General features: G+C 44.1%; 2 protein-coding genes across 4 annotated transcripts; both read right to left on the minus strand.

Moving 5' to 3' along the window:
* Positions 1 to 1,935: 1,935 nt before the first annotated feature.
* Positions 1,936 to 77,707, minus strand: sidt2 (SID1 transmembrane family, member 2). 3 transcript variants are annotated; one of them, XM_068054004.1, is made up of 27 exons: positions 77,004 to 77,707; positions 66,641 to 66,762; positions 57,321 to 57,485; positions 55,423 to 55,468; positions 54,347 to 54,448; positions 53,511 to 53,594; positions 52,165 to 52,264; positions 51,049 to 51,114; positions 49,537 to 49,630; positions 48,002 to 48,060; positions 42,354 to 42,431; positions 40,366 to 40,437; positions 39,120 to 39,176; positions 35,749 to 35,864; positions 34,102 to 34,175; positions 33,295 to 33,361; positions 29,123 to 29,196; positions 28,350 to 28,473; positions 26,953 to 27,070; positions 25,179 to 25,315; positions 24,324 to 24,432; positions 22,693 to 22,769; positions 20,667 to 20,713; positions 12,629 to 12,734; positions 10,871 to 10,981; positions 10,427 to 10,540; positions 1,936 to 8,559 (listed from the first exon to the last, which is right to left on the minus strand). In XM_068054004.1, exons 1-27 carry the CDS (start codon positions 77,214 to 77,216, stop codon positions 8,497 to 8,499), a joined length of 2,595 nt encoding a protein of 864 aa, XP_067910105.1. In that variant the 5' UTR covers positions 77,217 to 77,707; the 3' UTR covers positions 1,936 to 8,496. The 3 variants fall into 3 exon arrangements, with proteins under 3 accessions (XP_067910105.1, XP_067910106.1, XP_067910108.1); XM_068054005.1 differs by lacking the exon at positions 39,120 to 39,176; XM_068054007.1 differs by lacking the exon at positions 66,641 to 66,762 and having other exon boundaries at positions 77,004 to 77,085.
* A 16,092-nt stretch (positions 77,708 to 93,799) lies between these two features.
* Positions 93,800 to 114,105, minus strand: pafah1b2 (platelet-activating factor acetylhydrolase 1b, catalytic subunit 2). The gene is made up of 6 exons (XM_068054008.1): positions 113,960 to 114,105; positions 103,782 to 103,980; positions 101,074 to 101,163; positions 97,316 to 97,432; positions 96,940 to 97,062; positions 93,800 to 95,916 (listed from the first exon to the last, which is right to left on the minus strand). The coding sequence occupies exons 2-6, from the start codon at positions 103,860 to 103,862 to the stop codon at positions 95,638 to 95,640; spliced, it is 690 nt and encodes a 229-aa protein (XP_067910109.1). The 5' UTR covers positions 103,863 to 103,980; positions 113,960 to 114,105; the 3' UTR covers positions 93,800 to 95,637.
* Between the last annotated feature and the right edge of the window lie 12,744 nt (positions 114,106 to 126,849).

A 126,849-nucleotide genomic window follows, 5' to 3' on the forward strand; every position in this document is an offset into this window, starting at 1 on the left:
GCGTGCCACCGAGTTCAACGGGCACCGCTGCGGAGTGCAGCACCCCAATAAAATTCAGCCCATTAAGTGCAATCCATCTTTAAAAATTTTGATGTGTGTTAAGAGCTTAAAGCCCTTTAAAAATGGCGCCGGCACCTGTGCGGTGGCACTGGACGCCGTTGCCAGTGACGCGGTGGTCTCCCCCCTTATGTCATCAGGGGCGGCCGCTCTGCCCCCTCTATTTAAATGAGCCCCGCGCGTAATATCGCGGGGGCTCAGGGATGGCGCATCAGTGCGGGATGCACGCTGTTTTTAGTGTGGCGCACTCATAACATTCAGTCCATCATGTATAATTTGCACATGTAGATGATTGTAGGTCAGTATCTTCTCTGGGGGTTCTCCCAAATCTCCCACTGTAGCTTCAGCAGAAGAGCAGCAGTCTCCCTGGAGAAACGGCCTAGTAAAAGAACTGAAATTCATACAATCATACAAATTAGGAGCAGGAGTAGGCCAAGATCATGGCTGATCTGATTGTAACCTCAACGCCACATTCCCACCTACCCCTGATAATCTTTCACCCCCTTGCTTATCAAGAATCTATCTACCTCTGCCTTAAAAATATTCAAAGACTCTGCTTCCACCGCCTTTTGAGGGAGAGAGCTTCAAAGACTCATGACCCTCTGAGAGAAGAAAATTCTCCTCATCACTGTCTTAAATGGGTGACCCCTTATTTTTATACAGTGACCCCTAGTTCTAGATTCTCCCACAAGGGGAAACCTCATTTGCATATCCACCCTGTCAAGACCCCCTCAGAATCTTATATGTTTCAATCAAGTCACCTCTTACTCTTCTAAACCCCGGCGGGTACAAGCCGAGCCGAGTCAACCTTTCCTCATAAGACAACCCACCCATTCCAGATATTAGTCTAGTAAACCTTCTCTGAACTGCTTCCAATGCATTTACATCCTTCCTTAAGGAGACCAATACTGTACACAGTACTGCAGATGTGGTCTCACCAACGCCTGGCATAGATTGGGGACTGTTGCTGAAATCTACCCCACACAGGCCCATTGCCATTGTGCCAGCTCTCTGACAGAGCTTCGTCCCATTTCCCAATGCCATTTAAAACTTTTCTTTCTTAAATATTGTTCACTTCCCTCTTAAAAGCTATAAACAGATAATTACAGAGCGTTCGATAGTGTCGCTCCCACTGATGTTCCCAATGTGTTACAGCATGCAGGCCGGTACTCATGATTCCTCAGGTGCCAAGTTCCCAATCACGACCCGAGCCATTCTTGCATTTCTCCCGTCCCTAGCGGCAGAGACTGTAGGAGGACAGGAAATTAAGTCAATCTGAGTTTCCTGGTCCTGATCACTATCCAGTAATCTATTGACATTAGGGGAGGGTTGGTTTGTGACTGGATATGATTTCCCTTCAAGATCAAGTATCCTGCCAAGATTTACTGTCTAGCTTCACACATGAAGAATGAATACTTGGGAGAGGACTCAGACAGTGACCACTGCTCAAGTACCTTTAATAGCAAGTTAGTATTTCCAGAAGAGGGCGGCACAGTGGCGCAGTGGTTAGCACCGCAGCCTCACAGCTCCAGCGACCCGGGTTCAATTCTGGATACTGCCTGTGTGGAGTTTGCAAGTTCTCCCTGTGTCTGCGTGGGTTTCCTCTGGGTGCTCCGGTTTCCTCCCACATGCCAAAGACTTGCAGGTTGATAGGTAAATTGGCCATTATAAATTGCCCCTAGTATAGGTAGGTGGTAGGGAAATATAGGGACAGGTGGGGATGTGGTAGGAATATGGGATTAGTGTAGGATTAGTATAAATGGGTGGTTGATGGTTGGCACAGACTCGGTGGGCCGAAGGGCCTGTTTCAGTGCTGTATCTCTAAACTAAAGGAGTGAAAAGTTGGAAAGCTAAAGATATAGTCCTATGGACACAAAGTAGGTTTTGGATTTTATTATATCGAAACAGTCTTCTGTTACAACAACATATGTTTTACAGAAACAAAGCTGTACAGTAAGTAGTAAAATTAAATAACAGTAAATGAAACAGACAATTTTTAATAAAGGCCCCGAAACTGTGAACCACTGCTACTCAAACAAAGGCAAGACCTTCATTCTTTGCGTGTTTTGTAAACATGAAGTGAACCCTTCAACCCTTTTGCCCGCACAAGACTTTTTCAAAAATAAAAAACTAAGAAGCATGTTGAGGACAAGGATCAAAGACTGTCCTGGTCTTTGGATGATGTGTACACACCAGATTGCTGACACAGTTAACACAATCAAAGCCTGAAACCAATGTGTGGACAACGCCTTGGATGAGTTGGATTTACAATTTTTTGACTGTTCTGATTCAGAGCATAGTGACATATTAAAAATTAAGAAAAGATTTCAAATGGCTCAGGAAGGAGTAAACAAATAATAGCGTAGATCAGTACAAATCTTCTCTCATATCACCCCAACAATGGAGTTCTCCGTCCCCTCCACCGATGAGCCATACACACATTCTCTGCTACAACAGACAACGTTCGCAATAATCCACAAAATCACACTAGGGTTCTCTAAACTACCATTGTCTGGTTAGACAACTGACTCCTACGAAAAGATGCAGAATATGAAGTACCCAGATACAGCAGTAGACTTACAATTCTTTGTCTTTGCTAAGGGATTCTGGGCTTCAGCAACTGTTTCAAGACTGGATTTAAACTCGAACCTTTGCCCTATGTTGTATATATAAATTGAGTCACGGTTCTTTATGTTGAAGAACGGCACCTCAAGACAGCGTTGTCAAGTGCCAATCATTATTAAACTAACAACCTTGATAAGAGCTGAACTACAATTTATCTTTGACCCAACAGAGGACATGTAATTCCATAAGGTATAAAAAAATGGAATAATAAGGTACCTGCAGTCCCTATTGTGATATCTGTAAATTCTGTTTTTAAATGAAGTTGAGCAGTGGCCATTTGGTTTAACTTTTGTGATGAAACATTGAGTGTTAACAATCATTGGTACAATTGGCCATAGTTTTCAGATGTTACCTCAAGATTGAAAGCTTCGGGTCTTGGGGAGTGTAATTGCACTGCCACGCTCGCATTAATGCAGAGAGGTTGTAGGTGGATGTCAGTGCCAAAATGGTATAGAATATACAGCAAAGAAAGAGGCCATTCAGCCCAACCAGTCCATGCTGGCATTTATTATGCACTTGAGTCACCTCCAATCCTTCATCCTCTAATTCTATCAGCACAATCCTCTGTTCTCTTCTCCCTCCTGTACTTATCTGGATTCCCCTTAAATGCATTGTTACGACTGAGGCGGGAGTAATGCACTGTCAATTCAATCCCATTACTCCACAGGTCACAGCATATTATTAAAGTTTTCCCACCTACTGGAAATTAGCCAAATTAAACACTTTATGAACCCACAGAATAAAACAGACCAAACCAGGTATCCTTAAACAACGGCAAATTAACTATTTATTAATAAACCAAATCTTAAACAATATTGAGATAAATCTATGTCTAAAGACATAATAACTTCTTATTCCTCCTAACCTTCATGCACACACAGATCATTCAAAAAGCAATGTTTAACCAGTTTTTAAAAATGATGTTTTAAATTAGAGCTGTTCCTTAGGAATAAATAAATAACTGGGTTGTAAGTCTTTGTGGGTTACGATCTCAGTTCGGTGAGCTGTCCCAGAGTCGAACAGTCAGATGCCACTCGAAGTCTCCAGGTGAATTCGACGAACAGTCTGTAATAGATAGGCATTCAAAGCACTTCGGCTGCAGCAGGCGTCACACAGTTCTTTCACAAGGAGTATAGCAACAGGTCTATTTGGATTTTAAAATTGGTAGTCTTTCAGTAGAAACTTCACTGAGAATTCCAGAACTCCCAGAAACACAAAAAGGCAACAGAATGTCACTCCTGAGGCAAAGACTTCTTCGAGATTGGAAGCAAAAAGGAATTTGCTATCTCCAACAATACAAAGATTTCCTTTCCCGGGTTTTTTCCCTCTCTAGGTGAAACATAGACTGCAGACCAATGTGGATTTTTCAGCTGAGCGAGCGACACCCCCTTCTTCAGTGAGCACACGTCACTGTTTTCCAGATCAAACTGGTTCTAGCCAGTCTTTACATACAGTTAACTAATACGATACAGCAGGTGGCTTCTCTCTCCTGCTGTTGCCTAGGAAACAGGCTTGCTGCTGGCACACATTGTGCCCAGAGAATATAAAAGCTTCTCTCTGCCTTAAAGGTACACAGCCCCCCTTAGTTTTTAAACAGAGGAGAAATAAATCTTCACTTCCATGACAGCATCTAGACTATTCGTCTCAACTACTCCCTGTGGTAGCTCGTTCCACATTCTGACCACTCTCTGGATAAAGAAGTTACTTCTGAATTCCCTATTTGATTTGTCAAAGCCCTTAATAATTTTAAAGACCTCTATTAGGTCACCCCTCAGCCTTCTCCTTTCAAGAGAGAAAAAAGACACCCAGACTGTTCACCCTTTCCTGATAGATATAGCCTCACAGTTCTAGTATCATCTTTGTAAATCTTTTCTTAACCCTCTCCAGTGCCACTATATCCTTTTAATAATATGGTGACCAGAACTGTACACAGCTCTCCATGTATTTTTGAATCAGATTTGCCTGCATCATGGAATCTAAATTTGTAAACAGTGGTCTCCAAAATTGGGGGTGAGGGACAGTTCAGCAATTATGGAGGTCACAAGTATTCGAAAGCTGGGAAATAACAATAAACCTGAATTTATCTTCACCTACCAATGAAGCATTATAATGTGACATCTGACAAAGGTCAGTGTGCTTGAAGTGTTCGGAGGTCTGCAGCACCATATATGTGTGTTTCAGCCCCTTTCAATCTTATAACGGAAATCATTTCCAATGCTAACAAATCAATACATTCTTGCAACTTTCATGCTGCACAGGGCAGGTCCCTCTGCTGACCATCAAGGAGGGAGAAAAGGGGCTCCATACTCAATCTTGTTGCAGTTAAATGCTTCAAAAGACTGAAGTGTTTTAGACAAAATCATTTGGAAAGTATTACAATAAACAATCTTGTGGTTACTAGATGAATATTGGGCACCAGTTAATACTTCACTGGGTCAGCTTATGGGATTGGTGTAAAAGGGTTTGCCAAATAAATCAAAAGTGAGGTGGGTACTGTGTCCGCACTGTTACTCATTTAATATTATTGCAACACAACAACTTATGGATTTTCCCTGATGGCCAAAGGGAATCAGGTGGCAAACTCCAGCGTATCAAACTATTATTACGACATTCATTTTACAACCCTGACTAACTGCATTCCAGCAATGGCCATCCCATGGTCTTGGGCCAAATTCCAGCCATCTTCCCTCTGTCCTCCTTCCTTCCTTTGAGCTGGATAAAGTCAGCCCCATTGTTTAAGACATGGGGAGTGATCAGGCGACTGAATCCCGTACTTGCCTCACTCGCATGCTATCTTTCTTCCGATTGATCTGTCTGTTTCAACCATAAATGGAGATCGGTACCACAGCCCTAATCATAACCTTTAAAGGGAAAATTTATCATTACCATAGCAGAGGCCACGGGTATCGTGTTGGATAGGACAGCAATGTGCTGTTCTGATATATGGAGACTGAAGGAGGAAAAAACTTACATTGTCTTCACCATCACCAACAGTGCTCAGTAACTGGCCAACTGTTGTGACCATTCAATCTGGTCAATGTGACTGCTCCAATCATGAGAGCGTGAACCCAGATTTTTCTCAACTGCATTTTACAAATCATATTTTAATTGTTTTAAAAGCAAACTGTAGATTAATAACCCACCCAGAATTGTATAGTTCTAACGTACTCCCAGCCCTGAGGTTGTTTCATTGCAAACATCAGAAATAACATATCCCACAGTCTATTAAAGGGATGGTGGCACTATCTGTGCCTGGAATTAGCCCAAACCCTAATGCTCACAACAGCACCTCAAGGGTCATTACCTGAATCTAACCCATGGACCCACTGTTCTCCACACCAACTCTAGCCTCCCCTGTCCAACAAAGTAAGACTCTTTCTGTCAACTCTCCATACGTAGTGCTGATGAAATGAAGATCTCAAGATCCTCAATATGTGTCTCTGCAAATACTGTGGAATATAATCTATAAAGTACCAGAATGCAAGAAAGTGTTTGCAATTTACTAAACCCAAAAAGGAAAAAAAAATTAGCATAAACGTTTGCTGTCTGATTCCTTGAGGCAACCTAAAGTAGAATTTTAAATGCTGAGTATTTCAGCACTTTACAACCTATAACCACAGCAGGACGGGGCATTTAAAGCAGCAGCATTCCATTATAGCAGCATTTACTGTTCATTTCTTTAAAAAGGCAAAGTCTAGCTATCTGATTTATGATTAATGTTACTCTTCCTTTCTGGTAAACAACACAGTAACTTGGTAAGGATCATTCACTATCACTTTGTACCCAAGTGTTCCATATATTGTGAACGTAATGTATGAAAATAGATAGAGCAAGCAAGTTGTTGCAACAAGAGATCCAAAAACAAACAGGCGTTTGCATTGTCTCGGGCATTTTATGCAAACTTGCATCCTCAGGCAATAAATTACACAACACTTGCTTAAGTGTAGACGTTTGTTGGATCTCAAGCCAAACCAGATTACTTGCCCTACTTGGAACAAAAACACGAGTGCAGCAATAAAAAGATGCATTCACCCAAAACACTACTGGAGCCCTCAGTTATACTTCCTAGTGGGTGAGCTCTTTAAAGGGGCATTGTCATTACCGTCAATGCCTCTATTTGAATTGGGTACCATCACTAAGCTGAGTAAACCCATTTGTACAGACCTGTTTTAAATCATTCTGAAAGCTGGACCCTCTGAGTTATACATGTGCCCATGCATATAACATACAGCACATTATGAACCTATTACAGAGATTTATGGACAGCAAACAGCCAAGTGGCTGCAGAGAGCACCTGATATAAATGGATGCACAGATGTGAAGTATTGTAGGTCTAAAATGTGCACCTGACAAATCCACAACATGTAACTGTACTAATCTGTGAGGCCACCAGTATCTCCTGGGCAGCTTTTGGGGAGGTCAAATTCTCAGTTAGTACTAATCTGAGGGCATTAGAGTGTGCAGTGACAAATCGTGGATTAATAATGTACTTGCTACAATGCAGATTGTGCCCCAGTACAAGTCACGATGGATCTTACAGTGTAGAACATACAGACTGTCTGGGCGAAATTCCACAACTAGACTACAGTATAACATTAAGGTGAGTAATGAAATATTTTCACATGTTACACCCAGCGATAGCACCAAATATTCTCACATCACGCACACATCAGATATAATGTGAAGGTGCCCTTACAATGACTGCCAACTGCACATGGGGTTCCCATTACAATGAACCCCAATTTCAAATTTAACCTTTATGGCAGCACAGCACCAGTGAAAGTTTTTGTTTATTATGGATCATAGTTTCATTATTCCTTTTGGCAAGATTGAGGAATTAGCATCAGTTTTGCACTAGGGTCTGATTGAGATGTTTCATTTTACTTCTGACCCTGTAACAATCAACAGTCAGGTAAAACTCATCACCTCTGCCTGAGATCATGAATTTGCAAGGTTAATTTTGTGAACTTACTTGTCCTAACACTAATTTTCCATCCCCTATCTATTTCTAGGCTAAGCTTTTGGACCAACGTACTGGCCACAGATTCTTCCATTGCTTCTAAAGCCAATGCTCCCCCACAGATTGGTTAATAGGAGCTCAATGGTGGCTGAGCTACAAAGAACAGGGCCATCAGTCGATCACCTGGTGGACACACCCAACATGAATAGGACATAGTATCAATCGACCATCAAGACCACTCCCACAAACACAGGAACATTTGTTCACTTTTTCTTTGCAACTTCCCATTACTGACAGTGTGACAAAGCACAAAAAACAATTTTGCTTTTAAAGCCGGGGGTGCCTCCTTTTTCCAATACCATACGCTTCCCCCATTAATACAGTTTTGGTTAGAACTGGCAAAATGAAACAAGTGCAGATAAATGTTTTTCCAGTGAAGAATATCCATTTCCACTTATTGGTAAGACCTGATTTTATTCCAGAAATTGTGCATAAAATTAATTTCTTCAAACGTGAGAGCCACCTCTTAAAAGTCGAGCTGGCAAACGAGATAGCAACGATGTCATGTCTTGCAGGCTAAGGGACTCTTCAACGTGGGAGAAGCCAACAATCTCATCATCTCAGCAGTATAATGTCTTAAGCTGAAGGCAGATGCAGTGGCACAAAGATCTCCAACAAAAAAAAATCACTTAAAATGGCAGCTCAAGGGTTAGTGTAATGTAACTGGCTCGAGATCCCCCGTCACCTCCAAAGCTCACACACAGCTGCACTGCGAGTCCCAAATCTCCACTTATTGCTCCAGAGGAACAGGCTTCAGGTGACAGAGTGAGTAGTCGGTGTTTCCATACCAGGAATTAGAAGACGTAGATTTTGTCTCTTTGCACATGATCCAGGTCTTCATCCAGAGTCAACAAGATCTGAAGAAGGAAGTGAGAGGCACTCATTAAGATTTACAAGAGTGATACCAGAACTGAGGAGTTACAACTAGCAGGAAACCGGAATAGGCTGAGTCACTTCAGTCTAGGAAAGAGAGACAAACTGATAGAGGTCTTTAAGATTATGAAAGGGTTTGATAAGCTAAATGTACAGAAGATGTTTCCACTTGTGGGGGAGACCAGAACCAGGGGTCATAAATATAAGAAAGACACTTAAAAAATCCAATACGGAATTCAGGATAAACCTCTTTACCCAGAGAATGGTGAGAATGTGGGACTTGTTACCACAGGGAGTAGTTGAGGCGAATAACATAGGTGCATTTAAGGGGAAGCTAGATAAACACATGAGGGAGAAAGGAATAGAAGTTTATTCTGATAGAGTTAAATGAAAAGGGGTGGGAGGAGGCTTGTGTGGAGCATAAATAACAGCATGGACCAGTTGGGCCAAATCGCCTGTTTTTGTGCTGTCCATTCGGGGTAATCAAAAGAGGAATTAAAGGCTAAATGATCTAAGTACAGGGCTAAATTAATCAATCCCATGTTCTGACAGGAGTCGAGTTTAAGCAAAGCACGTGTTGGAGAACCTGAGCTTGTGTTCTAGCCCTACCTTCGATCTGCACTCCCTTTGAGCACAGCTCCCAGCTGGTGAACAGATGAGGAGTCGATTTATTTTACAATTTCAAACACTTCACAGAAAAGAGAAAACATGCAGCAACCGTTACAAATGGTCCGAGTTGGGCAGTACCAGCTGAATAGCCCCTCTGAGCCAGCATTAATTGGCAATCTCACTTAGACAGGAGACAGGATGGTAGGTGTGGGAAATGGAAAATATCACACTGGTACAGTAGAGGCTGATCTTCTGGGCTGGGGAGGAATAAAGACTTTATATGAAGCCAACCCATGTTGTGCCTGAACTGGGAGTGCTTGATACGGAGACTGGTGCCTGAAATGAAAGGTGTTCCAGTTATCAGCCTGATGGGCACAAAATTAACAATCAAAGTTGGATAGCTTGCTCGAGCTAGAGAACACAACATGTGGGAAATCACAAACTCATGATGAGGTCCTGCCTCTCAGGGGCAGAGTGTTGGTGATCCTGGGGCTTGTTGGTGAAACCATTTGTCTGAGTTGGCATCACTACTTGTTTCAATGTGGCTACTCCCCTGATTATTTTCTCCTCTACGTCATCAATGAGCCACCTCACTCACTCATTTGGCTTTTTTTTTATATATTCCTCATTCTAAACTTGGCTTTGCTGCATTACCAAAGCTGCTTCACAGAGCTACCCAAACGTAACAGTGGCTGCAAAAGTCAGGCACTGGTTGGGAAACACTCGAGAGATTCTGGAGTATAATGCAAAGAGAGAAATAAATATTTTTTAAAAAGATGGCTGTGAAACAGGTCACACCAAGTAAGCGTTGAACTCAGTGCAATCCCTGGAACTCAATTTTTGACTGTGTCTGTTTCAGCAGTTAGGTAATTTACATCCAACAACAATTTTAATGTAATAAAACATCCCTCACGAGCTTTATCAAACAAAATTTGACACCAATCCATGTAAGGATAAGGAGATATTAGCAACGCAACATACTTTGGATGCTGGAAATCTGAAATAAAAACAGAAAGTGCTGGAAGTACTCAGCAGGTCAGGCAGCATCTGTGGAGAGATCAGTTTTGATGACAGGCCAGTGACCTGCAATGTTAACTCTGTTCCTTTCTCTCCACAGATGCTGCCTGACTGGTCGAGTATTTCCTGCATCTCCTGCCTTTAAGGAGATATTAGGACAGGTGATCAAAAGCTTGGACCATCTTAAAGGAGGAGAAAGGTAGAGAGGGGGAAAGGTTTACTCACCAGGAAAGAGCCAAACAGCGCTATGGAGGACAAAAAATGCCAAATGTCATGATCGTCAAAGAAGTCGAGCAGGATACATTCTCTGTTGTGCTCTCTGGACTCGGCTGGAGTTTTCTGTAAAATGGTAAAGGAAACAGATATTCAGCAAGTTAAATTATTTGCTATAGTAGCTAGTCAGAGCTGCTAAGAAATGGGTAATGTTATGTTATTGTGCCAATAAATGACCTGCTAAATAATGAGTATAAAAACATAAAATGCTGGAAACACTCAGCAGGTCAGGTAGTTCCTGTGGAGAGAGAAAGGTAGGGTTAATATTTTGGGTCAAAGACCTTTTGTCAGGATTGGGATCTGACAACGTGCATAGAAGGAAGGATTCCAGAGCTCTGTAGGAAAATAATCACGCATTGAATCTCAACCCACTGAATTAATAGAGGATGTGCTTACCTGCCATGTGCTGAGACCCTGAAAGAAGAATAAGAGAGCAAAAGCCCAGACTACAGCTGTACAGATAATACAGATCAGGGGAATGGGTCTGATCGTTTCACCGCTCCGTAACTAGGAACACAGAGAAAACAGCAGACAGGTATAAAATGTTCAATAACTCAAAAAAAGAACAGTCAATGAAATTTATTCTAATGCAACGCCACTTAAAAAAAAAACATTGTAACATTGTTTATTGATGTGCCTCAAACTCTGCCAAATACATTTGACACTTGATTAATGGAGAACATATATCAAACACTTGGGCTAATTGTCAACGTTGGCAGAGGGGAGACTGTTGGATTGGCCGCCCATTACACCCCCCTATTGAAACTCCCACTGAGGTTGGAAATTACCCCAATTTTGTTTTAAAAATGTATATTTTTCCCCCATCCTAAGGTTTTCCTGGGTCATGAACCATTCCAATAGGCTCCTAGGCCTCTGCTCTTGATCTCTCACTGGTGTACAAAGGCAGCCAGTGTAGTTCATGCACAGATTGTTTTTCTCAACTCTCTATCCAGAGACATCTGGAAGCTACTTGTTGCCTCCCTTTGATGGCATGGGATAAATTAGGAACAAATGGGTTACAGGCCTAAACTTGCGGCCTACTTATAGTCTCCAAGAATAGGCAAACTTGGGGTTGCTTTAACCCGGTGGAAAATGGACAATATCTGATAGGCCTCATGATTTTACATCCCTTAGATTTTTGCAGTTGATCTGATCCTGTCAGTTTTGTGTTGGATGCATAGGGTTCGAATTACCCTCACTGTGTCAACCCACAACAAAAATTAACTCAGAATGGTAATCAGCAAAAAGTTAAAAGAAATATAAACAAATCATGAGTATAATTGTTTTAACCTAAGTGATTTGAAAAGTGGGGAATAATGGTCGCACTAATTCTTATAAAGGGAAGGCTGTGACAGTCTAACATAGGACCATTCAGTACAGACACTGAACACATAATGGGACAACAGATTATCTCCCAACAGTGCTCAAAGTGAACCATACAAGAAGCCAATGGGCTTCTAATCTGAGAGGTTATACCTATTGGGAAAGGCTGAACAGGCTGGGGCTATTTTCTCTAGAAAAGAGAAGACTGAGTAGTGCCCTGATAGACGTACGTAAGATTATCAAGGGATTTGACAGGGTAGACATAAAGAGGAAAACAGAAAATGCTGGAAATACTCAGCTTGTCAGGCAGCATCTGTGGAGAGAGAAACAGAGTTAACGTTTCAGGTCGATGACCCTACATCAGACGAAAGCCTGTTCTGAAACGTTAACTCTGTTTCTCTCTCCACAGATGCTGCCAGATCTGCTGAGTATTTCCAGCACTTTCTGTTTTAATTTTAGATTTCCAGCATCTGCGGTATTTTACTTTTGCAGACATAGAGAGATGTTTTGACTTCTTGAGACCAGAACTAGGGTCATAAATGTAAGATAGACACTAATAAATTCAAGAAGGAACACAGGAGAAACTTCTTCACCCAGAGGGTGGTTAGAATGTTGGACTCGCTGCCACATAGTTGAGACGAAGAGCATAGATACATTTAAGTGGAGGCCAGATAAACACATGAGGGACAAAGGACTAGAAGCATATGTTGGTGGGGTTAGATGAAGAAGGGTGGGAGGAGGCTCGTGTGGAGCATAAATACCAGCATGGAGCTGTAGGGCTGAATGGCCTGTTTCTATGTTGTAAATTCTTTGTAATCTGCCTTCTCTTACCTTCATGATGATGTAAAAAGCAAAGTACAGTAGCAAGTTGCAGATCCCTATCGCCAGCAGGTAGGACGCAAAATCTTTGGGCCTCAGAATAAGTCCGTATGCAGCTCTGGAAAATAAAACCCAAACTCAATTAAACTCACACCAGTTTCAGCTGATGAAACCGGGCACTGTGACAGAACACATTCAACAGCCATCAGCACAGAGTTTGCACAATTTCCTCACACAATCACATTCCCGGTCCCATCATGAAGTCAGGAGCACTGTCTAGCCACCAGAAGGCAACCATTAGCCACCGTCCGCTATTGCCTTTCAGCAGGTGGCTACAGAACAGGAATGGGTCATGTCTACAGAGCAATGCTTTCCTTTAATGCTTCAATTTTATGGGCCAACCATGGCTCTCTCACTTCGGAGTAAATAGGTCACGGATTGAAGCCGCACTCCAGAGACTTGAGCACAAAATCTAGGCTGCAGCACTGAGAGAGTGCTGCACTGTCAGAAGTGTGGTGTTCCGGACGTTGAACACGTCCCGTTTACCCCATCAGGTGGATGTAAACGTTCCCACGGCACTATTTCGTGGAAGGTCAGGGGAGTTCTCCCTTGTCCCGGACAGTTTTATCCTTCAAGCAACATCACTAAAACAGATCATCCGGTCATTTTCTCAATGCGATTTGTGGGAGCTTGATGTGTTCAAACTGGCTGCTGCATTTCCTACATTATAACAGTTACTACACTTCAGAAGAATTTATTTGACTGTGAAGTGCTACGTCATATGCCACGGTTGTGAAAGATGCTATATAAATGCAATTCTTTCTTTTCTTTCAAAGTGTAATATCTACTCTTATTTCAGTTAACCTGTTCACAAATCACCCTCCAGCCAACATAAGGGCAGGTAAGCAGCTCAAGAAGCCTCTGCTATTCGGTATCAACTTATTTCCTCTCTGCATCTGCTGACCTTGATCAGTTTGAAATTATAAAAGCAACATTGAGAAAAGCTCAGATAAGGCTGAAGCATTTGCAAAGATCGTCAGTCAGAAGTGCCGAGTTGATGATCCATCTCAGCCTCCTCCTGAAGTCCCCAGCATCACAGATGCCAGACTTCAGCCAATTCGATTCACTTCGGGTGATATCAAGAAACGACTGAAGGCACCGGATACTGCAAAGGCTATGGGCCCTGACAATATTCCGGCAATAGTACTGAAGACCTGTGCTCCAGAACTTGCCCCGCCCCTAGCCAAGCTGTTCCAGTACAGCTACAACACTGGCATCTACCCTGCAATGTGGAAAATTGCCCAGGTATGTCCTGAACACAAAAAGCAGGGCAAGTCCAACCCGGCCAATTACCACCCATCAGTCTACTCTCAATCATCAGTAAAGTGATGAAGGTGTCATTGACAGTGCCATCAAGCGGCACTTGCTTAGCAATAACCTGCTCAGTGACGCTCAGTTTGGGTTCCGCCAGGGCCACTCAGCTCCTGACCTCATTACAGCCTTGGTTCAAACATGGACAAAAGAGCTGAACTCAAGAGGTGAGGTGAGAGTGACTGCCCTTGACATCAAGGCAGCATTTGACCGAATATGGCATCAAGGAGCCCGAGCAAAACTGAAGTCAACAGGAATCAGGGAGAAAACTCTCTGCTGGTTGGAGTCATACCTAGCACAAAGGAAGATGGTTGTGGTTGTTGGAGGTCAATCATCTCTACTCCAGGACATCACTGCAGGAGTTCCTCAGATAATTGGCCCCACTATCTTCAGCTGCTTCATCAATGACATTCCTTCAATCATAAGTTCGGAAGTGGGGATGTTCGCTGATGATTGCACAATGTTCAGCACCATTCATAACTCCTCAGATACTGAAGTAGTCCATGTAGAAATACACCAAGAACAGGACAATATCCAGGCTTGGGCTGATCAGTGGCAAGTAACATTCGTGCCACACAAGTGTCAGGCAATGACCATCTCCAACAAGAGAGAATCTAACTTCCCCTAATTTCCCCTTGACATTCAATGGCATTACGATCGCTGAATCCCCCACTATTAACATCCTAGGGGTTACCATTGACCAGAAACTGAATTGGAGTAGCCATATAAATACCATGGCTACAACAGCAGGTAAGAGGCTTGGAATCCTGGATGATAACTCAATTCCTGACTCCCCAAAACCTGTCCACCATCTACAAGGCACAAGTCAGAAATGTGGTGGAATACTCTCCATTTGCCTGGATGGGTGCAGCTCCAACAACACTCAAGAAGCTCGACACCATCCAGGACAAAGAAGCCCGCTTGATTGGCACCCCATCCATGAGCATTCACTCCCACCACCACGAATGCACAGTGGCAGGAGTGTGTACCATCTACAAGATGCACTGCAGCAATGCACCAACGCTCCTTAGACAGCACGTTCCAAACCCGCGACCTCTACCAACTAGAAGGACAAGGGCAGCAGATGCATGGGAACACCACCACTTGCAAGTTCCCTTCCAAGTCACACACCGTCCTGACTTGGAACTATATCGCCATTCCTTCACTGTCGCTGGGTCAAAATCCTGGAACTCCCTTCCTAACAGCACTGTGGGTCTACCGACCCCACATGGACTGCAGCGGTTCAAGAAGGCAGCTCACCACCACCTCCTCAAGGGCAATTAGGGATGGGCAATAAATGCTGGCATAGCCAGTGATGCCCACATCCCATGAATGAATAATAAAAAAAACAAAGTAATTCCTGACAATGCAGCCGGCCGCTGATGTCATCAGGCTGCGCCAAGATGCGCACATGCGCAGATGGGCTCCTGCTCTCTGCGCGTTCCCACTTGCCAGGACTGGTTAGCGCATGCGCCGACAACAGCATCACGTAACATGTACATCTTCGTGCAATGCGCATGGTCGGCTCCGCTACCCCCCCCCCCCCACCCCGCCGCTCTCTCCGGCCCCTCCGCTCCCCCCCACCCTGCCGCTCTCTCTGGCCGCTCTCCTCCCCCCCCCATCCTGCCGCTCTCTCTGGCCCCTCCGCTCCCCCACTCCCCTGCCACTCTCTCCGGCCGCTCCGCTCCCCCCACTCCCCTGCCGCTCTCTCCGGCCGCTCTGCTCCATCCCAAGGATTGGCCCACTCAAGGACAAAGGAGGAAAGTTATGCGTGGAGTCAGAGCAAATGGGTGAGATTCTAAATGAGTACTTTGCATCGGTATTCACCGAGGAGAGGGACATGACGGATGTTGAGGTTAGGGACAGATGTTTGATTACTCTAGGTCAAGTCGGCATAAGGAGGGAGGAAGTGTTGAGTATTCTAAAAGGCATTAAGGTGGACAAGTCCCCAGGTCCGGATGGGATCTATCCCAGGATACTGTGGGAAGCGAGAGAGGAAATAGCTGGGGCCTTAACAGATATCTTTGCAACATCCTTAAACACAGGTGAGGTCCCGGAGGACTGGAGAATTGCTAATGTTGTCCCCTTGTTTAAGAAGGGTAGCAGGGATAATCCAGGTAATTATAGACCGGTGAGCCTGACGTCAGTGGTAGGGAAGCTGCTGGAGAAGATACTGAGGGATAGGATCTATTCCCATTTGGAAGAAAATGGGCTTATCAGTGATAGGCAACATGGTTTCGTGCAGGGAAGGTCATGTCTTACCAACTTAATAGAATTCTTTGAGGAAGTGACAAAGTTGATTGATGAGGGAAGGGCTGTAGATGTCGTATAAATGGACTTCAGTAAGGCGTTTGATAAGGTTCCCCATGGTAGGCTGATGGAGAAAGTGAAGGCGCATGGGGTCCAAGGTGTACTAGCTAGATGGATAAAGAACTGGCTGGGCAACAGGAGACAGAGAGTAGCAGTGGAAGGGAGTTTCTCAAAATGGAGACGTGTGACCAGTGGTGTTCCACAGGGATCTGTGCTGGGACCACTGTTGTTTGTGATATACATAAATGATTTGGAGGAAAGTATAGGTGGTCTGATTAGCAAGTTTGCAGACGACACTAAGATTGGTGGAGTAGCAGATAGTGAAGGGGACTGTCAGAGAATACAGCAGAATATAGATAGACTGGAGAGTTGGGCAGAGAAATGGCAGATGGAGTTCAATTAGGGCAAATGCGAGGTGATGCATTTTGGAAGATCCAATCAAGAGTGAACTATACAGTAAATGGAAAAGTCCTGGGGAAAATTGATGTACAGAGAGATTTGGGTGTTCAGGTCCATTGTTCCCTGAAGGTGGCAATGCAGGTCAATAGAGTGGTCAAGAAGGCATACGGCATGCTTTCCTTCATCGGACGGGGTATTGAGTACAAGAATTGGCAGGTCATGTTACAGTTGTATAGGACTTTGGTTCGGCCACATTTGGAATACTGCGTGCAGTTCTGGTCGCCACATTACCAAAAGGATGTGGATGCTTTGGAGAGGGTGCAGAGGAGGTTCACCAGGATGTTGCCTGGTATGGAGGGCGCTAGCTATGAAGAGAGGTTGAGTAGATTAGGATTATTTTCATTAGAAAGACGGAGGTTGAGGGGGGACCTGATTGAGGTGTACAAAATCATGAGAGGTATAGACAGGTTGGATAGCAAGAAGCTTTTTCCCAGAGTGGGGCATTCAATTACTAGGGGACACGAGTTCAAAGTGAAAGGGGAAAAGTTTAGGGGGGATATGCGTGGAAAATTCTTTACGCAGAGGGTGGTGGGTGCCTGGAACGCGTTGCCGGCGGAGGTGGTAGACGCCGGCATGATAGCGTCTTTTAAGATGTATCTAGACAGATACATGAATGGGCAGGAAGTAAAGAGATACAGACCTTTAGAAAATAGGCGACAGGTTTAGATAGAGGATTTGGATCGGCGTAGGCTTGGAGGGCCGAAGGGCCTGTTCCTGTGCTGTAATTTTCTTTGTTCTTTGTTCTTTGTTCTATCCCCTACCCCGCTTCTCTCCCCCCGCCACCCACTCTCTCCCCCATCCCTCCAGCCGCTTCCCTCCTCTCTGCCACGTGCTCCTACATCGCCTTGCTTCTTAGGGTGGTGCGGAAAGGAAGCAGGGGGCAGGGAACGAGCAGCCAGAGCAGAATGGCACTGAAAACAATTAGAATTGTGCAGCACTGTCAGAGATGCTGTACTTTAGATTTCCATTGCGTGCTGCCATAGGTTTACTTTGTCATTCTGTGATCACTTGAGCAGTGCCATCTTTAGTCCTGGCAGCTGCCTTAACGTCGCAGACTGTGATGTTTCAGTGGAACAGGCTGCATTTGTGCATGTGCCAGTACAGCGCCACCTAGTGGTTGCACTGTCAGCAAATGCAGCCTAAAAAAAGACTCCTTCCGACCAGCAAGAGATTAAAAAGATTCCAGATTTAAGTGAAATGTAACAATGATTGCATGCAACCTCTGCCAGCTCACAAATACCACAGTAATCACTGCAATTAAACATCAAAGGTTCCAACATCTACAAATTGGGCAGTTGGTCAACTGAATAAGGTTGATTCAATATTGATATTTTGCCAGTGTTTGTCACACACACATTTGGAAAGCAGTACGGATGAAATTTTAGAAGTTAGCGCTCCCATTACAGGTTTTGGTGTGATGAGACAGCACAGTATGATTTCAGACAGAGATGTCAGCAAGCATGATTCATCACTTGCATCATTTTATTTATTTATTCCACTGCTGTTTGTGGGAGCTTGCTGTGCGCAAATTAGCTGCCACATCTCCTACTTCACAACAGTGATTATACTTCAAAAGTACTTCATTGGCTGTAAAGCATTTTGGGACATCCTGAGCTTTTGAAAGGTGCTATATGAATGCAATTTCTTTCTTTTACCACTGAATACCAATAGTTTCATGTTTAACACATTAGCACCATCTGAATTACTACTACGCATTTATTTAGATTAAATATCAAATTGGAGTCATTCGTACAAAACCTGATAAAGAGTCCACTGAAACAGTCACTAAAAATATAGAAGACAAAATTAATATTAGCCCCATCCCAAAGATACCCTGACTCAATCTGATGCCCAAGGCCTCAATGAAAATGTTAAACTAAATCTTATTATTATATAATATTTATAGCACAGAAACAGGCCATTCAGCCCAACAGGTCCATGATGGTTGTTCATCTGCACATGAGGCTCCTCCCACCCTTCTTCATCTAATGCCATCAACATATCCTCCTATTCCTTTCTCCCTCATGTGTTTATCTAGCTTCCCCTTAATTGCATCTATGATATTCACCTCAACTACTCCTTGTGGTAGTGAATTCCACATTTTAACGACTCTCTGGGTTCCCTATTGGATTTATTAGCGACTATCTTATATTGATGGACCCCATTTCTGGTCTACCCCACAATCTTCTCCACATAGAATCATAGAATGGTTATAGCACAGAAGGAGGCCATTTGGCCGGTCATGTCCATGCTAGCTCTCTGCAAGAGCAACTCACATAGTCCCACTCCCCTGCATTTCCCCATAGCCCTGCAAATTTTTTCTCTTCAGATAATTATACAATTCTCTTTGAAAGCCTTGATTGAATCTGCCTCCACCACACTCTCAGGCAGTGCACTCTAGATCCTAACCACTCGCTACATGAAAAAGCCTTTACTCCTGTCGCCATTTCTTCTTTTGTCAATCACCTGAAATCGGTGTCCTTTGTTTCCTGATCCTTCCGCCAATGGGAACAGTTTCTCTCTATCTACTCTGTCCAGACCCCTCATGATTTTGAACACCTCTATCAAATCTCTTAATATTCTCTTCTCCAAGGAGAACAGCCCCAGCTTCTCCAATCTAACTACATAACTGAAGTTCCTCATCCCTAGAATTATTCTTGTAAATCTTTTCTGCACCCTCTCTAATGTCTTCACATCCTTCTTAAAGCGTGGTGTCCAGAATTGGACACAATACTCCAGCTGAGGCCAAACCAGTGCTTTATACAGGTTCATCATAACTCCCTTGCTTTTGTACTATCTCCCCCTATTTATGAAGCACCCTCTACTTTATTAACTGCTTTCACAACCTGCCCTGTCATTTTCATTTATTTGTGCACATATACTTCCAGGTCCCTTTGCTCCTGCACCCCCTTTAGAATTGCATCCTTTATTTTATATTGCCTCTCTTTGTTCTTCCTACCAAAATGAATCATTTCACAATTCTCTGCATTAAATTTCATCTGCCATTTGTCCGCCCATTCCACTAGCTTGTCTATGTCCTGAAGTTTATCACTGTCCTCCTCACAGTTCACAATACTTCCAAGTTTTGTGACAACTGCAAATTTTTCAATTGTGCCCTTGACACTCAAGTCATTAAAATACATTAAAAAAGCAGTGGTTCTAGTACTGATTCCAGGGGAATCCCACTATATACTTTTCTCCAGTCCGAAAAACATTTGTTCACCACTACTCTCTGTTTCCTATCACTCAGCCAACTTCGTATCCATGCTGCAAACTGCCCCTTTTATTCCATGGCTTTGATTTTGCTGACAAGCCTGTTATGTGGCACTTCATCAAACGCCTTTGCAGAAGTCCCTGTCCATCACATCAACCGCATTACCCTAATCAACCCCCTCTGTTACCTCATTAAAAAACTCAGCAAGTTAGTTAAACATGATTTTCCCTTAACAAATCCATGTTGGCTTTTCCTAATTAATACACATTTGTGCAAGTGACTGTTAATTTTGTCCCAAATTATTGTTTCTGAAAACTTTCCCATCCCCCAAGATTAAAATAACTGGCCTGGAGATGCTGGATTTATCCTTAAACCCTCTTTTGATCAAGGTTGTAACATTTGCAATTCTCCGGTCTTCTGGCACCGCCCCCTGTATCTAAGCCGGATTGGGATATCTATCCTATCAAACCCTTTCATAATTTTAAATACCTCTATCGGGCTACCCTTCAGTCCTCTCTTTTGTAGAGAAAAGGGCCCCAGTCTGATCAGTCTTTCCTGATTGCTACAACCTCTCAGTTCAGATACCATCCGAGTAAATTTTCTTTTCTACATATCTGCAAACCCAAAAGAACATATTTAGAGATTATGTGATAATAATGAGCAAGATCAGGAGAGGCACAGCAGTCTAATACTCACAGTGACCAGTTCACGATGTTTCCCATAATAAGTAACACCATCCGATCCTGAGAACAGAAGATGAAAGATTTTAACAGGACAAACGTGGTGGAAACTGAAAATTAAAGCCGTAATGACTGGAGTGGTTCAATTCACGTACAATCCACCTCCCACCCACCACTGCTGTTGGTAACAATGATTTTACCTCATCTTTTCCCTTTTCCATTTGCTTTTGTAGCACAAGAGTGACCTCCATGCACTGTTCTCCCCATTTACTTTGCTGTTGGGTTCCAGGGCAGTAAAAGTTGAGGGGGGTGGGTGGGAAGAGGGGGGAGGGGTTGTATTCTGAAGTACAGTTGACTATGGGCGTAATCATCCTGGTTCTACAGAGGTGGGTATGAAGGCGGGGCTGGGAGTAGCTTGGAGTTTACAGCATTGGGTCGACCGATGCTCTCCTGCCTCCAGGTGATCCTGCCAGAGACAGGTGAACAACCACATTGGCTACTCACCCGGCAGCGAGAGATAGCCATTAGTTATCAATTAAGATCCTAATGAGGGACACGGAGGACTCTGCCAGTATCTTGCCAGTGTTGCAGTGGAATACTGAGCCCTGCAGCTCCATGGAAACAGCACCCCAGCTGCAGGTCAGGTGGCCATCGGAGCGGGAGGCTCCATGCCTCAATGATGGGTCCGTGAGTAGGAAAGGCTACACCTGCAGCCCAAACAGATCCTCTGGAGGTGTTGCCCCTCAGACCTGATGGCCCTACCAGCTTCGTCCCTCCTCATTAATGAAATATTACGGACGTTTCCAAGGTTACCCCCATTTTGAGGCGCCCTCTCGCGCTCTCCTTTCTGCCTGAGCAGCGCCCACCTCTCCCAGTGAGGCTGCCGGCCATCCCTGGCTGCGGGCCCTCTGATTGGGCCGGCAGCCTCAGCAACCCGCCCGCTATCCTTAGTGGACGCGGTGGCGGCCAATTAAGAGGCCATCTCCCAGAAGACTGTTCCGGAGGGCGCAGAGCAGATCCGTGCAGGATCGGGATCTGGAAGTGGCCCTGACTCCTGAAAATAAACAATCATTAGAAGATTCCGCCCTATCAGAGCAATGGAAATGGTGGGTTGCCGGGTAGGGTGGTGGGGGGGGGGGGGGGGGGTTGAGTTGCGGGAGGAAGTGATCTGGGATTGTGCTATCAGAGCAGTGCAAGTGCATGGGACGAGCTCATTGTTGCAAAAACAGCAGCCATCATCCTGGCAGTAATACCATATTACCAACATCTCCACGGATTTACAATGTAGTCAGGTCCCTGCAGATAATTTAGGAGTCAACAGCAGGAGAACTCTGCGTCTGCCATTGGCTGTACATTCTAGTGTAAAAATATATTTAATATTTTTGTATCGTGAATACAATGGGTTTCATTAGATCTTGGATCAGTCAGGAACAGCTGGCATTCGTCAATCATATCCTTTAAGAGTGACACTGACTGTCAACAGCAGTCGGACAGCAGGAAGGTCAGCGAGCTCCAAAGCAACAGGTATCTGAGCAGTGAGTGTCCCGCTGGCTGATATATCATTGAATCATAGAATAGAACAGCACAGAAGGAGGCCATTTGGCCCATCAACTCTGTGCTGGCTCTTTTGAAGACCAATCCAGCTAGTCCCACTCCCTGCTCATTTCCCCTATCCCTGTCATTTTCTTCTCCTTCAAGTATTTATCCAATTTCCTTTTGACAGTGATTATAGAATCTGTATCCACCCCCCTGGCAGGTAGTGAACATGATTGAGACGTTTCAGGACTTTATTCAAAGTGCCAGATGGGCTGTTCCTGTGATTTACATGGCCCAGCATTGTGATATTAGGCTTTGCCGAACACAGAGCATCATTTAGGTCTACAGGTCTCTTTCCGCACTTTCCAACCCGTACTGAAGCTCAGGGTGCCTCCCCCAACTGGACATGCCTCAGCAGGCTATTTCACCATAGTGTGCATCACAGCCAAAAGAGGGAAATCCCTTTGTCTGCAATTGTGACTCTCGAACACGTAAGGGGCACTTACTATATAGGCAGGTCCGCTACACTGCCTGATATGGTCAGTGTAAAATACATGAATTATCCTTCTGCAAATCCCTGTGTCTGAAAAAGTAAATATCCGACATTTTAATATCTTCTTTGACAATCACACATAAATACAGAATATACACCACATGACCAATTACTGTTGAGTCATGTGATCCATGATAGTGACATCCTCGGAGGAATTACACCCATCCCACAACACCTGGTTAACCGTTGTAACTCAACAATTTGCATCTATAGGAATAAATGTCCCCAAGGTGTCTGGCACAGGTGGAACAGCTCCTGAGTGATGGAAGAATCGGGAGAGGTGAATGAGGTTGATTTTGAGAAGGGTTTGAAGAGGGATTTAGGGAAGAATGTTTCGGAATCTCAGTGTTCCTGGGGGTAAATTTCCTCAAGGATTTTCCCGTTCTGGCACCATAAGTCAGCAGAAATCCCGCTTACATGCGTAAATGTGGTTTCTGCTGAAGTTATGTCAGCGGATCAGGGAAAGTCACATAGAAATTCACCCCTCTATGTAGCATACTTTATCCTTTCTGAGTGCTATTTCGATAATTTTATGAGATACGTTTTGCTGAGCATTACTGATTTGTCGAGGCCTTAAGCATGGTCCAAATCCATGAACTAGACACGTTTCATATAAAGTCCATTTAATGCTGCACCTGTACCTTGCAGAGGGCTCAGATTACACACGATTCTTCCACGCTGCACGTCATTGAAATCAAAGATTACCAAAAGACCAAGTCCACAGCTCACAAGAATGGTGCTCTTGTCAGCTTGCCTCAGTTGGTAGCACTCACCTCTGGCTCAGAGGTACGAGCCCCACAACAAGGCACTGACTCAGGCTGGCGTTCCACTGTAATACTGCAGAGCTGACATGCTTAGGATGGGATGTTAAAATAAGGTCCTGTTTCTATGTTCTGGTGGCTCAGACGAATGTTCAAGAATTGCAGAAGAGCTTTCAGGCTTTCTCCTGACACCCTGACCAATATTCCACCTTCAACCAACACCATCAAATGTACATCATCTAGGCAGGTCATTCTGTGGCACTGTAGAAGACATTTCGGGTGGCAACAGCTTCTGCATTTGTTTATGTAACAACAGTCATTGCCCTTCAAAGGTGGTTCCTTGTGTGTTTGAGGAATATTGACAGTGTGATAAGGTGTTAATTAAATGCAAGTATTTCTTTCCAACTAAAATAATCGTTTATGCATAAAATTGTAGTGTGCAGGTAATAGGCTTTTCCTGGGAATGTTTGAACTCAGAGGGAGCCTGTGATTCCCGACCTAGTCCGGAAAACTAGGGGTATAAATCTGCCTTGGACGGTAGCGCTGAATAGATTAATGGCAAATTGGCCATTCATTTTACACTTCATTCAATTATCTTTTCCATCAAAATCAACGGGCAAGAAAACCGATAGTTGGTCACGAATGCTACTACCCATGATAAATTCATACCCCCATGTGCTTTCTCCGAGGGAGGTTCAGGTTACGGTCTGTCCTCTGGGTCTGACACCAAATAAGAGGCAGAGGGAATGGACAGGGAGAGAAAAGGTGTTTTTTTTCCTGTACATTCCTAGCAAAATCCCAGTGTGAAAGAGGTAAGAATTACCAAGTTTCCAGCGGCCCATATAGTAGAGCTGTATACTGAGTAAAAGTGTTGCCAGGATGTGAATGAAGGAGAAAATGGCCCAGAATACAATGTAATCCTTCCCAAAGACCTACACAGAAAGAAGCAAAAAATAAAGTGAATATCTTAACATAAAAACAAATCTCTTGACTTTTCCTTCTTGTCAATTTCTGACTGAAATGTGCAGCTACTTCCTCTGTCACTCCTTCCCATAACCAATGGGAACCTGTCCCCACTTGGTTGCTGTCAGCCCAGTCAAATCAACGATCCTTCCACACTCTGAAGCTGGGTGGCTTCTTTGGCCATTATAATGCTTAAGTTGAGAGGTCCTGTGCAATGTAGAGTTCACCCTGTGAGAGAGCTACTGGCTTTTTAAATCCAGTTTCAGTGTACTGTTCTCCCCTGTTACAATCTTTACTTATCATTCCTCCTAACAGTTCTCCTCCCCTCTTCCTAGCACCAGGCACCTACAACTAGCTCACAAGCCTCTGCCAACATTGCATTGGAAGAGGCCACAAGGAGGGGAGATTCCTCCCTCCAGTTTACTGCTCTGTAGAAAATCCTTGCACTTTTGATTGGTGATGACCCAAATGGGAATGAGAACATGTTTTGATAAGGAATTGCAGTAATAACCCATAACATTACCCTGGAGCTTCATACACTAAGAACACTTGAACAAACATAGATGATTCCCTTCTGTCTTGTATAATGGATAGCTTTAAGCAAATACCTGACCAATAAGGAGGAATAACAGTGCTCTTTATTCTAATATAGCCGTTATTATTCAGTGCATTTTTCTCTAATCAGAAGCGCTGTCCAGTGAAAAGCTGTACTCACCACTCCTAACACGGAGAAGAATATGACTAAGGCAAGGCAGGCATAAGCAGAGTAGGCACTGGCATTGATGTCTGGGTGGCGCTTCTGGTACAGCTTCAGCATACAGAGACCTGCTATCATGTACATGAAAGATGTGTCTGTGTACCAAACAGAAACAGGCGTCAGAACACAAGGAACACGTTCCTACCTCAATGCTTATTCACAGTAAAGGAGTCTGTCGTGGTCATTAAAAGCAAGGGGGTGGAAGGTTATTGGGGGTAGGTGGAAATGTGGAGTAATCAGTTCAGCCATGACCTTACTGAATGGCGGAGCAGGCTCGAGGGGACGAGTGGCCTACTCCTGCTCCTAATTTGTATGTTCGTAAAAGGATTCTCCAGGATGAGGTCCTTTCCTGAGAGACCACCATCTTGACAGGCTCTGAGATTGGGTTGCTGCAAAAATTCCTTTCGTGGGATTATAGGGAGTGGAGAATGTTAAGGCAGGAGGCAAAATATTGGAAACGCTCAAGCAAAATTTTTATCTGAGCTTCTTGCCTTGGAAATGGTGCTTAGATGATGGCCCCATCAATTAGACCAGCCACTGTAGGGAAAGATTTTAAAACACTTTATATGTGTCAGCTGGTAGCACTCTTACCTCTATGTCAGAAGATTTTTTTTTTATTCATTCATGGGATGTGGGCATCGCTGGCCAGGCCAGCATTTATTGCCCATCCCTAATTGCCCTTGAGAAGGTGGGCAATTAGGGATGGGCAATAAATGCTGGCCTGGCCAGCGATGCCCACATCCCATGAATGAATTTAAAAAAAATTGAGATTGTGGGTTCAAGTCCCACTCCAGGACTTAAGCACAACAATCTAGGCTGACATTTCAGTGCAGTACTGAGGGAGTGCTGCTCTGTCAGAGGTGCTGTCTTTCAGATAAGATGTTAAACTGAGGCCCTCTCAGGCGGACATAAAAGCTCTGATGATGCTCATTTGAAGGAGAGCAGGGGAGTTATCCCTGGACAATATCTATCCCTCAAACATCACAAAAACAGATTATCTGCTCATTTATCACATTACTGTTTGTGGGAGCTTGCTGTGTGAAATTGGTCGTGCACAAAACAACAGTGACTACACGTCAAAAGTACTTCATTGACTGTAAAGTGCTTTGAGATGTCTGGTAGTCATGAAAGGTGCTATATATATGCATGTCTTTCATTTTTTGCATTGAAAGATATGACAGACCTTTCCCCAAATATCCAGTTTTGTTCAAACATATGGAGGTGGGGAAAGATCTGCTGTTATTTAGAGGTAGTCATGGTACATTTCCTAAATTAGTACTGTGTTTTAATTTCTTCTCCCTTCTCTTTTTTTTTAGGTCCTTTCAACCTCTGGTCCACAGGGTGGTGATGTTATCTGTTCTGAACCTGATGCAGGGCTGATCTGTAACAACTCAGGAAGTGTGAGAGGGATTTACACTCCAATTCATCCTCCCTCATTCCAAAGTACTGTCATCATTTCCTTCCAAACCGCACTGCACCTCCAATGTGTTTTTCTCCTGAGACACCCCGAGATTGTCACCTACCCAATTTGACTTTTCAAACAGAAGTTCATTCACTTCTCCACTTATTTTCTGAGTCTCATGCTATGCAGCTGTCTGTTATTATCATTTTTAATGGAATTTCACCATCAGCAAAACAATCGCCTGAACACAAGTCCAGATTCCACTTCCTGCCCTTGGACTTGAGATGACCTGGTGGTCCGTAGCTGCATGAGAAATGAGAGCGAACTCACCAAACTGGAAGTTCGTGTAGTTTGGGCACACGTGATAACAGGCACTGAGCAGCCCTTCCATCATGAGAGCTGTCCCCATCGCATAAAATAAACCAAAATGTTTAGGGATTCCACACTCCTACAGAGACAGACAGAGTGAGACAGACAGATAAAATATTGCTCAGAGTTTAATGAAGTGCAGCCACTGGATGCTTCTTCTGTTATTTTTGCACTTCAACGTTGTTTAGATAAGGTGTTTCCTAGAATCTTAACAATTAGTGCACAGTCAGCCCTGAGATCAGATCAATGTGATCAGGTTCAATCCCCTCAGGTCCAAATTGGCTTGGCTAGATCTTACAGTCAGCATCAGAAAGGGAGAGTTAGGTTAACCTATGGCGTGGAACACTTCTCAAGTTGTGATTAAGGGTCCCACCCAATACGTTAACTGGCGTTTCACAGTGTCAGCCATGCCTTCTCAGTGGTGGGACTCTTGTCTCATAGTCAGACTATGAAAGATCCCATTGTAGGGAAACTAATACCTTTCAGTAAAATACAATAGCTGGTCATTCATCCCATCGCTGTTTGGGGTTTAAAATTATCAATCTTATTTTCAAATCCCTCCATGGTCTCACCTCCCCCCTATCTCTGTCATCCCCTCCAGTCCCACAGATATCTGCATTCCTCTAATTCTGGCCTCTTAACTATTCCCGATATTAATTTTTCTAACATTGTGACTGTTAGATGCCAAAGGCCTAGAATTTTCTCTTGAAACCTTTCCGCCTTTCTACCTCTCTTTTCTCCCTTAAGACGCTCCTGAAAACCTTCCTCTTTGACCAAGCTTTTGGTCATCTGTCCTAGTATTTCCTTAGGCAGCTCAGTGTCAAATTTTGCTTTGTAAAGCTCCTGTGAAGGGTCTTGGCACATTTTATTACGTTAAAGGCACTATATAAATACAAGCTGTTGCTGTTGGTGGGGGAACTTTCTGTGAGCTGATTGGTTGCTGTGTTCCTCTACATTACAGCAGTGGCAACAATTCGAATGCTATTCACTGGAAATCCTTTGAGACGTCCTGAGGTGTGTGAGACACCACACATGTGCCACTTCTTTATTTCCATCATATTAACTAGTAACATCTTCACATAAATTTCCTGTGTCTGTTGATTTAATACAGTTGCTAACCTGTCTATTTTAAGATGGTGGAGAAAATTAATTTAGCACAAATACATGAAGCCTTCACTTGGTAAAATCACACAGCATAGTTTCATAGATCAAAGGTAATTTAATGCACATTTACTGCCCTCATCCTGCCCCCTCAACACCCCAACCCAGCATATTACCAACACTGTTAGCCATCTCCAATATCATTAAAACAAACCCAATAGCGAAAGCAAACAGGAAGGAGGAGATTGGATTTGTACCAGAGCACAGATGTCGTTTCGCATTAGGGCTCGTTTGTGTAGAATCTCACGCTGCAAGACAATGAGCAGGAAAAGCAGGCCCAACATCTGGTATCCAAGGTTACTCAGGATATTGTTAAATGCACTGTCAGAGGAAAAACACACAATTAACTCTGAATACACAAGCAGGAGAAAGTGATAAACAAATAGTACAGGGTTGGATAACAGCCAGTTGCCATCCTACATCAGACTACATTGTGCATAATAGTTTATATTTCTTCAGCAGCACCTCCCAAACCCACAGCCTCCATCACCTGGACGGACAAGGGTAGCAGGTGCATGGGAACACCACCATTGCCAAATTCCCTCCAAGTCACGCCATCCCTACTTGGAAACATATTGCCGTTCCTACAGTGTCGCTGGGTCAAAGTCCTGGAACCCCCGACCAAACAGCACAGTGGGAGCACCTTCACCACCCATACTGTAGAATGGTTCAATAATAAGAAGAATCACCAACACCTTCTGACGGGCAACTAAGGATGGGCAATAATGTTGGTTTTACCAGCAATGCCCATACCCCGAGAATGAAAAGAAAATGTTGTACTTTATAAAGGTTATACAATTCCCTGTAACATGCACCAGAACAAAGACCAGGGATAACAGATTCAAACAGGAGAACTTACTTTTTGTCACTGTCTACCACTCTACCTGTCTCCTGTGCCTTAACGCCATTATTACAGAATGGCCACCACATCAACTATGTCTACACAGCAGCACAGGTGTGGGTCACTGACCTGAGAACCCCCAGCGGGTGAGCACACATGAAATTGTAGTAGCAAATGTCCTGATTTCCTGTGATATTGAAAACCTGTTGGCGGAGATTGAAGATTAAATCAATCAACAAATCCTGTTGACAATGACATTGGGTCAGCTGATCTAGGAATCGAATAGGACGTAGAAGACACCAAACCTTAGATTTCTCTACAGGTACGATATTAATGCCCGTGAAAAATAATTGAGATCGGAAACTCCAGACTCAAAACGAATGGATGGGTTTTGCATCATTCCACTCCTGGTATGAAGCTGTTTCAATGGGAGCCTGGGTTGGACACTTAGGGGCGGAGATTGGGATGTCTGCCTCACGACGTTCCTGATTTAACAATGATTAAAATTATTGACCGGAAAACCAGGCTCAATATGAATTGGGTGAACGGACCTTCACGCTCAGTTCCCCCATTTGTGCTATAACAATCAGGGAGCAGACTCGGGCTCTTTTCTTGAGAAAGAGAAGACTGAGGGGTGACCTAATAGATGTCTTTAAAATTATCGATTTGATAGGATAGACAGTGAGAAGATGTTTACATTTGTGAGGGAGTCTAAAACTAGGGGTCATAAATGTAAGACAGTCATGAATAAGTAAGACGGAATTCAGGAGAAACTTCTTCACCCAGAGTGGTTAGAACATGAGGTCTGAATCTTGCCACCACAATCTTGAGCCCAGTGGATCATTATCACATGTAGGGCAGCCGCTCCCTCAAATCGTGTGGTGGGGGCGGCCTCAGCGACACCGTGAATGCCATCAACTGTTTCTGCACAGGCGCTAGTGCCATTTTTAAAGAGCTGCCAGCCCTGCGAAGAGACTGCAGAGTTGTCCCGGTCTTCCCCCACCAACGCCACCACCCCCCCCACCCCCCCGAACTACAGAACAAATGCAGAGCCCATTCCCCACCTCGGTGGCGCCAGCTTTCCCTGGACAGGAAAGCGAAGGTGCGTGACTGCCGCACGTTGTGCTGAAGTCGGGTCCCGACGCAGAGTGGCGGAGGGCCCTCCATGGATCTTCCCCACCACCGGGAAGATCGGGCCTGGCAATCCCGGCACTGGGTTCTGTGGTGGGCCGCTGCCGCTCCGATCTTCCACACCCCCCGCACCCCACCGCCACGGAGCCCAACATCGGGAGGAGAACAAGACCCCGGCCATGGATCTGGTTAGCAAAAGGAGTAGTTGAGAGCAATAGTATAGGTGCATTTATGAGGAAACTAGATAAATAAATGAGGGAGAAAGAAGCAGAAGGCTGTGTTGATAGAATTAGATGAAGAGGAGTGAAAGGAGGCTCGTGTGGAGCATAAACACTGACACAGAAAAGTTGGGCTCATTGGCTTGTTTTTATGCTGCAAATTATATGTAATTCTATGCACTGGGAATGAAGCATCAGAACATCCAGCCCATTGCCCTCCCTCATGTTAAAAATCATTACTCTATGAAATAATATGTTCTGACTTAATGCCAACAGGGACCAGGAAATCTCCTCATTCCCTATAGGTATCCCTATATCCAGCATAATCCTACAGCCAATAAGATGTGCTGGTGTAAACACCAAGGCCTTGGCTATTCCATTCTGTAACTGGTGTCCAGGGAGCCACCCAGTGAGAAAGCACGTAGACTCCATTCCGAAGTGTAGCAATTAAAGGGTTAACCCCTGTGTGTTTTTTTTAAATTCATTCATGGGATGTGGGCGTCACAGGCCAGGCCAGGCCAGCATTTATTGCCCATCCCTAATTGCCCTTAAGCTGAATGGCTTGCTAGGCCATTTCGAGGGCATGTATGAGTCAACCACATTGTAACACTACCACACACAGCAGTGTAGCAAAAATACTTTAAGTATTAATCAATCAAAGTTTTTAGCTTAGAGCCTCACTCCACCAATGTCATAACCAAGCCACAGACATGCTCAATGTTTTGGGGGAGTCCATTCAGTCTAACTGCGGGGGGACTCTAAGCTTTGCACAATGGTAGTATTCTTGCCTCTGAGGTCATGTATCGAAACACGACTCTTGGGCACTGGCTTTCCAATGCAGGACTGAGCATTGTTGGAAGGGTTGTCTTTTGGATGAGATGTTAAACTAAGGCACTGTCTGGCTGTGCAGGTAGGTGTAAAAGATGCCGTGGCAACTTTTCAAAAAAGACCAATGGCCTGACCAAATCATGAAAAAAAATTAACTGCTTATTCAACTTGTTGCTGTCTGTAGGACCTTGCTGTGTACAAACTAGCTGCCATAACTTCATAAAGTATGTCATTAACTGTAATGCACTTTGGGATGACCTGAGTTAGTGAAGGGCACTATATAAATGTAAGGTTTTCTTCTTCTCTGTAATTCATCAATTTAGATCCGGCAATTTAAAAAAAAGATGCATGAAATGAATTCCCCGGCAGTTGGATCTGAAATCTGGGTGAGATGCAATTGGTGTTTTTAGTTGTGTATGGTGAAGTCTCTTTAGCTCTTTCCGGAGAGTTTCACAGGTTTTGATGAGGACAGGTCATTTATCGATTACGCTTTTTTCAAATTATTTGGGTGATAATTTAGCATTGATTGGTGGAATGGTGCCTGACCCATTCTCTCTACAACAAACTATAGCGCCCTTAATGTAATAAAATGGCTTAAGACGTCTCACATAGGACAGTGTGGATACCGAGCAGGGGTAGTAGGAGAGCAGACTAAAAGCAAGGTCAGAATGATAGGTTTTCAAGAGACTTCTAAAGGCAGACAGAGGATTAACGAGATGAAGAGGCTGAGGGAATGCGTTCTAGAGAGTAGGGCTGAGATGGCTGAAGGCTCAGCTTCTTTGGAACAGAAGTGGGGGCGGGGAACAAGCAGAGGTACAGGTAGAAGAATGAGACTTTTGGGCACAGGGATGCGAGAACAGAGGTAGTGGGTGAGTGTGTCTTAGTATCAGAAGATGCAGAGGGTGGAATTTTGAACAAGTTGGAGTTGGTGAGAGCTGTAGTAAAGAAGTTGAATCTGGAGGTGAAAGTGAGGAGTCTACCAAATCCTTACTGAGTCAATAGTCAGTATGGTAGTGTAAAACAGTAGGCAGCAAATTAACACTGTAGGTCAGATATCAAATGCCAATCCCAACACAGACACCGTAATTGGCAGTGCTGTATTGCAGAATTGCAATGAAATTTCCACAAGTATGGGGCAGATCCAGTCTGGACTGTGTGTGGCCTGCATGGGAAGAGGCTTTGATGAGCCATTCTCATTCCACATTTTCTTGTTTCCTGCCCCTGCAGTGTATCTAGGCCAGCAGGAATGACCCACAATTGCTACACCCAGTTCACGGCTGTTAAATTCCACTCGGTGGAAACACAGGTTGGAGAATAAGCTGTGGAAATCGGCATTCCCAGATTTCTGGCTATTAAAATTGTTTTAAAAATTTCAGGAGGACGATATTGGGCACACGGATTCTCCCAGCTGTGCTTCACTTGCACTAGCACTGGGGTCTCGCAAATATAGGGGCTAAAAGGTCAACTTTTAGTACTGCACTCCCAGTTTGATGCTGCCAGAGGGATCACTTTCAGTGCTATTATTTCCATGGTACCAACGGGCCTTCCTCACTCAGTTGTGTGATGGGCTTGGGATCAGAATACACTGAGTGTCAATCACAAGAGGGTTCACTGCGACTCACCCTACTGCAATGTATTAAGTGAAGACCATTTCTTAATACAGAAGAAACAAAAGATTAAGTGAGTGTTTTTCACACTGTGATTAGCAGCGCATCGAATGGTAACATAGAAAATAGGAGCAGGAAGACAGCCTCTATTAATTAATCCTTTCCTGCCACCTCTGGTGGCAGAATGTTGGAACTGTGAAACTACAGTGCCCAACATCACTGCAGATTCTGCCTTTCTTTCAACATCCTTGAGTATGTTTCCTGTTCAGATGCAGGCACCTCGAGTACTCGCACCATATTTCTGTGATCATTAACCATTTACAGAGGATTGTGATGCAAATGCATTAATCCTTCATAGCTGAACTTTGCCAATTGGAAAGTACACTCATAAACCGTCCTGGCACACTACACAGAGCAGTGTTCAGAATCTTCAATGGCCCACAAGCCATGATTCACATCCCCAATTGTCTGAATGTTACAACAGTGTGGAATCGGTGTGAATAATTCAACTCCTTACCGTCTGATATGTGATAACCAGCTGAATCACCGGTAGTGCGTAGAAAACCGCTATTGTCGCGATATTCCTGACAAATGAAAACACAATAAAGTTAATTCTTCAATAGTCAATATGTTGCTCTAACCGCCTGAGATCCAACTGAATAAAACACAAGTCACCCTAACAGAAGATCTTTGCTTTCAGTCTTCTACATCCTTCCCTAAAATATACTCAGGACTTGCCATCTCCCTGAAATATTAAACCTCAACAGAAAGACATATAAAATCACAGATGCAGCACAGAAGACGGCATTCGGCCCATTGTGCCTGTGCCAGCTTAGTGGTAGAGCTGTCCAGTTAATTCCCCTCCCCTGCGCTTGCCCCATAGCCCTGTAAATGTTTGCCCTTCAAGTATTTATCCAATTCTGTTTTAAATGTTACAATTGAATCTGCTTCCACTACCCTTTCAGGCAGTGCATTCCAGATCGCAACAATTCACTGTGTAAAAAAATGTTCCCATATGTCACCTTTGGTTCTTTTGCCAAGCAGTAGAAACAGTTTCTTATTTACTCTATCAAAATCCTTTATGATTTTGAACACCTCTGTCAGGTGAAGAAAGGATGAGGTGATGCCCTCCCTGGTTAAATAGCCTGCCCAAACTCATGAACAGCGGTTACTTGAGAAAATAGTGGACGATGCTCTCAAAACAATGTCCCAGCTGGAATCAAAGCCTCTAGGAGAGGAAGGGGGTAAAAACTGGAGCGGCACAATGAGAATTAACAACAAAAAAAGCATTCAGCAAATCCCCGACATTAGAAACTTCACTAACCAGAAATAGATTTTGTATTTTTTGCTGAGAACTCGCTTGTCCTTCCGGGCGAGGTCAGAGACGTAAAGAAACTTCTGCAAAGACAAAAAGGAAGATTTTTTTAGAAATGGTTTGCTGCTGTTTTCCTGTATGTGGTGTTGCCCTGGGAATGTCGAGTGACATGCAGTCACCTCACAGTCTGAAAAACAGAAAACAAGCACCATGGGAAACAGCAGATTTCAGTGAGTTAGAAGCAGATTCAATGTCTCACCACTTACCTGACCAGTTTACATTTAGTGATATTCTAAATGTGTCTATTATTTTGGGCAGTGCGGTGGGCTGCAGGGGGCAGTGGGGGAGGGGGTGAGGAATGTTCCATGAAATTAGCAAAAACCCTGGAAAGGTGGCACAAACAGACATAATTCCAGATGATAGAATTGAAGAAATTAAATTATGGCAGTCTTGGCTCAGTGGATAGCACTCTCATTTCCTGGTCAGAAGTTCAAAGGTTCAAGCCCCAATCCAGGGGTTTACGCACATAATTTATGCTGACCTTCCAGTACAGTACTGAGGGAGTGCTGCACTGTCAGAGGTGCCATCTTTCAGATGAGATGTTAAACTGAGGTCCCATCTCAGGTGGATGTAAAAGATCCCTCGGCACTTTTTGAAATACAGCACATGAGTTCTCTCAGTAACCTGGCCAACATTTATCTCTCAACCAACAGATTATCTGAAATAAAAACTAAGTTCTGATGAAAGGTCACTGACCTGAAACGTTAACTCTGCTTCTCTCTCCACAGATTCCGCCTGACCTGCTGAGTATTTCCAGCATTTTCTGCTTTTATTTCAGATTTCCAGCATCTGCAGTATTTTGATTTTATTAAACAGATTATCTGGTTGTTTATCACATTGCTGTTTGTGGGAGCTTGCTGTGCGCAAATTGGTTTCCGACATTGTAAGCGTGCCTATACTTCAACAAGTACTTAATTTGCTTACTTGGGAGATCCTGAGGTCAAGAAAGGCACTATATGATTGCAAGTTCTTTTTCCAAGTTGTAAAGAGTTTTAAAATCAGTTTTACAGTACTTTATTTCAAATAGGTTGGAACCTCAACTAAAAATAGTCGAGGAAGGTGTTTCAGATTTTAAGCCTGATGCATTGGTGTTTTTCTGTCTTGTTTCATGAAACTTAGAGTACGAATAAACAAAGGTAATATTTAGCAGTATTTTGCTACTGGCAGAACACAGTTGCCAAGGACGGGAGATAAGAAAACCAACATTATAGTTAGCACAATAACAGGAGGTGCAATAGCGGTTATGTTACTGGACTACTGATCCCGAGGCTTGGGCTAATAATCCAGTGCAGAATGTTAGTACAAATCCTCACTGTGGCAGTTTGAGATTGTAAAAGAACCTCAAAATAAAAAGCTGGTGCCACTAAAACGCATCAGATTGTGAGAAAAACTCAGCTGGCTCACCAAAGCCCTTAGGGAAGGAAACCTGTCACTAGCCCCACACCAATGTGATCACCTCTTAACTGTCTTCTGAAATGGTCTAGCAAGCCACTCTGTTGTATAAGGGATGGGCAATAAGAACCAACCTTTCCAGAGATGCCCACATCCCAAGAATGTATTTTTAAAAAATTGTACATTGAATCTAAGGACACGCACCTTGGTTCTGATGACATTTTTATCGGAATCGATGTCTGCCAGCGTGTCGTACTCATCTTCCTCAATGGAGCTGAGAGAATCGAGGCGTGGCCGGATCACATTTTCTAGTGGTCGCTCTGTGAAGGGGTAGAGTAACAAAAGATCGGCATGCAACAAGCGTTAGCCATAAAGTACCCCGACCATAGGAGAAGGCAAAACAAATATCTTCAACAAGAGCATCAAAACTGCTCACAGTGTGCAGAGACACAATGTGCTGGACACGGGTAGGTGAAACAGTACCTCTGAAAAGTACCGACACTTGTCTTCGGTAATACTCCAGGGGTGCTACCTAATCACTAAAATCTCACTGTTAACAGCCGTTATTCAGGCCTGATACTGGACAGTGTATACTGGCAGGCTATTTCATTGTGTAGAATATCACAATCGAGCAGATTTTGTCCTCACCCAATGAGCACTTTTCAAGCACTGGAATCTTGTTTTCATAAGGTCACTCCCCCTCTCTTTATATACCACGGGACTGAGGAAAATTGCAGCTCCTTTATTGCCATAGATCAGTGAGCTGGCCACAGATCTAGAATTGAAATTGGGATCTTCCTGGTCTGGAAGGACATTACACTTGCCTGAAGGAAACACTAAGTAACGCACATCTGCTTCATCAATGCTCAGGAGTATGTAAAGCGTGTGTCATCGATTAACATTCATGAGCTCAATGCTGTACATGTGTAATATGTTAATATTCATGTGTTTGTTTTAAATTCTCACGTAAATCTGAGACTTTTCAGGGATTAACTTGCTCTAATTGAAATAAAACAGCAAATGCTGGAAATACTCAGCAGGTCAGGCAGGGAGGGTTTGGAGAGATTAAATGACAAAAGGAACATTGGTACAAAGCCAAAGGGAGAGGTAATGGGACAAATAAAGAAACAAAAGATATCACTGGATGAGGTGGGAATGGCAGGACAGCAGCCATTGGAATGCCAAGGGATAAAGAAAGAAACAAGAGAAAAAATTGAACCAACAAAAAAAATCACGAAACAACATGGGGGGAGAGGTTATGATCTAAAATTGTTGAACTCAATGTTGAGTCCAGAAGGCTGTAAGGTGCCCTGTCCACCTTTCTTTTCGTTCGTCCCCCCCTCCCCCTCACTTGCTCAAAATCTATTATATTTCTAACTTTCCTCAATTCTGGTGAAAGGTCACAGACCTGAAACAATAACTCTGTTTTTCTCTTCACAGATGCTGCCTCACCCGCTGAGCGTTTCCAGCATTTTCTGTTTTTATTTCAGATTTCCAGTATCTGCAGTATTTTGCATTTGCTCTAAGTGAACACTGGTTAACCAGTGATTTCTTGGTTCTATTTTTATGCAGCTGTTAAACCTTTTAATTAAATGGATTAACAAAGTGTTGTATTTAACCTGGTTTGATTTCCGCTAACGTGATGCTACCTCATGCCCTAAACTGCATTGAGCTCCTCATTAAGATTTATTGCTGAATTGTCCATCTAGAAATATCACGAATCAACATGCTTTAAAATACTTGCTCTTAGCCATCAAATCACAATAAGGAAATATTCCTATTCTGTGTTATGGTGGAATGCTTCTTAAGAGTGAACTATGGGATAGTGCTGTAACACATGTGCCTCATGGATTAGGCTGAGATTACCTCAGTTCAGTCACTTGACTACTATTTAAGGTACGTCCCCATAGAACTCTGGAGATGAGTGTTGAGAAAGCTACATAATATTCCTTTGAAGAAATTTGTTTTCAAGCTTGCATTTTTGACTCCAATGTCCAATGAAGTTAGATCATGATGGATACAAGGCATGCATGAAGTGGCATCAACACTTGATTTGAGGTAAACTTGATTTAAGCATCCAATTGAACATATCCTTGGAAAGACAGCAGACCGTCACTGTAATATTCTCGGGTATGATCTTTAATATCATGTACACGATTTTATAACCTTTAAAATATGAGCCTACAGATTTTTGGGAAAAAGAAAAGCCCATTGATCCCAACAAGATAAGACCCATCTACCCCACTTCTTTATTTGAAGGGTTGTCAGAATGTAGAACATATTGTCCCAAAGCCATAGCTGCCAAATCAGTTGCAATGTTCAAAAGAGAAATGCTTATTTGAGCATGAAGGAATATGGATGGAGAGAGAGAAAGAGGGAGCTGGAAAATTACATTAAAGCAATAGAGTTGCCGTGGCTGACAAAACTGAAGGTGTCTCCTCATTGGATGGATAAGCCCTGTTCCTGTTATGCTCTCACCAAATTCCTCAATCTCCCTCTCCAGAAATCCAACAGTCGCTTCAAACCAGCTTACATTGTCCATGATAATGGTCTTCCCCAGTAATGTATCCCACACTAATACCCATCGGATGGAAAAGATCCAACTGACCAATCTGCTTACCACTAACTTCCTCATTTTTAACTTGTGTACCCTGGGATTTGAGTCCTTCACTGTAGCTAACAATTTTGTGAATCCTCTTCATAATCTTGACGTTATTAATAACATAATCTGTAAACGTACCTTCTCTAGAAACCAATTTAGTCAGTTCCCAATGAGAGTATTACACAGAGGGTCTGCTGGAATTACACTGTGCTATATTTCTGCAGTAAGACACTTTGAAATCACCAACATGTTTGGTACACAGACTTAGCAGGTTCAACTTTACATGCATCAGCTTAACCCAGCTCAGCAGGTACCTCGCGAGCTAATTCTACATCAAGCTAAGTTCATATAGCATTTATTTTAGTTTCTCCAGCCCCCTCATCACCACCTCTCTCCCACAATTTTCTGCCCTCTTCTCTCCTGAATGCACTGAGATTAACTGGGTGGGACACCACTTGCTGGCAGAGGCCACCAACAGCACCTGTAAACAGACAGTGAGCATTCGGCAGGCTATTCACCTTTGGGGGAACAACACATTTTAGCCCATGTCTGATGTCTATGCATATGCACACTTTCTGGTGAGGGAGATGGGGTAATAAGCAAGAGTAGGAGCCTGGCTGATTTTAACCCGCCCTAGACCCTGGTTTCAAAACAAATCAACTAATTCAGCACAATTTCAGTTTTTAATCCAGCCTCAAAACACAGAGCAAGACATGGCTGGAGACAAAAGTATATTTTTACATAAATCCCCTCAACTGTTATTACTTGAAAATTAATAGATAGCTCCCAAATGCAATTGCTGACCGCAGGAATATTCCTCACATGAAACTGCTAAGTCTGTGCTTCAAAAGATGACAATAGTAGCAATGATTGAAAAATCTGAGACATGTCGATCGGAGTTTCACCAATGGTGATTCTCTTGTGATTCTTTTTTGCGGAAAAGAACTTTTTATTCTATTACAAAAGACACTACCAATATCGAAAGCTCTCAGACGAATACAGAACTTCGGTCGTTTCAACTGGTCTTGCCCTATTGAGTAAAAAGCAATTTTATGGAATATTAAACAGTGGACTATAATGGTGGGGGAGGGGAGGTGATTTTGGTTATTGAAATGTTTTGACATATTCTTGTAACCTGACAAATCAATATCTTTGCAGTAGGTCTCCTGTTTTAGTATCACAACAATGCTTCAGTGGCCTAAGCGTGGTTGCCAAACCCATTTCTTCCTCTCTTTTCCTCTCTGTCTCATTACCTAAGTTGTCTTTTGAAAATCCATGAGGGACATACACCCCTCCCCTTCCCTCCCCCCCAATTGTCCTCATTACTTCTTCCTGGTCTAATTCATCTTTTCACAGTCCTTGAGTTTGACTCTTCAATTAAAAACTAAGCAGGGGAAGTGAGTGCTCTTGTCCCAGTTATACTGCGGCAGATGCTACAGTGAGAAAAAGGAACCTATCCCATGAGTGAGCTAACAGTCATGGATACAGACTATATAGCTTTCACACTCCACAATGTTTTCTATGCAGTATTGTGAATGAAAACACATCATTCAAAATAATTAAAATAAATTCCGATAACAGACTGGGATCAAGCTTGGGTCCATCCTGGTCTCTACGGTTGTTGTGGTAGGATCTTTATTGATCAAGGTGATCAACACTACAACAACTTAAGCTGCCAACAGGTGTGTAATCCAGGGTTGCCAACTCTGCTTGGATGGATTCCTGGAGATTCCCCATCACATGACCTCCTGCTCAAACTGCCTTTCCTGCCCCCAACCCCGCCCCATTTCCAATATTTCTGTAAGTGATAATCCAAAGTGTTCAAAGAATAGCGAAAATACATCATTTTTTATGCCCCCGTGATTTTCCTTCAGGTTTGCCCACAGCAATGTCCAGGAGATTAAAAACATAAGAAATAGTAGCAGGAGTAGGCCATTTGGCCCCTCGAGCCTGCTCTGTCACTCAATTAGATCATCGTTGATCTTTGACCTCAACTCACTTTCCCGCTCTGCCCCCATGTTCCTTGATTCCCATAGTGACTAAAAAATTAATGAATCTTCAATTCCTGGAGACTCCAGGGCAATCCTAGAGAGTTGGCAACCTTGTGTAATCTGATGATTTGGCCGATTAGAATGCTTAATGAAATAACCTGAACCAAACTCGGAGTGCTGGATTGTGTATTGAGATGCTATGATAAACAATCCGTGTGGGCACCTTACCCATGTAACCATAGGTAGAATCAGACTCCATGCTGTCTGTAATTGCTTCAGATCCAAGAATGGAGCCATTCTCTGCAACAACAAATACAGATAAGCGTCGTAGAATTACAAACTATTTGCAACACAAAAACAGGCCATTCGGCCCAACAGGTCCATGCTGAAGTATATGATCTACACGAGCCCCCCTCCTGTCCTCTTCATCTAACCCGATCAACATATCCTTCTATTTGGTTCTCCCTCGTGCAATTAACCTTAGCAATTGCCCCTCTTCCCTCAACCTGAGCCCCAGTGCGTGGGATGCTTCCAGAGAATAGGCAGGGAAAAATTAGAGGGGATAGTCATACCTGGACAGGACCTAGTGTCTTCAGTGGTTGTGGTCAGAGAGTTAGCCACTCAACTGCCCCCTCAAAATAATAATGCACAAGTTAATTTCAACAGAATAGGACAATGTGTAGACTTCTCAGACCAGTAGTGGCATGACAGATGCTAGGATGATGAAACATGCTGGTTATTAGTGCACAGTGTTATGGAATATTAAGATTTTAACTGCTGAAGCTGGCCTCACCCAAGTAGATATTCTTCATGCGTGAGCCTTTACCGCGAATGCCAATTGCCTTTTCACTCATATCAGCATCATAAGCAAACCTGATCAATACTCATTGGATCTCAACATATGCAAAGCTTCCACAAGGAGCTTGATCAGGAATGGGAACCTGAACTGATTGTCACCCACCCACCACTCCCCCACCATCCCCCCCAGCAACTGCAGTGCCCTATCCTGTTGCCCCAAACTGGCACTGAATGGGAAGAGAACCTTCCTTGTCTGGATGGATCAGTACAAGCCCAGCTGGTGAAACAACCCAACAGAACCTGGTGGATTCCTTGGTGTAAATGACCACCTCCCATTTCCCTGAGGAGATAGTGCAGCTGGGCCTAATCCAGGAGAAAAACAACAAATAGGCAAAAGTGGACAAATTCTGGGTGAATCTGGACAAATCCAAACCTGATCCAAGGATAATCCCAATCTGAGGATGGAAATTCAAGGCACCGTTAACATCGATTCCCATTTTACAGACTTCAGGAACAAATTTGAGCCCAGCACAAAATTTCTCAAGAAATATATCATGCATTGATCCAGAGTAAACAGTGTTCATGTCCTGGTGTCAACAGTGCTTCGTCTTCCAGAAAAGGTGCTCACATTGGTTTTTGCAATTATAGTCCCTATTTGTGGGTTTCTCTAATACAATATTAGAGTAAAATACATTGATAAATATAAGATATTTGGAGTTGCCATACAGAAATTTGTAGCATTCAGGATAACACTTACATTTTATAAATCTAATATGGCAGTGTTACTATACTAGTAATCCAGAGGCCTGGATTAATAATCTGGACAATATGATTTCAAATCACACCATGGCAGTTTAAGAGTTTTAATTCAGTTTGGAAATAAAGAGATGGTATCAGTAAAAGTGACCACGAAGCTAACTGGTTCACTAATGTCTTTTAGGGAAGGAACTCAGCCATCCTTACACAGTCTGGCCTACATGTGTCTCCAGTCCCACACACCAAAGTGGTTGGCTCTTGACTGCCCTTTGAAGTGGGCCTAACAAGCCACTCAGATATAGCAAACCACTACAAAGAATATGGCTGAAGAAGAAGGCCAACCACCACCTTCTCAGGGCAGTTGGGAAGGTATTAAATGGCAGCCTTTCCAACGACATCCCAAGAATGAATTTTTTTAAATGATCATTTATTGGAGACTCTGCTCCATTGTGCATGGATTAGAAACTCGGGCACGGAAATCAGTAATTTTAGTGATCGGGAAACTGGAAGCATTTCAAATCAGGCATGCTGACCTCCATACCCGATTCACCTCGCCACACTGACGTTAAGTGAGGCAAATACTGCGGTGGGAGCAGAGCCTCCCAAATCGTACCCTAATACGTTTCACATTAGCCTTAATGATCATTAATAGCTGGTCTTACCAAAGGAGCCATAACTTTGACACGCTGAACTTCCAGTGTAGAGATCAGGGCTCTGGGGAGTGTAACTTCCAGCTGAAACTGAACAGACCACTGGGTTTTAATTAATGTACAAAAAACACATAACTCAGCTCTGGGGCCAGGGTCCGAAACCAGCCCAGATTGATAACTTGAAGGTCTCCTCTTCTGCCTACTGGCTGAAAAGATGCCAGCAGTGAAATTGGTCTTCACCAGTGGCACCAACCAGTGATAGTGAATCAGCAGCCTGTTCTACACCGTACCCAAATTACTTTTCTAGTCACTTCAGTGGAAAAGAGATTCGGGGAGATGGGCTGCTGATTCGCTTATGCCCATTTTGCACCAGTGGTGAAGGGCAACTTCACCTGGTGAAATGAGGTTGGGGCAGTCTTGATCCAATTCCTAGCAGACATGGACTCACAGCACAAAACCACCCCTTAATGAAGTGCTAAACTGGTATGTGCATTCAGAGAGGCCACATCGTGGCTGATGCGGAAAATGGGCACATCTCCCACTAGGAACATTCTTCCAAGGTTATGGCTGAGGCCCATCATCATGGTGGGGTATAAGGAGCTTTCCTCTGCATTTAATTTGACCTACAAGGGCTTGAAGCTGGCAATGATGGTCCAAAATGGAAAGTTCTCCAATCTCTCGCACTAATAGTTCTTAACCTACTGGAGCACAAAAAAGTTGGACCAGGAAAGACATAAATCATATTATTTATTTTTAAAAATTCCATTGTTTAACTTCTACATTAACCATTAGCATATGACCTGCTTTGGCAGTGTGTTTGAGACAATGAATTTCCTATCTTGTGATCTAATTGGTCAATGAATGGGACATTGAGGTTCTGCCAGGAAACATTAGATTGAGGAACATGTGCCAGGTCCACATGGGGTCAATCAGGGCCATCAACAAATTTAATGGCCTCCAATAAATTAATTACAAAGGCACAGCAAGAATGTACACAGCTTAAAGAACAAGACATGCAACAAGATTAGCTGACCATGTGTGACTGCAAAGTTGGGAAATCAAAATCGGCTTCTGTCCAGAACAATCTGGATTGTTAGTTTTAAAAAAAAACATTCTCAATGGTTCTCATAAGAGGTTTAGAAACATAAGGCACACATTTTCTCCTAAAATGTTTTGGGAAGAAGAAGCCAGAAATGATCCAGTGCTGAGTCAAATGACTCAATAATAAATTCTGGCCCAAGTCCATTCTGTCAGGAGTTAAATGCAAACAAAAAAATATTTCTCGAGAAAAATAACTGAGGGCTGACCAGATTGAGGTCGTTAAGATTAAAGAAGTGTTTGATAGGGTTGATGTAATGGTTTCACTTGTGGGCGAGTTCAAAAGTAGGGTGCCATAAATAATGACAGTCACCAATAGAACCAATAGGGAATTTTGTGTTCCTTGTTCTACCTTTACCCCATTATTGATGGCCATGCCTTTGACTGTCTAGGCCCCACACTCTGGAAGCCCTTCCCTAAACCGCGCCACCTCCCTCTCCTCCTTCAAGACCCTCTGTAAAACTAATCTCTTTGACCAAGCTTTTTGACACCCTTCCTAATATCTGCATCTTTGCCTTGCCATCCATTTTTATCTAATTACTCCTCTGTTAAGGATGCTATACAAATGCAAGTTGTTGGTTGATACTGTCATTTAAGCAGGTGTTAGGAAGTAATGTGTTCCCCTAATTTACTAAACTTAGCAATAATGGATCCTGTACGCATTTGTTCCATGACGTCTGATGAGGTTTAAAAGCTACATTGCATAGTATATTTCCATCACCTTCATAATGAAGACTGTATATAAAATGCATGAATGCAGGAATTTAAATGCCAAACATCAGATTTTCATCAGGATGGCTCCCGACGCAGTCTCACCATCGGGGAGGTTTCCCAGTGACCGGACCAGATGTGGATCGGCTGAATGGGGGCAGGCAGCCAACTTAAGTAATTTAAAGCCTTATTAAGGGCAATCTTCCTGGCCCACTGGCATTTTGCCAGCAGTCGAGCAGCCCCCCTCATCAGGAGGGGAGGCCGCTAGCTTCAAACCCAGAGCAGCCTCCAGTGAAATTGCTGAGCCGGTCCCACTGTCGGCAAGTGCAAGCTCGGGACCCCCATCTTGTCCCGATATTGTGGCCCCAAAGCCCATGGTAAAACCCTGCCCAAAGTGTTCAGCAACAAACAGAACAGGTGTCCTCTTTTGCTTATATGAAACTTTGAAAAGCCAACAACCGTTGAGCTTCTGAGTGCAATTTTCATGGAGAATCTGTAGTATGAGGGGAGAAACAGAGTGAAGACTACTGATCAATACCCTCATTTAGTAACTGCAAGGTATACAGCTTCAAGCTCATTAGGTAGCAATAAATGAGAATCCTAAAAAGCTTTTGAGTTCAGCATGTCAATTGGACAAACATGATCTCTTGCCCTTTGTTTAAAGCCAGTACTAGTGAGTGGAACATTTCTTTTTGTTTTTGTTACAAATGTGAGCATTAACTGTTCCAACTATTAAGTCAAACTCCTTCTGCATTGACTGAACAACATATCTTAACTCTAACCTCAAGAGAGCACTTATAGCTCATCAGCGTAAGATGTTCCATTTCCTGCACCAGCCATTCTGGTTTACCTCTTCGACAGAGCTGGTCAATTTTGTGTCAATTAGCAAAGAATTATGGACAATTCTACTGAACCAGCCTCAGATTGGCCTCCATTATTTCACTTAAACCTCTTACAGTCAACAAAGAGACAGAGAAGGAAACCATTCATTCTGCTTTTAGCTGTTCTAAAATGATTAGAATTACTTCATTTATGTCTTTGTTTCTATTGGCTGGGAGAACAGGGCATGGACAGAGAATATCCTGAAATAGACCACTGAATATGAAATAACAGCATGTGACTAAAACTTTGAAAATACTTGAGTAATTTCTAGTTGAGCAATGACTTTTTCCAGTATTGGCAAACATATGCTTAACGCATTCTTATGACTTTCCTTTCTCAATTATCTTGGTGGAAGTGTAAAATAAATGGCTCAATACCTGCATTAAAATCGAAGACAGAAGAAAGTCATTTGAACACTTTAAATGCTCGTCCGCTAATTTCTAGACTTTTATTTCACTTAATATTGGAGTTACGATTTGATATCCAATTACACAACAACAAGCTGTTGCATTTATAAAGGACCTTTAACACAATAAGCAGTTCCAAAACGCATCACAAGAACCAATTATCAAACAATATTTGGCACCAAGCTACATAAGGACACATCAGAATAGGTGATCAAAAGCTTGGTCAAAGAGCTAGGTTTTAAGGAGCATCTTAAAAGAGGAGTGAGAAGTGGAGAGGTTTAGAGAGGGAATTCCAGAGTTTCGGGCCGAGGCAGCTAAAGGCACGGCTGCCAATGGTGGAGAATGGAACTGGGAATGTGCAAGAGGCCAGAGTTGAAGGAGTGCAGATATATAATAAAAACACACGCATACATACATAGTATGTATAGCTTTAAATGCATGAAAGAGTTCTGATGACTGAAATTGAAAATGATATACGAGAGACATTAAGGTCACAATATATGGTCACACTACAAGCAGGTCTTCTTGGAACTGATAAAATTTCCATTAGAGACAGTGGAGGAGGTCAGACCTCAGTAAGAGAAACAGTAACATACAATAGAATTCAGTTTGAACAATCATGGCTTATGGTGATCAGTCGGTTGTAATGATTGATCCGTCTTCCCCCAGCCTGTAATCTCAACATATCCGTGCAGTTCCATTCATTTTTAATGATCAGCAAGGTTCTGAAGTATTGATCAGACTAGCAGCACTGCACTTCTAATCATTCTGTTTCCCCATGGGACAGGATTTTGTGTCTCTGACACCCCATTCACCTGAAATACGCACTAGAAGCAACAACGTCATTCCCTTCAGTTTCCTGGGGAGTGGGGCTGGTTGTAATGTAAAGGTTTGTAGGCTATGGCCTCCAATTCCATCTTCCTATTGTTTCTATACAAATGTGTGTTTAACATTGTGTTGCAATGATCCTGTGCCTCAGAGGGCAGGAAGGAACCAGTTTGGAATGCTTGATAATTGAATGTGAACCTGCCAGAGTCTGTCACTATAAGCAAAGTCCACTGTGCATTACTATCCAGCTAATGAGAATTGAGTCTTACCTAATAATGGATCTGTATTTATAATCATCCGTAAGGTAACGACAGCCAGAAAATAAAATGGAAAGAAGGATAAGATTGTTGTTGAGAATCAAGTGAGGAAGAGAGTGTAGATTTACAACACAGTAACACACAGCAACATTTAATCATCAATTAATGCAAAGCAAACAAACAGAAAACAAAGCCAAATAAATTGAAAGTGTGTCCATTCAGGAGGGGGAAATAATGTTTTTCAAATATTATATTTGCAGTAGCTGATGTCAACTTTCCCCAGAGAGCTGCCTCTGAGTGGGAAAGGGGGATTTGGCAAGAGCTATCCCCATTGGTGCTGGGATTATTCCTTTTAACCCAAAATTCCCAAAGGATCCCAACCATTAGCTTCAGGCAATAAAGTTATGAGTCACATTGAATGGATTCTTTTTGTCTCCAATTCCTCAACATGCTTAATCAGGTCTATTCAAACCAATTATTCTATTAAGTGTATCCTTGATGTTAAAGCCAACGGTGAGTGAGAATTGTTCAAACTTTCAAACCTGGAGTACTATATACAGTTTTGGTCTCCTTACCTAAGGAAGGGTATACTTGCCAAAAAGTGAGTGCAACAGAGGTTCACTAGATTGATTCCCGGGACGAGAGGGCTGCCCTATGAGGAGAGATTGAGTCGACTGGGCCCGTATTCTCTGGAGTTTAGAAGACTGAGGTGATCTCATTAAAATGTATAAAGTTCTTCAAGGGCTGAGATGAGAAGAAACTTCTTCAGAGGGTTGTAAATCTTTGGAATTCCCTACCCCAAAGGGCTGTGGATGCTCAGCCATTGAGTATATTCAAGACTGAGATAGCTTTTTGAACACTAGGGCAGGAAAGTGGTGTTGATGTAGAAGATCAGATCAGCCATGATCTTATTAAATGGCAGTGAGGGTGGGGGGGGGGATGGGGTGGTAGTGGGGGTGGGGGGTGGGGGGGGGGGGGGGTGCTGGTGGGTATGGCCTTGTCCAGCTCCTATTTCTATGTTCCTATGTTCAGCCAAAGTCACAATCTGCCAATCAGGAGAACCCCACCCTACCACTGCAAGGAATATCAATGGGAAAAGGTCCAATGCAGATGCCAAAATTTCACTCTCTCTACAAACACACAGCCTCAGCATGAATCAGACCTGTAGGCTGCATTTGGTCCACTGAACACATTCACAGCCCACTGAAGCCCAGGCCAACAATCTACCTCTACATGTGTAATACAGCCCTGCAGGTTATTAAAACCATAACATCGAGATGCATCAGCTGTCAGCTGCACAGGGGAATATTTGACGCAATGAGCATGTGGGAAAAGAAAATGGTTGCCTGACAACAGGTGTGGAAAATTACAGAAAGTCTTATCTATTAATGATTGCTGGATGTAAATGTGCAGGAAATACAGGGGATAAAGTGCAGAGTGTCATTTCCAAACATAGTAAAAGTAGTTCCTTAGTTACCACACTGATCTGGAGATGAGATGCTTTTCCCCAGGAGTCTTCCTTTTTTCTTTTGCTGCCTGAAGGAAGAGAAAAGAGCAAAATCAATAAACACATTCATTAGGCACGGAATGCGGTTTTATGGCGGTGAACATATTGTTTACAGGAGATCTTTACAGCACTGCTGTGGCACAAGACACTAGTGTGCTGAAGAGGTTCTGCCACTCTCTACCTGTTATTGGGTTAATAATATACGTATTAATTAACATCCACTTAGTAAACCACGCTGACTGGGGCAATAAACTGACTGGGGCAGCCTTCACTCTTCAATACCCAGGTATTAGGAGATAGGTGCTCGTATTGTAAGTTTGGGCACAACCTGCTCATGATGTTCTATCCATTGAAACTATTGGTTGGACTCCTGCCCCAGGAGTGCTGAAGAGGAAAATCTTCTCAATGTCCTCCTCCAAATGATCTGAGACAGGGCCATTCGTTCATACCTTATTATGTCTTGTTGGGGGTTGGGAAAGTGTCTATTATTCACCCCGTCCTTGCCCAAAGGTGCTGATTCCTTGGTGTGGTGTACAGGTGGCCATTCTTCATGTGTGAACATACTCAGTGAGTGCCAGTAGACTGGTCCACCCCAGAGAAAGGGGCAAGTAGACCTACTGGATGTCCCCGGGCAGCTCACTGGCAAAGAGGCTTTGGCTATCAGACGGCTGCTCCATCTGCAGTGGGCCTTTAGTAAGAGCTTAAAGGAGAAGGTGTATGGAAGAGAAAGGGGGATTTGGAGGGGGTTGGAGGCGGCATTGTGGTGGGACCAAGGGCAAGGTCACGTTCAGGTGTGGGAAAACAATGGCCCATGGTTTGAATGTGGTGGCTATAAGGGGACTTCCGTTCCTTCTGGCTCCACATTCAGGTAAGCATGTTTTAAAAATGTACCTTTTTGTTGGTGGCCTGCAGCCATCCCTTTAAGGACTGCTATTTAGGTCACATGTAGACTCAGTTTAATTGAGCACCAATGTTCAGGGAAATCCCAATTTGCACAGGGGGCTTCCAACAAGCATTAGGTCCCTTATATTATATATGGGCCGATTGCCTGTTTCAGGTATGGGCCCTGGATGCCTATTTTCTTGCCTACACCAATATGGCGGACACGCACTTGCAGCTCACAATGACCGTGTGCCTCTCACTTGCTGTATTGCCCACTTAGGTTCCCATTTAATGCCTGATAAATGGGGCGCGGCTAGACTAGGGAATCACAGCCAAACGCAATGCCGCCCTTACCCGGGAGACACTAAACACACACTTTCCAATCAGAGTCACCGCTGAAGCCTTGACAGCAGCTTTCCTTTTTGCACTCTCAACTAATATGTGTCATGGGAAGACTGAGGCAGTGGAAAGGAACAGCAAATAACTTGAAAGGACGCAGTGTTATTCTTAGTGAATAAAAAAAAAAATTGGCTCTCAGGTCTGGAATGATCCTTTGAGCAGCTCTGTGAAAGATGCATGCTTGTCGTTCTCTAAACATTTGAAGAGGTTCCGAACACCCTTACCGACTGTGTTCCCAACATGCGATGAGCAACGTGAGCAGGTAAAATGCCAGGAAAATCCCCAGGCTGAACAGCATCCCTTTAACATAGGCCACAGCTGTCAAAGAGGAAATAGAAAGGAGGAACACTCGATTAACAAGAGCCCTGCTATTACAGACTGATATACATTGCCTAAGAATGCTCTACAGCATTGTTCAATGGATGAATAGGAAAAAGACTTCCCTTTATATAGAGCTTTTCAGGACACCGGATATTTCAAATGCTTTACAGGCAATGAAGTACTTTTGAAGCCCAGTTGCTATTGCAATGTAGGAAATGCAGCAGGCAGTTTGCACACAGCAAACAGCTCCCACAACCAGCAATGTGATAATGACCAGATAATCTGTTTTTGTGATGTCGATTGAGGGATAAATATTGGCCAGGACACTGGGGAGAACTCCCCTGCTCTTCTTCAAAATAGTGCCATGGGATCTTTTACGATCACCTGAGAGGGCAGATGGGGCATCGGTTTAACATCTCATCCAAAAGACAGCACCTCTGGCAGTGCCACACTCCCTCAGTACTGCCCTGGAGTGTTAACCTTGATTTTTATGCTGAAGTGCTGGATTGGAACTTGAACTTCTGACTCCAAGGTAAGAAAGCTACCCACTGAACCACAGAAACCAATTAGTGCAAAAGGCTATTGAACTCAGTGCAACCATTTGAAAGATGCATGGATGAAGGTATTTAAGAGGGATTTTTTTCATGGGTTGTGGGTGTCGCTGGCAAGGCATTTGTTGCTCATCCCTAATTGTCATTGAACTGAGTGGCTTGCTAGGCCATTTCAGAGGGGAGTTAAGAGTCAACCACATTGCTGTGGGTCTGGGGTCACATGGAGGCCAGACCAGGTAAGGACGTCAGATTTCCTTCCCCAAAGGTCATTAGTGAACCAGATGGCTTTTTGCGACAATCAACGATAGCTTCATGTACTATTACTGATACTAGCTTTCAATTCCAGAGTTTTAATTAATTGAATTGAAATTCCATCAGCTGCTGTGGTGGGACTTGAGCCAATGTCCCCAAGGCATTAGCCTGGGCCTCTGGAGTACCAGTCCAGCAACGACATTACCACTATGCCACCATCTCCCCCACATGAAAAGTAAAAGAAACTTATAGTTCTATTAAATAGTTCTATCTTCACTTGCTGTCTGGTAGCTGGAATATCAGCACTCTCTAGCCTTCATCTGCTGGGCAGTGGCACATCACTGAATCCCACAATGCTAAACTCCTCACAGTCAGACAGGCAATGAACTGAGTCTTGGCAACACACGGAGCAGAAAGGACCACAAGTAAAGGAAAGGCCAGCTGCAAAGTGCTGACAGTCTACATTGTGATTGCCACTGCTTTGTACAAAGCAAGAGTGTGGACTATTAAAGAGCGAGTCCAGTAAGAACCCACTGATGCTTTAATCATTCCTGGGAAGAGGTTACAGAAAATTTGTACTTCTAAGTAAGCGCTCGAAGTTGAACTGCTTACAATTCACAGCTGGCACCACGATCACATTCAGAACTTTACTCCGGTTTCCCCGATCTACAGGCTCATCTAAAGAGAAACAGAGAGAAAGAAAACACACAACCATCAGATCAAAGCATCCACAACAAAAATCTGGGAGTTCGGATACTGATCTGCCATAATATAACTGAATGGCAGAACTGACCAGAGGGGCTGAATATATCCTATATATCAGAGAGCTTTTTTTTTCATTCATGGGATGTGGGCATCACTGGCGAGCCACCTTCTTGAACCACTGCAGTCCGTGTGGTGTAGGTACACCCACAGTGACTTTTTCCTGGCATCTTGGTACAACTGAATGACGTGTTCAGCCATTTCAGAGGACATAAGAACTAGGAGGAGGAAAAGACCATTCGGCCCCTCAAGCCTATCCACCATTCAATACAATTATCTTCCACCTCAACTCCACCTTCCCACACTGTCCCGAAGGGCAGTTAAGAGTGGGTCTGACATCACATGTAGGCCAGACCAGATAAGGATGGCAGATTTCCTTCCCTAAAGTGCATTAGTAAACAAGATGGGTTTTTAACCACAATTCAGCAGTTTCACAGTCACCATTACTGATACTAGCTTTTTAATTCCAGATTTATTTAATTGAAATTAAATCCCAAGCTGCCATGGTGGGATATAAACTCATTGCCTCTGGATCATTAGTCCAGGCCTTACTAGTCCACCAGCATAACCATAGCAAGGATATGAGAATGGATGAACATGGATAGTTCTTTGTTTTATCATTAGGCCTATCTCATACTTTAGCTTCAGGTCTGGCAGCATCTGTAGAGAGAGAAAGAGAGTTAACATTTCAGGTCTGTGACCTTTCATCAGAATGTTAACTCTGTTTCTCTCTCCACAGATGCTGCCAGACCTGCTGAGTATTTCCAGCACTTTCTGTTTTTAGTTCAGATTTCCAGCATCTGCAGTATTTTGCTTTTATCATACTTCATCTTTGATGGATTGTGCTTTCCCCTGCCTTCTTTAAGGAGCATAGTGAGTCCCCTTGCTTTTTATGGATATAAGCACACCTCTGTTCCTTATTTTGACAGGAGAAAGGCAATGTGCCCCCAGACCCCTTGTTCTTACCTTCTTTTAAGGGGTAAAAGGGTAGTGCGCCACCACATGCCTCATCCTCAGTTTTCACCACCACCACCACATAAAAACTGCTGTTTGGAAAATCCTTTTTCTGTCAGGAAATGAAAAGCAGAATAATAAATGCCCAATTGCCAGGAAAGGAGCTGCACTTTACAAGTTTTAATATATTAGACAACGTCTTCAGAAACATGAAAATAGTTCTTTCAAATATCATTTTTTTCTTTACACTTCCCACTTTCGGTATTATACCTTATCCCAGCCAGCTGGTGATTCCCCTCAGATCTCTCTCTCTCTGTCTACTCCCCACTCTCTAAAGGAGTGGTGGGAGGGGAGGTGGATGACAGAAACCCACAGTCCCTGTCCCTTCCTGCTCTGCTCACTCCTTGTGGGAAATGTTTCGTCTCCACTCTCTGCCCCCTTGATGACTGAACCCTGATCAGGACTCAGCATGTGGATCCCAGAACGCTGCAGAGCATCATGGAGCTGCACCAGTCCACTACGCATTGACCCACCTGTTGCTTTTTGAAGTACAATTGGGTTATTCGCTTGGGATGTGCAGGATTTACCTCTCAACCTGATTAATGGGTGGAATTTGGTTGGTGTTGGGGATTGGTGGGGGGGGGGGTGCTTTGTGCAAAACTGGCAAGCCAGTTGATTTTGCCACTATATGCTGCAACACTTTATCGCTGTGATGTCTGATTAAGACTGATCAGGTGAGGTATGTTACAGAACTGGGGATCATCAAATACTCATAACACGGCGCCTTGACAGCAGCTCTATCGATGGCTTTGCCATATGAAAAGAGAAAAATATAATCACATTTATGTAGCGCTTCATCACCAACTCAGGAAGACCAAAGTGTTTCACAGCTTTTGAATTGTGGTCACTGTTGGTACGTGGGTAAAGACGGCATTTGCACACAGCAAGATACACACACACACACACCAAGTAAGACGAATGGTGCGTTGGGAGATGAATGAGCCCGTTTTGGATAGTGTTGTTCGAGGGAGCAATGTTGGCCAGGACACTGGGAGAACTCTCTGCTCTTCTTTGAATATTGCCACAAAATCTCTATAATCCACCCCAACAGGCAGACAGAACACTGGTTTAACATTTCATCCAAAAGATGGGACTTTTGGCAGTGCAGCCATTCCACCTGCCATGTCAGTCTAGGCTATGTGCTCGGGACCAAGAGTGGGACTTCAGACCGCAACTTTCTGTCTCAAAGGCAAGGGAGCTACCAAGCTGATTGACACCAATGGAAGCCACAAAACCAACACACTGGTTAACAATACTACAGAACACACCTGTTCTCACACAGGCAGTACTTAGCTTACCTGTACAGTAATGGCTGCTTTCTTAGTCATAGTTTGATAGGTGCCAATAAATGCAACATTGTTGTCCAAATCATTGACTGGACACTGAAAGAAAATTGAAAGTAAAGGATATTAGTAAATAAGTCCCCAGCACAAATGAGGTGCAAGTTTGTAAAGAAGGTTCACACCTCTTGGCAATCTCCTAATTTTAACAGCTTCCTCGCTTCCCCCATATTTTTCCATGTTTATCCTTCATAAAGGATCTCCATATGTTCAAAATGGCAGTGACTACGATCCAGGGTGTACCAACTGCCCATCAACTGACCATATGACTCCAAGTTCAGGCAAATGATCAACATACATTTGGGAGTAGGACGGCACAACATACAATAGTGAGCCACTCTACCTTAAGGAGTTAAGTAAAAGAGACCCAGCGCTCCCGGGCTACTGCCTTCTTCAGCCTGGTTTTACATAAGATTCAATGAACCTGGCAGCCACCATAGTTCAAAGTGTCTCCATTATCCAGATTGGAGATTGTCAGACAAACATGAAAGGCATGAGAAATTAACGGCAACAAGAAAAACATAGAAAATAGTTATTTGGCATATTTTCTTGCACTTTAGCAGCTGCTTCTTTCCAAAAGAAATATTTTTGTTCACATGGGCTACAGTTCCCTGAGGAAAGGTCTCTTGCTCCATTGTAGCCCACTCTAACTTGCACATATCATCATTCATTTGCATCTTGAATGCTCCTAATGTTTTTCCTCAATTCCAAAATCAAAACTGCTGTTGGGAGTCACACACCGGGCCCTAACATACAAAAAAGGAAGAGCTCTCCAATATCTACTTTGCACTTACCAGGACATCCTGTATCGAAACTACAGAACAGGGAAAGGCTGCATCTGATGTCACCTTCACTATTACTGAGTCCTCACCATCAGGGAACTTGTATTTAAAGTACTACAAACAAACAAATAACAGGAAGAAAGTGAGACAGCAAAGACAACACAGGTACGCAGTGGTAGATCATCAGAAGCTCCCATACAACACATCACTTGGGCATGTATTACCATGTGTATGAACTCGAGAGTGCTCTAGAGTGTATAATACATTTGCTCTAACTGGGGCCAGTATGAGGTCAATGCAATTGCTTTCAGTGTCCTGGGTGAGGGAAAGGAAAACTGACTAGAGTTTCTGCTCCTGATATCTATCCAGTGATTCTCCTGCTGGACATTTTACTGTCAACTGCACAGTGTGACAATGATAACAGACACCACTCACATTTTTATATAATTATAATTTTTAGCTGCCAAAGGAGGGGGAAATGCCCTGCCGACAGCCCCCAATGGTGACTAGAAATTATGTAATTAAGATACAGAAATGTCCCAAAGTGCTTCACAAATATGAGTAAGGTCACTGGATGAAGCTGGCATTGGGATAGCTGTGATGTTCTCCTCAATCAGATAGTTTGTCTCAATGCTCATATATGAATAACAGCCACTTGGCCATGAAAACCACCCCCAGCAAGAATGTCAAAGCCTTCAGGAGAGGAGGGGAGAAAGCCCTAAGGATCCGAGGCACCTGTTTCTACTTCGCACAAGGGATGCTGATCCCTTGACCTATCTCGACCTCTAGCTGAAGAAATTTGGGCAACAAACCTTGCCTTCTCTCCCCCACTTTTATCCCCCTTCTCTCTCTTCCCCACCTCCCTCAGCAAGATTGTCCACTAATAAATGGGACTGGGTCTCTGAGCATAGCCTGGGCAATATTGGATATCTGTCCTATTCATCCCATCTTAATGAATGAACACCCAAATGTCCCCTGGTACCTTATCCTTTCCATTTAACGAAGAAATAAGATGAAAAGATGGTGGATCCTCAGTACAGGAAGAAACTTCCTTAGGCTGAGCAGAAATTTTAAGTATCAGCCCTTACCTGAGGTTGAGACGGTGTCGCGTTGAATTGGAATGGTTCCGCAGTTCTGTGATATAAATAAAATGTCTTGAATGATTAGTGCACAATTAAAACTCAAGCGCCTCCACCTCTGTTATAAAGAATTGGAAGATTCTAGGTTGTTTCTGCTATTTGGGTCTGAGATTAAGCTTCTTCTGACTAAGCAAGTTGTTGGAAGGGTAGAAGCAGTGAATCAGGAATATCAGAGAGTTAAGAATGAGTTATTGACTCTCTACCAGACAGTGGCTGTATTATAGCTCCACTGATTCTTGTCACCACATCTAGTACTATTTAAGTTCACTGTTCAAAACACAAGTTATTGTTTTCTAATGTTTCTACAGAAATATAATTAGAAAAAGAACTTCAATTAGTCTGTTGCAAATAAGTGATAGCCAATGACAGGTCATCAGACAAATTCAGACGAAAAAAGCCACTCACCCATTCTATCTTATTCTACTGACAAGGTCATTCCTCTTCATTCACCCCAAACTGAAGACAATGGAGGCACAGTGAATCATGGAGCTCCTTACTCCAAAGAACAATTTAGTAGTTAAGTGCCGCTTGATTGGCACCCCATCTGCAAACATTCACTCCCTCCACCACCGACGCACACTAGCAGCAGTGTGTACGATCTACAAGATGAACTGCAGCATTGCACCAAGGCTCCTTAGACAGCACCTTCCAAACCCGCGACCTCTACCAACTACAAGGACAAGGGCAGCAAATGCATGGGAACACCACCACTTGCAAGTTCCCCTCCAAGTCACACACCATCCTGACTTGGAACTATATCGCCACTCCTTCACTGTCGCTGGGTCAAAATCTTGGAACTCCCTGCCTAACAGCACTGTGGGTGTACCTACCCCACATGGACTGCAGCGGTTCAAGAAGGCAGCTCACCACCACCTTCTCAAGGGCAATTAGGGATGGGCAATAAATGCTGGCCTGGCCAGCGACGCCCACATCCCATGAATGAATTAAAAAAAAATCTGGTAAGAACAGATGGTACACTTCGCGGAAAGGCCAAGAGTTTTGTAGCTGCTAAAGGAGGAGGAATTGGCCTGCTGGCAACCGCCAATAGTGAGTAGAAATTTTCCTCCCAGGAACACCACCTCCCCACTCATCGTAATATCATCCAAGGATCCTCCATCATGTCTGCTTCTTTCCCTCACCTCAGCCAATTGTCCTCATCCAGCTCCTTCCTCCTCCTCCTCTCTGTCATTCATATTGGCCTCATCATCTTTGCCTCCCCCGCTCCGCATTATTTCCTCATGATTCTCCTTCTTCTGTACATCTTCCTCCTTTTATCCTCTCTCCTTTCCCTTGTTCACCTCTCCCCTTCATCTCCAGTCCTCCCTCATCTGCTCTCTTCCGCATTTTGTCATCTCCTTTTCATCTCTCCACTTCCCCATGCCCCTGCCCTCCATTTGCCCCTTCCCCTCCCCTCTCCTCTTCCCCTCACTCCAACTCCCTTCTCTGTCCTCAACCTTTTTCCTTCTCTCTCCCTCTCCTCCTCTCTCTCTTTCCCTCCACTCTCGCTCCCCTCCTTCCCTCTTCCCATGTGCCTCATCCCCTCTCTCCCACCCCAGTCAAGTTATCTTCACTAGCTCTAACCTTGCTTGGTCTTGACTCCACATTAGCAATGCATGGGAGATAGTTTAAAGAAATTAGATTGACAGATAGATTAAGATAAAAGTTTCAGTATTTAATAGAGAAAAGTAACATTCAAAGGTTCATTCACAACAACCAGACCCTTATGCCGTATGGAGACCATCAGTGTGATAAGAACCTGTTGGTGAAAGGGCCTCTTCCCCTTACTTGGGGAAGCAGAGACCAGTGAGGATGAGGATTTGACTGTATCACTGTGCCATTTCACCCACCTTAGAACAAAATGCTCAATGCGTTTCACATACAGTTGGACTGAAGCGTTTTTTTCTGACAGTGTCGAAACATCCACATAGAAATATTGCATCTGCAATTCGCTCTTTATCTCTGGTTGACACAGCGTGCGACTCACGTCCTGATAAATGTATTTCCTCTGATACCTACAGAAGGGAGAGGGAGATTATATTGAGCTTTAACTGCACAGTAAAATCTGTAGTGAGCGTAGAGTAACCCTTGAGCAAGATACAATCTGTGAGCTTCACTGATCAACCAACGTGTTTAGGGACATATCAACAGGCGCTGGCCATGTTCTTCTATTGCACCCAATTGGACATTCTTCATGTGTAAGTCCATATAATGAGCATCAACAAGCTCTTGAACTATGGGAACCATCATAACTGAGCCCAATCCTGAACTCACAGAGATACAGTTGCCAACAGGGTTTAATGGATAGCAATCAGGAGAGAGCGCCTTGGCTGATTACCCCCTCCCCGCCAACCCCTCATTAACCTAGGAACTTAATGCCAATTCTAGCACTCTGTCAATTGAACAACCTGGGGCACTATTCTCTAGAAAAGAGAAGGCTGACGGGTGACCCGATTTTTAAGATTATGAAAGGCTTTGATAGGATAGATGCAGGGAAGATGTTTCCACTTATGGGGGAGACCAAAACTAGGGACCATAAATATAAGATAGTCCTTAATAAATCCAACAGGAGATTCAAGAGAAACTTCTTCATCCAGAGGGATTAGAGTGTGGAACTTGTGTAATTGAGATGAGCAGTGTAGATCCATTTAAGGGGAGCTGGATCAGCACGTAAGGGAGAAAGGAACAGAAGGTTATGGTGATCAGTTAGATGAAGAGAGATGGGGGCAGGCTCAATTCGAGCATAAATGCAGGCATGAAACAGTTGGGCTGAATGGCCTGTTTCTGTGCTGTACATTCGGTACAATTCTCTGTCACCTCCGAGACTGGCTGACTCAGCACAGATTAGGAATCGAATCCTGGATTTTCAAGATCTGTGTGGTGCACTTATTAAATGACCCATTGTAGAAGCAATTTGAATAGGGTTGAGGACTATGAGAGAGTTTAATATTTAAACTGCTCAGAATCTGCTCTTAGTGAAATTTTGCTGAAGATGTTAGTGACACATGATCCGACTGACAGGACTGAACAAACACACTTTGTCAAGCATTCAGACTACAGCATATGCACAGGTTATTGATAAACTAGCAGCATACTTCACAAACAGGACTAGCAACTGAATGGGTTTAGGTAAAGACTGAGGAGAAGGAAAGGGCCATTAATCTGCTAATGGATCACACGACCATAAAATTCTACAGTCCAACGAGAAAATACAACTCCTGAACAGAGAAATAAAAGGGAATGGAATTTAAACACATTTGGACAGATGAAGAGGCCCAGTTGGAGTCAATGCTGGTAAAATTGATTGTGCAGGTTTTCAGACAGGGCTCCCAGGATGCTCAGGGGTCCCTGGAAATATCCTAGGCATCCTTGAGATCTGTCGGATTTCTGTGTTGGATGAGTTAACAGTATTTCTGCTTCCTGCAATAATAGCACTGCTTTCTTTTTTGGTAGCTGACTCAATTTACAGGGGATCCTTCACAAAGATATAATTGACATGCATTGCTGTAAGAATACAACACAAACGTGCATTTATATAGCGTCTGTAACATAGTAAAATGTCCCAAGGCACTTAGGAGTGCTTTCAGATGAGCCACAAAAAGACAAAACACTGTCTTATTGTTAAAATACATCAAGAGCTCTTTCTGACCAATGTAAAGTTCACTCAGCTCTACTGCCCATTTCTAATTGCCTTTGAGAAGGTGGTGGTGAGCCTCCTTCTTGAATACAACTGAGTGGCTTGCTAGGCCATTTCAGAGGGCAATTGAGAGTCAACCACATTACTGTGAGTCTGGATCACATGTAGGTCAGACCGGGTAAGGATGGCAGATTTCCTTGCAAAAAGGGCATTAGTGAACCAGATGGGTTTTTACAACATTCCAGTAGTTTCATAGTCACCATAACTGATACTAGCATTTTATTCCAGATTTTAATTGATTAATTGAATTTAATTTCCACTAGGTGCCATGATGGGATTTGAACTCATGTCTCCAGATCATTATTTTCACTTTCCCACCTTAATTTTTCTCAACTCATCCTCACCTCCTTGAATAGCACTCAAGACATTTCCATGCATAAAGGGGTACTACAGAATGGATGTCGAGAGTAAAGCAGCTGAAATTTTGAGTAAAGCGGAGCATAGCTCAGGACAAATTAATGATGTCATATATTCAACCAAAGACAGACTGGGGCTGTAGAAATATTCCAACACTTGGCTACCAAGTCCAAAAGTTGTGTTAAAATGTAACTGAATAGCAACTACTGGCTGCATTGTCAAACTCAGGATCCAATTCTGACAAAAGGGCATCAAGCGAAACATTAACTCTGTTTCTCGCTCCGCAGATGCTGTCAGACCTGCTGAGTGTTTCCAGCATTTCCTGTATTTATTTCAGGATCCAGCTTGCTCAGAATTTAAGCCAGTAGACTAGTGCCTCTGAAAGTGGTAACACTTCGGAGTTTTTGATCTGTTTATGAAGCTACGTTTCTTTTTCTTTTTGGTAACACAAGCCTGGATCAATGATGCCTTTATCTGGGCAGACGTAGTCAACTACAGATCAACTCCTGTGGCAGAACTGGACCAACCCAGACATACACAGCTCTCCCCTCGTCACTGTGTGAGTAGGAAATGTAGCAGTGGCTATCTGTGCAAATGCTAAGCCAGCTAAACAACAACCAGCGGCTTCTTCGACCAAGCTTTGTCGTCACTTGTTCTAATATTTCTTTATGTGGCTGGATGTCAAATTTTGTCTGTTAATGCTGCTGTGAAGCACCCTGGGACATTAATACTAAGTTAAAGGTGCTATATAAACGCAAGTTGTTGTTGCTGAGTGGAACTCATCGAGTTCAGAATTCTGAGGGCAAGCCCACATTCTACCCTCTATCCATGCCTTGTCCAACAGAACATGCCTCTCAGCTGCACAAACCAAAAACAAGAGCAACGTTTTGGTGTAAAACTTTCTCCTGCTCTAACAGTGGGCTTGCCTTTCTCTGCCAGAGAGTAAACTCACTTGTGGATCAAACTTGAAGCTACCCTACTTATTCGTTAACAGTTATGACTGACAATTTATGCAACTATTGAAAAGAGACAGCTAGACAATGCATCATTGCTTCACATCAAAAAGAGGTACATTCAGTACTGCTGTCAGGAAGTTGAACTTCACATTAATGAAAGTAAAAACCTAGAATAAACTTATGGGTAGGATAATGGAGGGAGGAGGTGGGGGGAGGCAATCAGGAGAGGGAGGGGAGTCAAGAAAGGAGAGATAGGATCAGGAGAGGGAGGAGGCAATCAGGAGGGGGTGCAATCAGGGGTCGTCAACAGTCTTCGGCTCTGCAGTGGGGCAAGGAGGACCACTCCTTCTCCTCCCACTCCGCATCCAGGTAAGCATTTTTTAACAAACTTACTTCTTTGGTGGCGGTCTCCCATGGTCTCTTTAAGGAACCCTGGTGAGGCCACACGTACACCTGGCCAGCTGCATTCAGGGCAGACCAATTGTGCAAAGGGGACATCAAACAGATGTTAGGACCCCTATTTGCATAAGCAAAGGATCTAATGCCTCCTTCAGGCATGGACCCTGGACACCTCCTTCTCTGCAATATGGCAGGTGCTGCACTTCTGGTGTGGAATGTTGTGCATGTGCCACCCGCCATATTGGATGCTTAGGTGTCCGTTTTGCACCAGAAAAAAAAACACACCGCCAATGTATTTCTAGTTCATTAGGTCTTAATGGGAATGTGATTTGCAGTATTGTTGCTCTAGACATTTTTCATAAAAAGATCGGTAAAATGGCTGATTTGCAGTTTGCACGGAAGAATGGACCTGATCCCCAAAACATGGTAAAAATCCCCAAACCCATGTAAATGAATTTGACCTATTCTGTCACTGTAAACCAATGATCCCAAGAATCAGTTAACCTAAAATGGGAATAACGACATCTTACACTTAAACAGTGGCCCTCACATAAAAAGCTGCTTAACCATGAGGGGAATTGAAGGAGGAGGAGGAAAGGTGACTTAATAGAGACATATAAGATAATCAGAGGGTTAGATAGGGTGGATAGTGAGAGTCTTTTTCCTCGGATGGTGATGGCAAACACGAGGGGACATAGCTTTAAGTTGAGAGGTAATAGATATAGGACAGATGTCAGAGGTAGTTTCTTTACTCAGAGAGTAGTAGGGGCGTGGAACGCCCTGCCTGCAGCAGTAGTAGACTCGCCAACTTTAAGGGCATTTAAGTGGTCATTGGATAGACATATGGATGAAAATGGAATAGTGTAGGTCAGATGGTTTCACAGGTCGGCGCAACATCGAGGGCCGAAGGGCCTGTACTGCGCTGTAATGTTCTCTGTTCTATGTTCTATGAAAGAAAAGACTGCAAACGTTAAGAAGTGGGGCACAATTACAGTTGAAGAAGTAGGTTTTTGGGAGGTTTTTGAAGGACATGGTAAAACAAAATGGTTTAGGGAGAGTTCCAGAGGAAGGGGCATGGTGGTTAAAGTGTTTGATATATCTCAGACAACCAGCATCATCTATCACGGGGTATAGCATAGGGCTAGCTTTATGAGTTCACGCTCAATGAAGAAACTTTGCCCACTGGGAACACATTGGTTGGAAAATTGTAGACTGTAAGTCCTCAAATTCCCGACCATTTCAAAATAAGGGGGAAACCACTCAGGACCGAGATGAGGAGAAATTTCTTTACCCAGAGGGTTGTGAATCTTTGGAATTCTCTACCCCAGAGGGCTGTGCAAGCTCAGTCATTGAGTATGTTTAAAGCAGAGATTGACAGATTTCTAAATACCAATGACATAAAGGGATATGAGGATAGTGTGGGAAAAAAGCATTGAAGTGGATGATCAGCCATGATCGTATTGAATGGCGGAGCAGGCTCAATGGGCTGAATGCCCTACTCCTGTTCCTGTGTTCCTATTTGTTCCCAGTGGGCAAAGCTTCAAGCTGGGAGCGTACATTCATAAAGATACCCCATAGAATTATAATAAATTTAATTTTAATCCCAGATAAACACAGACAATGAGAAACAGTGACAAAGCAAACTGCTTGATCCGCACCCCATTCATTAGCTTAAAGATCCACACCCTCCACTATTGGCGTACCATGGCTGTAGTGTGCACTATATATAGCTTTCACTACAACAATACATTAAGGCACCTTTGGCAGAACCTCCCAAACCAGCAACTTCCACCACCTAGAAGGACAAGGGCAGCAGATGCATGGAAACATCATCTCCTCCAAGTTCCCCTCCAAACCACACATCATCTTGACTTGGACATATATCGACTGTTCCAGCATCGTCGCTGGGTCAAAATTCTGGAACTCCCTCCACAACACTATAGGCGTATCTATCCCACACGGACCACAGCAATTAAAGAAGAAGGCTCACCACCACCTTCTCAGGGGCAAGTAGAGATGGGAAGAGAAGTAGGGATGGCCTTACATGTGATACTCCAGCGTGAATAATAAAAGAAAAATAACAGTAATGCACGATAAAAATAGCCTGGCTATGATCCAATTTTCAAAAATCTGCAGCAAGAAATTTGACCCAAACTACTGCTTCTCAGCTCTTCATCACACACATCAAGCTGTTACACAAAACCCTGGCAGAGCTGATTCATCTATCTTGGGATCACTTATTTCTCTCCCAATAATGGCAGATTTCTTTTTTAAGATTGGCTATTTTTGGTTTCCTATTTGTGAGTCAAACTAATAACTCAAACGAACCTTTGTCGAATCATAATTTTCTTCAAAAATCACAAGCAAACAGATGCGTAATTGTGCAAATGTTAGGTCAATTTGTATTTAGGATTGGAATTTTGTGTTACTTATATCTAAACTATAATGGCGTCCTTTTTTTTCTGTATGATAATATTCAGAGGAAATCTTTTCTATTGGTGTTCCAAAATGGCAAATCTCTATTGCCTGAGCAAAGATCCTACTCATGCCCTTTGCTGTCACGAAACAGAACTTCATATCTAATACTTGTTCTTTGTACGGTGACATCCTAACACAAGGCACAAATAAATCAGTTGCAAAAGTTAAGAGCTACTTGCCAGTTAAATATTACACCTCCCTGCCGTGTGAAGGCAGATGACGTTGTGTATATGTCATGTATTTAACAAGTATCCATGGGTTTACAGCTACTGTAAATATTGCACTGACTGATTCCTGTGCAAACCAGCGGAATATGTGACATAACGTTATCAGCAGGACACATCCAGAAGTTATTAGATATTGGATCATTGCACCAACACTCACTGCAAGCTAAATCAGAACAATGTTTTTTTTTCCAAACTGTAAGTCAATTTCTCAATTGCTTTTATAATTGATAAATAAGAAAGAACCTATCCTCAGCTTTACAGCCGATAATTAACCTTTGAACTGTTGCCACTGTTGCTTTTTCCAGCAGGTAACTTTTTCCAGCAGGTAACAAGCAGCACTGAGCTAACCATCAACCAATCTGCTTTGGTGCTGTTTGAGGGATTGGCGGTCACAAGGACAACTTTCCTGCCCTTCTCTCAATGGTGCCATGTAACCTTTTTAACATCTAAACAGGCAAATGTGGCCTTGGCTTCACAGCTCATCCGAAAGACTGCACGTCCGATAATGCAACACTTCCTCAGTAGGACACTGAATCATCTGCTGAGGTTAAGTGCACAAGTCCTGGAGTAGGGGTTAATGCACAAACTTCTGAAAGAGGAAACAGTGCTACCAATAAGCCAAGCTGACAAATATAAATGTCTTAATATTTCTAAAGTCAGATGATATTCATTTTCTTTCCTTTTTCTTGATTCAAGCTGAAGTATATTTGCACAGGCCCCTTAGTACGTCATCCATGGCCCATTCTCATGTGTCACCCTGGACAATGATGACCTTCATGTTGTTTGACCATAGAAAGCATCACATACCATTCATCATGCAACACTCAATTCCAACAAAAGTCACCCCTCAATAGTGATCATGAACAGAATTTCCTCTTCTCCACAATCTGAGCGTAGTTGGCCAATCGGTTGCCCTGGCCAGGTTTAGCTGACTCAACACAGTCAGGAATTGAACCTGGGACACTTCTGCTCTGTATGGGTTCACTACTCGCTAGACAAAATTATTGGTAGCGCTCTCACGCGCTAAGTCAGAAAACTGTGGGTTCAAATCTTGAGCACATAACCTGGGATGACATTTCAGTGCAACACTGTTTTGTTGGAAATATGAGCTTTCAGATGAGCTGTTAAATTGAAGCCCTGCCTGCCTGTTCATGTAGATGCAAAAGATCCCATGACAATATGTGAAGAGCAGATGAGTTCTCCCGGTGCAATTGGCTAACATTCCTTCCCCAACCAAAACAAAATAATTTGTCATTCATCTCACGGCTGTTTGTGGGATCTTGCTGTGTCCTAACAATAGTGACTAGGCTTCACATTATTGTGAAGCATTTTGGGATGCCATGAGGTCATGATAAGATGCTACATAAATGCAAGTTACATGTTTATACCCAAGAAAAAGCTTTCATTTATATAGCACCTTATCATATCCTCAGGGCAATGAATCACCTTTGAAGAGTAGTCACTGTTGTTTTGTGAGGTAGCCAATTTGTGCACAGCAAGCTCCCAAAAACAACATGGAGATGAATGACCAGTTCATCTACTTTTTTTGGTGATGTTGTTTGAGAGGTAAATGTTGGTGAAGGACATTGGGAAAACATTGGAGGGCACAGTCGTGCAGTGGTTAGCACAGCAGCCTCACAGCTCCAGTGACCTGGATTCAGTTCTGGGTACTGCCTGTGTGGAGTTTGCAAGTTCTCCCTGTGACTGTGCGGGTTTCTGCTGGGTGCTCCGGTTTCCTCCCACAGCCAAAGACTTGCAGGTTGATAGGTAAATTGGCCATTATAAATTGCCCCTAGTGTAGGTAGGTGGTAGGAGAATTGTGGGGATGTGGTAGGGAATATGGGATTAATGTAGCAGTAGTATAAATGGGTGGTTGATGGTCAGCACAGACACAGTGGGCCGAAGGGCCTGTTTCAGTGTTGTATCACTCTATGAACCCCCCAACTGCTTTTTAAATAGTGCTGGGGGATGTTTCACACCCTCCTGAGAAGGGATATACAGCTTTAGGCTAACGCTCATCCAAAAGACAGAACGACCAACAATGCAGCACTTCTTCAATATTCCACTGAACTGCCAGCCAGGATGATGTGCTTAAATCCTGGAGCGAGGTGTGTTCCTGTGACATGCCAATTTTGGATCAGTTGGTAATGCTCTCACCTCTGAGTCAAAAGAGGGTGGGTTCAAGCCCCACTCCCGAGACTTAAGCACATAACCTAGATTGGAGCATCACTGCAGTGCGGAAGGAGTGCTGCATTGTCAGAGGTGCCGTCTTTCTGATGAGATGTTAAACCGAGACCTCATCTGTCCTCTCAGATGGACCTAAACGATTCCAAGGCACTAAGAAGAGCAGGAGTGCTCTCCCAATGTCCTGGCTAACACTTATCTCTGAACCAACACCCAACGCAGATAATCTGGTCAATTACATACATAGAATGTACACTACGCCATCAGGCCATTCAGCTAAACAGGTTCATGCTCTACACAAGCCTCCTCCCATCTGTCTTCGTCTAACCCTAGCAGCATATCCTTCTATTCCTTTCTCCATCATGTATTATCTAGTTTCCCCTTAAATAAATCCATATTCTTCACCGCAACTACTCCTTGTGGTCGCAAGTTCCATTCTAACCAATCTTTCCGACAGCTTTATGGTCACTTTTACTGATACCAGCTTTTCATTGTCAGATTTGTTTGTTGAACTGAATTCTAATTCTCAAACTGGCACAGTGGGGATCTGAACTGTCTCTGGATTATAGACTAATTGTGGGACCTTGCTGTGTGCAAATTGGCTGCTGCATTGCCTGCCTTTCAACAGTGACCTCAGTTCAATAAATACTTCACTGGCTGCAAAGCACTTCAAGACATCCTGAGGTTGTGACAGGCACTACATAAATGCAAGTATTGCTTTTGGCTAACTGGAAGGCAAGAGAGCCACTATTACTGAGCCAAGGCTGGCACTTAGGAAACAGCAGGATGGAGATACTGGGATTTCAACACCAAAGGGTTCCGGGTACTGGCAGCTGGCTCGTGTGATGATCAGAAGATCTCAAAATACTCACAGCCCCCTGAGGATTAATGGCACCTGGAAGGAGACCACTGCTTTCTGTTGTCGGATCACAAAAAGCACGGGGCTTTTAGCTTGCTCAGCGAGAACATTCACATGGACACGGACGCCCTCTGTCTGCAGAAAGAACAGAAAAGAGTTCATTCAAATAGATTGGAAGAATATTTCTTTTTTGGGGTCTTGAGGGGTCTCGAATGGTCTACTCCTGCTCCTAAATCTTATGTACCTATGTTCCTCTCCTATATAACACTGCATCAAATAGAAGAGGGTTGGAATATTTTCTCTAATACAGAACATACAGTATCTCCTTTCAACATTTCACCAGAATCCAGAACTCTATTTGAGGAAGGACAAAGCACTGATCCATTTAACAACAGAGGGGGGAATTTTATGCTAGCAGCGGGGGTCTCGACCTCAGGAGAAACTGACGCCAAGATCCCCACATCCCCTCTTCTATGGAAGGACTGAATTTATTGCCAATCAGGCACTTGACTGGACAGCAGTGGGCCTTCATTATGATTTAGGACACTGTCACCAGAAGTCCAGCCCTTGGAGAGCCACTGGCCAATCAGAGGCAGCGGCTGCTGCTTTATCTGCGGTGACCAGACAACTAGGAGCAGAGCTGGAACCAGGCTTAAGGTAGGTCAGGGTGGGAGGGGTCTTATGGGGTGGGGTTCACGATGCGGGGGGTGGGTGGTTTGCAACAAGGGCAGGGGTTGGCCCTCAGTGAAGCCTCCTTCTTGATGCCGGGTCCCTCGTTAAGGCACTTAGGTGCCTTTTAACAAGAAACCCCCAGTCCCGTTGCAGCCGAGAAGCAGCCTACATGGTTTTTTGTGTAGTGCTTCCCATGTGGCGACAGGACTGCCCGCCACATGGGTAATTGTGGCTGCAGAGGGAAGAGACCCTTAATTGGGGGTTAACAATCCTCCGTCGCCATCCCACCTGATATTATGCTCTCCCTGTCTCCCCAGAAAATTCAAAATGTGCAAGACATCTTTCCCAATTTCTTCAGCTGCATGCAGTCACTGGGATCCTCTCAAGGAATCAATTGGATGGGACTGTCCTTTGACTATTGTCAAAATTCTCCTCAAAGCAGCTGTGGGATTTTGTAGAGAAAGTTTGAAATCGATTTAAGCAGAAATCAAACCTTAGTGTTAGAAGGTTTTATTTTTGAGACATAAGAACATAAGAAAAAGGAGCAGGTGTAGACCATTTGGCCCCTCTAGTCTGATCCGCCATTTAATACGATCATAGCTGATCTGATTGTGGCCTTAACTCCACTTTCCTGTCTGCCCCCCATTACCCTTGATTCTCTTGTAGATCAAGAATCTGTCTAACTCAGCCTTGAATATATTCAATGACCCAGCCTCCACTGCTATCTGGGGTAGAAATTCCAAAGATTAAAGACCCTCAGAGAAGAAATTCCTCCCCATCTCTGCCTTAAATGGCAGACCCTTTAGTTTGAAACTGTGCCCCCTAGTTCTAGATTCCCCCACAAGCGGAAACATTCTCTCAGCATCTACACTGTCAAGCCCCCTCAGAATCTTATATGTCTCATTCTTCTAAACTCCAATGAGTATAGGCCCAACTTGCTCAACCTTTCCTCATAAGACAAACCCCTCATCCCAGAAATCAGCCCAGTGAACCTTCTCTGAACTGCTTTCAATGCAATTATATTCCTCTTTAAATAAGATGACCAGAATTGTCTTTTTAAATGCAAGACCACTTTTATAATGAGACAATTCATATTCCAGCCAGAAAAACAGAAAAATATCTATGACCCACATATAGAACCTACCCCCACATCAGTTATTTCTGCTTGCTGGAGAGCAGGAACTTCCACTGTTCTATGTGGTACGGACAGTTTGGCAACAGAACAAGGGGGAGCAGGAGACCAGGAGCCGGAGAGAGAGAGGGCTTTCAGTCTGGGAATTGGGGAGAAGAAACAGAGAGAGGGGGAGCAGAGTTGGAATTTGCATATCAGGAGTTGGGGAAACAGGGAGCTGGGAAGAGGGGAACTGGAGAGGGGGAGCTGAGAGTGCAGAGCTGGAGACATGAAACGGGAAAGATGTGAACCAGAAACCAAGAGTTGCAGAAGAGAGACAAATGACGCTGGAAAGTCCAGGATGGGTAGGAAGGTGGGACCAAGCCAGCAGGAGTTGAGTGCTCTCTCCAGGGTACCATCCAGCATTATTCACAAGTAAAATGACCCATAGCTTGTCCCCCACACATCAATAACCTACATTTCTGGCTTATATGGTGTGTTAGCTTTTATTAGTAGGGGGATCGAGTTTCGGAGCCACGAGGTCACGCTGCAGCTGTACAAAACTCTGGTGAGACCGCACCTGGAGTATTGCGCGCAGTTCTGGTCACCGCATTATAGGAAGGATGTGGAAGCTTTGGAAAGGGTGCAGAGGAGATTTACAATGATGTTGCCTGGTATGGAGGGAAGGTCTTACGAGGAAAGGCTGAGGGACTTGAGGTTGTTTTCATTGGAGAGAAGGAGGAGGAGAGGTGACTTAATAGAGACATACAAGATAATCAGAGGGTTAGATAGGGTGGATAGTGAGAGTCTTTTTCCTCGGATGGTGATGGCAAACACGAGAGGACATAGCTTTAAGTTGAGGGGTGATAGATATAGGACAGATGTCAGAGGTAGTTTCTTTACTCAGAGAGTAGTAGGGGCGTGGAACGCCCTGCCTGCAACAGTAGTAGACTCGCCAACTTTAAGGGCATTTAAGTGGTCATTGGATAGACATATGGATGAAAATGGAATAGTGTAGGTCAGATGGTTTCACAGGTCGGCGCAACATCGAGGGCCGAAGGGCCTGTACTGCGCTGTAATGTTCTAATTCTAATATACAGTAGCTTAAACACTATTTTCTTAAAAATAAAATACAGTCTTGTGAAATGGAATTGAAAATTACTTCAGTGACCAATATGTGCAACATTTTTTTTAAGTAGGTAAAATACGAACTTACATCAAATAATTTTGCTGCCTCACTTTTAAGTTGTCTACTGTACATGATTCCACCCTGATGGTTCACTCACACGCTTTGATCAGCAGGCTGGGTGGTTGGCCAGCTAATAAGGTTCAACATTTGATTTCCTCACCAGGCTACAGGTCGTCCTGTTTCTCCCCATTCTCCACACACATACTGACTACATCAGCCACAAATTCACAAGTACATTTTCCAAATCATTTGTATTTTTTGAGAACAGTAGATGGAGTTATGAAGAGGTCCTCGTACTTCTCAGCCCAAATGGTTTTATATTCAAATGTAATGTAAATCAGTCTTAAAAGAGCAAAAAAGTTTAAATTTAAACAAGTAAAAAATGTGACATGCTGTCAAAGCTTTGACAGATGCAATAATGCCAAATTTCAAAGGGAGCAACAATACATACTGCATGAGAAAAGGGAGGTGATTGGTGGGCAAGTTGACTCTGATTGGTCGAGGCGTTGCCATGGAAAATGCACCAGGGAACTATTGTCCTACCCCCCGCTTTTGTTTAATAGAACAAAGGCGCACAACATGGACATGTTCCTTTTGCATGCAGAGGCCAGGTCATGCATATGAATATATGTAGCTTCTAGCAAGCGTAAGTGAGCCACAGTTGCCAGTGATCGCCAGAGCTGGTGGGCAGCCATAAAGGCGGGGCTAAAGTGTGGCGAGTCGAAGAGACTTAACAGTTGGCAGGAAAAAAGACGGAAGCGTAAGGGGAGAGCCAACTGTGTAACAGCCCCGACAACCAATTTTATCTGCAGCACCTGTGGAAGAGTCTGTCACTCTAGAATTGGCCTTTATAGCCACTCCAGGCGCTGCTCCACAAACCACTGACCACCTCCAGGTGCTTACCCATTGTCTCTCGAGACAAGGAGGCCACAGAAGAAGAAGAAAGTGAGCCACATTATGAGCTCTACTGATAATCTTAAATTGGTTGTTAGAATAATTCTTAGCACATTTGGGATTGTTCAGCAAGTGCTGTCCAATCACAGAATCCCATCTAATGTACTTTCAAGGCACCTAGTGCATAGCGTTTTAAGGTACATTGGACTGTGGTTTTACATTACATTTCTTTGGCCTCCTTATCTCGAGAGACAATGGGTAAGCACCTGGAGGTGGTCAGTGGTGTGTGGAGCAGCGCCTGGAGTGGCTATAAAGGCCAATTCTAGAGTGACAGGCTCTTCCACAGGTGCTGCAGAAAAATTTGTTTGTCGGGGCTGTTACACAGTTGGCTCTCCCCTTGCGCTTCTGTCTTTTTTCCTGCCAACTGCTAAGTCTCTTCGACTAGCCACACTTTAGCCCTGCCTTTATGGCTGCCCGCCAGCTCTGGTGAACGCTGGCAACTGACTACCACGACTTGTGATCAATGTCACAGGACTTCATGTTGCGTTTGCAGACGTCTTTAAAGCGGAGACATGGACGGCCGGTGGGTCTGATACCAGTGGTGAGCTCGCTGTACAATGTGTCTTTGGGGATCCTGCCATCTTCCATGCGGCTCACATGGCCAAGCCATCTCAAGCGCCGCTGACTCAGTAGTGTGTATAAGCTGGGGATGTTGGCCGCCTCGAGGACTTCTGTGCTGGAGATACGGTCCTGCCACCTGATGCCAAGTATTCTCCGGAGGCAGCGAAGATGGAATGAATTGAGACGTCGCTCTTGGCTGACATACGTTGTCCAGGCCTCGCTGTCATAGAGCAAGGTAGTGAGGACACAGCCTTGATACACTTGGACTTTTGTGTTCCGTGTCAGTGCGCCACTTTCCCACACTCTCTTGGCCAGTCTGGACATAGCAGTGGAAGCCTTTCCCATGCGCTTGTTGATTTCAGCATCTAGAGACAGGTTACTGGTGATAGTTGAGCCTAGGCAGGTGAACTCTTTAACCACTTCCAGAGCGTGGTCGCCAATAATGATTTAGATTTGAGGGGGGCGATCTTCTTGATGGTTGGCCCAAAAGCTCTCTTAATGCCATCATACATTCCTCTGATGTTTCTGGTGTCTGAGCCCAGCTGAATATGACTGCATAGGTGTTGCCAGTAGTCATTTGCGCAGCGCCTGGCTGTTCTTTGTGCAGCGCTTCTGGCTGCTTTAAGTGCTACGGATGTTAACTCGCTAGGGGCTTTCTTGTAGTTCAACAGTGCAATGCACTTAGCGGCTATGACAGGTTCCAGCTCTTCATTATGAGATTGAAACCAGTCTACATTCCGCTTCACACGTTTTCCATAGGTGGTCAAAGCTGACTCATAGATGGCGTCTCTGATGTGGGCCCACTTGGTCTCAGCATGCCCTGTGGGAGTGTTTTGAAGGGCTGTTACAAGTGAATTAACACTAGTTTTAAGGTGGATTGCTTGGTGTTTGCAAGCTATAATTTTACTGCAGTTTCAGTGTGTTTTATAATGCAGCCAAAGGGATACTGCAGCCCAGATGTGGCAAGTATATTTTTGACTAAATGGCTTACTCTGTTCAAATGTTACAGGCATGGATGTTTGGAAAGGGCTGTTGTCAGCATTGCTGTCTCATTAGTGGATAAATCCTAATCAGGCAATAAGATCCATTAGTACCTACAGATTGAATTATATGTAAATTAATCGGAACATGCAGTTAAACATTATACGAGACCTGCAAGGCTCCATGAAATGTACCTAATTGGGTCATTGAAAAAAACTTGGAACTCTCCTGTACTCCACCGAGAGCTGCTATCACACGCTTATACAAATTAACTTGCTTTGTGAAACTATGACCATCCACTTCAACCAGTTTGGTGCAATTGCCTTTAAGTATCAAATGCAACTTTCAAAATATAATATTTTAATTTCAACATTTAAAAAATTACATTTAATTTTCAACTCAAATTTGTAACTTGTGGGGGAGTATAGTTCTTAGTTCACAGTGTTCTGTAGTTTAACTTCCAGCTCACGAATCATGAAGGCAGTAACCATAGGGACAAATAGGAACTTGAAGAGAGGGAACAACTTAATTTGACAGAGTTTGCAAATCAATTGAGCAAAGCAATGATTGTCAACAATGAGAGGGGACCAATCAGTTTTCATGATACAAGGTTGCAGGAGATTGGCCACCTGACAGTCTCTGGGCAGAGTCTATTGATTGTGTGGGGAGGGATTTTCTTTCCTTTATTAAAGTCCCAATAATAAAGCGGGCTTTGAAATGTCCAGTTTCTGACAATGTGATTTTATTTAGCAGGTCTAATGTTTCCACAGCACAAAATTCAGAACTAAGTACGGAAAAAAAAATCCAATTTTTAAAATCGCAGGACTTGGTTTCTTGGCTTATATTTTAGAATATTCCAGGTGTATGAAGCCATGTTCACATTTTTCATCTTCTCATTGAAGTGAACTCGGAATAGCTTAATGCAAAATCAGTGAACCCCTTTTCCATCCTGGAGTAGTTTCATCACCAGGCTTTAAAGTAAGGGTGTTACATAAGAATCTACAGCACTGAAACAGGCCATTTGAACCAACTGGTCTATTTTTTTTTATTTCCAAAATATACTTTATTCATAAAAATCTGTAAAAAATTACATTCACAAACAGTTTAAAACTGCATCAAGTCAAAAAATACAAACAGTGCAAAGGTGATCAGTTTCCTTCTATACAATCATGAGCTGCCTCACAACCCTTCCATTTCATTGTCATGCCATATACATTTTTACATTTACAGCACACAAAATTTCTCCGATACAGTTCGAGGGGTTTCTCATGGATCCAGCCCCTCAGTTCAGCTTGGTGGGGAGACCTTACACTGTGGTCTTTCCCCATTGAGCCTTTGCCGTGGCTGCCCAAGCTTTAGTGCGTCCCTCAGCACGTAGTCCTGGACCTTGGAATGTGCCAGTCTGCAACATTCAGTCATGGACAACTCTTTTCGCTGGAAATCCAGCAAGTTTCGGGCAGACCAAAGGGCGTCTTTCACCAAATTGATAGTCCTCCAGCAGCAGTTGATGTTTGTCTCAGTGTGCATCCCTGGGAACAGCCCGTAGAGCACAGACTCCTGTGTTACAGAGCTGCTTGGGATGAACCTCGACAAAAACCACTGCATCTCTTTCCACACCTGCTTTGCAAGGACACATTCCAGAAGGAGGTGGGCAACCGTCTCTTCCCCACCACAGCCACCGCGGGGGCATTGTGCGGAGGGGACGAGACTTCGGGCGTGCATGAAGGATCTGACGGGGAGGGCCCTTCTCACCACCAGCCAAGCTACGTCTTGGTGCTTGTTTGAAAGTTCTGGTGATGAGGCATTCCGCCAACTGACTTTGACGGTCTACTCGGGGAACCATCCGACAGGATCCCCCGTCTCCTTTTCCCGTAGGGCCTTGAGGACATTCCGTGCAGACCACTGCCTGATGGACCGGTGGTCAAAGGTGTTTTCCTTCAGAAACTGCTCCACGAAGGATAGGTGGTACGGCACGGCCCAATTGCATGGAGCGTTCCGCGGCAATGTGCCCAGGCCCATCCTTCGCAACACCAGGGACAGATAGAACCTCAGCACGTAGTGACACTTGGAGTTTGCGTACTGGAGGTCTACACACAGCTTGATGCAGCCGCACACAAAGGTGGTCATCAGGATGAGGGCCACGTTGGGTACATTTTTCCCGCCCTTATCCAGAGATTTGAACATCGTGTCCCTCCGGACCTGATCCATTTTAGATCCCCAGATGAAGCAGAAAATGGCTCGGGTGACCGCCACAGCGCAGGAGTGGGGTATGGGCCAGACCTGCGCCACGTACAGCAACAACGTGAGCGCCTCGCACCTGATGACCAGGTTCTTACCCACAATGGAGAGAGATCGCTGCCCCCACATGCTCAACTTTTGTTGTACCTTGGCTACTCGCTCCTCCCATGTTTTGGTGCACGCCCCGGCCCTTCCGAACCATATCCCCAGCACTTTCAGGTAGTCTGACCTGACGGTGAAGGGGACAAAGGATCGGTCAGCCCAGTTCCCAAAGAACATGGCCTCACTCTTGCTGTGGTTAACTTTGGCTCCCGAGGCCAGTTCGAACTGGTCGCAGATGCTCATCAGTCTGCGCACGGACAGCAGATCCGAGCAGAAGACGGCGACGTCATCCATGTACAGGGAGGTTTTAACCTGAGTGCCTCCGCTGCCTGGGATTGTCACCCCTCTTATGCTCGCATCCTTCCTAATAGACTCAGCAAAGGGTTCAATACAGCAAACAAACAAGACCGGGGAGAGAGGACAGCCCTGTCTGACTCCAGATTTGATCGGGAAACTTTCCGATTCCCACCCATTGATTGAGACTGCGCTACTGATGTTTGTGTAGAAACAACTGGTCTATGCCTGTGTTTAGATTGCATTCAAGCCTCCTCCCACTCTAATAAACTCTTCTCATCCAGCCCCTGTATCCCTTTATTCCTCACATTTGCATCAAACTTCCCATTTAAATACATGAATGCTTGGAAGGGATGAAGGGGGAAGGAATAGTCAACAGATATTGTACCAATGTTGTGTTTGATGCATATCAGCTCCAATGCGACCTTAACACAGGAACATAGGAACAGAAGTCAGCCATTCATTTCCTGAAGCCTGTTCTCCCATTCATTGAGACCATGTCTGATATAAGTCTGAACTCTTTCCACTCGCCTTGTCTCCATATCCCTTAATACCCTTGACTAGTCTGCCTTTCTCTCTCATATACTGATCAACCTATCGTGCACCATTGTGCACTTCCAGCATTTACTATTTTTAGTTCAGATTCACTCCTTTTATTCTTTTACCTCTTCAACTGTTCTCTTGCCTCATCTCCATTGAATTCCCAGCCCTGTATAACACAGCTGCTTGATTCTGTACTGTCCCGGCACATTCGTTGAAGTAGTAACAAATCACTTGACAATCCTCCAGGTGAGCTGGATGTTTTAATGTACAGAGTGGTTGCAATCGGAAAGTTGCAATTGTGGCCAAAGATGTGCCAATTATGCTGATGCCAAGTTACACCCAAGTATCATTCCAATCACATTAGAATACACCCAAACTTAAATTTGGCGTAAATAAGTGTAAACAATTGAGGAACAAGGAAGCACCCATCAGCAACAACTTGGATTTATATTGCACCTTTAACCTAGTAAAACATCCCAAGGCCCTTCACTGAAGCACACAGAGCCACATGAGGAGATAGTAGGTCAGGTGACCAAAGACTTGATTAAGGTGACCTCCATCAATACATTTCTTCATGTCTTATCATTGAAAGTTTCAACTCATTTCACCCATTCATTCACATCAGACACAGCATGTTCAAGAACCTGCCATTGGGAAGCTTTTCAATTTTTCATGCGACTTATCCTTTCCCATAAAAATGCATTCAAAAAGAAACTGATAATACGGAGCAGGATAATTTAGCAAAACACACAAAAAAACTCAAATAAAAAGATCTGGAAAATGACTTTGTTTCCCGCGGCGCCTGAAAATCTGCTCACAAAGTTGAGACCCCTATACAAGTACAATTAGAGGACACTCGCATTTGAGACAAGGGGCATGGGCAGTTTTGTGGCCTGAGATTTGAAGGATGTAAAAGATCCAGGAGATTTGCGTGCATTACAGTTACACTATAGTTACGCCCAAAATTCCGCCGCCTATTGGATTGCGCCCAGGTTGTATGGGTGTCTCTAAGTGCCAATGCGGAGGAGACTCCAGGTCCAGAAGTGGTGAAGGTTGGAGCTATACTGTGTGGTGTGAGGGCAGCCTCCTGCTACGTGGGTGCCTCTCATTCCCATGGCTTTAGTGTGCTCACTGGTCTCTGTGTTACATGGCTGCTTTTACTTTAGGCGGACGGGGAACCCCCGCATAGAAATGTGTTGGAGGTGACATGAGGAAATGAGCAGAACCTACATAGAAATGATCACAATGATAATCCTAACCAACACTTGAAAACACAGCAATAGTGCAGCTTTGATTTACTGTGTCAAACATTTGGAGGGACTGAATATTCCCCCCCCCCCCCCCCCCCACACACACACACAAAAATGAAACAACATGAAACGGTTGTAGATGAATAAAAACAAGAAATGCTGGAAATACTCAGCAGTTCTCCACAGACCTGCTGAGTATTTCCAGCATTTCTTGTTTTTAGTTCAGATTTCCAGCATCTGCAGTATTTTGCTTTTTATTACGGTTGCAGAGAAATTATTTTGCAACGTGCTTGGACTGTGGAGGATCCGGTTTGGTATTGACACTGTCCTGGGTTCCGGCCCGATGCTTTTACTGTCACAATATAACATCGGCCCACGTCCTGTGACTTCACCAAACAAGTGGGGGATGGGCTGCACAAACTTTCTTACAAATGACATTAGGAATCGCAAAAGCTGAAACATTATTGTAATTTTTTTTTACCTTGTTCCGTGAAACCGTGTGATTGAAAGCGAATATGTTCTGGACGCTGTTATTGACAACCACTAAATACATCTGATCGAATACACCTTCCACTTGGATAATATCTTGGCCCAGGGCTCCCCTTCCATTTTCCAAAGACAGGACGCAGGCCAGGAGAAGGACGTTCGTTAAAAATGTCCAGTATGACCGTGTCTGACTCCAGCTCCGCTGCATATTCCTGCCTTGCGATGTCGAAGAATCCGCTCGCGTTGCAAAAAAAACAGCACTTTGGATTTGCGTTTGTGTTGTATCGGATGTAATTCCCCTCCCCTGTCTGCACAGGGAGATTTCCTAACCTTCCTGGCTAACGAAAAGCCATCAGCGAGAGAGAGAGAAAACCCTGAGGGTAGCGAAATAAAATGTTGCCAGCGCGGAACCTTTGAAATCCGCGACATCGGCCCCAGAAAATGTTACATTTTATCCCCGTCCAATCCCCATCAGACTCTGATCAGAAACAATGGTCCCTGCGCTGTATCCGAGTAGTGAATGAATCTGATCAGTTTCATGTGTCAATTGCAGCCTTGCTCCCCCTCTCTCACCTCTGGAGCTTTATTTCCTGATGGTCTCTCTCTCTCTGGAGAGATGGAGTCTTGTTTGATCACACGCTGAATCTCCGGCCTGCAGCAACAAGACTCCCTCTGTAAACAAATACTGGCTGGGGATGGGTTGACGTCACCCATCAGCGAGCCCGCCCTTCTTTTGCTCAGTTCCAACCATCAGAAGAAAGATTTTCATCTCTTCATTGGTTCGTTTACAGCAGGACAAGCTGTTTCCAGGAGCTTATGGGCAGTTTCAGTGCTTTTAATTTTTTTCTTTGCACCTACCACAAGGATTACTCCCGGCACAAACACTCGGGTTTTATTGTTGTAGCAGGAGTATGGTCCCCTGGAAAAATGTTTGAATTTTTACATCAAAAAGTTACACACTTATTTTTTCTATCATCCCTTTTAGATTAAAAATCTAGCAATTATGATGTAAAACCCAAAGTGGGATATATTGGTTTCTCCACATTCAGTTGATCAATCCCTCCCCTCATCCTGCTTTAGCATTCACTCTCTCCTTTTTACAAAGGGAATCCATTAACCCTTCACTGGGACAACTTCTGCTTCAACATTCCTCAGAAGCATTACCGTCCTCCCTCCCACTTCCTAAGTTCTACCTACTTGATGTCCTTGCCGTTGGTCCTGGTTGCATATCTTACCTGAATGTCCTCCAAGTCCTCATCCCTCCCTACCTCTGTAATCTCCTCCAGCCCCACAACCTTCTGAGATATTTGTGCTCCCCTAAATCTGGCCTCTAAACCATCCCCAATTTTAATCAATCCACCATTGGCATCTGTGCCTTCAGCTGCCTGGGCCCTCAGCTCTGGAATTCCCTCCTTAAACCTCTCCACCTCTCTCACCTCTCTCTCCTTTAAGATGCTCCTTAAAACCTACTTTTAGTCATTTGCCCTAATATCTCCTTTCGTCACTCAGTGTCAAATTTTGTTTGATAATGCACCTTTGAAGTGCCACGAGGTGGTTTACTATGATAAAGGAGCTATATAAATAATAAGTCGTGTCGTCATTGAAGGGAGAATTCAGGAAGGTAGGCAGGTGGATAAAGTTAAGATACAGATCAGCCATGATCTAATTGAATGGCGGAACAGGCTGGAGGTACTGAAGGGCCTCCTCCTGTTTCTATGTTCCTATGAGGGAATAACTGTCCAGGGCAGTAGAACAAGGTACAGGAAGATTGTGATTTTAAAGTTGTGTTAGGATAATCCATTGGGGTGGATTGGTGCTCTCATGTTCTTTATTTTTCTGATTGATGTTAGGACCGAGGTGGGAGGAGTGCACTGTCTTTTCTAGTCCCACATCTCCACAGGTCACAACATATATTCAAATGTTTACCAGTTACCAAGCGCATTGCACTGTTGAACTACAAGAAAGCCCCCAGCGATTTAACATCCGCAGCACTTAAAGCAGCCAGAAGCACTGCACAAAGAACAGACAGGCGCTGCGCAAACGACTACTGGCAACACCTATGCAGTCATATTCAGCTGGCCTCCGACACCGGAAACATCAGAGGAATGTATGATGGCATTAAGAGAGCTCTTGGGCCAACCATCAAGAAGATCGCCCCCCTCAAATCTAAATCAGGGGACATAATCACTGACCAACGCAAACAAATGGACCGCTGGGTTGAGCACTACCTCGAACTGTACTCCAGGGAGAATGCTATCACTGAGACTGCCCTCAATGCAGCCCAGCCTCTACCAGTCATGGATGAGCTGGTCATACAGCCAACCAAATCGGAACTCAGTGATGCCATTGATTCTCTAGCCAGCGGAAAAGCCCCTGGGAAGGACAGCATTACCCCTGAAATAATCAAGAGTGCCAAGCCTGCTATACTCTCAGCACTACATGAACTGCTTTGCCTGTGCTGGGATGAGGGAGCAGTATCACAGGACATGCGCGATGCCAATATCATCACCCTCTATAAAAACAAAGGTGACCGCGGTGACTGCAACAACTACCGTGGAATCTCCCTGCTCAGCATAGTGGGGAAAGTCATTGCTCAAGTCGCGCTGAACAGGCTCCAGAAGCTGGCCGAGCACGTCTACCCTGAGGCAGAGTGTGGCTTTCATGCAGAGAGATCGACCATTGACATGCTGTTCTCCCTTCGTCAGATACAGGAGAAATGCCGTGAACAACAGATGCCCCTCTACATTGCTTTCATTGATCTCACCAAAGCCTTTGACCTCGTCAGCAGACGTGGTCTCTTCAGACTACTAGAAAAGATCGGATGTCCACGAAAGCTACTAAGTATCATCACCTCATTCCATGACAATGTGAAAGGCACAATTCAACATGGTGGCTCCTCATCAGAGCCCTTTCCTATCCTGAGTGGCGTGAAACAGGACTGTGTTCTCGCACCCACACTTTTTGGGATTTTCTTCTCCCTGCTGCTTTCACATGCATTCGAGTCCTCTGAAGAAGGAATTTTCCTCCACACAAGATCAGGGGGAAGGTTGTTCAACCTTGCCCGTCTAAGAGCGAAGTCCAAAGTACGGAAAGTCCTCATCAGGGAACTCCTCTTTGCTGACGATGCTGCTTTAACATCTCACACTGAAGAGTGCCTGCAGAGTCTCATCGACAGGTTTGCGGCTGCCTGCAATGAATTTGGCCTAACCATCAGCCTCAAGAAAACGAACATCATGGGACAGGACGTCAGAAATGCTCCATCCATCAATATTGGCGACCACACTCTGGAAGTGGTTCAAGTGTTCACCTACCTAGGCTCAACTATCACCAGTAACCTGTCTCTAGATGCAGAAATCAACAAGCGCATGGGTAAGGCTTCCACTGCTATGTCCAGACTGGCCAAGAGAGTGTGGGAAAATGGCGCACTGACACGGAACACAAAAGTCCGAGTGTATCAGGCCTGTGTCCTCAGTACCTTGCTCTATGGCAGCGAGGCCTGGACAATGTATGCCAGCCAAGAGCGACGTCTCAATTCATTCCATCTTCGCTGCCTCCGGAGAATACTTGGCATCAGGTGGCAGGACCGTATCTCCAACACAGAAGTCCTCGAGGCGGCCAACATCCCCAGCTTGTACACACTACTGAGTCAGCGGCGCTTGAGATGGCTTGGCCATGTGAGCCGCATGGAAGATGGCAGGATCCCCAAAGACACATTGTACAGCGAGCTCGCCACTGGTATCAGACCCACCGGCCGTCCACGTCTCCGCTTTAAAGACGTCTGCAAACGCGACATGAAATCCTGTGACATTGATCACAAGTCGTGGTAGTCAGTTGCCAGCGTTCGCCAGAGCTGGCAGGCAGCCATAAAGACAGGGCTAAAATGTGGCGAGTCGAAGAGACTTAGTAGTTGGCAGGAAAAAAGACAGAGGCGCAAGGGGAGAGCCAACTGTGCAACAGCCCCGACAAACAAATTTCTCTGCAGCACCTGTGGAAGAGCCTGTCACTCTAGAATTGGCCTTTATAGCCACTCCAGGTGCTGCTTCACAAACCACTGACCACCTCCAGGCGCGTATCCATTGTCTCTCGAGATAAGGAGGCCCAAAAGAATTACCAGTTACCGATACAGTCAATCATAGACTCTACTCTTTATCCCCGAATAAAATACACCAACCAGGTTTCTTTAATAAACAACAAAATTATCAGTTTATTATAAAACAATACTTATCCAATAATGAAGCAAAGCATTAACACAGATTGAAATACGAAAGTTCCCTTTTTACCTTAGCCACACACACATGTTAACCAAAAAATAGAGATTTTCTCTGCAGAGCTCTTTTACAAAAAAAAAGAGAATACTTTGGCCAAATACTTGTTAATTCTTGAAGAAAACTGATGAGATATGTTGTGTCCGAAAAATGGCATATAGTCTGGCATTCGAGTACACGTAGACGGGTCACTGGGATCTTTTTTGGAGCAGTTCTTTTCAGGCACCTTTGAGAATTAATCTACCAAGCTTTCCAGGAGCTCCTCAGGAGAAATGCGGCATTTCACAGAGAAAAGAGGAAGGAAGCAAGCTGGGTGTTTCTCTCTTGGCAGGTTGATCTCCAACTGCTTTCAAACACAGTCCACACTCCAACTGAACCAAAACAATATCTCAGAAGCTAAACCAAACAGCAAGTCAGAACCTCCTGACCCTCATAAATCTTGACATGTCACTTCTCCGTAAACATCTCCCCCAACGCACCAAGGTTTCTGTTATTTATTGAGCTTAAGGCATGTGACGTCCAGTAAAGGTTGTTTTCAAACAAGACCTCAAGTGTTCTTCCGGCCACTGCTTAGAAAAAACAAAGTCCAACATCTACGGAATTACTGCGGTTCCCCAATGAATCCCTCTCCACTATTCTAACACATGAATCCTCAAAAAAAAATAGAAGCACCTTCATAACATAGAATGTGAACAGAAGACACATCGATTGGACCAAGTTTGCCTCATCTTACTCAGTGCTCTGTCTGTTTTGGCTCCTGTGGAACAAAGCATCTTACAAATCAGTCCATGGTTGGAGAGATTGAAGGAATACATGTGCATAAGACACAGAGATCCAGTCCAGAACATAAAGTCCTGCTACCACATTGGTAGATACAAAGTAGTGGGAGTGACTGTAAGAAACAAGTGACTCGACCACTTAAGGGAGTGACTGACGCCATGCATTCTGACTAGAAATCAATGACAGACCCAAATTCATAGTTTTGTTGCCTACACAAGTAGTTCATTCTGTGTAAAGTGCTATGAGACATTTCTGAAACATGTGAAAAGGCGGAAGATGCAGTAAAGTCTAATTGCATTTTTTGTAGTTGCATTATTCAGAATGACATGCATTCATAATTAACTATTATTTATCGAGATTTTAGTTTAACAGGATGATGCTACATTATAGAGTCATACTGCACAGAAACAGGCCCTTCGGCCCATCGTGTCTGTGACAGCCATCAAGCACCTATCTATTCTAATCCCATTTTCCAGCACTTGGCCCGTAGCCTTGTATGCTATGACGTTTCAAGTGCTCATCTAAATACTTCTTAAATGTTGTGAGGGTTCCTGCCTCTACCACCCCTTCAGGCAGTGTATTCCAGATTCCAACCACCCTCTGGGTGAAATTTTTTTTCCTCAAATCCCCTCTGAACCTCCTGCCCCTTACCATAAATCTATGTCCCCTGATTATTGACCCCTTCGCTAAGGGAAAAAGTCTCTTCCTATCTAACCTATCAATGCCCCTCATAATTTTGTATACCTCATCCTTCTCTGTTCTAAGGAAAGCAACCCTGGCCTTTTCAGTCTCTCTTCATAGCTGAAATGCTCCAGCCCAGGCAACATCCTGGTGAATCTCCTCTGCACCCTCTCCAGTGCAATCACATCCTTCCTATAGTGTGGTGACCAGAGCTGTACACAGTACACCAACTGTGGCCTAACTAGCATTTTATACAGCTCCATCATAACCTCCCTGCTCTTATACTCTATGCCTCGTCTAATAAAGGCAAGTATCCCATATTCCTTCCTAACCACCTTATCTACCTGTGCTGCTGCCTTCAGTGATCTATGGACAAGTACACCAAGGTCCCTCTGACACTCTGTACTTCCTAGGGTCCTACCATCCATTGTATATTCCCTTGCCTTGTTAGCGCTCCCAAAATGCATCACCTCACACTTCTCAGGATTAAATTCCATTTCTCACTGTTCCGCCCATCTTACCAGCCCATCTATATCATCCTGTAATCGAAGGCTTTCCTCCTCACTATTTACGACACCACCAATTTTCATGTCATCTGCGAACTTACTTATCATACCTCCTATATTCACGTCTAAATCATTAATGTACACCACAAACAGCAAGGGTCCCAGCACCGATCCCTGTGGTACATCACTGGTCACAGGCTTCCACTCGCAAAAAAAACCCTGGACCATCACCCTCTGCCTCCTGCCACTAAGCCAATTTTGGATCAAATTTGCCAAATTGCCCTGGATCCTATGGGCTCTTACCTTCTTAACCAATCTCCCATGCGGGACCTTATCAAAAGCCTTACTGAAGTCCATGTCGACTACATCAACTGCTTTACCCTTATCTACGCATCTAGTCACCTCCTCGAAAAATTCAATCAAGTTAGTTAGACACAATATCCCCCTGACAAAGCCATGCTGGCTATCCCTGATTATTCCCTGCCTCTCCAAGAGGAGATTAATCCTGTCCCTCAGAATTTTTTCCAATAGTTTCCCAACCACTGATGTTAGAATCACTGGCCTGTAATTACCTGGTTTATCCCTGCTACCCTTCTTGAATAATGGTACCACATTTGCTGTACTCCAGTCCTCTGGCACCTCTCCCGTGGCCAGAGAGGATCTGAAAATTTGTGTCAGAGCCCCTGCTATCACCTCCCTTGCCTCACACAACAGCCTGGGATCTATCTCATCTGGGCCTGGGGATTTATCCACTTTTAAGCCCGCTGAAGCATCTAATACTTCCTCCCTTTCAATGCTAATTTGTTCAAGTATATCCCAATCCCCCTCCCTGATCACTACACCTACATCGTCGTTCTCCATAGTGAAAACAGATGAAAAGTAATCATTTAAAACCTCACCAATGTCCTCCGGCTCCACACACAGATTGCCACTTTGGTCCCTAATGGACCCTACACTTTCCCTGGTTATCCTCTTGCCCTTAATATACTTATAAAACGCCTTAGGATTTTCCTTTATATTGACCGCCAATGTTTTTTCATGTCCCCTTTTCGCTCTCCTTATTACTTTTTTAAGTACCCCCCCCCACACTTTCTATACTCCTCTAATGCCTCCGCTGTTTTCAGCACTCCGAATCTGCCATAAGCCTCCTTTTCTTTTCTGATCCAATACTCTATATCCCCTTGACATTCAGGGTTCCCTGGACTTGATCCTACCCTTCACCTTAAAGGGTACATGTTGGCTCTGAACTCTCACTATTTCCTCTTTGAATGCCTCCCACTGGCCTGATGTAGACTTTCCTACAAGTAGCTGCTCCCAGTCCACTTTGGCCAGATCCTGTTTTATCAAATTGAAATCGGCCTTCTCCCAATTCAGTACCTTTATTTCTGGCCCGTCTTTGACCTTCTCCATAACTACCTTAAATCTTACAGAAATAAAAACAAGAAATGCTGGAACCACTCAGCAGGTCTGGCAGCATCTGTGGAAAGAGAAGCAGAGTTAACGTTTCGGGTCACTGACCCGAAACGTTAACTCTGCTTCTCTTTCCACAGATGCTGCCAGACCTGCTGAGTGGTTCCAGCATTTCTTGTTTTTATTTCAGATTTCCAGCATCCACAGTATTTTGCTTAAATCTTACAGAGTTATGGTCACTATCCCCGAAATGCTGTCCCACTGATACTTCTACTACTTGTCCAGTTTCATTCCCTAGGATTAGGTCCAAAACTGCTCCTTCTCTGGTAGGACTATCTACGTACTGGCTCAAAAAGCTCTCCTGTATGCATTTTAAGAATTCCTCCCCCTTTAAGGCTTTTGCACTAAGACTATCCCAGTTGATATTAGGTAAGTTTAAATCCCCTACTATTATTACCTTATTAGTTTTACACCTCTCTGAGATTTACCTACATATCTGTTCCTCTATCTCTCCCTGACTATTTGGAGGCCTGTAGTACATGCCCAGTCCAGTGATTGCCCCCTTTTGTTCTTTAGTTCTACCCATATGGCCTCATTTGCGGAACCTTCTAAGATATCATCCCTCCTTACTGCAGTAATTGACTCCTTGATCAACAGTGCAATACCACCTCCTTTTTTATCCCCTCCCCTATCATGCCTGAAGATTCTATACCCTGGAATATTGAGTTGCCGGTCCTGCCCCTCCCTCAGCTATGTCTCTGTGATAGCAATAATATCATAATCCCATGTGTTAATCATCACCCTCAATTCATCTGCCTTATTAGTAAGACTCCTTGCATTAAAGTATATGCAATCCAGCCTTGCATTTTTCACTTGTGCCTTAACAGGTCTATATTTGCGCTGCCTTCCAGACTGACTCATTTTCTCTTCTATATTTGGCTGTGCCTCACCCTCTACTGTACCTCCACTCTGTATCCCATCCCCCTGCTCCCCACCGCCAACAGCACTAGCAAACCTCCCTGCAAGGATGTTGGTCCCGTTCCGGTTCAGGTGCAACCCGTCCAACTTGTACAGGTCTCACCTTTGCCAGAAACAGACCCAGTGACCCAGGAACCTAAAGCCCTCCCTCCTGCACCATCTCCTCAGTCACACATTCATCTGCTCTCTCCTCCTATTCCTATAGTCGCTAGCACGTGGCACGGGGAGTAATCCAGAGATTACAACCTTTGAGGTCCTGCTTTTTAATCTGCTACCTAGCTCCCTAAATTCTTGTTGCAGGACCTCATCCCTCTTTCTACTGATGTCGTTGGTACCAATGTGTATCACGACCTCTGACTGCTCACCCTCCCCCTTCAGAATGTCCTGCAGCCGCTCCGAGACATCCTTGACCCGAGCACCAGGGAGGCAGCATACCATCCTGGACCCTCGTTTGCGGCCACAGAAACACCTATCTGCACCCCTTACGATAGAATCCCCTGTCACTATAGCTCTTCCACCCCTTTTCCTCCCCTGCTGTGCAGCAGAGCCCTCCATGGTGCCACGAACTTGGCTGTTGCTGCTTTCCCCTGGGAGGTCATCCCCCCAACAGTATCCAAAGCAGTATATCTGTTTGAGAGGGGGATGGCCACAGGGGACTCCTGCACTACCTGCCTGTGCTTACTACTCCGTCTGGTGGTCACCCATCCCTTTTCTGCCTGCGCTGCCATTACCTGTGGTGTGACCACCTCACTAAATGTGCTATCCACAACATTCTCAGCATCGCGGATGCTCCACAGTGAATCCACCCGCAGCTCCAGCTCCCTAATGCGGGTAGCCAGTAGCTGCAGATGGATACACTTCCTGCACACATGGTCACATCATAGAAGGTAAAACATCTGTTTGTCATGATTTTCTAACATGTCAAACACTTTTGAGATTGAGATATGTTTAGGTGATGGACACAGGATCTCCTGATAATCCAAAAGTAGGGAACTAATAGAACACAAGTTCCTTCTGATGGCACATGTGCCAAACAATGGAGCACACCATCTCCACTGCAATTCCTCCCAACAAGCTCCCAGTTTCACATAGACTGTCTGCAGAAATTAAAGTTTCTTCATGTCTATTGTAATCACTGTTGTAACATGGGAAACACAGCAGCCAATTTGAGGACAGCAAGCTCCCACAAACACCAATGTAAGCATGAAATAAAACAGAAAGTGCTGGAAATAATCAGCAGGTCTGGCAGCATCTCTGGAGAGAGAACCTATAGACACTGCCAGACCTGCTGAGTATTTCCATCATTTTCTGTCTTTAGTACAGATTTCCAGCATCTGCAATATTTTGCTTTTGTACCAATGTAATCATGACCATTTAATCTGTTTTAGCGATGTTGATTGGGGAATAAATATTGGCCAAGTCACTGGGGAAAGCCCCCCTGCTCTTTTTCAAAATAGTGCCATGGAATCTTTTACGTTCACCTGAGATGGCAGACAGAGCATCATTTCAACTGAAGGACACCTCCGACAGTGCAGAACTCCCTCAGTATCACACTTATTTGCTTCATTTTGCTGATAATTTATAGAACCTTAAATCAGCTGTAATTTGGTGTAGGTTGGTGGTGTGGCTCTGCAAAAATATTCCATCATTTCTCAGTAGTAAAAATGTTCCTGTATGTTATCTCTCTCAGTCAGATGATCTGCCGTATGGTTGTGGTGGAAAGTATCAGTGTAACTACTTTTCAGTAGGAAAAACAATCTATATAAAGTAACAGCCAAGTTACAGGCTGTACTCAAATCTCTTGTTTACACCATCTGAATCCCTCAGGTGTTACATTAGGTTCCTCAAATTTTCTTTATAATTAAACAATAATGAAATCTACACTGGTGTTCACATTCTGTAGTGTTAACAGAATCAGTAAGGGTTCCTTCCTGTATTGGTTGTTATTGGACTAGTCACAATTTTGAGTCATAGAGCACAGAAACAGGCCTTTCAGCGCATCGTGTCTGTGCCGGCCATCAAGCGCATACCTGTTCTAATACCATTTTCCAGCACTGGGCCCGTAGCCTTGTATGCTATGGCATTTCAAGTGCTCATCTAAATACTTCTTAAATGTTGTGATGGTTCCAGTTTCTACCACCTCTTCAGGCAGTGCGTTCCAGATTCCAACCACCCTCTGGGTGAAATTTTTTTTCCTCAATTCCCCTCTAAACCTTCTGCCCCTTACCTTAAATCTATGCCCCCTGGTTATTGACCCCTCCACTAAGGGAAAAAGTTTCTTCCTATCTAATCTATCAATGCCGCTCATAATTTTGTATACCTCAATCATGTCCCCCCTCAGCCTTCTCTCCTCTAAGGAAAACAACCCTAGCCTTTTCAGTCTCTCTTCATAGCTGAAATGCTCCAGCCCAGGCAACATCCTGGTGAATCTCCTCTGCACCCTCTCCAGTTCAATTACATCCTTCCTATAGTGTGGTTCCCAGAACTGTACACAGTACTCCAGCTGTGGCCTAACTAGTGTTTTATACAGCTCCATCATGACCTCCCTGCTCTCATATTCTATGCCTCAGCTAATAAAGGCAAGTATCCCATATGCCTTCCTAACTACCTTATCTACCTGTGCTGCTGCCTTCAGTGATCTATGGTCAAGTACACCAAGGTCCCTCTGACACTCTGAACTTCTTAGGATCCTACCATCCATTGTATATTCCCTTGCCTCGTTAGTCCTCCCAAAATGCATCACCTCACACATCTCAGGATTAAATTAAATTCGCCACTGCTCCGCCCATCTAACCAGCCCATCTATATCGTCCTGTATTCACGTCTAAATCGTTAATGTACACTACAAACAGCAAGGGTCCCAGCACCGATCCCTGTGGTACACGACTGGTCACAGGCTTCCACTCACAGAAACAACCCTCAACCATCCCCCTCTGCCTCCTGCCACTAAGCCAATTTTGGATCCAATTTGCCAAATTGCCCTGGATCCCATGGGCTCTTACCTTCTTAACCAACCTCCCATGTGGGACCTAATCAAAAGCCTTACTGAAGTCCATGTAGACTACACTACACTACCTTACACTAGTAATCCAGAAGCCTAGACTAATAGAGGAGACAGTGGCGTGGTGATAATGTCACTGGACTAGTAATCTAGAGGCCCAGGCTATTGCTATGGGGTTTGAATCCAACCAAAGCAGATGGTGAAATTTGAATTCAATTAATAAATCTGGAATTAAAAAACTGGTCTAATGGGGACCATGAAACCATTGTTGATTGTTGTAAAAACCCATCTGCTTCAGGAAATCTTGCTGTCCTTACCTGGTCTGGCCTACATGTGACTCAGTAATGTGGTTGACTCTTAAATGCCCTCTGAAATGGCCTAGCAAGCCACTCAGTTCAAGGGCAATTAGGGATGGGCAATATATGCTGGCCTAGCAAGTGACGCCCACTTCCCATGAATGAATTAAAAAATCTGGCAGGACACAAGTTCAAATTCCATCATAGCAACTTGAGTGAGTTTGAATTAAGTTTAAATAAAAACTGGTTTCAGCAAAACTGACCATGTATCTGTTGGATCATTGATGTATTAATAGACACCTGCAATCTTTACCCAGTCTGGCCGATATATGACTCTAGGCCTGCAGCAATGTGGTTGACATGTAACTTGCAAGCCTCAAAGCTGTATTAAATTGCTACAAAATCCCATGTGGACTGCACTGGTTCACCACCTTCTCAGTGTAATGAATACTGGCTTTGCCAGCGATGCCTAGTTCCTGAGAATGAATAAAAAACACACAAATACTAGTGCCAAATTTAGTTTTGCAGTCCAAAGAGACGGTTTACCTATCATTATTGGAAAAGCGGGGTAAATGGAGAGGAGGCAGCTCCGCTGGCAGTAACAGAGGTCAGGCACAAAAGAAAGTCTGTTTGTCTCCTGCGCCCATGTTTATGGTTAGTATCCATCGACGAACGATGATGGTCACATTGCAAACAATCCATTCAGATGGGGTATCTTCTCTTGCCAAGCTGCTGGCTGTCATGATAGTACACACCAGTCCACAGGATGCGTCACCATTTCCCTCTTTCGGCAGCTAGTGACTCCCAGGTGCAATAGTCGACATTTAGGGTCTTCATGTGATGCCTGCAAGCATCCTTAAAGTGGAGCTTTGGGCGCCCAAATGATGGTTTGGCCCTGGCTACCTCACCATACAGCAGGTCCTTGGATATGTCACTGTCTTCTATCCTGCGGATCCACCGAAGCCACCTGTTTGATTAGTGCCAAGACACTTGGGAGCTCTGCCTTTGAAAGAACTGCTGCATTTATGATTTTATCCTGCCAGGATATACCCATAATGCAGACATTTTTTTTTAAATGATTCAGATACATTCGATGCAGATGTGCATAACATACAGCCACTGTATTAACCCCTCCCTCCTCCCCCCAAATACTCAACTTTCACACACAAGAATTGACTCAATGCATACTTCAGTCCTTCATAAGACAGTGCATCACACAATCTGGGACTTCACTTTAGATTTCAGGAAACTTCTAAAAAAAATGTTTGCACTCCAAACTTTTAACTTGAATCTCCTGCTATTTGAACCCTTCATTCGCATGATCAAAAGCAAAATACTGCAGAGGCTGGAAATCTGAAATAAACACTCAGCATGTAATGCAACAACTGCGGAATGAGAAAGAGTTAACAATTAAGGTCGCTAACCATGTATCACAACTCAAACATCAACTCTCTTCCTCACTCCACAGATGCTGTCTGACCTATTGTTTCCAGTATTTTCTATTTATTTCTAGTGAACAAGTTGCCTGAATCAAATTTGAGTTTCCTTTATAATGTTGGAATACTTCAATTAGGTGACCTCCAAGTAGCTCATTTAACAAGGCTCAGCACTTGTATACATTTTAATGATGTACATTCATGACGCATTTTGGTGCTTCTGGAGATTGCACAGTATTGAAAGTGGATGGTGTTGAGCTCAATACAACATTATTCAGCATCACTATAAAACGCAGAGGAGGAAAATTTCCTACTGCAAACTGAAGTTTCATACCCAAAAATTGCAAAATGTTAACCTTTCTTAGTTTTATTACAGTACATTAAAGCATAAATTACAGTACATTTAAGCACAACACACCACAGCTGTCAGATGTCTGATAACAGCTACACATTCTTTTTTTTTTAAATAGCATATATACTACCATTCAGCAAGTCATCCAAACAACAAGTAAACAGTACTGTATGCTTTCTTCAATCTTACACGTAACAGACAAGTGTTTGGCTACTGCACAGAGTTTTATCAAGCATTACTATACAATGTGTTTCTGGAAGCATAGTCTTACACATAGATCATACATGCCAATATCTGAATAATAAAATTTGAGAATGGAGGAAACATTTTCAAAAAAGCCTTTGGTGATTTTTTTTCAATATATGTAGTGTGCCTACGGTCAACACATCATGGTCCCATGTTCCAGAAACCCCTCTATAACCATATATATTTTTTAAAATGTATAAAATGAAACTTCAATAAAGGGGTGGGGGGGGGGGGGGGGGGCGCGAGGGGCAAGAGGAGGATAATTTTTGTAATACAGAACTACTTAATGAAATGAACAGAGCAGAAGCATAGCCTTTATACAATAGTTTTTTTTTCAAAAACATCATCTGTATATTGAACATAGGATTATATTCTGCATCACTCTAACTTGGCTAGGGCAAGCATTTCACACTCTGTATCTTGGGTACTGTTTCACTGTGCTAAATTGAGGAGAGTTAGCTGAACCAGCCACATAGGCCTAGAAACACAGGTGGGAAGCTCCAATAATTTGACGACAGAATTTAAATATCCAGTAAGGTGGAGACAAAAACAGAATTTCAGTTGCTACTGTAAAGTCATGGAGGTTTCCCACTGCTAGTTTAATCTGTTATGTGGCAAGCTAAGCAGAAATAATATATATATATATATATATATATATATATATATATATATATATATATTTAATAGAGTGTTCTCAGGTACATTAAACCCCCCGAATGCTCAACTTTCAAACACAAGAATTGACTCAATGCACACTTCAGCCCTTTGGAAGACAGTACGCCAGAAAACTTGGGACTTCACACCCATTAGCCATTCAGAAAAATAAATCCAAGTGGGAAAACAAACCCTTTCATTGAAATAACCCTCTTCTCTTTAATGCTTCATTACTGTTCAATTGGAATACTCACAGGTTATTTATTTAGGTCAAGCAAATTGCTACACAACCTTTTCTTTAGAATTCAGGGTAAATGTCAATGCAGAGCACAATTTTTCTGTAAAACCCTCTCTGACACCAGACCTGCCCTTAAGTAATGATAGGATTTTAAGTTGCATTGTGTAGATTTTACACACAAAAGAAAAAGCATTCACAATGGTATAATTTATCAGAGTTAAAAGATGTCCCAGTGATTCAGGCTGTTTAAACAGGACACCCAATTATTGGACACAAGGAATTCACAGGGCTCATTTCCAGTCAGGAGAACAGTTATTTATTGAAAGGAATTGTTTAATCAGGTTTACTTTCCAGTATAAATGCAGCCCTAACTTCATCCCTCTGTTGTGGAATGAAAGTGTTTTTTTTTCATATATATTTTCTGTGCATCAGTGTGTGTAGGTCTCTTACCCGACTTATCCCAACCACAGAATCTGAATGTACTGTTCCCATCCAATCTTATGTATAAATCCTGATCCACACTAAATATTGTTGGACAAGCTGTGTTAGGACTTCACTGGTTTCACCAACCGTTTTCTAGTAGAAATTCCCTTTCGACCATTCTTAGACAAATGGCCCAATTTGTACTGTAGCCAGTCATCACTGTGTTGGGCTTAGTCCAGTGCATTCTGCTTCTACCAGTCAGTAACCATTTCCAAACGTGTGGAACACAGGCGCTCAATTAACTCCACAGTGATAACCCACGAGCAGATGATGGCACTGACCGACTAATTGCGCCACTTCATGACTGTAACTTGCAAGATTCGGCCAAACATGTCAACCTACGAACTGAAAAGGGGGCTGGAAATTCCAAAAAATGCACAAACATAAAAAGTATAAAAGGCTCCTGTGCAATGTGTCAGATCCGGTGGCTGCGTTAACAGATCATATCAGCATATCACTACTGCAGGCATTTCAGAATGCAGACAATTGTGCAGCATTAATGGAGTAAACAGCCAGTGCTAATACTGGATGATGTGTACATTTCAAAATGGAATGATGTAGCTAGATCGCTGTTGAGTTGCATCACTGCAGCAGCATATAGAATCCTGCAATTCACTCCATGCAGCATATTGGTGTCAGGGTTCCTCTATCAAGTTCAGAATAGCTGTAGTTTTTGCTGAAAGGATAATATCCAAATCAGGATTTATATAGAGGATGCAAGAATTTTCTTAAAACTTGTTAAGCAAAAAAGAAATGACTGGTATGAAACATGTTTTTCATGCAACTTCAGTCAGCATGAAGCTCACTATTCTGACTGCATTTACACAGGGAAAAAGCTTCACTACTTTGACCAACAGGTACCCCCTCCTGCAATTTTGTTCTCCCAAAGACCAAGTTGCATTCAACTTCCTCAGGTTACGATTCCAGTCCTGGCGCATTAATCATTTCAAACGTGGATGTTGGTGTGTTCCATGCTGCTTTGCCAAGATAATGTCAAGAGCAAGCACTAAGCTAATACAGATAGAGGGACTGGTCTAAATTGCTTTGTGAGCCAAGTCATTAACTGATATTGAATTAGTGTTTGCAGCTGATGGCAAACTAATAGCCAATACATTTATAAAAGCGTATCAGAGTGAACAGCAATTCAAGAGTTACTTCAGAGTCGACTGGCTTTGTACTTTACTCTTCAGCTGCCTTTGAATAATGTGATGTGGCTGCCACTGTGCATGTGTGGTCCAATGTTCACTAAAGGCACAATCAAGGGAACCAGGTGGAAGTTCAAACAAGAGATCAGATGCATAGTGTGATAAAGTTCTTGCAAAGTAAAGTTTGGGTGAAGTGATTACCCTACACAGTGGGGGCACTAGCATGGAATGGGGAGACAAAAATTCAACCCTCCCTTTACTCTACTCAATTGCCGATGCCTGCAGGGACTCCTCTCTCTCTCTCTCTCCTTTCCCTCCCCCACCACCATCTCATCCCCTCACGTACTGCTATTACTTGCTCTTTGGCTAATGCTAAAAGTGTGGTGCGGATGGTAATCTGGGAATAAGGCACCCACTTCACCTGCTTTAATAGCAAATTCCCTGGTGGGAGCAGCAATTGAGGTAAATGGGGTTAAGTTACAAACAAAAAGAAAACCCTTCAAAATTGGTACAAATAAAAGATTAGCTGCTTCTGACAAGTAAGCTAGTTTTTGAAGCAGGTTTCACATATTTATTAAAACAGACTATAATGCAATTTCCTCACACAAAATCTTCCCTCTCTTTCCTAAGCTTCTCTCAGCAATGAAAGTCACATAAATAATCCCACACACATTCTAGGTGGTACTTGACATCCAGCAGGGCGTTAATACTATGTCCCTTTCCTTGTGACACTGGTTTCACAGCCGACCTGGCCACAAGCCAGCATAGCTGGTCCTATTTAGCATCAGGTGCCATGACACTCAGCCCAGGTTCAGAAGGATATAACACAAACGTTTCTGCTCTGAGGGAACGTAAACTTCAATGGCCAAGTCCTACCTTTCACTGCGTTAGCCAACTCCCTCTCCCTTTTAATTAACGGCAATGTTTCTTATTTCTTTGGTGCGGTGTTGAATGACGAAATAAGTGACTGCATGAGTTAATGTAACAGCAGCTTTACTGCTCTGAAGGAATCAGAAATCTTTACCCTGTGTAAAGCCTGGCTCCATGAGAGGGCAGTTTAAAGATATGTCATAGGAGGGGATTGGGAAGTTTGATGTAAGTAATGGCAGCCTAACGGCAAATCTGCACCCACAATTCTGATTCTGTGCTAATAAACTGTGTGACGGTACAGCCACGTCACCCAGGCATCAAGACAGGGAGAGCTCACTCGCCCACCCAATTCCTCCAAGCAGTACAAGCTCAGTGAAACAAAACATAGAAAAGGGAGTAAAGACAGTAAATAAAACAATAATTAAAACTGATTAAAGACTCACTTTGTGCTCCATTCTAGAAGCACTCTCTGTGCCGGGTTACTGACTCTTGAAGAAAACGGTAGCAAAACAGGATTTTCCGTTGCAACATGCTGATGGGTAACCATGGAAACAATTTGCCTTTCCAACTCAAATATATAAGTTATATTAAAAATTTCAAAGTGGAAACATAAAGCCGCCCAACGTCACATAACGTTATAGAATGTAGGCAACATGTCAACCATATTCACCAGTGGTGAATCCAAAATGGTGAAAAGACACCAGGTACTACACTCTCACTACCACTAGAGGTCACCACAGCTCCTTAATGCAATATTTACAAAGTACTATAGACAAAATTAATTCCCTGCAGTGGAATACCTGTACAAGCATCATTTTTTTGTAAAAAGAATATCCGTACCATACAACTAGCAACACTAATTTCTGTGGCCACAATATCTATGCTTAAAAGAGAGAGATGGGTGTAAATGGGGATTCTCCAAATCAGCTATAAAATCAATGGGGAGCCACATGTTGTTTTCGCTAATATATGGAGACCACTGGCTAATTACCGCAGACACACACTACGATGTTTAATATGAATGCCCTTATCATGCCCAATGACAGTAAAAGAACAATGTATATATTAGCTGCACTGTGTATTTCAGATGTAGACTAATGCTTGGACTGCTTTGCTATGGAATATACAGCGTCCACTTCACAGGTAACCCTGCACTTCAAATATTGAAACAAACGAAGGTGCCTTTACTCAGACGCTCCTGACAAGGGTATTGCAGGATTCTATATGTAGCGCTGGTCAGATCCCAGTTTAAAGAGGTGGCGAGGACATATTAAGGATTTGGATCCAATCATGCCAGGGTGGCTTGTTTCTCCTCAGGTGTCTCCTCCAGCAGCTGAACGAGCAGTTCATAGACAGGTTTGCAGACTTTGGCATAGCCGATTTGGGTGAGGTGCAAGTAATCGAACATATCATGGTGCGAGATGGTGCCATCGGAATGCACAAACTCAGCGTCGACATTCAGGAACTGCATATTAGGAAACTTCAAGAGGGACCTTTTCAAGAGGAGGTTTACCTCCGTGTTCTTCTCTCGCAAAGGATTGGGCTTCTCACCACGAGGCAGGAGACCCTGAGAGAGAAATATCACAAGTAAAATACAAGAAGCTAAACAGGAATTTCCATCTCCCCTGCTTCCCACCCCCCCCCCCCCCCCCACCCCCCACTTTTGAGAGTAAGGCTCTCTCCTTGTTTATTTTTTCATTGCTAATTTTGTGCTCAAAGGTTGGGATGTGCATACTGGGAATGGCTCATTGAGTACACCCAGGTCAGAAATAGAGTAAAGCTCAGACTACTTAATTCTACCTACTGCCGAGGGAGTGGGGGGAGTGGTGGGTTGAATTAATTCCATGCTATGGGTTCATGGGTGCTAGGAACAGGAAGGAGATGATCCTCCGTTTAGTAGTTTATTGTCCTATTTCTCTTTCTTGGGTCTCTCTGTGCCACACATCATCACAGACAAGAAAGCAGGCAACAAATTGCTCTCAGGCCTTTGCTGATGCTGCTCTGGAGCCAGCATGGCCCAGGGATGGTGCTTCTTCTGCTTTCCCCTCCTTTACTGTGGGCAGGTGCCAGGTATCCTATGGCACAGCAGAGTTTGCACAGGTGACTGCAGAAGCATATCCTTCAAATGGCAAAACGCTGGCAATTCTGCAACATGCCACACCATGTTTCTTATTTGATTCTCTGTGCACTACAATCAATTACCAAGTGGAGAGAACAGAAAATTAACCAGGACTCCTGTTCTATAACCAGCTGCCAGGAGATGTATGCTCCTGGTCTAAGGTGACTTACCCACCTCCAAGGCAGAAGCAGTCACATTTTGCTCAGTACCCACCCCAGGTGATATGGGAATTCACCTTATGAGGAAATACTTCAGTCACAAACTCAAGTCCTACCATTCTGTTGATTGGTGAACAAACAATTGTCCTACCACCTTGTGGATTAGTAACCCATTGATGGACCAATCCACCGTCCTTCGGAGCAAAACGGTAATACAGCAAACAAATGCATTACCATCCCACTCTCACAGAAAGGAAACTAAAGACAAAAGACCAAGTTATATACAGAAACAAAATAAGTAATCAACTCTTACCAAAACTACTACTTTGGCCTGAGGCTGTCGTATGTTAATGAGCTGCACAATAGCCTCGATCCCACCAACTACTTCTTCAGCAGTGTGTTCGTGATTGTTGGTCCCCACCCAGAGGACAATTACCTGCAAGCAGCTTGGATTATTACTAGATCCTAACATTTAACTTCATTTTTATTTTATATTAAAATAATCTTGCTAACCAAAAAGTTGAACTTTACATCTACTGATTATTTCCATCTGATAGTTTAGCAGATGAACAATTCAGTAATATAATTTGTATGGATAAATACATCAGAAAAGGGATGTAAACTCTACAAATAATTCCATGCCTAGTTAGATTGTTTTGAATTGGTAGAAACCATTTCTCTCCCTCTACCTTGGGTTTGATGTTTTCCAGTTCTCCATTCTCGAGCCTCCACAAGACATGTCTTGTGGTATCTCCTCCAATCCCAAAGTTAAGCGCATGCAGTGGGGAGAACAGGTCCCTCCAGATCTATCCAAACAAACAAAATCGCACACAGTTACCCTGCTAGCCTTTCATCAACCTAAATCAGATTACACAAGATCACTCCAGACTAGATTAAGCTCAACTTCCTATGAAATGAATGGTGGTGGATAGTCAAACTAATATATTAAACAAATGTTTGTAGTTATCATTAGGATCTCCTTCATTCATCAGATAATAAGAGGAAATCAAAGTTAAAGCAATTTACTGTTCCACACACATACAAATGGCAATATTGGAGCTTGTTTGAGAGGGGGAAAAATATACAAATACCCCTGTGCCAGATCACTCTTCAGTACCTAATGAGACATATTTCCTCTTATTTAAAAACATAGCTGAATTCTCACCTCCCCAGGTTCCCCTCACTCAGATCATGATCGCTGTTTGTTACAATCTCCAGCTGTTAGATGCCTGAGAGAGTAGCCCAAATGGAGGGGTGTCACTGCTGGGGGAAGGGAACACTCTTGTCTTTTTGTACCTGGCATCAGCAATGAACAAGTCCTGTTCAGGTGCATCACAGACAAAGAAAGATTCCTCTGCATCATCCAGCAACGAAAGACATTCTGGAAGCCTTCACCCCAAGGCCAGAACATCACTCCTGCTGAACCTATGTGGCACTTTATTTCCCTTTGCTGAGTGAGTCTGTCAAGCCAGTGCAAAAACTATTGGCTGCTTTGAATGGTGGTCTAGAAAATAGATTAAGATTGCCCAAATTCAAGGCACTTTTTTTTTTAATCCCCTCATGGGATGAGAGTGTCGCTGGCAAGGCCTGCATTTGTTGCCCATCCCTAGTTGCCCTCGAAAAGGTGGTGATGAGCTGCCTTTTTGAACTGCTGCCGTCCATCTAGTGTAGGTACACCAACAGCGCTGTTAGGGAGGGAGTTCCAGGTTTTTGACCCAGCTGTTGGAACTGTTAAAGAGAGTGTTTCATCCAATTAATTGGGGCTGAATTTTAACCCAGGTCTCAGAAGTTAAAGAACATGGTTCTAGCCCTCTGAGTCACTCAGTGCCACAGGGATTTTTTTTTTTTTTAAAAGTCTTTAGATTTTGCCCAGATTTCTGCCTGTTTAGTAATATAGATTAAAATTTGCTTGAATGAGCAAACCTCTCCAGGCCCCTATGAACTTTTTAAAAATTTAAAACGTATGCCCCTTCGAATCTATGGGCAGTTCCAATATACAGAATCATAGAGTCAGCACAGAACGCCTCTTCTATTTGCTTTGCTTACCTCTATCAAATGCAAAATAGAAGCTTTTTGAAACAATACCATTTGCAGTATTGTTTGCTTTTAGATTCACATCAAATTTCCAGCCTGAGCATCTGGAATCCATTGTCTAAGTAATGGACAACACCGAAGATTCCTGGGAATCTCTCTGATGAAGTTTTTTTTTATTCATTCATGGGATATGGGCGACGCTGGCCAGACCAGGCCAGCATTTATTTCCCATCCCTAATTGCCCATGAGAAGGTGGTAGTGAGCTGCCTTCTTGAACCGCTGCAGTCCATTTGGGGTAGGTACACCCACAGTGCTGTTAGGAAGGGAGTTCCAGGATTTTGACCCAGCAACAGTGAAGGAATGGCGATATAGTTCCAAGTCAGGATGGTGTGTGACTTGGAGGGGAACTTGCAGGCGGTGGTGTTCCCATGTACTTGCTGCCCTTGTCCTTCTAGTTGGTAGAGGTCGCGGGTTTGGAAGGTTTGGAAAGTTACATTTCCTATATAAAGGATACAACACCATGCTGTGACACTGATGGACAGCAAGAGGGAGACAGAAGCGGATACAGCACAACAACAACACTGAATGCTGTATGAAATGGAGGTCACGACAGTTGCTGTGTGCAAGGGTTAGTAATAAGCTCTATTCATATGTTGAGGACATCCTTGATCCTGATCATAGCAGAACGGTAGTGGTTATGTGGGTGCACCAAGGAGTGGTTGTGTTACTGGACTCATAATTCAGAGGCCAGGGCTAATACCCCAGAAACTCAAGCTCAATCCTTACCCTTGCAGTTTGAGAATTTAATTCTTATTTTAAAATTTGGAGATAAAAAGCTGGTCCCAGTAAAAGTACCCATGATGCTGTAGGATTGGTGTAAAAACCCATTTGGGTTAATATCCTTTAGGAAATGTTACATATGAACATACGAATTAGGAGCAGGAGCAGGTCACTTGGCCCTTCGAGCCTGCTCCGCCATTCAATGTGTTCATGGCTGAAGTGATTACTCCACATTTCCACCTACCCCCAATAACCTTCCACCCTCTTGCTTATCAAGAATCTATCGACCTCTGCCTTAAAAATATTCAAACTCTCTGCTTCCACCGCTTTTGAGGAAGAGAATTCCAAAGACTCACGGCCCTCAGAGAAAAAATTTCTCCTCATCTCTGTCTTAAATGGGCGACCAAGTTTGAGATTCTTCCACAAGGGGAAACATCCTTTCCACATCCACCCTGTCGAGGCCCCTCAGGATCTTATATCTTTCAATCAAGTCGCCTCTTACTCTTCTAAATTCCAGCGGATACAAGCCTAGCCTGTCCAATCTTCCCTCTTAAGACAGCCTGCCCATTTCAGGTATTAGTCTAGTAAACCTTCTCTGTACAACCTCCAACACATTTACATCCTTCCTTAAATAAGGAGACCAATACTGTACACAGTACTCCAGATGTGGTCTCACCAATGCCCTGCATAGCTGAAGCATAACCTCCCTACATTTGTATTCAATTCCCCTCGCGATAAACGATAACATTCTATGATAACGATATAACGATATATAACGGTTAACCCTATGACTCTATTAGTTTTCCTAATTATCTGCTGTACCTGCATACTAACCTTTTGCAATTCATGCACTAAGACACCCAGATTCCTCTGCATCTCAGAGCTCTGCAATCTCTCACCATTTAGATAATATGCTTCTTTTTATTCTTCCTGTCAAAGTGGACAATTTCACACGTTCCCACATTATACTCCATTTTCCAGGTATTTGCCCACTCATTTAACCTATCTACATCCCTTTGTAACCCTCCTTATGTCCTCTTCACAAGTTACTTTCCTACCAATCTTTGTGTCATCAGCAAATTTAGCAACCATACCTTCGGTCCCTTCATCCAAGTCATTTATATAAACTATAAAAAGTTGAGGCCCCAGCACAGATCCTTGTGGTACTCCACTCGTTACATCTTGCCAACCAGAAAAGGACCCATTTATGCCTACTCTCTGTTTCCTGTTAGCTAGCCAATCGTCTATCGTGCCAATATGTTACCCCCTACACCATGAGCTTTTATTATCTGTAATAATCTTTGATGTGGCACCTTATCAAATGCCTTCTGGAAACCTAAGTACAATACATCCACTGGTTCCCCTTTATCCACAGCACATGTGACTCCCTCAAAGAACTCCAATAAATTGGTTGTCTTTATCCACTAATGACTCCAGTCCCACACCAATGTGGTTGACTCTTGACTGCCCTCTGAAATGGCCAGCAAGACACTCAATTGTACAGCCACCTTCTCAGGGGAACTGAAGGTGGGGCCTTGACAGCAATGCCGACATCCCAAGAATTAGATGGAAACAATAAGATAACAATGTCACTGGCATTTGACTGGTAAAGGACAATCAAGAGCTCACTTACCTCATACTGTTGCAGAAGCTGAACCATGGAGTCTCCTACAAAAAGGACATCGGGCTCTTTGTCCTTACAGTCCAGGACAAAGCGGGTGTGCTGCAAGTGGAAAAAATCTAATTGAAACCTGCACAGTTCTGCTCAACACACAAAGCATCAAAATGATTTCAGATAAATGTACTAGACTCGATGGGGCCACCTGCATTTTTCAAAAATCAACAATCATTCAATCTATCCAAGAGCACTTTTGGAAGTTCTCATTTGTATGGGGTGGAGAGAGTGCGGGGCCCGGGTGGAGGGACTCCTATGCGTTCGAAGGAATTATTGACATTCGAAGAAGGGAACAGATTGGGCGGCGCAGTGGTTAGCACCGCAGCCTCACAGCTCCAGTGACCCGGGTTCAATTCTGGGTACTGCCTGTGTGGAGTTTGCAAGTTCTCCCTGTGTCTGCGTGGGTTTACTCCGGGTGCTCCGATTTCCTCCCACATGCCAAAGACTTGCAGGTTGATAGGTAAATTGGCCATTAGCAATTGCCCCTAGTGTAGGTAGGTGGTAGGGAAATATAGGGACAGGTGGGGATGAGGTAGGAATACGGGATTAGTGTAGCATTAGCATAAATGGGTGGTCGATGGTCGGCACAGACTCGGTGGGCCGAAGGGCCTGTTTCAGTGCTGTATCTCTAAAAAAAAAAAAAAAAATTTGTACATTTTTTTTCCCTGTGTGTTGATTATTGACGAAAGAATATCCTGGGCTTGACAAAAATCAATGCAGACATCACAAAATAGATTGAAACTAAGGCGGCCCTGTCTGAACTCATCCTTCCTATTACAGCCTCTCGCTGCTCTTGAAATGAGACCAATGTTCTGGCTTCGATCAGTATCTTTAGGATAGACAAGGATCAGTGGTGAAATAAATGGCTATAACAGGATACAAAGGATTGATGTGGGAACAGAGAAGGAATAATTAGTGGGAGTGATAAATACAGATATTTCATGTAAGCTAACATTTTGTTTTGCACTTCAATACTATGGAGGGTGCCGCTCAGACTATTCAAGGCAGAGGACTTTTTTGCATAGTTACAGCCTATAGTTTCAAACTAGCTTCTCAAACTCCCACCATACGACCTCCTTATAAACCTCTGGATTACAGTTGGCATTAAGGGCATTTTTAAAGTACATTTGTACCCAATGAAAACTGAACCAGGGCAAGTCACATTCACTTCACCTTAAACCCTCCGAGATCGAAGATGAACATATTTAGAGATACAGCACTGAAACAGGCCCTTCGGCCCACCGAGTCTGTGCCGACCATTAACCACCCATTTATACTTCTTTTGGGCCTCCTTATCTCGAGAGACAATGGATACGCGCCTGGAGGTGGTCAGTGGTTTGTGAAGCAGCGCCTGGAGTGGCTATAAAGGCCAATTCTGGAGTGACAGGCTCTGTCACTCAGACCCATTTATACTAATCCTACACTAATCCCATATTCCTAATCACATCCTCATCTGTCCCTATATTTCCCTACCACCTACCTACACTAGTGACAATTCATAATGGCCAATTTACCTATCAACCTGCAAGTCTTTTGGCATGTGGGAGGAAACCGGAGCACCCGGAGGAAACCCACGCAGACACAGGGAGAACTTGCAAACTCCACACAGGCAGTACCCGGAATTGAACCCTGGTCGCTGGAGCTGTGAGGCTGCGGTGCTAACCACAGTGCGCCACTGTGCCGCCCAATATTGGGTTCTGACTCCTTGCAATACCCACTGCCAGGACACAGGGTGGGTTTAAGCACCACCTCTCAAATGGTGTAGGCTGTGGGCATGTCGGAGCATCTGAGGATGCAGCTTCACAATGAGTACTGCACACCCCCTGGCTGTTGACTCAATCCTGCCACATGTCCCAAACAATGTTCAGTCATCATCCTTTTTGAGGAGCTTCACTCGATATAACAACATGGAAGAAAAGAAGAATTATTCACAGTAGATCAGAAATCTTGCTGCACTTTTGAGTAAGACCTACACAGAGATCTGGGTCCAGTCATACACACTTGATGGAATTTGCTCATTAGACCTGCAGCAAAAACTCCAATCTACCATGGGGAATGACACTAGATCAGAAAGAAACTGGATTTATATAGCGCCTATATCATCAGAGGATATCCCAAAGTGCTTCATAGCCAATAAAGCTCAACCTGTTGCTCCTACATCCTTGGCTTTTCAAAGAAAAAAAGCATTAAAAAATGACTTTATTTTAAACATTCACAAGTCAGAAATCCAGTGTTCTGCTGCATGTTGATACTTGGGAGAGATCGATGGAGCTCAAAGTTTAAATCTCCGAGCTGCTTAATTTGCAGATCTCAGTGTACAGACTCACCAAAGGAAGGTGGGGGGGGGGGGGGGGGGGCAGGGGAGAAATGGGGGGAAAAGTCAAAACAGGCTACTCTTACCTGCAAGCGAGCAGCACAAGCATTATCAGGTCGAGGCTTGGACGCAGATCTGTTGCAAAATGTGCCTTACCCAGTAGTTTTCACTTAGTCACTGTTTTTTGTTCTGGATGCTGGGGTGGGGTTAGGGGGGGCAGGAGGGGGTGAATTTAATGCAAGAAATCAGCCTGCAGACTTAAACATTTGAAAGTCTTGTTATTATTAGTGTGTTGAACAGACCCAGCCTCATATGGGTACCAGCTGCTATAGAAGCAGCTGGGCATTCTTACCAGTGATTTCCAGCGACCGTCTCCCTGGACATCCTCTGCACAGAGTGGGACCGCAGCGGAGTTCAAGCCCTCTTGGCTCATAGTTTCCCCAGAGGTGGTTTCCAAAGATGAACACCAGGAACAAAGTAGGGAGCAGTGACTCTGATGTGGAACCAGCACTCAAAGCCAGTGTTTCGGTCTGCTTCGGTTAAAAACAGGTCTAGAAAGGAGACAAGAAATAAACAACAACTTCAGATTATAACCACTGTTCCCATTTCCTCGTACAGCAGGCGCTGTAATGGTTCTGCTGTTGCCACTTACACCTCCTCTGGACCAATCTTTTGTTTCTTTATTGTCCCATTACTGCTCCATTTTGCTTTGTACCCCATCATTCCTTCAGTTATTTAATCACTCCTCTGCTCTCCACCCCATCACAGATCTTCCCCTTTGTTCTTTCACCCCCCTCCCTTTTTCCTTGTTTCTGTACTTATTTATAAATGTTAAATCTCCAACTTCGCCTAGTTCTGATGAAGAGTTATCGACCCAAAACATAGACTCTGTTTCTCTTTGCATCTCCCACTTTGATACCCATGATAACAGTAACCCCTGTGGTAAAGGCCTGCTACCCGACCCGAACCCGATGACATGGTTCGCGTCAGGTCGGGTTGCACTTCCTGGTCCGGCATTCGGGCTCAGGTCTGACACCCTCTATCACAGGTAAGTGGCTCCACTGTTAATTTAATTTTTGGACTAGAAAGGTGGTTGAGTTACAGTTATTTTAACCTTGTGCAGATCAACAACAAAGTGAAAAACGGAAGGCAAGTTAACTGATGCTCGGGTCGGTTGCAGGAAAAAAATGGAAGGACTCAGGCCGGGTCGGGCTCGAGTCGGATGTGGTTCTGTTGGGCTCAGGTCGGGTTTTTTTTTTTGCAGACTCGAGCAGGCCCTCACCCTGTGGGATTATCTGAGATACAGACCACTCCATTATGAACTATAGCAGATACATTCAATTGTATTCAGCAGTATTGGGATAGTATCCAGGCACCTGCTGGATTCAGGAGGTGGGCAGTCCCAGCTTAATTAGGTATCCTTTTCAATAAAAAAGCCAAAGGTGCAACAGTCTGAGTCTTGGTTGAACCAACATTAAGCAAATAATGCAGCACTCCCATCAATTAATTTCATCCCAATTCTTTTGCCCATACACAACCCAGCAAACACTGATTTTATCTTTTATAAATATCCCTCGATAAACCTCAGCTCATCCAAACTCTGCTGCTGGACTGAATTTGCACCAAGTCCCGTTCTCCTATTGCCCCTTTGCTCACTGACCTACATATAGCTCTCAGTCTGGCAAAGTTTGAATTAATTCTCATTTTTGTTTTCAGGTCCCTCTAGGGCCTCATCCCTCCCCATCTCTGTAACCTCCTCCAGCCCGACAATCGTCAAAGATCTCTGCGCTCCGCTAATTCTGGCCTCTTGAACATCCTCAAATTTTCATCGCTCCACCTTTGGCAGCCATGCCTCCAGCTGTCGGGGCCCCAAGTTCTGGGACCCTCCCTAAACCTCTCTGCCTCCTTCTCCTCCTTTAAGGTGCCCCTTAAAACCTATCTCTTTGACCCAGCTTTCGGTCACCTGTCCTAATATCTCCTTATGTGGTCCGGTGTCATATTTTGGTCGAAACGCCTCTGTAAAGGCTTTGGGACATTTCACTCTGTTAAAGGCGCTATATAAATACAAGTTGGCATTGTTGTTGATCCCAAAGTCATCGAATTATTTGTAGCAGCAGTGCGATTTCCATTCACCATACCAGCCATCCTTGCACGCTAAGCAAGATTGCAAATCTGCTGCCAAATATGGGCAGCTCATACCATCTATTTATAGCCACTAGGAACGGGGACAATGTCATCTGAACAGATGTCCTGTGGGAATCAAAGGGAGACTCTCCATCCCATCAACTGGGTTACACTGAACCCAACTCCAAGAGGTGAACTGACAATGTGCTTACCCACTGTACCAGTGATCTCAAGTCCCTGGGTTTATTTCAGATGTCCTGCAACCCATAATCTAAATATACATCCAAACTTTGGATCAGAAACATTTACTGCCCGGAAATCTCAGCCTGCACCGCACTGGCTCGTAACTATTGTCTAAATTAACAACCGTCAGGGAAAATAACATTTCATCTCTGATCTTATTCCACTGGTGAGTTCCTGATTAGGATTATGGCAAGAGCATTCAGCACAGACACCATTCATGAATTTACTCCTCATTTCAACCACTTCAGCACGTAATTCTTTTTTTTTTAACTTCATTCATGGGGATGTGGGGGTCACTGGCCAGGCCAGCATTTATTGCCCATCCCTAATTGCCCGAGAAGGTATTGGTGAGCTGCCTTCTTGAACCGCTGCAGTCCACGTGAGGTAGATACACCCACAGTGCTGTTAGGAAGGGAGTTCCAGCATTTTGACCCACCAACATTGAGGGAACGGCGATATAGTTCCAAGTCAGGATGGTGTGTGACTTGGAAGGGAAGTTGCAGGTGGTGGTGTTTCCATGCATCTGCTGCCCTGGTCCTTCTAGTTAGTAGAGGTTGCGGGTTTGGAAGGTGCGGTCTAAGGAGCCTTGGTGCATTGCTGCAGTGCATCTTGTAGATGGTACACACTGCTGCCACTGTGCGTCGGTGGTGGAGGGAGTGAATGTTTGTAAATGGTGTGCCAATCAAGTGGGCTGCTTTGTCCTGGATGGTGTCGAGCTTCTTGAGTGTTGTTGGAGCTGCACCCATCCAGGCAAGTGGAGAGTATTCCATCACACTCCTGACTTGTGCCTTGTAGATGGTGGACAGGCTTTGGGGAGTCAGGAGGTGAGTTACTCGCCTCAGGATTCCTAGCCTCTGACCTGCTCTTGTAGCCACGGTATTTATATGGCTACTCCAGTTCAGTTTCTGGTCAATGGTAGCCCCTAGAATGTTGATAGTGGGAGATTCAGCGATGGTAATGCCATTGAATGTCAAGGGGAGATAGTTAGATTCTCTCTTGTTGGAGATGGTCATTGCCTGGCACTTGTGTGGCGCGAATGTTACTTGACATTGCATTTGTGTCAATGCTCCTAAACATGGGGGTGGGAAGAAAAAGAAATAAATCACTCAATGTTAATCGTTCTGGTGACCCATGCCGGAAAAGACACACATGAATGTCAAGTAAGGAGACCGTTGGGCTGGGTTGCGATGCACCCAACAGTTGAATAGCCCAATAGCACACATTGTCTACACTTACATGTGAAGAATGGAGACTTGGGCAAGGTGTGGGGGATGGGCCAGCACCTATGGAACTGTACCCTTGTACCTTTAGGAAAGGAGACAGACTTTCCAACTGTCTATCCTTCCTAAATTTTCACAACTGTCTCCTTTTCTGTTTTTTTTGGGGGTGGCGGTGGGGGGGGCGGGTGGCTTCGTAACCAAAAAATTTTTTTTGCTTCAGAATCTCACACTGCTCAAATAGGTGGGCCCTTTACCTGCCCAACATCTAGATGATGTGTAGTGAGCCTCGGGATTAAACACTATGTCAGCAGACCAGTTTACCTCATGCCCTTACTTGATCTTAAATCAACTTCAGAAGGCAGACCAATAAACAATGGCTTAGGCAAATAAACTTGGGCCTAGGTTTAAGCATTGAGTGAGTGTGACCATGAGCAGTATCACACAGGAGGCTTACACTCTCGCCTCAGAGTCAGAAGGCTGTGGGTTCAATTCCCATTCCAGAGACTTGAGCACAAACTCTAAGCTGACACTCCAGTGCAGTACTGAGGGAGTGCTGCACTGTTGGAGGTGCCATGTTTTGGGTGGGACATTAAATGGAGGTCTCATCTGCTCTCTCAGGCAGACATGAAAGATCCCATAGCACTATTCTGAAGAAGGGGAGTTCTCCCACGGAGACCAAGCCAATATTTATTCCTTATCCAACATCAGTGAAACAAATTATCTGGTCATGATTACAATGCTGTTTGTGGGAGCTTGCTGTGCACAAATTAGCTCCCACCTTTCCTATATTACAACAGTGATTACACTTCGAAAAATATTTAAATTGGCTGTAAACTGCTTCGAGATGTCCCAAGGTTGTGAAGGGCGATATATAAATGCAAATCTTTCTTTACAGGCGTACCTGTTCTTTACGCAGAAGACAGAGAGTAGTAAACAGCAGCTAAGATAAATTTTGCCAGCTCTTTCAATTTAGCGTACACACCCATTACTTATTTCTTGTTTCGAAATGTAATACCTCACATTTAACTACAATAAATTGCATTTGTCATTCTGCTAACAGACCTGTTAAACCTTGGACCATCAGCAAATTGAGATCTTGCTGTGCTGAGGTGCAGATCATTTATATACAGAGAACAAAAGCACTGACCCCTTGGCTGCACCACTTTGAGCCCTTCACCAGTCCAAGCAGCACCTACCTGCCCTAACTCCGCCTCCTGTTAGCAAACCAGCTTTCTGTCCACGTTACAACATTTCCTCCGACACCATATCCCAGAAATATTCCAACAAGGCTTTTGTGAAACATCTCAAACCTCTTCTGAAAATCATTTAAAGTCACAGAATTTCCAAAAGGCCATCACTGAAAAAGTCCAACTGAGCAGGCCATCCTCTCAGGTAGCTTGTATTTGATGCTTGCAACAAGGCCACCAATTATCCTGCCCCCTTGTACTTTTACTGAACAGAGAAGGACACTAGGACCCCGGGGAATCTGCTGGAGATTCACTATCATTGGTATTCGGTCTCAGATTTTCCTGCCTGCAATAAATTCCGGTCATAAGAAAGTCAAGGCGCAACAGAGGAAAAATAAAAATGAGAGATACAGAAGGTGGAGGGGGGTGGGGAAGCAGGGGGGGGAAAAAAAAAGGTGAAACCAGTCAAGAAAAAATAAAGATATTCAGTCCCTCCTCTACACATCCACCACAATGTATAGTATTTGTACACACAGGGAATGAATTCAGCTACCTACTGCCATCCTCTTGTGCTGCATGGAAAAGCCAGCACTAAAGAACAGCAGAGACTATAAATCACGGATGGGATGCTGGCTGCTGCACTGCAGTGTTGAAAGAGGTCAAGAAGCAGAGCACAAAAATATAATCAGATGCCATGCTGTTAAGGTCTTGGTCACTGGGTCAGGTGGCATCATTTGCACAAGTGCGCTGGCACATTCCCTGAGGAACTGGGTGGGCAGCACTTATCAAAACACACAAGTGATGAGATACAACAGGGCAGGAGACACACCAATAACTGCTGACATCACGACACAACAGCAACGACCTTCTCAAAGACTGCTGCAGATACTATAAAGCAAGAATTCTTTTGCTTCCACTGCTCGTCAGTGAATTAGTCCTCAAGTTTTTTATTAAAAATTCTTCGTTAAACAGCTAGCTGCCATTTTGTACATTCCACAATTTTTAACAATTCTAAATTTTATTTGAGCGACGCAGTGGACAAACCGCGATCCAAAATATACATCATTCTGTTTTAAAATCCCACACTCAAAACATTCCACGTCTGTCTCCATTTCAGATTTTAATGACTATTGTAGCGATTGTGACAAGCCAGAACAATGTTCTGTATTGACACTAAGCTTATTTAAAGTTTTGGTACCAGTGGACTGTTCACACTTATACCAATAAGCGTTAATAATGATTACGTTGGTGCGGATGTTGTTGCTTATAAAAGGAGTGGGATATTTGAGCTGGGAAATAAAACATTCCCATTTTAGGCACCCTGGATTCCCAGGGCGGCTACAGCATAGCTAGACACAAAGTAAAATTCTACTCTGCCCCAACAATGGGTCTGCTTCAGTACAGAGCTCCTTACTGCGCCTGTGTGACTTTTCCCATGTGTGGCCTCCGGAGTGAGATTGTCAAATTAGGGGCGGTTTTGTTCTGTAAGCTTGTGGCTGACAGAACTGAGCTGAGACTGATATACGCATTTCATGCAGGTCCTTACAGCCAGCCGGCAAAGGGGCCTTCCAGGCCAGATTTCATCCCAGCACTCAGAGGTGAAAGACCAGTGCTTGACCCATTCTGGCATCCAGACCAGTCTGTTCCTTGTGCACTACCCTGATTTCATTGCCCAAAACTGCTCTTCCCACCACGAGGGACAGTCCTGCAACTAACAGTATTCATCCCAAAGCTCAAAATGCAACCCACAGACAGAGCCCAAGTTTAGATTAGATTAGAGATACAGCACTGAAACAGGCCCTTCGGCCCACCGAGTCTGTGCCGAACATCAACCACCCATTTATACTAATCCTACACTAATCCCATATTCCTACCAAACATCCCCACCTGTCCCTATATTTCCCGACCACCTACCTATACTAGTGACAATTTATAATGGCCAATTTACCTATCAACCTGCAAGTCTTTTGGCTTGTGGGAGGAAACCGGAGCACCCGGAGAAAACCCACGCAGACACAGGGAGAACTTGCAAACTCCACACAGGCAGTACCCAGAATCGAACCCGGGTCCCTGGAGCTGTGAGGCTGCGGTGCTAACCACTGCGCCACTGTGCCGCCCTTTAGCAGGGCAAAATCTGTACTGTCGTGTTTATCTCAAATTCAAATGGACAATCGTATTACAATTTCACACATCCACCAATGTATTGTAGCAAAGTCCCAGTGCCGACTCTGTAGTTGATGCCTCACTAACACACTGGAAGCTGCAACAGGTCAAAACACCCCATGAAGAGGGTAGCTTATGGCTTAGCAACATTGTGCATGGGATTTAAGGTTCTCCGAACAGAAGCTTCATTTTATACAGGTATCAGTAGGATGCTCAGTCTTGGAGCTGCCTCTTGCTTTTGTCTGACAATTGACTTATCGTGGAAACAACACGCCCATTCTTGGGCTACATAGCCCACCGGAATCATTGCAACTTTCCATCCAGACAGATGGGCGAATTGCATTCGCTCTGCAGCAGAGCGATAGGACGCAAGTCAGCACAAGTAACTCCCTCATACAGCAAGTTTACAGCACAATAAAACTACCTGGAGACATCACTTCCTTGCAAATAGAGGAGTGAAAAAAACAAAAAGGGACTGGCATGGCTCTCAGACACCTCCTAGTGGGCAGTTTGAACATATCGAGTGTCTCCCCTTTCCCCCACCACAACCCCTTTCTCAGTTTTCTTGACACCAACCGGAGAAAAACTGGGAACTTGACTGTACTACTGCACCAGAGAAAATGTGGAAAATATTTAAAAACCTAGGTTAGGGGGTTTATGATTGAGTTGCTATAAGGCACTATGAGGGGTGACTCCTTACAATATTTTAAACACACACAGAGCCTGACCTCCACTCAACACCTCCCTCTTGGAGGCATCTCCAAAGCTTCCAATCCATTATGGAGGAAATCAGGAGCTTGGATCTACATCTGCTCTCAGCCCAATTACTTTATAACACACTGATTTCATGCTTTTTAAACATACACTCATTGGAAAATTCTCCACATCCCCACTGTTTAACACACATATTTCAAAATCAGGCAATGATAATGACAACAGGTTTTGGTTGGTGCCTTTTACCAAGTGTGGAGTCTCAATCTTCAAGATCTATAAAACATCGAGAGGCAACTCACAGTAATGAGCCGTACTGTACAGTAGCTAGAAACCTTGAACACCATCCAACCACACTTGGTTCCACCATCTTGCCAACCCTCCCATGCTGCAGCATCTGCACTGATGAACATATCGACAGAGCTGCCGAGGATTTAAAATTAAAATGCTAGACTGGAAAAGTCACCATCTGCTCATGTACGTTAAGAAAGAAATTCACACACATACTTTTGCACCGTCAGTCTTGAACAAGATATGAGATGCAGGAAGGTGCAATTTTTACAATTCATTTTCAGGAAAAATATTAGTATGTTGGACCTCCTAACAACCCACTTGGAGCACTGTGCGTAATACTGGTCTCTTAAAAAAATATATAGAGGCAGTGGAGAAGGTGCAAAAAAAGATGTACAAGGACAATTCCAGAACTGTGAGGTTACAACTATCAGCAAAGACTGATCTGACTTCTCAAGGGCCAAAATCCTGGAACTCCCTTCCTAACAGCACTGTGGGTGTACCTCCACCACATGGACTGCAGCAGTTCAAGAAGGCGGCTCACCACCACCTTCTCAAGGGCAATTAGGGATGGGCAACAATTGCTGGTCTTGTCAGCAATGTTCACATTCCATGAATGAATAAAAAAAATGGGAGAAGGTTCACATGGAGCATAAACAACATGGACTGAATGGTCTGTTTCTGTGCTGTAAATTCTATTAAACACCCGCTTTTGCCAAATTCAGTTACTCATTCACCAAAGAACAGAAATTATTAATATAGGGAGTCATTTTCAGTTCCAGCGTTCAGGTTGCCGACTGGCAGAGTTAATTGCTGTCACTTTATACAATCCACCCAATTCTCAGTCATTGAAAGTGAAACTCAGGCAGGTTCTGTAAAGGGAGGGTAATCCACACCATTGGTTTATTGCCTAAAGTGTGAAATTAAAAATTACTCCCATGATCTCCATCCTCACTGGGTGGAAATGAAGTCATCATACAGCCTCTTCCTCCAACACATTTTTCCCCCAGGACTTCAAACCCATGAACCAGCCTGCCTCCCTCAGTTCCACCTTCCACATACAGTCTTCAGACTTCTCAAAATTAAGCTTGGCATCATCCAATCGTCACTCCTTGATTTAATGGGGTTTTCTTGCTGACACTTTTCAACCTTGATGTTGTCCTGCACAGTGTGTCTTGGGCCTTCTCTTAGGGCTCTCAATTAAAAACTGAACCAGAACACAAAAGAGTTGCAACATCCCCTCACAAGCATGGCGGACATTCTGAATCCCCTTGTCTCGAGTGGCATATTTGTTTTATTCTATGGGAATGAATCCCTAGAATTAAACCAGGGCATTTACAAAAAGGACATTTCACTTCTCTCTGCCCTATTCAAAAATTAAGTTAGGAAGAATTGTTACTCCTATATGTTTTGGTACTGCGTTATTTTTGATTTTATGAACATTTTAATTAGACAATTAATGTCCCTGATCTCAAGGGAAATGCTTTAGTGCAATTGCTGTGCCTGGCAATGCACAGAAGCTGAATCGAAATGACACGGACTGCTGAATTACCCCAGGGTTAACGATGATCTGTGTTAATCCAGCTCTGTCACTCCTATTGGGCTCATCAGCCCCCCTCTTAGTGATGCCACTGTTTAAACAAAAATAATGAAATATGAAAAAAAAATTTAAGGTTCTACTAAAGAGTTTCATATTTAATTGGAATCCTTAATGATGACACAAATATTTTAAATTTCAATAGCAAACATCCACTTTAAACAGTATAAGTGAGCACTTTATCCAACCTTGTCAGATTTCACCAGACCTTGAAACAGGTAACAATTTATTCCCAAACAAAAGTAATAAAGTATAGAAAAGATGAAAACTTGCACTATCTTTAATTTTTAGTGACCTATAAAATTATTTCATTTACATATCATGGCTTCATAAAGAATATTAGTGCCGGGCAATGAAGACTTTCCCATTGTGAACACCCTGAATCAATGTCAAAACACCCTCAGATCAGGTACAGCGAAGTAAAGTTCCCTTTACTCTGGCCCACCAAATGCCCAAGATCCAAACCGTAGCATTTTCCAATTTCCCCATACCAACCATACTGCGGCCACTCCTGAGGGAGGTAGATTATTTCCCAAAATATACCCATGTCCAGTAATTTTCATTTCAGGATTACAAACCAAGGCTTTGTCTCAAAAGAAAACAATAAGAAACCCAGACAAGAGGTGTTTATTTGGGTGGCTACTCCTTTGACTGGCTCTACCTGCAGACATGTTACACTGCATTCTTCTCACCCAGCACCAATTTTTTATTTATTTCTGAAATGGTCTGCCTCAGGAACCAGCCAGAGAGCACAGCCTGCGAGAAAGCAGGGATGCTGATGCACAAAATGTCGACAGATTCACACAGTTTATAGGGGAGAGTTCTGCTTTCTTTTCTTAAAAAAAAGACGTAACAATGCTACAGAATTAGAATGTGCATCCTGCATTTGCAGGCCATCAGCATCAGGTATTTGGTCACAACTGGAAAGATCAGCTACATTTTTAAGAAGGGGAGGGAGCCCTACAAAATCATAAGATGTATAGAAAGATGCTACCTGCACTGGAGGAAAGGCAGGGTTAGTTGCAACTGCTGGTTCCCTCCGTATCCACTTGAATCTCCTCGTTTCTTGAGGCTTTTCCTGCTCTGCAACAAATGTATCCAAGCCCCCTGGAACCACAGCATTCCACCAACTTCCGCCTGCGCCTGTCAATCAACCAGCAGAAGTCCCGCCTCTACCCTGCCTTCCTATTGGCTGCAAGCGCACCACCCCATTGACCAATCAACAATCACTCTTGCTTGAATTCTAACGCATGATTGGCTAACCCAGCTGTCAATCACTTTGTGGCCCGGGCCTGCCCCCTCTGCGCATGCGTCACCTGCAGCGCCCTCTGGCGGTGCTGCTGAGGAGTGAATCTGGGGACTGGAAGGCCATTGAACCCAAAGGAGCTGCTCGCAATCAGAGCTTTTAAATCCTCGTCACTTTTGTCTAAAAATATAACTTTATCATTTTGAAAATAAAATGCAGATTTGTGTGCATAGGGAGATATTTAAAAAGTGTGAATGCTGCTAAATTGGGAAAGAACAGAGCAACCTTGTGTGCAATGTTTGTTGGCAGCTGTGCCATCAACTGCCAAGGCCCTAAGCTCTGGAATTCCCTCCCTAAACCGCGCTGCCTTTCTCACCTCCTTTAAAACAATCATCAAGACCCACCTCTTTTACCCTGCTTTTGGTCAAGTGCCCTAATACACGGCTCAGTATCAAATGTTGTTTGATTAGTCTCCTGTGAAGCACCTTGGAACATTTTACTATGTTAGAGACACTATGCAAATGCAAGTTGTTGTTGTGAGACCTTTCATCAGAATCCAGAGTTCTCATGGAGCCAATGGACTCCAACATTTCCATTTATTTAGATGGTTTTCTCATGCTTTGTGATCATATAAAAACTCACTGTTGTAGGAGGTGTCTCTAGCCTCAACAGTGGTGACTTAACCCGCTTTCAAAAAAAAGCTATCTATAACTTGTGTATGTTACATGCTCTTCACCATTCTGTCATGCCTCTAGGACAGTGGTTCTGAAACATTTCTGGTTGAAGGACCCTTTTTCAAATCAATTAGTAATCATGGACCTCCCATCTAAAATTACAATGCTCATAATACCTGGGTGAACTAACATATTACCTAAATATTTAAAAAAAACTCTCTTGAACAAGGCTGAATTCATCTGGTGCCCACCACCAGCCTTGGTAACTGCAGGTCTACCTGGCGATTTCCCTGGCACTCTCAGTGCTCCTCCATGGTCACTCCAAGTTGAGACTGCCAGCACAGTCTGTGCAGCACATGTGGCAGCTGCACTCTGCTCCCACCTCCTGGGTCGCACCAAGCCCACCTCTGGCCACTGCTTGTTCGCAAACTGCTTGACTATTTTGCAGACCCCCAGGGCTCCGTGGACCCCGGTTGGAGAAACACCGCTCTAGGTAGCACCTTGATAGAATTTCTCCATTACAAACTACCTGTTATGCAACCACACCTGCAACGACCCACCTCTTCCACTGGAAGAAACATCTTCAGTCCCAGAAGCCGCAAATTCCCACAGCCACGCCACCAACAGCACTGATGCCTGCTGAGGGAAATTCACCCTGTCCTAACTGACCATGGTCAATGTCGCAGGAGATCTTCTAGTTTCGAGAGAAAAAAAACACAGCTCCATATGTTTAAATGGCTCTTCAATCTCTTTATGATCATAAATTTCCCTCCAGTATTCCATTGAGATTGACAATTCTAATGCTAGACCTGGGGTTGGCAACCTTTTATATCCGAAGAGCCTTCTTTAAAAAAAAAATGCCTAAAATAAAAACAATTGGGAACTGCAAGATGAATATTTCTAAACCAAGTACTTGTCAAGTTGCCAAGTGTCTCTGGTAGCATGCATAATTTGTATATGTAATAAATAAAATGCATGTGTTAAATTTATGTATTAATCAAAAAATTCAAAATTAAAATAGAACTAACTCTGAATTATCACTTTTTGACGTTTTTGCAATAAAAAACGATCTGCATATCTCCCAGTATATGCACGTTCAGGTTTTATGCATTAATTTGCATGAATTATGTATAAGAATGTTCGAAAAGAAAATGTAAAAATGAACCATATCATTTTAATGGAAAAACAGCACATTTCCGTTTTGAATATAAATGTAATAAGAAATTTACATATAAAACTGAAAGAATGCTTTTTGTCTTTGTGTTTTTAATAACAGATCTTGGAATAAACTGAATTATTTTTCCGATAATTTTGTCAGTAAAGTCATCTTTAAAACAAACTTTAACTTAAGATGTGTAGAATTAAGACAGTATTTTTGGGGATTGATGCTTGTGATTAAAAAAAAGCTTCTAAAAGCACATTCAAATTCCATTATCATCTCAGCTATATTATAAACAATAATGGTCAGACCCATAACTATTCCTCGATCAAAGGCATTATCTATAACCAGGGTGTAGCTATACCCACTCAAACAGGTTTAGTTAGAGCACAATGATGTTTTCCATTAAAATCATCATTTTAAACTGCAAAGTGCAGCATAAAGATTAGCCTTTTATCCCCACAATAAAAACATGGCTCTTATTTTTCTTGACTTAATTTTTTATTAGGCTATTTTCATGATAATGTGATCCAACTGGAAAAGATTCGGAGTCGCAGATGAGATGCACGAGGCTTTGGAGTCGTAGGTTGCAGACCCCTGTGCTAGACGGATCAGATTGTAAATTAAGCCTTCATTATACTTTTCAACTAAGTTTAGTTCAAGTCCCACTCCAGAGACTTGAGCACAAAATATAGGCTAACATTTCAGCGCGGTACTGTCTTACGAATGAGACAATAAATTGAGACCCTGTCTTCCCTCTCAGATGTAAAAGATGGCACTATTTGAAGGACGGAGTTTGCCCGGTGTCTTGGCCAATATTTATCTTTCAACAACCATCACTGAAACAGATAATTTCATCGCTGTTATGGGATCTTGCTATGTACAAATTGATTTCTATAATTCCCTATTTTGGAACAAAGACTACACTGGGTAGACGCTGGCGTAGTGATATTATCACTGGACTAGTAACCCAGAGACCCAGGGTATTCCTCTGGGGACATGGGTTCGAATCTCACCACAGCAGAGGGTGGAATTTGAATTTAATTAATAAATCTGGAATCAAAACTAGTCTAATGATGGCCATGAAACCATTGTCGATTGTTGTAAAAACCCATCTGGTTCACTAATGTCCTTTAGGGAAGGAAATCTGCTGTCCTTACCTGGTCTGGCCTACATGTGACTCCAGATCCACAGCAATGTGGTTAACTCTTACATGCCCTCTGAAATGGCCCAGCAAGCCACTCAGTTGTACCTAACCGCTACAAAGTCGATAAAAAGGAATGAAACTGGACAGACCACCCGGCATCGACCTAGGCACCGGAAACGACAATGGCAAACCCAGCCCTGTCGACCCTGCAAAGTCCTCCTTACTAACATCTGGATCTGGGGGCTTGTGCCAAAGTTGGGAGAGCTGTCCCACAGACTAGTCAAGCAACAGCCTGACATAGTCATTCTCACGGAATCATACCTTACAGACAATTTCCCAGACACTGCCATCACCATCCCCGGGTATGTCCTGTCCCACCGGCAGGACAGACCCAGCAGAGGTGGTGGCACAGTGGAATACAGTAGGGAGGGAGTTGCCCTGGGAGTCCTCAACATCGACTCCGGACCCCATGAAGTCTCATGGCATCAGATCAAATATGGGCAAGGTAACCTCCTGCTGATTACCACCCAACGCCCTCCCTCAGCTGATGACTCAGTAATCCTCCATGTTGAACATCACTTGGAGGAAGCTCTGAGGGTGGCAAGGGCACAAAATGTACTCTGGGTGGGGGACTTCAATGTCCATCACCAAGAGTGGCTCGGTAGCACCACTACTGACCGGGCTGGCCGAGTCCTAAAGGACATAGCTGCTAGACTGGGTCTGCGGCAGGTGGTGAGGGAACCAACACGAGGGAAAAACATACTCGACCTCGTCCTCACCAATCTGTCTGCCGCAGATGCATCAGTCCATGACAGTATTGGTAGGAGTGACCACCGCACAGTCCTTGTGGAGACGAAGCCCCGCCTTCACATTGAGGATACCGTCCATCGTGTTGTGTGGCACTATCACCGTGCTGAATGGGATAGATTTTGTACAGATCTAGCAATGCAAAACTGGGCATCCATGAGGCGCTGTGGGCCATCAGCAGCAACAGAATTGTACTCAACCACAATCTGTAACCTCATGGCCTGGCATATCCCCCACTCTACCATTATTATCAAGCCAGGAGACCAACCCTGGTTCAATGAAGAGTGCAGGAGGGCATGCCAGGAGCAGCACCAGGCATACCTCAAAATGAGGTGTCAACCTGGTGAAGCTACAACCCAGGACTACTTGCATGCCAAACTGCGTAAGCAGCATGCGATAGACAGAGCTAAGCGATCCCATAACCAACGGATCAGATCTAAGCTCTGCAGTCCTGCCACATCCAGCCGAAAATGGTGGTGGACAATTAAATAACTAACTGGAGGAGGTGGCTCCACAAATATCCCCATCCTCAATGATGGGGGAGCCCAGCACATCAGTGCGAAAGATAAGGCTGAAGCATTTGCAACAATCTTCAGCCAGAAGTGCCGAGTTGATGATCCATCTCGGCCTCCTCCTGAAGTCCCCAGCATCACAGATGCCAGACTTCAGCCAATTCAATTCACTCCGCGTGATATCAAGAAACGACTGAAGGCACTGGATACTGCAAAAGCTATGGGTCCTGACAATATTCCGGCAATAGTACTGAAGACCTGTGCTCCAGAACTTGCCGCGCCCCTAGCCAAGCTGTTCCAGTACAGCTACAACACTGGCATCTACCCTGCAATGTGGAAAATTGCCCAGGTATGTCCTGTACACAAAAAGCAGGACAAATCCAACACGGCCAATTACCGCCCATCAGTCTACTCTCAATCATCAGTAAAGTGATGGAAGGTGTCATCAACAGTGCCATCAAGCGGCACTTGCTTAGCAACAACCTGCTCAGTGATGCTCAGTTTGGGTTCCGCCAGGGCCACTCAGCTCCTGACCTCATTACAGCTTTGGTTCAAACATGGACAAAAGAGCTGAACTCAAGAGGTGAGGTGAGAGTGACTGCCCTTGACATCAAGGCAGCATTTGACCGAGTATGGCATCAAGGAGCCCTCACAAAACTGAGGTCAATGGGAATCAGGGGGAAAGCCCTCCGCTGGCTGGAGTCATACCTAGCACAAAGGAAGATGGTTGTGGTTGTTGGAGGTCAATCAGCTGAGCTCCAGGACATCACTGCAGGAGTTCCTCAGGGTAGTGTCCACGGCCCAACCATCTTCAGCTGCTTCATCAATGACCTTCCTTCAATCATAAGGTCAGAAGCGGGGATGTTCGCTGATGATTGCACAATGTTCAGCACCATTCGTGACTCCTCAGATACTGAAGCAGTCCGCGTAGAAATGCAGCAAGACCTGGACAATATCCAGGCTTGGGCTGATCAGTGGAAAGTAACATTCGCGCCACACAAGTGCCAGGCAATGACCATCTCCAACAAGAAAGAATCTAACCATCTCCCCTTGACATTCAACTGCATTACCATCGCTGAATCCCCCACTATCAACATTCTAGGGGCTACCATTGACCAGAAACTGAACTGGAGTAGCCATATAAATACCGTGGCTACAAGAGCAGGTCAGAGGCTAGGAATCCTGAGGCGAGTAACTCACCTCCTGACTCCCCAAAGCCTGTCCACCATCTACAAGGCACAAGTCAGGAGTGTGATGGAATACGCCCCACTTGCCTGGATGGGTGCAGCTCCAACAACACTCAAGAAGCTCGGCACCATCAAGCAGCCCGTTTGATTGGCACCCCATTTACAAACATTCACTCCCTCCACCACCGACGCACAGTGGCAGCATTGTGTACCATCTACAAGATGCACTGCAGCAAAGCACCAAGGCTCCTCAGACAGCACCTTCCAAACCCACGACCTCTACCAACTAGAAGGACAAGGGCAGCAAATACATGGGAACACCACCACCTGCAAGTTCCCCTCCAAGTCACACACCATCCTGACTTGGAACTATATCGCCGTTCCTTCACTGTCGCTGGGTCAAAATCCTGGAACTCCCTTCCTAACAGCACTGTAGGTATACCTACCCCACACGGACTGCAGCGGTTGAAGAAGGCAGCTCACCACCACCTTCTCAAGGGCAATTAGGGATGGGCAATAAATGCTGGCCTGGCCAGCGACGCCCAAATCCCATGAATGAATAAAAAAAAACACGTGGGCAAATACTTCAATGGAGGTGTAGCACATTGGGACATTCTGGTGCCATGAAGACGTTATAATCAATACAAATTCTTTCTTTCTAAAACTTAAAAATGTGACCCACTTTGATGTATGTCACCTGTTTAAACAGGTTGGCAGTCTGTGCGACTCTTGCTAATCATCATGGTCACTCTGATACTTTCTCCCTGTTGCCTGTTCTGCATAAGGAACCTCAGCTGTGGCTCAGTTGGTAGCACTCTCACCTCTCAATCACAAGGTTGTGGGTCCAAGTCCCACTCCTCAGGGGCTGAATTTTCAGGACCCCCCCCCCCCAAAGTCAGGAATGGAGGTGGGGTGTTAGTGGAAGGGACTGGGTGTCCCTGTAACTACCGGCACCAGGCAGCATGTCAATTTCAAGACACCATTCCGGGCGCCAGAAATAAGGACATAAGAAATAGCAGGAGTAGTCCATTCGGTCCCTGCAGCCTGTTCAAGCATTCATCCCACTTTTCTGCCCGCCTGTCCCCATACCCCTTGACTCCCTTGTAGATCAAAAATCTGTCGAACCCAGCCTCGAATATATTCAATGACCCAGCCTCTACTATTCTCTGGGGTAGAGAATTCCAAAGATTAATGACCCTCTGAGAGAAGAAATTCCTCCTCATTTCCACCAGTCCAGGCTACCTCAGATCTTCACTCCAACCCCCAGTGTGCATGGATGGAGCCTAGGGGACAAGGGATATCCCTTCAAGAGATGGTTACTGACCCCACTATGAGAGTCCAGACAGAGGCACAGAAGCAATACAACCAATGTCACCTGTTCACGAAGACTATCATTGAGCAGGCTATCGGGCTTCTGAAGATGTGATTCCGGTGCCTGGATAGGTCAGGTGGTGCCCTCCAATAAGGGTCTCACTCATTGTGGTGGCCTACTGTGCTCTCCATTACATGGCCCTCCAGAGAGGTGTGGGCCTTGAGGACAGTGAGGCCCTGGAAGAAGACAGCTCATGAGGGGAGGAGCTGGAGCAGGAAGTGAGAGAGGAGGTCGAGGGAGATAACGCTGAACAAAGAGGTGCCCCTGCTCCATGACAAGGTGGCCTCCTGCACTCTTGTGACATCTCATTTTGGCAGAAGCTGCAGATCTCTCCCTCAGGACAACCAGCAGCCTCAGTGATGGCTGCCATGGGAGTTTAAATGAGTCCCATACTTCATCTGACCCAACCTGGCCCTAAGTGGGCAAGAAACCCGTCTCCATACTAATTAAGGGCTTCCCCAAGCAAAAATCTTAACTTTAATCAGCTTCCCCCACCAGAGATGGGTTTCTGAACCGAAAAGAAACCCGGGTCTTGTTTCCCACCTCCGTGGTGAAAGTTTAGCCCCAGGACTTGCGCACAAAATTCTCGGCTAATACTGCACTGATGGAGATGTCATCTTTCGGATAAGACATTAAACTGAGCCCCATCTGTCCTCTCAGGTGGACGTAAAAGATCCCATGGCATTATTTCGAAGAAGAGCAGGGGAGCTCTCCCCAGTGTCCTGGGCCAATGTTTATCCCTTAGTCAACATCACAAAAAACAGACTATCTGGTCATTATCACATTGCTGTTTGTGGGAGCTTGCTGTGCACAAATTGGCTGCCACATTTCCTGCATTGCAAACGTAGCTACACTTTGAAAGTAATACATTGGCTGTAAAGCACTTTGGAGTGTCTAGTGGTCGTGAAGGGCGCTATATAAATGGACTTTTTTTTTCTTTTAACTAGCAATCACTTCAGTCCCTTCCAACACTCCATGGACCATGAGCTCCCAGTATCCAGCCCATAATACTCTGGGTCAGTTACTTTAGTTTTAGTTTTAGAGATACAGCACTGAAACAGGCCCTTCGGCCCACCGAGTCTGTGCCGACCATCAACCGCCCATTTATACTAATCCTACACTAATCCCATATTCCTACCACATTCCCACCTGTCCCTATATTTCCCCTACCACCTACCTATACTAGGGGCAATTTATAATGGCCAATTAACCTATCAACCTGCAAGTCTTTGGCATGTGGGAGGAAACCGGAGCACCCGGAGGAAACCCACGCAGACACAGGGAGAACTTGCAAACTCCACACAGGCAGTGCCCAGAATTGAACCCGGGTCGCTGGAGCTGTGAGGCTGCAGTGCTAACCACTGCACCATTGTGCCGCCCCTCTATTTCCCTTCTTGTCCAATAAAGGTTCTGCTCCTGTTGGTTGCAGAATCTTTAACTGGAGGATTGGCCCATTCATTGATAGAGTTAAACCAATGAGGAAGTAGCTATTTCACCAATCAAGGAGAAGTTAATTGGTTTTGATGAAGAAGGGGTTTCACGAAGCTCGTGTGGAGCATAAACACGTCATGGACCTGTTGGGCCGAATGGCCTGTATCAGCACTGTAAATATGATGTTATTAGGAATGGACGTCTCCAGTGGAAACTGCAACAACTATCATTTGAAGCATAGTAAAAATCCTTCACTGAGAGAAAATGGATCAAGTAGTAGCAGAAGGAGAATTCAATGTCTATAAACCAGCAAATATTACACGGTAGCATTTCTGTTTGCAAATCCATCAAAGGCACATGGTTGGATTTAATTGGCAAACTTGTGTGAAATTTCTTTGCGGATTTTCTACAAGCAACCACTAACCTGTTTGAAACAGGAGTATTTAGTATGAATTGGTTAACTGGTGCCTCACCACTGAAATTAAATCCTTCTTCTCTTCAACTGATTTGAATTCTTCTTTGCCCACATTTTGGATGCTGCTGGCCTAATTGTTTGGAGGCTGCCAGTGAAAAGGGATCATTAGCCAAGTGAATATTAAACTAGGATGCATGTTACCAATGTGGAGTCATTTAAACTTCACAATACAATATCCTTTGTACTTAAATGAAAATCATGAGTGGTCTGGACAGAGTAGATAGAGAGAAACTGTTCTCGATGGTGGAAGGGTTGAGAACCAGAGGACACCGATTTAAGGTGATTGGCACAAGAGGAAACGGCGACATGAGCGAAGCAGCCAGTGGTTAGGATCTGGAATGCGCTGCCTGAGAGTGTGCTGGCGGCAGATTCAATTAAGGTCTTGAAAAGAGAACTGGATAATTATCTGGAGCGAACAGTTTTGCTGGGCTTCGGGGAAAAGGGGAGCAAATGGGAGCGGGTGAGTTGCTCTTCCAGGGAGCCGGCACAAACATAATGGGCCAAATGGCCTCCTTCTGTGCTGTTACCATTCTATGGGCTGGATTTTAAGAGGTCGCCACCGATCACATGGAAAGGGCTGGCTGTCCGTCGCCAGCAATGACGTCAGCTGCCTGTGTACAGGCACTGGCACCAATTTTACAGCCAGCACTGCCAGCATATTTACATTTTTAAAGAATTGGATAAATAAATCAATAAATAAATACATTTTTAACGCCCCTTTCCCATCCCCCCAAAAACAATTACAGTAACTATTTGCCCTTTCGCCCCCCGCAAAATCACTTAACTTTTACACCTGACCTTCCACCCCCAAACTGCACAAAGTTTAAGGGTCAACCCTTCCCACCATCCCCTGCACCCATTACATTTATTTGACCCCGTTCCCCCACCCCGCCCCCGCACTGAAAATCTTACCTCCTCCCCCCCTCCCTACCAGTGTGGCGCTGTGTTTCCCCGGACGGGGATTCGACACCGGGGGAGCGCCGTCTGCCGCGCCGAAGGTGGCAGCGGGCCTTCAAGATTGCAGGTAAGTCTATTTAAATGTATTCATTTTATTGATTTGAATATTTTAATTGAGCGGGGGTGGGGAGGGGAGGTCGCCATGGAGCTTCGTCACTGCCGGGAGGATCGGGCTGGGCCCTCACGGCATCGAGATCCGTGACGGGCCTCATCCAGAACCATCTTCGACCCTTCCCACCATGGAGCCCAATGCCTGGGGCAGAACAAAATCCAGCCCTATGATTCTATAAACAAAACATACAACCAATTGTCTATATTATATCAGTTCATATCGTGTAAACACCCTTTGCGGGGGAGGGGGTTTCCAAGTTTCTGAATTTTAAGTTTGTTTATGCGTCCAAGTTGTTAAAAATATTCCTACAGGACATCCTATGAGTGAATGAAAGTATATTTCAAGTAGGTTCCCTGAGTAGCTTGCAGATTTCTCACTGTCTTAACATAGTGCAATGATGCCAAATGCATTAAACACGGGGATACATAGACATTCTACCATTTTCCACTAAATTCATAGCCTTTGCTTCAGTTGCCTGAGGTTGCTGTATATTAAGGTAGAGATACAGCACTGAAACAGGCCCTTCGGCCCACCGAGTCTGTGCCGACCATCAACCACCCATTTATACTAATCCTACACTAATCCCATACTCCTACCACATTCCCACCTTCCCTATATTCCCCTACCACCTACCTATACTAGGGGCAATTTATAATGGCCAATTTACCTATCAACCTGCAAGTCTTTGGCTGTGGGAGGAAACCGGAGCACCCGGAGAAAGCCCACACAGACACAGGGAGAACTTGCAAACTCCACACAGGCGGTACCAAGAACTGAACCTGGGTCGCTGGAGCTGTGAGGCTGCAGTGCTAACCACTGCGCCACTGTGCCGCCCACAGTGGCAGAAAATTTCAGGAGTGTGTTTTCTCCATCTAAGGACCAAACCTTATCATTGCTGAGAGAATTGAAGCCTTTTCCAGGTCTGACTCCTTCTATTGGTACAAATCTTTAGACAGTAAGAGTTATAGAATCATACACTGCAGGAAGCTATTTTGGTCCTTTGTGCCTGTGCCATCTCCTTGAACGAGCAAACCAATTAGTCCCACTCCCCCCGACTCTTTCCCCATGGCTCTGCAAATGTTTCCTTTTCAAGTATTTATCCAATTCCCTTTTGAAAGTTACTGTTGAATCTGCTTCCACCACAATTTGAGGCAGTGTCTTCCAGATGACATCAATTCACCGCGTAAAAATGTTCTCCCTATCTACTCTATCAAAACCTTCATAACTTTGAACATGCTCATTGCAACTGCCCATAGCATTCTCCGCTCGAAGGAGAACAACCTCAGTTCCTCATCCACGGTACCATCCGAGTAAATCTCCTCTGCACCCTCTCTAAAGCCTTCACCTTCTTTCTGAACTGTGATGCCCAAAATCCGTACTCCAGCTAAGGCATAACCAATGACTTATAATGGTTAACCATAACTTCCTTGCTTTTGTACTCTATGCTTCTATTAATAAAGCCCAAGACATACTGGATCCTGGGCTTTATAAAAAGGGGCATAGAGTACAAAAGCAAAGGAAGCTATGGTGAAGCTTTATAAAACACTAAAATAAAAGCAAAATACTGCGGATGCTGGAAATCTGAAATAAAAACAAGAAATGCTGGAAATTCTCAGCAGGTCTGGCAGCATCTGTGGAGAGAGCAGCAGAGTTAACGTTTCAGGTCAGTGACCCTTCTTCAGAACTGTTCAGAACTTAAAACACTGTTTAGCCTCAACTGGAGCATTGTGTCCAAATCTGAGCACCACACTTAAGGAAGAAGGTGAAGGCTTTAGAGAGGGTGCAGAAAAGACTTACGAGAATAGTTCCATGGATGGATGACTAGAATCATAGAATCATAGAAGGTTTAAGGCACAGAAAGAGGCCACTTGGCCCATTGTGTCTGTGCCGGCCAAAAAACAATCCATCTATTCTAGTCCCACCTTCCAGCATTTGGTCCATAGCCCTGCAGTTTATTACTTGAGGTGCATATCTAGACTCCTTTTGAACGAGTTGAGGGTTTCTGCCTCAACTACCCTTTCAGGCAGTGAGTTCCAGACCATCACCACCCTTTGGGTGAAAAAGTTTTTCCTCATCTCCCCTTGAATTTTTCTACCAATCACTTTAAATCTATGCCCCCTCATCACTGACCTCTCTGCTATGGTGAATAGACCCATCACCTCCACTCTATCCAGGCCGCTCAAAATTTTGTACATTTCAATCAGATCTCCCCTCAGCCTTCTCTGTTCCATGGAGAACAACCCCAGCCTATCCAATCTTTCCTGATAGCTTCAATTTTTCCAGTCCTGGCAACATCCTCGTAAATCTCCTCTGTACCCTCTCTAGCGTAATCACATCCTTTCTGTAGTGAATTGGATTGGCTAGATTGGTGAAGCTGGGACTGTTCTCCTTAGAGAAGGTTGAGAGAAGATTTGATAGAGGTGTTCAAAATCATGAGGGTCCGGACAGAGTGGATACGGAGGAAGTGTTCTCATTGGCTGATGGGTCGAGAATTAGAGGACACTGATTTAAGGACCAGAAGCAACACGAGGAAAAGTTTTTTTTGCACTCCGAGTGGTCAGGATCTGGAATGCACTGCCTGAGAGTGTGGTGGAGGCAGATTCAATCGAGGCTGTCAAAAGGAAATTGGATAATTATCTAAATAGAAAAAAATTGCAAGGCTACGGGGAAAAGGCAGGGGAGTGGGACTAGCTGAGTTGCTCTTCAAGCAAACCTGCAGGGACATAGAAACATAGAAAATAGGAGCAGGAGTAGGCCATTTGGCCCTTCGAGCCTGCTTCGCCATTCAATACGATCATGGTTGAT

The sequence above is a fragment of the Heterodontus francisci genome, chromosome 22 (assembly GCF_036365525.1).
Source record: "Heterodontus francisci isolate sHetFra1 chromosome 22, sHetFra1.hap1, whole genome shotgun sequence".
NCBI lineage: Eukaryota > Metazoa > Chordata > Chondrichthyes > Heterodontiformes > Heterodontidae > Heterodontus > Heterodontus francisci.

Bases quoted from the DNA above. Each gene is read 5' to 3' on its own strand.
- sidt2 (XM_068054004.1), bottom strand. From the start codon at position 77,216: ATGCAGCGGAGCTGGAGTCAGACACGGTCATACTGGACATTTTTAACG. The intron at 54,449-55,422 runs GTAAGGGCTGAT...GTTTGTTTGTAG, and splicing joins CGACACCGTCTCAACCTCAG to TACTTTAAATACAAGTTCCC. The intron at 48,061-49,536 runs GTAAGGGTGTTC...CTCTTCCTTCAG, and splicing joins GCATGTTGGGAACACAGTCG to GCAGCAAAAGAAAAAAGGAA.
- pafah1b2 (XM_068054008.1), bottom strand. From the start codon at position 103,862: ATGAGCCAAGAGGGCTTGAACTCCGCTGCGGTCCCACTCTGTGCAGAG. The intron at 101,164-103,781 runs GTAAGAATGCCC...TTCCACTTGCAG, and splicing joins ACGGTCGCTGGAAATCACTG to CACACCCGCTTTGTCCTGGA. The intron at 95,917-96,939 runs GTAAGAGTTGAT...TTTCTCTCTCAG, and splicing joins AGGCCAAAGTAGTAGTTTTG to GGTCTCCTGCCTCGTGGTGA.